The sequence below is a fragment of the Triplophysa dalaica genome, chromosome 15, assembly GCF_015846415.1.
Source record: "Triplophysa dalaica isolate WHDGS20190420 chromosome 15, ASM1584641v1, whole genome shotgun sequence".
Lineage (NCBI taxonomy): Eukaryota > Metazoa > Chordata > Actinopteri > Cypriniformes > Nemacheilidae > Triplophysa > Triplophysa dalaica.
The window spans coordinates 19,467,557-19,611,735 of record NC_079556.1 but is presented as its reverse complement, the minus strand read 5'-3'; the positions used below and the strand labels follow the sequence as shown (position 1 = coordinate 19,611,735).

At 36.7% G+C, this 144,179-nt stretch overlaps 4 protein-coding genes across 12 annotated transcripts; 2 read left to right on the top strand and 2 right to left on the bottom strand.

The window, feature by feature from the left end:
- Positions 1–7,435: 7,435 nt before the first annotated feature.
- On the bottom strand, positions 7,436–11,268 carry pax1a (paired box 1a). Its single transcript, XM_056768018.1, has 5 exons — positions 11,011–11,268; positions 10,050–10,679; positions 9,160–9,293; positions 8,647–8,857; positions 7,436–7,952 (listed from the first exon to the last, which is right to left on the bottom strand). The coding sequence occupies exons 1-5, from the start codon at positions 11,012–11,014 to the stop codon at positions 7,861–7,863; spliced, it is 1,071 nt and encodes a 356-aa protein (XP_056623996.1). The 5' UTR covers positions 11,015–11,268; the 3' UTR covers positions 7,436–7,860.
- Positions 11,269–41,512: 30,244 nt separating this feature from the next.
- nkx2.2a (NK2 homeobox 2a) lies at positions 41,513–47,972 on the top strand. Its single transcript, XM_056768271.1, has 3 exons — positions 41,513–41,550; positions 46,043–46,353; positions 46,886–47,972. Exons 2-3 carry the CDS (start codon positions 46,098–46,100, stop codon positions 47,434–47,436), a joined length of 807 nt encoding a protein of 268 aa, XP_056624249.1. The 5' UTR covers positions 41,513–41,550; positions 46,043–46,097; the 3' UTR covers positions 47,437–47,972.
- Positions 47,973–66,972: 19,000 nt separating this feature from the next.
- kiz (kizuna centrosomal protein) lies at positions 66,973–138,292 on the bottom strand. Of its 8 annotated transcripts, XM_056767413.1 has the most exons (17): positions 138,146–138,248; positions 137,973–138,087; positions 137,505–137,567; positions 136,630–136,729; positions 136,163–136,325; positions 134,515–134,595; positions 130,579–131,140; positions 130,268–130,466; positions 126,560–126,679; positions 125,554–125,721; positions 123,960–124,110; positions 120,793–120,958; positions 120,246–120,308; positions 118,903–118,989; positions 117,232–117,289; positions 110,785–110,834; positions 104,980–109,963 (listed from the first exon to the last, which is right to left on the bottom strand). In XM_056767413.1, the coding sequence occupies exons 4-17, from the start codon at positions 136,659–136,661 to the stop codon at positions 109,866–109,868; spliced, it is 1,998 nt and encodes a 665-aa protein (XP_056623391.1). In that variant the 5' UTR covers positions 136,662–136,729; positions 137,505–137,567; positions 137,973–138,087; positions 138,146–138,248; the 3' UTR covers positions 104,980–109,865. The 8 variants fall into 8 exon arrangements, with proteins under 8 accessions (XP_056623387.1, XP_056623391.1, XP_056623385.1 ...); XM_056767407.1 differs by lacking the exon at positions 136,630–136,729 and having other exon boundaries at positions 137,973–138,071; positions 138,146–138,274; XM_056767408.1 differs by lacking the exon at positions 136,630–136,729 and having other exon boundaries at positions 130,579–131,095; positions 137,973–138,071; positions 138,146–138,274.
- nkx2.4a (NK2 homeobox 4a) lies at positions 80,024–81,966 on the top strand. 2 transcript variants are annotated; one of them, XM_056767416.1, is made up of 2 exons: positions 80,024–80,463; positions 80,823–81,966. In XM_056767416.1, the coding sequence occupies exons 1-2, from the start codon at positions 80,097–80,099 to the stop codon at positions 81,452–81,454; spliced, it is 999 nt and encodes a 332-aa protein (XP_056623394.1). In that variant the 5' UTR covers positions 80,024–80,096; the 3' UTR covers positions 81,455–81,966. The 2 variants fall into 2 exon arrangements, with proteins under 2 accessions (XP_056623394.1, XP_056623393.1); XM_056767415.1 differs by having other exon boundaries at positions 80,796–81,966.
- Positions 138,293–144,179: the final 5,887 nt, after the last annotated feature.

Sequence of the window (144,179 nt, the reverse complement as noted above, 5' to 3'; positions counted from 1 at the left end):
AGCTTTTTTTGGCTCCACAAAGAACCATTCAGTCAAAGGTTCTTTGAAGAACCATCACTTTCTTACCTTGAAGAATCTGAAGAACCTTTTTACGCTCAATGAACCTTATGTGCAACAGAAAGGTTCTTCTGTGAAAGGTTCTCTATGGAACCATTTAAAGTTCTTTTGAGGCATTTTGATGCACCTTTATTTTTAAGAGTGTAACAATCAGTGTCATGAAAGCAGATTCTACTAAAATGTCTAAATGAGATCATACAGATTCATATGAATCAACCACCTTATAAAATAATTGCTGTAAGGTGCATTAGATCATTCAGGCTTTGTCCACATGAACATGTCATGCTCATTTCAGATTCTTTAGTATTGGGAATTACACAATGTTAAAACATCTGGGCCATTTTTTTACAATTTTGATCTATAATTTTTAAAGCTTGTAGGTTTGGTAGCAGATAGTGGGAAACTACAATGGGATTGTTGTAGTTGAAGGTCAATGTTTTGCTTTGTCATCACCGTATCACTGAGAAAATCATTCTGAACGACAAATATCCAAATACCACGTGACGACTGGTTCATTCCCCATTTCCACTGCATTACTCATGTCTCCACATATTTGAATAAAACAGACACAAAACCAACAGACAGCACAGTGGCTAACCACAAGAACATATTTCTGAAGAAAGTCATTATCACCTCATAAGATCTGGTGCCAAAAAATTAACGTGACATTGCCACACAGCTCGATGGTAATTGCAAAAATGCGTGGGATGGCATGAAGCACGCATAACATTTTTCTGCTCTTAAAATAAATCACAGATGGGTATTTTGGCAGATGATTAATTCTGTAGTCCCTGAAAATGAAGGGGAATGAGGATCATCTCATTCCCAGATATGTTCACCACACATATAGAGTCACATGCATCAGCAGCCGCTGACTGAGACTTCAATGTATTTTTCCTTCTCAGCAAATTTATTTCTGTATTTATTTTAACCAAAAATCTGAATTTTGACCGAAAGCATGAAACATGTAGATGCTTTACGGTCACTTCTTGAAACGCAGAAATTGAATACCATGACCTTGATTTCTGCATTAATGATTGAATATGCTCTGATATTTTCCCAGATCAAGTCACAATTACAGACAAAATACCACTGAACACACAGTTACTCTTTATACATTTGAAGACTATAGCTTCTTTAACATCATCCTGGTAATTTACATTAAATTACCAGGATGGCAGATATAACAACATGCAAGGTATACATTTATATCCCAATGTATGCAGTTAATATTTCTTTGATGTTATATATTAAAATATTAATATTCATGCAATTGCCCTTGACCCAATGAAATTGTATGACTTTAAACTTCCGTATACAGCGTGGTGTAGACACATCATTGGCGTCAAAATGTTATGATTGGCAAAAAAGCAATTCTTACATCAGCATGTTCTGACCTCTAATGCTTATGTTCTCAAATGCTCTTCTCTGTTCACACAGGGCATCATATCAGTATTTACTGCTAATTTTCACACTTAACATTCCAGAAAATTGTCAGTAATAGTTTGTAGTTTTTTTAATGTTATGATGTCATCACACATGATTGCTTACTGTAGGAAACACTGTGAGTTTGAGGTTGGGTTGTAGCGTTGCCCTTTTTAATAAGGCAAATAAAGCCTGACAAAATCGTGCCGCAAGTAAGATAAGTTTGTGTGAACCATGCCTCATTCAAAACAACCTTCACAGCAGAAGCATAAAATAAAAATAAATCTAGGAAATTCAGGGCTTTTACCATTGTCCTAAAAATATCACAAAGAGCCATGACCAATCCACAAAGAGGTGATGAAATACATCAAAGATAACAGCAGAAGATATCTGGAAAACTCTACAAAACTGTAAATCTTTTGTGTGCCCACTATGAGGAAAAAACTGCACAAGAATATTGAATGACGTTAAAGGTATATTATGGCTATCAAAAACACTATGGTACATCTCAGGTGTGCCCAAGACCACCTGGATGTCTCCCAAAGCTTCCAAGAACAAGTTCTACGGACAGATGATAGAAACATTGATAGAGAACAATACATTTAAAAGTGAATTATGATATTTGACAGGAGAACGGCAGTACAGCAAACAGGGTAACAAACATAACAATGAACCAAAGCACATAGGTCAAATGTTTAGGAACGTCCAAGCTGATCTCAACTCAATTGAGATGCAATTGTATGATCTGAAGAAGACTCTATGATTAAGACAACCTAAAAATACTGCTGAATTAAAACACATCTGTGAGGAATTTATCCTCAACGTTGTGTAAACATTATTCATACATCCAAGAAACGTTTTGCAGAGAGTATGATGATCTGCAAGTTATTTCATATATAGTTCCGGTACAACAATTAAAGAAAAACCTTAATGGCATTTTTTTATTTTGCAGGCCTAATTTTATTGGATTTTACCAAATTAATTGGTAATAACAAGTTATTACAACATTATAAATAGTAATAAGTGTTAAGATCTTTATTTTGGTTTTGTTTCAGCTCCATATTATAAAAAGTTGTCTGTTGCAGGCTAACAGCAACGGATGCTTGACCTGAGACAGCACATCACCTGAATGTGCTGAGCCAGTAGATCAGACAAGAATATTAAAAGAGGTTATAATGTGAAGCGGCCGCATCACTTCCAGCGGCTTGTTAGAAGCACAAGATGGGCACTTTTCTCTACAGAGCCAGTCCTATCTTTCCTTTACACAATAGAGACAGTGACAAATCACAAACTCTCAGGATCGCAGCACTGATGTCCTGTTTGGACTCGGTACAGGCATACCTCTCACTATTGTTTGACTTAACAGATGAGTTTTGTTTTACCATTTTGAGTATCTGTTTAAGCTTGTAGCTCCAGGACTGCCTTTAAGGGAAAAAAACCTTCCTCACCTTAGAGATGTACAGTGCATTTAAAGCATTTTTAGTGTTTTTAGTCTAAGATCTCCAGGGGAATTTCTTTTTGTACAAAAGCCAATGAAATGAGGGATGTGTGGATTAAAGTCAATGATTTCTTCTGAGCTAAGAAGTTAAGCCTTTCAAGAAGTGAAGAGAACATTTAACATGCTTTTAAAATGTTACCTTTTGGCTATTGACAGGCATTATGTACTTATCTTTATAACATTTGATTTGCTCTTATCCTGTAGAAAAAAAGTTTAATATAATGTTAATATTTTGTCCAACTGCAGGAATAACAATGTTGATCCATTTTTGAACACTTTCAAATCTAGGAAAACAATAATTGTAATAAAAATGCCTTTAAGATAAACACTCATTTAATGAAGGAATTAAGAATGACTTTGATCTGAATTATCATCTTTTATCATTGTGAACTTCCTCCAAGGTCACTGCAATTTTGTAGGTTGTGAAAGGATGATGGGAAAGTATGTAATTCTTCAAAGTAAAAATAATAAATGATTAACCTCAACACCAGTTAAATCTTAAATACTCACAAACAAATATCAACTTAAACCATTAGCATCTCCCCACAATCCCTATAACAGTTCAAATGTGCTTTAGATATTAGTAGGCAGAAATGGTTCACTGTGGTGATGTGACTCTTTTAAAAGTCATGAAGTAAGTGAATTGTGAGGAAGTGAATCTTCCAGAAGTTTGCTCTTTTGTCAAGCACTCTTATTACACTGAGGATAAGCCATGTGCTGTTAAAAGGTTTTATCTAAACACAGGGCGCAGAACACCATTTTTTACTGCAAAATTACCTTTCTGGCATGGAAATGTAAGAAAATGTTTCTTATGTGCTGCTTGATATTATTGATATGATCTACATTTCAAATGAATGAATTAAAATATTTTGAAAATAAAACTGCTCACCTTTTAACATAAATTATCAAATAGCATTTACTGAATCTTGCTATTTGCCATTAGTTTAGCTTTTACTGTATTATTCAAGTGTTGAATAAATTCCCTTTAAGGTGTTTGACTGTAGTAGTGAGAATATTTAGCGTTTAGATTCTAAATCAATATTTAAAGTCCATTTATTTCCCTTTCCAATCACCTTCTCGTGTAATCTGCAAAAATAAATGGTTGACTATCATAGAGGAGGTTAAATCATCTTCTTCAATCTGAAAAGCGTGTTTTATTAAAAAACGCATTTAAAACAGTTTTGTTTCCCCTAAACTACAACGTATATATACCATAGGGGCCACTTTGACACTTTATATAACACGGATGGATCATTTATTAGTATTGTTGTGTACACAGACAATCAAATCACATATATAGCTCAATGGTTTAAGATCAAGACCAAGAATATATGGGCTACACCTTGGTCTATCAGCATGGTAGAAAACATAAAGAAGAACACATGAAGAATTCATTAGAAAAAACAGGACATTTCCGTTTTTAAAATTTTCAAAAATAATGTTTTTCTTGTGCATTCCAAGTATACAAGATTGAAGGTGCTTAATAGGTTCTTCACAGTGATGCCATGACAGGACCATTTTTGGTTCCACAAAAAACATTAGGACAAAGGTTCTTTAAAGATCCTCTAAACCACTTCTTTCTTGCTTTTTTATAATCTAAAGAACCTTATTTGTCACAAAGAACCTGTTTTTGAAAGAGAAAGGTTCTTCAGATGTTAAAGGTTTTTTATGGAACCAAAATGTTCTTCTATGGCAACAAAGAACCTATTAATGCACGTTTTTAGGAGTGCAATATCCATGCAGCTGGGTTGTTTTGATTAAGTTTTAATAAAAACAAATACAGCTCACAAAATAGTAATACGATAAACAATAAAAATATGATTTTTGAAAGTGTTTAACAACCGAGTTATCTGCTTTTGCAAATTAAATCTTCACGTGTTTTTTCCCATTTAAAACCTTATAATTAATCTGTCTTTTTCTAAAACAAAAAAGAATTTTTACGGACTCAAAAAGGTAAGAATCTTAAAGATTTGTTCGGGAACGAATTTTGTATATTGCTTAAAGTGTGAATAGTGCCAAATGCTTATGAATCCCTGCCGTCAATGCAGGTTAAAATGCCGAGTGTCTCCACAGGTTCACGGTGAATTTCTTTTTAACAAAATAATCTCTGTGAAATACATTTCACATGGATATTTTTAAAGGAACTTTTACATACTTTGCTGAACATTTTATGCTGCTTATTTAATACATTTAATTCAAGAATTCCACTTACGCAATAAAAACTGCATGAGTGAGCTGAATGTCAAACGACAGAATATGTTTGTATAAAATTGCCCTCAACTGCTAATCTGGAGTCAGCGCTTCATTTCTCTGTAATAAATGGTTTATGGATTAAGAGACAGTAACGTGGTCTTGTAGCAGTTACCCGCTGCGTTTTCCTGGAGCAGGCAAAACGCAGTTACATCCTATTTGCGGCAAAGAGAAGAATTATCTTGTGTTACCGTGTTACACCCTATATCTAACGAATAATATACCAATGGGCCTGGATTTATTCCTATTCAAAATAATCTCTCGTTTACTGCATTATTTCATTATGATTAGCTACAAACTAATGATCAACACAAAAAAAGAAGAGCAAATTATCAACACAAAAAAATGATCAACAATGTATCAACACAAACGCCCAAACTATATATAATAAATATATACATTCCTTTTTAACTTTAAAACATCAAAAAGACGATTTAACATTGAGTTAAATTTAAACATTAAAATTAAATGGGCTAAACATAATTAATAAGTGACCCAGATCACTACTTCCTTCATTTTGCCAACAATTGTGCCACAAATGGTTTTGGTTTTGCACTGTTGCTGTTGTTGTGAAAAACCAGAAAATCCACATTTTTACAAGGTTGGATGAGTTTGCCCTATGTTGGATGTCAAGTTATTGTCTATTTTCACGCCATAAATATTTACACATCTCACTTTTGACTCCATGTTTTAAAATGTTCGAAATACACGATTAAAATGCACCGGAGATCATTTGTGCACACTTTATAATTTAAAACATGGCCTTTACAAGATATTTTCTAGTTATTAATGCTGCACAGCAATATCATTTTTAACACTTATTCGGATGTCCCAAAACAATAATATTCTGAATAAGAACATTTTTATGAATTTTCAGAAAACTTTGGTTATAGATGGTCTTTATCATTAATACATTTGTCAGCTAAAATTAAACAAGCACGCAGTATAGCCTAGTTATACATATTTATAAATCTTTGCTGATGTTTAAGATCACATTCGTGTTTTCCTAGCTGTTTTTAATAGGCCCACTTTGTTGTTTCGACTGGCTATGCAATATGCTACCCTTTCTTTTTTACTCTTTAAATCGAAAACATGATTAATAAAGACATCATTTGACGTAAAAAATTAAACGACATTTTTTAAACAATAACTAAATAGCGCAGAAATATAGGCTCAAACAAATATACAGACCCGGCCAAATCCAAAATTAGGCTTTTCCATTGGTTTAAATATTGCAGATAAGGATATAGAATAGTGCATGCTACAATAATATTACGACCTATGTTTAAGTTACCTAGTGTAACATATTTATTTTGGCATTGTATGTCATAATATAAATTATAAGACAGATATACTTTTGCTGATTTCCAAAGACCACCACATTTATCAAAATTAAATTCAAACTAACGTAAGCGAAATAAAAAAGAATTAGCCTATACCTCGAAACAGCTTCGTGCGTAGAATTATCATCACTCATGATCATTTATTATTATTTGTATTATTATAAATGTAATAACAATAATTATAATTGTAAGAATACTATTTAAAACGTAGGCTAAATATGCTAGATATTATCAGAAAGAATGACTATTGAGCACATATTATTATCTCGATTATTAAACTTTTATCATTTTATACAAATTACAAATTCTAGACAAACGGTTTGTTTACGCGTTTTCAACCGAAAAGTCAGTGTAACCCGAAGATCTGTAACGTATAATCAGCATCTATGCATTTATGCTAAGCTCGGCATTTTCCATTTTTGCACAAGTTTGCAAACAGAGAACCCAATACACATGTCATTAAAAACGCTCCAAAATGACTGTAAAACTGTTTAAAGGAACTCGCCCAATCGCGATATCCCGATGCCCAGATAGAAAAATTGATAATCGCATGTGTTATATGTATATTTGATATTGGAGCTGGGTGGCACTGGTCCAGCATCAACACAGATAGCATCACTGGAGGCGCCAAATGCGGCCAAGCACCATTACGCCAGTAGCGCACATGAGAGAACACAACAATGGTCCTATCGCTCTGTGCACAGCAGTCCACTAAACCTTCACATTCAACAATAAAAAAAAACATTGGGCCTACATTTTTAAAGCGTTTTTTAGAGTGGTCTATTGTCACTATGAAAAACACAGAGAAAACAATACAATTTGCGAAAATATGCAAAAAACAACAATAATGACTTAAATGCTGTTTGTTTTCTGCAATTTCTTTATTTAGCTTATTTACACAAGAATTTATAAAAAATATATAACTAAAGCTTTCTACATATGTACATTACAAATAATGTCTTGGTTCACATGAGTTTGTGTAATGGTATCCATGTAATGCGTTGAATTTTCTTAAAATGTATTGGATGGAGACGTGCACTAATGAATAAAATGACAAATTTAATTTTTGCATCCATAAATAGCATAGAGAAAAATCTTTGGACATAATGTCTAAACAGCCAACCACCAAATAACGCTGTCTTGTCATTGGCAAGTCGTTGTTACAGTAAAGAACAAAGTACATTCGTTTTTGCTTTACAGAAACCGTACACCGCTCGATCAGAACAACCGTTTGAACTTACAGTTTATGTTGTTGAAATGCGCTTTATTCTATACTGTTGTGTGGTGTTATGACGATGAGGTAGAAAGGCTGAGTGCGTGTATGCTGCTCAGGGCCTCGTGCTGCTGCTTGCTTATGGGACTGGGGGGCTTTCTGTCTCCTGCGGTGGACAAACACGAAGTCAAATTTAGAGAGCAAACAAGCTGCAATGCATTCAGAGAATTTTAAGAGAATCGCACATTGTCCTATTGTTTCTTAACTGATGTTGCGTAATGGGATAGATTCTTCATAAAGGATCCGATGTTACGTTTCCAACTTAACGTGTGTCATGACTCATGAAAATTTTGAAGCAAAGGCATTACTTCGATTGATTCCCGCAACCACAGTTGGTAGAGCAACGCAAATGTTCTTGATTCGACACCCAGGTAACACACATAGCCTACTTATAAAATCTGCCAAATGCATAAATGCAAAGTGCTCAAAATGTGGCGTCGAACCTTTTCACAGAGTTTACTTATAGCTCTGTTTAAAAATTCAAAGGTATATTAGGTGGTATTATTTATCGACATTTAAAGTGCATTTATATAGGGATGTAAATGAGTCTAAGAACATGCATAATTTGTTGCAGTTTTAAATGAGTTCATACAAGTTTTTAAACGTCAAGAAACCCCTCATGACCAAATCTGACACAAAACTCTATTTGCGTGACTGAGACTATATGCCGGATTTCTCGCTGCAGCTAATGAAAAAAAACACTGCAAAATATCAGGCTAACAGTCAGCCAAGATGCATTAGAAAACAAAGCATTACTAGCGAAAATAATTAACGAGCATTCAAATCACAACTGTGCATACCATCTCGCACTGCATGTTTGAAGGCCATAGAAGAGTGGATGTCACTTGGGTGCATCGTCACTCCAGCGCCCGGGTGGGAGAGGCTCGAGCCCTGGGACTGCCAGTGATGCCCTGAGCTCACATAACTGCCCGCTGGGCCGCTGTACACGCCATACTGATTGGAGGGAGAGTACGCGCACGCCGGGACATAACTGGATAAAGAGGACGAAGGCTAAAAGAAAAGAAAACATGCACATTACCAGAGCAGCAGACACACACACCAAAGGAAAAAGGGCCAGAGAGAAATGTAATATCGAAAAGAAAAACAAACATCACACCTAAATCATTTTTTAGCCACACTGCATAAATGTAAATTTAAGTAGACAATATTACCAAAAACGTGCATCAAATATATGCTTCTTAAATAATTACAATTTGTTCACTAGGCAGTATTTATTTCTGTAATTACCCTGTAACATAATCAATAATGGCAAAAGAAAATATATAATAAAACGTTTATAATGACGAAGGTACCTGAGGGTATTTAATGTCTGTCTCAATAGCTGATTTGTCTATGCCATTGACTCCATGAGCAGAGGGAAACGCCGCTCTATTGACGCTAGTCCAGTCCTCCATCTTTGGTGCGTACCCTTCAGCGCAAGCAATAGCTGAAAAAAATAAGTTCAGCCGAATTTAACCTTTAGCATCGCACCCAACCAGAACATCCAATGCTGCAAAAATATTACGCATTGAATACGTAACATTTTCAACGTGTACATATTTCCTCTTTTTATTTAACGATTTTAAAGCCATTTATTTTATCCATTTTATTTTAATGGCATTTAAAAAAGTAAAAAACCCACAGCGCTAAATCGCGCAAGACATCATGCATCCATGACTCGTAATACGTTTATTTAAAACGTATTTTAGATACGTAAACTGTGTTCATGATTAATTAATCAAGTTTAAGGTGTGTATTTTATTTGTTTGAATCGAAAATACGTCAATTTACAATTGATGCAAAAAGGATGATTGTTCGATGTATAAAAAAACATTACATAAAACAGACAGCAATCTTTTTTAAGAAATATATAAAAAAAATAAAAGGACACGAATTATGAAATATCAAATTATCATCAGGCTTTTCAATAGAGTCAAAATACGCTTCTTCAGCTTGACATGAGGCCTACTCGATGTTATATGGAAAGATACGCATCATTCAACCTTCATGACTCAGTTTTCTTAATTCCAGATAAATCTCTTTAATCCTAACAACAGATTATGTATTTAAAACGAATTTTCCATGCATTATGTTATTACGGAGGCCTCAGCGGCCCCCTGTGTTTATGCGCCACAAATCAAGCCATTGAGGCCTATGTCATCATTTAGTGAGCTGTTCAAAACACAAAGCTAATAAATCTCACCTGTAGGATCCATGAAAGCCCGAATACCAAGTATATTGCTGACCGTGTGCGGTGAAGGCCAGCCACGGGAAATGCTTACATGGCCACCCGTGACAGGCACACCGGTCGTATTGCTCATTTTGGTCCCGGAAGGAGACATTGCATTGGGGTAAGAATATGGGTAAATGTGGTTATAAGAAAGGCTGGACTGCGGAGAGGCTTGCTTTCCATTCTCATACTGGTGAGGCTGGGAGAGATTTCCGATCTTGTTCCTTAATATCCGACTGATGGAGCTGACCGATGGCACGTTGTACTTGTCACATACTCCATCCCCGAGAAGACGGTCCCGGATCTCCCACGCGAAAATACCGGGGTCTGATTGTTTGTATTCCCGTATGTTTTTGACTACATTCGGCGTCGTGACTCGTGGTTTGCTGCCGCCGATCGCGCCGGGCAAAATGGACCCGGTTTCGTTGTATCTCGCCAGGATTTTACTCACACACCCGTGGGAGACCCGGAGCTGTCTGCTAATGTCACAGGGTCGTATCCCGAGCTGGGCCAATTCCACGATTCGTAATCTTATGGCGTTTGGCAAAGGACGTCCGTTGACAAAAACTCCCCCCAACTGGTTCACCTCCCCGTAGGTTTGCTCTAAAATAAAGACATGTAATTTCATTTTTGGAAAATCAACGTTGTGAGCATTAAAGCATTCGATGCCAAAACTTGAATGTAAATAAGACGGCGATTAAGCATTTTTCCTCTTAAGTATACTATATCCCAGACAAACAGTAACGATTATTGGGCTGGCAGTCGAACTTTTTTCTGCACAGCAGAACATGCATATGAAATGCAATTTTAATTTAGTTATTTGCATGCTAAAAGTTCAAAGGAATTGTGCATTACAAATCAAACCTTTTACAGTTATTTCTGGCTTTATTGACCTCTCTGCCAATGAACCATGCAAATGTGAAGGAGAACTCACCCATTTGCTTTTCTTTCAAACTGTTTCCCTTCAATGGCCGAACGTTGTAGCATGTAGAAAAGTAGATATCAATGTTCCGAAAAACTCCCCTGTATTCCCGACGCGAAACCCCTACGTACAAAACGTCAACACAGTCCAATGCAGAATGGGATACGAGAGATCCTCTCCAGTTAAAGAAGGATTTGTCTGATCCCGCAGGCTGAAATTTGCTGGAGTTAATTTGACGCGTCCTCCACGTCAATCTAACCGGTTACGCAGAGAGAAATGGGCTGATCTCATTGGTCAAGGAGTCTTCGAATGAGCGTGTGTGCGCATCTGTGCCATCCAGCATGAGCAATTTTACCCATTTCACTAAACTTTCACAAGGAAGCGCACATAGGCGTTAAACCTTTCCGCATGAAATATAGGCTTTGAGTAAAAAAAGCCAAAGCAAGAAATGGACTAATACATTTAAAACAAAATAAAAGCTGTTGATAGTGAGATGTAGAGTATGTACGTTTTAAACACATCCTCTGCAAGTCTTGCATACAAGATACATATTTATGTTGGTCAACAATAATTCAGGTTGTGCGCATTAGCTTATTGATCCGCGCCCGTCTAACAAACCATTTATTTTTGTTTTATTTTATTTCTATTTTTCTATTCTATTTCTATTCAAATTATATTTTCTACATGCAAAATGTGGGAGTGTATTTGACCATTTAAAAATAGTCTATTATTATTTGCCTTTTTGGATAAAATAATACAAATGTTCTATTAGCATGAGGTTACACTGACTGTCCACAAGTGAGAGAGTGAGCAAAAAATCTGAAAACACTTATGGCAACATACTACATTCGTTTATCTTTACAAATGCAACAAGGCCCAATGCAATCGATTTCTCTGCACTGGAATACTATATAGAATATGTAGGGTATTGACTGAATTCCAAAGGCGAGCATTATCACAGCATGCCTGATGTGTTTCCTGTGGACGTAAAGAAGGTATCATTTATTAGCTCACAAAATGTCACTTGTAAAAGTTTACAGACGACCCAATAGAACAAGAAGCAGTGTCACTATCCGTTCAGTCCACAAGTCTTGAACACATGGAAGACATAACTCCAGCTCGACTGACAGCACACTGCAGTAAGGGCAGAGTTGGTATATAGGTTGGAAAGGGATCTGAAATGTGAGTAATTTATCGTAATTGTTTAGCCTCATGTGTGCGTAAAACACACTTAGTGGCATTCGGGCATCATTGAATCCTAAAACAAATGTGAAAACCGATCATGCTCAGGCGAGTGGTGTATTTAAACAAGACCTCTCAAAAGATATAGTCAGACAAGTTTAACCTATGAGGGACAGATGAGGAGCAGAAAGCCAAAAGTCTCCCTCATCTGGATAATGCAGGGACTGCACTTTGTAGTCCAATGCCCTTCGTGCAGGGAACGGAAATGTGCGGAGATCGAAACAGCTTTATCGTCTGGGAAATATACAAAGGATGAATTACTTTCATCGGTGTTCTGCGTGGGATTCTCAGGTGAGACCTTTCGTGCACAGAGATGTATGGACTTTCTCGTGTAAATGGAAACACATCAGGTATAGGAGACAGTTGACATGTTGTAGAGGAGTCTGCTGCTTGCTGCTGTTGTCATTTACAGTATAACGGTGTTTGCAATTAATGCATTTGTGTGCTAAACTACTTGTTTTTTTTAACTGTGAATGTGTTGTAAACACAAAACATTCTTGAATTGTTAGAGTGATGTGTTTATTCAAATATGTAAAGCACTAGACATTGGGCGATAGACTTGAGGACTTGATGAATACAATAAAATGTGTTTTAGAATAGATAAATTAGAGAAATTGACTCTAGTTTTTTCTTTCTTTCTTTCTTTCTTTCTTTCTTTTTTTTGTAAATGTATCGTTTGCTCCACGAGGATAGGGCAGAAAAAGGAAAAAATATTAGAAACCAAAAATGCCGAAACGGCACGTTTATAATATATATTTTACATCCTTTGTCAAATACAAATATATATTTTGACGATTTGGCTACATCTTAATAAAATGTCTTAATTGTTTTACGTAAACAAAGTAAATCATTGGAAATTGTTGACGAATTTTACCATCAGCATCAATTTGGCCGGAAATCATATTTAATAAAAGGTACACATAAAGTCTATTATTATTCTGTTTTTACATATAGACTACCTATGCACCTCTTGTGTAATTAACAGTATAGAACGGTGACCGACCTGTCTAACTAAAGATAATAAAAGTGATGTAAATATCTGTTTCAACTTTTCTTCGACATGAAAAAATACAAAACAGACAACAAACACAATAACTCCACACTTCAGAACGACTTTAGAAGATGTGTGCCATCTAGGTCCTTATCTGCTCTTTAAACATATTTAGATACTATATGATTTGGCAAATCGGATGGATCAAACTAGCGCACGTAGAAGGCCTATTTTTTATAAAACCGGCAGCAATCGAATAGAAATCAGCCTATTTGTTTGTTTTACCTCTTTCTTTAGCTATTATATTTGTTGCTGTTGTTTGCATATGTGTGCAGGAATTAAGCACTTTAAAAAAAAATCGGACATTTTTTATTGTCAATGTTAAATTATTAACTTGCCTTATAGTTTGTACTCAATTATTATTCAGATTACGCAGATGCAATAGAAACAGGTATTACACAAAAAGGTGACTTATGTGTGTTGTCAAAGGAATTTTGGCTTGTTAGCCTCAGATTTTCATATAGTGTTTGTGAGTTTTATGATCTCTTTTTATATGGAAATTATTACACTAAAGGCCCGAGCTGTGTGCTTTCAACAATCCAAATGGGGTGAATAAAATAAAGCATAAGTGTTTCTATATTTATCTATATATCATCTGGATCATTTTAGTTTTAAAGGTGTAATCTTAAAATAGACATTCAATCATTTAATTTAGCAGGTTAGATGAGAACATATTTCATCATTGAACCATTAAACAGAACCTGTCATGAGACTCTTGGTTGCAATTTCTTTATTCAATTTATAAATCGCTCTTGAGTCAAATTAATATATAATACCATACAAATAATAATTTGGATAAAAATGGATTTTGTCCACGTTATTTAATACATTAGTTAAATTTCGAATATGGGATATATACTGCTATCTGTAGCTATACTGCTTATAACATCTTCGATAAAGACAAAAGGTTTTCATTAGAAGTTTATTGAAGTGGTGATCTGGAACTTTGTGAGCACATGCTGCAGGCTTTTATGGTTCCAAGTCTCCACCCCAAGTTCAGCAAAGGGAGCTCCAGTGTAAAAGTCTGGTTAATTGTTTATGACCTTTCGAAAAAAAATGTTTCCCATGTGGAAAAACCCTGAATAGTTGTTTCATGGTGAAATAGCATCATGTGGATGGACAAATGTTAAAACATGTAACCTCATATATTTAGGTTGAATGTCAGTTCCCTTTTAACCCCCCCCCCCCCTTGATGAATGAGGCCAGTTCTTGGTGTGCTGATTCTACTTTATCAGAATTTAAAAAAATGACAATAAGTAACGATGATTTAGTCTTGGTTTAATAACTAAATAACAATTTAAAGACAAAATTGGTTAATATTTCAACAAGAAGCATGATTCTTAGCTTGGCCCAACACATTTTTTACTATATACAATGACACTGTTGAATGACATTGTGTGACTGAGTTGAATGACATTGTGTGTTCTCTCATCACTCTACAATAGATTTTTAAACCCAAAATTTGATTGTAAGACGTAACAATTGTTTGGCTTTGATGCTTGCGAATTGATGTGAGCCTTTGAGGAAATTTTGAGTTTGCCATAAAGTGTGTGTCTGTGTGCATGCATGGGTGCGTGTGTGTGTGTATGCAGGTGCATGTTGCATAGAGACAAAGGTGTGTTCTAAGTGACAGATGAGGAAATGTAATCAGTCTCATTATTCACAGCAAGATGCTCCATTTAGGACCACTATCAGACTTTAAAGAACTGGCCGAACGCCAAACCAGGACTTAGAACATGAACTCTTGAAAAGGCCTTTCAAATAGTAGTTACAACATAAATGGTGACCAAAAAAAGAGCTTTACATTCGTAAACACACCTTTTTGTCTGGTAGGCTTCCTACTCATCTTTGTAAACTGAGAGACAAGATGAAATGAATGTCTGTTGTCATTTACAATGGACCACAATTGCGGTGGTTTGGTCTTGCAAACAAATCAATATTTAGAACAACACCAGGGACAATAGAGATCTGGCTTGAATCTTCATCACATGTGGTCAGTGCCCTTTTCATCCTTTTGTCTGCACTGATGTCTTTCACAACTTGAGAAAGTCAGCTGGCTTCCATACTTGTTCAGTTTATGTTGCCATCATATGTTTGGTTTGGAAAAGAACCTTCACTTCTGGTTTTAATTAATCCAGGAAGCTGTAATCATTTTAAAAACAACACTCCAGGAGCCTCGTAAGCCTGAGCTCACCCTTCGTCAACATAACATGTGAAGTATTTTTAATGTTAAAATCTTGGTACCACAACGCTCAGTGAGGACAGGGAGGCGGTGAGATATCTCTTTCTACAAAACCAAAATCGAGGCCACAGATATGGCTTTTTGTGAGAGGAATAGGGGCAGTGTGTGTCTTTGACAGTTTTTTCCTTTCAAGATAAATGAATCTGAAAGCTGATATCTGTCAGTGTGACCAGTATAATAACGCAGTTGTGACACTGGAATTTTAAAGACGCAGCGAGTATTGATGTCACAACAAAACAAGCTCGGTCACTTTTTCTTTATCTCTTTCTTAATGTGCGTGTGTGTGTGAGAGAGATGATAAGTAAACGTTAACATCGGAACTAGTCATCATGTTTTCCTCCAAACAATGCCCTAACACATTCTCAAGACAATTTGGGTAACACTTCACAATAAGATTGTATTTGTGAAATTCATTTATCAATCTACTTTAATGTTCATTTCTGCATTTACCTACGAAATATAATGAAACGTTTACGTTTACATTAGCTAATGCATATACTGAGGTGAACATATACAACCTTATTGTATTGTGTTACCGCAATTTGTAACTATTATGGAGGTGGATGTGATTTGAATTTGTACAACCTCGTTTGTACATTTAGATATAATGTCCTTGCACGCAGAGACATCTTTTTTTTACATTTTGGTGATTCACATCGTTTGAATTCATACAAATTAGCTAGCAGGATATCATGCTGAAATGTCAATTTCGCTCATTGAACATGTCAGCCATATTGGATTCCCATTAATGTTTTATTGAACGTATTGTAAAAACATTAAGGAAGTGACATGAGGAACTTCACTATTATGTGGTTCATATACAGTCCATTGCTATTATCTATTAGGAGCGTTGTAGATTTCTCGGTTATGAAGTGGTAAAAAATTGGCCTGATTTTGACACATTGTAGGTGCCGAAATGCCTGGGTCTCATTCTCAGCCTTGTGCCAGACACACATAAATACCATCCCTTATTCGAGCCCTCGTGCTGATGCCAGCCGGCTCAGGCCGCGGGTTTGTTTTGGGTGTTCAGCGTATGTCTTGCTTCCACGTTTCACATAAAAGAGCTACTGACTTCCTGAAATACCCTCGAACCTGTGCTGCTGCTCGTCTGTCATTTGGACGATTTGTTGAAAGCCGCATGCGTTAAGCTCCGTGTTCGCATAATGCCAGCTTGTTTGCGCAGTCACACATGGATTGATCAAACGTCGCTCTTGTGGAGGAAAATGCTGAATAACTGTAATATCAGTTTTTGGAAAAAAGATAGGTCTAATTGGCCAACAGAAACATACGAGCGGGCTGTGTTTTCAAGGCAAACACAGCTTAAGTTCATATTTCTTTTAAAATAAATCATGTTTGAATAAGTGATGTTTAACTACATTTCAATGGAGGAGTCTGGAAGTTGTTTAGCTATCTTTTGGCTCTCTAGTATTAATTTTCCAATTGTATAAACCTTTGTCCGTCTATGAATGGACCGTGACAGATTTAGAATCTCACTCCATCTCACTTTGTGTGATTTGAAGGTTTCAATTATTACAATGATAATTTCTGGTCAAAAATAATTTACTTAATTTGTGCAGGAGATTTCGGTAATGTTTGCAAGAGCATAAAAACAGGACACATGGCGATACCTGCTGCTGTTTGACATGTTTGCATTTGAAATGCTCTGGTGAAAGGCTAATTCAAAGACTTTGTTGAGCAAATAATAATGATAAACATTCATCCACGAGGGGATTTCCAGCATTTGTGAAGCAGATGACACGGAGCTGCTGTTCAGCTGAACGTGTAAAAATAACATCTCTGCTGAAAGTTGTAGAATTTAACATCGTTCTCTCGAGCAAGGTCAGAAAGAAGTGTGAGCCAGCCTGAGCTTGTCAGACAGAACCTGATCTGCCAAAACACCCCTCCATTCCTCCCCCAAAATGCATACTTTTCCACACACACACACAAACACCCACGTTTTGTTTTGGTAGCTAAACATTAAAAATATTAATACAAGAAAATATAGATTTAACAGAAAATGTATGAGGAAACGACTCATTAGCCATACCTCCCACCTTCCTTTCAGAAATAGCAAACTGTTTAATACAGTAGTCTCAAGCCTACAATGACACACACATCACCCGGTCAAAGTTGACAGCACTCTGCTGGTGATCTGGGTAGCTACAGGTAAATATCTTCTCACCTGAAAGTGATATAACAACAGCCTCAGGTAACTGTGTACGTAGCCATGCTGTGTAAAGAGACTCACATCAATCACTATTGAAATGACTACAACTAGACTATGCAAACCTGAATGACTTTCTTCTGCAGAACACAAAGTTACGTGAAAGTAATGTTGTCTATGTGAATTAATGTTCATCTGAACCATCATGTTTGCGAAAGCATTAAAGTAAGCCATTTTAAGTGCCTCTGACTTTCTGTTGTGCCATTTAAAGCGGATGTACATGCTATTTCATGCATTATGAGTTCTTTAAACTGTTAAACGTGATGGCTTCTCAAGCTTAACGTGGTCAGCTTGTCAAAAACGAGTTGAACGCATGACGTACGATTTCAGAGCTTGATTCACTCCGCCATGGTTCGTACTGGTTTCGGAAACTTTTTTTTGAAGGTGGATTCTCGTGTCGTAACAAACATTCTCAGTCCCTTATTAGACAATTTGCTTACATGTCATCACCGAGCGACAGAGCACACCCACACGTAGAAAACAAGGTAACATTTAGGGTTTTTTTTCATCGAAAATCATGTACCAAGCCAATTTTACACTAGTTAAAGTTTCCTTCTTAATATTTTTACTTTTGTGGTATGATGTTGATGAAAGAAAATCATAGACATTTTTACAGAGCAACCAACAAATGTGTTCTAAAAAGAGTCTAACAGGTCTCAAGACCTCAAGCATTCAAACTGCAATCTGCTTTAAACAGTATGCTTTTGTACCTATAATTTACACATCGATAAATATATCAACAATGTTTTGCAGTGAGTGAATGATCACATCAGAAAGACCATACTGTTTTGTATTTTACCTGTGAGCATCATGCACATGAAGTGGTCAACCAGAGGAAATTAATCATAATTTATCAGGCATTAATGTATCGTTCTGATATATATATTGTGCATCTCTAAATCAGAAAAAAACATTAAATGGATTAGAGCCTTAGTAAAAAGTCTGCCACTGGCACATTTAAAGGATAGAATAGGGCTCACATAAGGTCAACTTTTCACCTCACATGACAGGAGGTGATTAATTTTTTTATGGAGAGTCTCAAATGTGCTGTGTGGGATAAAGCCTGTCTGTGGATGTCAAATTTTTGGTTTCAATTTATGCTTTGGATGGCTGAGAGTTCAACCGACATAGGCAAACAGGATATGGGAGAAGTAGCAGATCTGAGACCTGTCAATAATTGCGTAAACTCTACAAGGTAAAAACTTTAAAATGGAAGTGGAACAGGGAGAGACATTAGCCAAGATACACTTTTTTTTGGTAAAAACAAAACACTCACAAATGATCATGGAACACCATGCACAGTCACAGGCGTGATAAGTGTCTGACATCAATACCTCGCTGGTAAAAAGAATCATTAAAAAAAAATGATTGAATGTATGAATTAAAAAAAAATACACTGCCAAACGACTTGATATAAAATTATAATTAAACTTTATTTGGAGCTCTTAAACACATTGAACATTTCTTAAGTCAGTGTTTTATACATTTATACAAATACAAATTCAAAGTCAAATACATTTAAATATATCTTTATTTAGACTTCAGCACTATTTCTGCACAATTAAAGTATATTAAGTACAAAATTAGATGTTCCAATTTTGCAGACTTTAAGGAAACATATTTAGTACACCACAAATACAATCACAGTGTATTTTTACTACGTACATAAGAAGTAAATGGATTTACAGTATGCTCAGTATGAAATAGATGTATTTCAAATAAATTATAGTATATTTATTTTTCACTAGGGCTGTTATTTATCCAGTTTGTTTTTTGTTTATTCTGGCTGATTCTGGTTTAAAAATCGTTTTAAATTTTTGTCAAGTCTTAACGTTTTTATTTCACAGAGAACAATGAAAAGGGAACATGTTCAGAAAATGCAGAAGTACAGTTAACCTGAAATGTTTGTCATTTCTGTGTGATTTGCACAATATACCCATACTTCAGTATATATCTAAAATGTAAGAAAAGAGAGAATACATTTTTACCTTAGTGTACCATTACAAAATAATAAATACACTTAAATTTAATTAAGTATACCTACGTAGACGTTTAAGTATATTTATACTTTGTTGTATCAGTAATTCACACATAAAGCATACCTATATACAAGTTTAAAGTATACAAGTTTGACTGCACAGCTAGTATACTTATTTGTGCATCCTCATTACCTTTCTTCATACTTTAGCTCCACCACCTAAGGTGCGACACACATTTTGCATCGATAACCGCGTGAAAAAACCAAGCCGAGCAGCTTTCTCTTTCAAATTTCCCCCGGTGCACGTGCGGCACTCTGAAAAGTTGAACTATTTCAATTGCTCCATATTTACAAGAGATGTGAAATGTTAGTCCCCCCTTAGAATGCAAGAGAATGAGGCATACCTCACTCGCTAAATAAATTTAATTCTTGTTCATCAAATATCAAAGCATTAAACATGAAAACAATCTTAAAACAACAAAAATAAAGTTAAACACACTTAAGACTTCATATCTCCACTTCAGTAAGGCGAAAATAAAACTACAAAATAAGAAGCCAAAAATGTATTGAATCAGTATTGAAAACATATTTTTAATAATCTAATAAATAAACTGAATTATCACATTTGTTTGAGCTTGTTTGTCACCTCCTTGCAGTTAGACAGCTGAGATGTACAAAATTGGTGAGCTTGATCGATTCTGGGTCGCAGGCTGGAGGACTGAGGAATCAAGGAGTCATCAATTTGAGCATTGAGAAGCACCCCATAGTAAAACTACTTTGTTTTCTGTCCTTTAACTACATGTTAACTTATAGATATTGGTTAGTTCAAAACCTCTAGTACATTTAGTAAAGGATGAAAATAAACTATGTAGTACACGCACAGTTAACTACTATTTTTGTAGTTTTAACACTGTATAATTATACGTTTTCTTTAAGTGAACTCAACATAATATTTAAAGTTTATTTATATAGCTATTTATATAGCCTACATGTTCTCTATTTTTAAGGATTATGTTGAAATATACCTTTGAGTGTACATGAAGTAGATTTGACACATTAGAACAACGGGTCTTCCAAGGTCTGATATATCTGTAAGTAACAACTCACAGCACCACAATACCTGAATATGGAAAATATACATGACATCCGTTTTTGTATATAAGAATAAATATAAATGTTTCCATAATATTACATATAAACAAATGCACCTTAGGACGAACAGGACGCAACAGAGCTTGGTATAGCCAGGCCTCTCGGTGCTCAAATTTGGGGCTCAAGAAACGCAACACAATGGACTAGCCAGACGGACGCTTACAAGCACAATACAGGTAAATGTCAACAACAAATAAGTGTGAGAAAGAATAATCAAAATGGGAAATAGATATAAGACACTTCAAGTGTGTATGTGTGATTACACACAGCATGAAGAGGTTGTTGGGCGATGGAAAGTGGGATGGACTTGTCTGTGTGAATGCTGAATGTCTGATTGCGAGACAGTATGCGTATGCACTCTCAACAGAGTAGGCCTACGAGGTAAGACTTTGGCTGCGTCCGAAATCGCATACTGTGACTGTATGAACTGAATTTGAACAAGTACCTATCGGCCTTAAAACAGTATGTTCTATATAGTATGAGTGGGAGTAGTATGAATACATTTCGGACATACTGCGTCTGACATGTTTTATGGTCATGTGACCTGTACGTTCTTTGACCCATGACGTATTAACAACAACTACACTTGAGTGTTGATAAAAACATAATTCAGTCATGAGAAATTCATTCATTGGAACTTACATTAAAAACAGACGTCTGCCTTAATGTTTTCTGCTATATTTGTTTGATTTACTTTTGAAATACTTGGGATAGATAAGTGTCCATCTGTTCCACACTCACAAATCTCAGAGGAAGTACTAGACCATCCGGTTATTTCTCACCTACTGATTTTTTTGCATAGTGAGGTTTCGGACATAGCCTACTACTCATGACTCATACTCATTTTGGCCTACTATATAGTATGGAAGTAAGCAATTTCGGACGCACCCTATGTGTCTGAGAGACTGTAGAAAACATGGTGTGTCATCATTCACTTACACTTACACTTACAAAACTTACACTTACTAAAAAGTCAAGCCAAAGTATCCTATACCGCTGAGATATAGTATTGTGCTGATGACGTCATATGAAGCTAATATGCGCAAGAATGATAGTGAGGTGAAGCCTTCATATCAAAGTCCCACATATATTCCCCAAAGACTCACGGTGCATTCCAAATGGGATATATTGCCCCCCGGAGATCACTTCGGGAAGGGGACACGGACACCAAACAAAACTTCGCTCCAGATAAAGAAAGAATGATGTTGTTTTTATTGTATTGAAAAGGCTCATTAGGTAACACAATGGCACTATAATTCACTCCACACATTCTACTCTACTCAACTCAACTCAAACTTTATTTAAAAAGCACTTTCAAGACCACAAAGTGGAAACCAAAGTGCTGTACAGAAAGACTAAAAGGCAGAAAAACAACAATTAAACACATACCACACAACAACAATGAACACATTTAAAAGACATTTTCAAATGCTTATGAAAACAAATTAGTTTTCAACGCACAGAAGAAGATTTGATAGAGAAAGTTAATTCCAAAGCCTTGGAACAGCAACAAAAAAAGGCTCGATCACCTTTGTATTTTAAGCGAGATTGAGGAACCATCAGATGTAATTGATCATTTGAACACAAAGACTTATTGGATTTCTGCAAACTGATTAGATCAGGAGTATACCCTGGTGTTTAACCATGCAAAGCTTTAAAAACATTCAACATCACTTTGTAATGAATCCTTTAACGTATAAAAAGCCAGTGTAGTTTGATCAGCACAGGAGTAATGTGCTCTCTCTTCTTGATAAACATTAGATGCCCAGCAGCTGAATTCTAAACCAGCTGCAGGCAAGAGAGAGAGGCCCGACTAACACCCAGATAAAATGGATTATAATAATCCAAACGAGATGACAAAAAAGCATGTACAACTTTCTCCAAGTCCTCAAAAGAAAGGATGGACTTCAGCTTATATATAGATCTGAGATGTAAAAAGCTATTTATACAATGGAATTAATTTGACGATCAAATTTGAGCTCAGAGTAAAAAAATGACACCAATGTTTTTCACACTAGAAAGATTTTCCCCTGGAAGTAACCTCAGGCAGTCAATGACATCCTCCACACATCCCTTTTGACCAAATAAAATAAACTCAGACTTATTCACATTTAGTTTCCTCAGCATACAAATGATAATGAATGTCATGTTTTTCAAAGATCAATTCTAGAGGGAGCATATAAAGGGAGATCAAAACCGGACCCAAAATTGAGCCCCGAGGAACCCCACACATGAGAGGGGCAACAGATGAAGAGTCCTATCTCTTAAACATGAGAAAAAAACATTCCAAGGCTAAACCCTGAATGCCAACCTGATCTCTCAGGCGGTCTATGAGAATCTTATGGTCAACTGTGTCTGAACAGTTAACAGAACAAAAGTAACAGAACAACACAACTTCCAGTATCAGCCCCACGTAGAACGTCATTAGTAACCCTCAAAAGAACTCACTCTGTACTATGGCCGGTTCTAAACCCTGAATGGAATCTATACGAAATGTTGTTTTTCACCAAAAATCATTAGGCTGTGCATACACAATCTTCTCCAATATCTTAGATCATTTTGAGATAGGATGAAAACTATTAATATCAGAGGAATCTAAGCCAGCATTTTAAAGAAGAGGCTGGATGACTGCATTTTTAAAGCTTGCTGGCATGTCAGGCTGCTATTCATAATGGTTAAGATGCTGTTACCAATAGTATTACCAGCCTCTTTAAATAAACGAGAAGGAAACCTGTAATTTATCTTTGAGCCATTTGCGTTCACCCCTCCTAGCACGGCTATTACTATTCATCCAGGGCTGTGTCTTGACCTTTTTCTTCCTGGTATTCAAATCTAAAATATATGTACATACAGGGTTTAACTGACTAACCAAATCTTCAGGTTCAATACAGGAGAAGGGAGACTCAATCAATGTAGTTAAAGGAGAATCCTCAAAAGCCGCTGAAAATTCACTAGCAGTACAAGGAGTGAGAACGCGAGAGACAACAGAGGCAAAAACATTCATACTCTGCAGAACACATGGGAAAATAGGGTTACAAAGAACAGTTTTGTGATCAGGGAAGACAGTTTCAGCAATTTGCAAACTACCAACTGAAATCCCCAAAGATAAGACAAAGTCAAGCGTTGACCACGCTCATGTGTTGGACCAGAAACACACTGTTTGATGGACAGCAAACATGTATATTGAAATCCCTCAAAATTAACATATTGTCAAAAGGAAAGAACAATAAAAGATAAAAATTCATGATGTCTAATTCATGAAAAAGATTGTTCAAGATTAAAGATATTTGCAAAAGATCTTTAATTAATCAACGCCATTGACACTGGAATGGAGTCAGGAAAAGATTATGTTATGTGCAACGTCGTGAATGCAGTGCCAGTCTACTCTAGGGCAGCGACTCTAACAACCGGACACCCCCGAACGAATATTCAGTAAAGTCAGGCTATCGTACACCAGTGAAGAGCAAGCAGTGCGAGTGATAAAACAAACAACGAAACAATAAACTAGAGTAGGCCTAACATAGACAAACTGCGACGGCAAGCCGGCAAACAATGAGTCGCAGGGTGAATCGGTTATGTGAGTTGAAAACTGTGATACAAATCCAGGTTATCACATAAAAAATAATTGTTGAACTTTTCCTAAATACATGTCGAGCTGTGACTGTTGTATTGCTTAAAAGTGAACTTGTGTTCTTTGCAATGTTTGAGGTCTGGAAAAATACAGAGCCTCATTTCTGGTATATTCACCTTTTAACATAGAAACAAAGTTTTATTTGAAATTTGGAAAAAATATTTTTTGTAGTTCACAGAATGAAATGAGACAAAATGATAGTTTCACCTAAACACATACCTATAAATAGTAAATTAAAAAAACTAAAAACTAAAATAATTGTGCGGCTGTATATTCTGTGCCCATGAGGGGGCGACCTACTCCATGTAAAGCTGTGTTTCTTAACCAGCAGAGCAGGGCCCAGATTATTTAAGACAAAACAAGCATTTGTCTGGTTATATTTTGTAATGAATATTCATCCTTAAAGTTATTTCAAGTTCTATGTAAAAACTATGACAATAACTACCAAACTCCAATTTCGTTAAGCCTATATGTCTGTGTGTCTCATGTATTCATCTCTTAAATCATGTTGCTCACCATGCATCTTACCTACTTTTTTTATGACCGATTTTCCTTATTTTGTACTGTTCTTTTATGTCTCTATTGCTCATATTTGTTTTTGTAAAGCTGCTTTGGTACAACGTTGTTATATGCACTAGGCTATAAACTGAATTGAATGTGTAAAGTATTCCTTTAACTATAAATATTATTTGACAAAAACAATGCATCTTAAATGTATCTTTGATTCGTTATACCCTTGATGGTATGATGATGATGAGGAGGATAATGTCTTATTTCATGAACTACACATAATAATTTGAGCAGTATCTTTTTTATAACATTGCTACAGCTTCTTGTAAATATCACAGTTGTGTTACACAATAGTGTGCTAGTGAAAAGTGGTTAATCCTGTTTAAAATAGTGTGTGTTTTGAGGGGGGGGGGGGGGTGACAGACAGAGGTTAACATGTATGAGGACAAAAATGTGCTCTCTATTACATTGGTTGGAACACAGCTCTCACATCCTTCAGTACTGTGGTCATATCAGGTTTTCAGGTGAGAAAGAAAATAGATAAATATGAGTGATGACAAGATAGCACAATCGGTTTTAAAGGAACACAGCAGTAAAGTAGAAACATTTCACAAGAGGTCATAACTTTTCAAAACAGCTTGTTGAGCTTGAGATAAATATAAAAAAATTGAAACATTTCTCTTTCCTCATTGTTTAGTTTTTATGATTTTAATGTAATTTTAATGCAGACCTTATTTTATATTGCACAAAATCTTGTACTATGTGCATATATACTATAAAGTATACATACTATATATGTATGTGTATTACTTATAAGTTATAGCATTGTCCTAACAGTTAATAAAGAGAATAGTCACTATTTAAAAAAGTGATTTATTATATCTAGTCTTTACTGAGACATTCCAGGAAGGCACTATAGACGGAAGAAAAGTGCACATTCAGGTCATAAACACTGGCCTATGTTGAAGAGTTCTCGATCTCGGTCATGCTTAGCCATAAACATCTTAAACATGCTGGTGGAAACATAACCTCAATAGGGGTGAATAAATAATGAAGCCGAATACAATGGAATGTTTGTGACACATTAGAACAATCAATAATGTGTCTCTCAACACAACAATGATACTTTGAAACAGCATCTTTGCATTCATAATGCCTTTGCTGATGAACTCTCTTAAATAATAAATTCAACACATTCTTTTGTGAAGTTGGGTGAATGAGATTTCTGACAAAAAAATCTAACCTTAACCCAAATGTGAGGTTTATTGTGAAGAGGCATCGGGTTCCTATATTTAGAGCTCAGAAAGGACTCATAAACTTAACCCCAAATATAATAGACCTTTAATTTTAAATGCAAACTTGATTTGGACTTGTCATATTACTCTTTGTAGAGTAGTTATTATTAGGGTATTTTTGTTTTGTACATTTTTTTTATTTATTTTTCAGTATTTTATTTCAATTATTTTATTAAATGTCTTAGATTTCTTTTTTCTACAATTTGCTGTCTTTTTCAAATGACATTAAGTCATTTTTTTTCATATAACTTGGTCATTTTTTTCATTAGTATTTTAATCGGTGACTTCAAACACATATTTGTATGTCTTTTGACTGACAGTCTACCTAAAGCTCTGATACTTTCCCTCATCATTTATGATAAAAAATATACTCAATATAGTTCTTACTTAGATACAGTATATGCAAGACATAACAAGCATTAAATTAGTTCTGCACATTATTTAAATATTTGCTTTGTTTCTTGGATGCACAAAACATTTTTCTTATAGTTTGGAGGATTGTTTATAAAAATCTGTCAAATGAAATGTGTACGTTAATGGAAATTGATTGGAGATTATTGAGCCATTATGTATTTGTCTATTACAGGATGTCATTTAATTGTGTAATGGCAGACCTGAAATTTTTTTATGTTTTACAGCTCTAGGAATGACCAAGTTAACGTATTTTACATGTGAAATAATAAAAAAGAAATATGCAGCTTTTGCATGTCTAGCTAATCTGAGCCTTTAAAATGTTTTGTTTGTGTAAGATGTGACCTTTCTGTACTTGTTGAAAATAAACAAATGTTTATCAATAGAATTTGGCATTTGGATAAGCTTATTTGAATGCTTTGTTACTATTTTTTCCACAGGAATAAAAGTGAAAGTTCATCCAAAATAATAAATGCTGTCATCATTTACTCACCTTCTTGTCGTTTTAAACTTTTATGACTCACTTTCTTCCGCAGAACACAAAGAAGATATTTTGAAGAAAGTTGGTAGCCGAACAACACATTCACTTCTATTGTTTGGAGACATAACCAGAGCAAGAGAATGAAGTCCATTTAACAACATTCTCCAAAATATGTTGTTTTGTGAAGACGGAAAGACAAACAGGTTTGTAATGACAGGAGGCTGCGTTAATGATGGCTTAAGTTTTCTTTCTTCATCATTTGGTTTTTATATCATAACCTCAATCCACCATTTATGTATTATTAAATAACATATATCAATATACATTGTGTAGACAAATGTATGTAGAACAAGCCAACTAGTTCTGAGTTGTTTACATGTGACAGGTTTATGTTTTCATCTGAAGCGCCAGCAGGTGGCAGTAAAGGATAAAGAGTGACTCTGTTTTGTTAGAGTAAAACAGAAATAAGCTGAGGTGAAATGGAAGTGTGTGACACTCTACACCTGTAATTGAGTTCTTCACTTTCTAGTTGTTGGTGTTTTGACCAAACAAGACAGTTTTCTTTCACCAGAAGGCTAACATCTTTATAAGAATCCTGACCAAAAATGTCTCTTTCCTCATTACCTACCTGACATGAACGAAATATACCTGTGCTAGACGACATTACAGACTTTACTAAAGACTTTATTACCTGTATAGATCTCTTTTATTATTAGAACTAAACCATCACTGTGCTTTGAAATAACACCTAGGGTAGCAGTCTTGGTTTTTTTTAGTTTGAAGATTTATTTCGCACTCACACTTAAATTTTGGTTAGACTTTAAATCTCTTTAAAGACTATGACGTTTTTGATGAGTACCTTTATCGTTTTAGCTCGTTTTTCATTATTGTCTTAAAATACAATTGAACAATCTTAAAGTCACCAATTTTCTCTCAAGACACTATTGTTGATTTATGTTAATTAGATTACATAGACCATTATGTCGTTCTTTTCTAATTTATAATATAAAATCTGCATCCTAAAATCACTTATATGTTCATATGTTTTCTAATCCTTATTGATTTAGACATTAATTTATTTTTCAGTTGTTAGAGTTCCAAGTCTTCCAACTAACTATATTCTTATTAATCGCATGATGCGTCTCAGTTTTACTCAAACCAGTTTAAAGCTGCTTTCCACAAATTGATTCAATGTCAGCCTGAGATTGGCGCCTCCTAAAGTTAGAAATTGCTTTTCAAATTTGTAATATTTTGTAAATTACAAAAATTACATTAATATACTTTATATAATATAATTTTCTAAAGCCATACGTCTTGAGAAGAGAACTGCCTTTCTTTGATGTCATTTCGGTTCCAGCTTCGTCCACTAGAGGGCTGTTGGGAAATTCGGAAAGCAGATTCAGATTTTAGGAGATGGTAAATTTGAACCAGATCATGCTAACCAGCAGAGTTGTAGTCGAGACCAGCTCATAGACCAGCTCATTCGAGACTGAGTCCAGAGTAGGTCGAGTTCGAGACCGAGACCTGAGAGGGATGAGTCCGTGTCAAGTCCCAGTCCACATAAACTTGGGTCTATAAGACATGACCAAAAGAAATCTTCTAGAATTTTAAATGTTTGGTAGAAACAATACAACTGTCAACAAAATCAGTGTGCCTTAAATGTCAATGCGTGTGTTTTATTTACTTAGACTGATATTAGTTTAAAAATATTAATTAGTTGAGGGTAAAAAAGGCCACATAGTAAGTGCTGTAAAGGTATTTTTATAACAATTATGACATGCCCCTGAGCATAGATATGTCCATAAGACGTCTTTTCTACATCTTTCGATGTTGAAAAGACATCACTTCATTGGCCAAAAGTGAAAGGTTTTTCTACATCTTTTATAACGTTTCTGAACGTCTGATATTGATGTACAGGGGACCTTTGTAAAATGCTAAAGCTGGTTCATATCTGGAGTTTATCAGACTTCTTTCAGTTTTCACAGGGAAATAAATGACACATATAGTGACAAATAAATTGAATGATTTGAATGCAGTAAGATAGCAAAACAATCATTAACATAATGTTATTTGCATTAAATCAATATCAGTTTTGTACCCACAATAATCCCCTTAATTGTGATCAGTGTTTGCTTTAGTTTTGCTGTTGATCCTTGACTTCAGTTGAATTAATTATTTTATGTCATGTAGTAGTGTTATAAAAATACTTTCACACTGAGAAAGACAGATGCTTTTACTAAAGTTAGGGGTTGTTCTCATTGAAATTGTCAGGCTGTAATAAAATTTAGTAATTTAAACATTGTTGATCAATTGATGCCTGGTCTGAGGGCTGTGGCTAGTCAATGCACAGGTATTGAGAGAAAATAAACAAAAACATTTCACTGACACACAACAGTGTCGTCAACACTCATCAAACCATCGTTAAAATAATTGAGATAAACAATTAACTGCAATTTATGCTTTGAGTCATGAATGAGTTTTGTACTATGTTGATACCCAACATGCATTGCAACATAAAGCTCTCTTTTGTTGATTGTCACTACTGTTGAGTTTCATAGGCAGATTCTCAAAGCCTTGTGTGTTAAAGGGGTTAAGCAGTTTGTGAATATGATAATTCCTAAAAAAATCATAGTATATCAGCTTAAACCTCAAACTACAAATCCACAGAGCTGACACATTAATAACACAAACCCAATTATTAACAGGGATCCAAATAGCTTCAAAATGTATAAATCACTATTCACAAGTCATCTTTTTCCCGCAACAAATGTATTTTAACACACTGTTATGGCTGAAGGAAACTTTATTTAACGTTAAAATAGGAAAGCCAAGAGCACAACTAAAGGTAAAAAAGATCACAATAATGGTGGTTTTGAAGGACCAAAAGTGATAATGATTCAATGCAATTAACATTTTTAAACTTGATTCAATGCTTGCTATCTTACCGCATTCAAATCATTCAGCTCAGTTTATTTCAAAGAGTCTCACTTAATTTATTTCCATGTGTGAATTGAAACTAGTCTGATAAACTCGAAATTTCAACCAGTATTTACTTTGTGAGTTCCACTTGACGTCAATATTTCACAACCAGGAAACACCTTTCACTTTTGGCCTATACAGCGACGTCTTTTCAATGACTTTAATATTTTGGATGGGACTCGAGTGAACTCTGGGAATAAGTCCAATTCCGATCATTTTCGAGAACCAGTCGAGACCGAATTTAAATGCACACAAGTCCATGAAAAGACCTAGACCATTAAAATAGGTTTCCTTGGGCTCAGTGGTTGGAGCATGGCACTAGGAATCTTTCGATCCCGGTGGATTGCACATAGCCAGAAACAAAATGTATAGTACAATGCAATGTAAGTCGCTTTGGATAAAAGCAGATGCCAAAATGCATTAATGTAAAATAGGGTCTCAAGACCGAGTTCAACACTGCTAACCAGTCGCTTCTTAAGACATCTTTACACTTTAAATGTGAACGTTTATGTTGCCACTCAGTTTCTACAGCAAACAGTGTATTTCTCTCTCACACATCCCTGCATTCTTCCTTTTACGTCCTCAGATGCTTTCATTTATTTGAAAGCACTGCTGCTGTCCTTTAACCTTTACAGGAAGATCTTCTCAATTTAGCTTCAAAGGATGAAGCTCAAAATGAACCAGAAATGTTTCCTCGCCTTGACATTTTGTCTCCAGTCCAGTTTGTTTTTAATGCTGTGCATTTCAGTATTGTTCAAAGCGTCTGCCAAAATGAATAGATGTTCATATTAGCAGTAATGGCTTATATTTTGAATTCAGTTTAGATTTAGATTAATCCAGTCTTTGGGGGCATTAATAACCCCGGTATTAACAGTTTCAACACATTAATTGAGAATGGGGAGGTTTAACAGACCTTTATATTCTCTTGGTGCTCAACACATTCTGCAGCGATGCAGGTTAAAGTTGATGCCACAAGTGGAACGAACTACAATCAACTCTTTACCTTTCTCTCTACAAAGACATACAACCAGACCACATTCTTTACATTTACTTGAAATCCAACGGGTATTAGGTCCAGTGCACTCGGGTCAGCTGGTCTCTGTGTTCAAGCAAACACGTCTATTTTGTGCATTTGATTGAGTTCAGACATGTCAGGCAGTATGTGCTTTGTATTTGCCGTGTTGCATTGCCTCTGTATCTCAAACCGAAGTAACTGTAGATGAAAAAACAAACATTTCAATTTTTGTATTTCTCACAGAGTTCATCTTGTGTGTCACGACGTTTCTTCCAATTTCATGTTTCGAATTCAGTTTAGTTCCTTTCACAAACCCCACAGCATCGATCCTACCTTCAGTCTAATTTCATTTCAACCGCACCCGCTCGGAGAGAGAGAGAAAGGAACACGCTATCTCAGCTCATCTTGACAGACAATTGTATTTACTGTTTTCCTTTCACAAGCCAATAAAAGAGAGGCAGTTATTGCATCAGATTAAATGAAAAACTGCTTAATGATTCCAATTTATAACTCTACAGCGAATAAAGCTGCGTTTAAGAGCTGACAGGCCATGATAAATGGGAGCTCATATAAAACATATTCAGAGTGAAGAATGGCTTTAGATGAATTGCACACTGATACAAACCCCTGATAAACCGCCCTGAGAGCCACTAGAAGACTTAATAATGTGCTGCTCGTTTTCAAGTGATAATTCCTGCCTAGTAAAAGGGCACAAATTAAACATATATGAATATATTTCAGAAAGAATGTTTTGGTTTTCCTTCACGTATACAGAGGGGTTTTATACTTACATACACTGTTTGTGAAAGTGAAGCTGTGTGTGATGGTCTTAGATGATGTGATTTAATGAGACGGTGATTTCCAGAAGACCATCCATCAACTTTCTTATCTTCTCGGGACTGAACGTCAGAAACCGAGGGATGCAGCCCACCGTGATACACACCCTACTTCCACAGAGATGACAGAGGAACAAACAGAATTCGGCTGTTTTTTTGAGAAACGTGATTTGTTTTATCCTAATTCTATCTTCCACTTAAATGCGTGTACCATTTATTGTACTCTTTAACAGGTTATGTTAGATACAGATGAAAGATGCAATGTATTTACAATTTTGATTTAGTAAGTGTAAAAGCTCATCTCTGAGACTGAACCAAAGACACCTCTGTTTTGAATGTGGGTTAAAGTATCATGTTGTAAGAGCATTTCTATTGTCCAAACAAAGCCATTCAGTGTCTAAAACGAGACTCTCACACATGTTTAGATTACATATGTTCCTCTCATGTTAAGATATGCACTCTCATATACTAACTATGACATTAGCATGAAGCTGATCTTTGCATTTCAACAGATCTCTCAGGTCATTTTTGTATATCTGCTGTTTTGAAAAAAAAATGTCCTAAAAAGTATCCTTTGCAGCAATAACACAGAGGAGTTTTCTGGTTCCCCAAAGAACTACTTCTTTTTTACCTTTATGCAGTTTAAGGAACCTGTAAAGAATATTTAATGCAATAGAAACGATCTGTGGAAGATAAAGGTCTATTTGCATACAGTCTGAGAAAGAACCTCTCTGAAACATTTATTTAAGAGTGAATTTAAACGTTCATTTGTCATGTGGACCTGGTTATTTCATGACATCATTGGGTCAAAAAATTCACCAGCCCAAACGTTGGGTTATAAATTAAGTTGAGTTGTTTCGAACCCAATGTTGGGTTGTTTTGGATCAGATATAAACATTTATTGGGGTTTATTTACCCCAACCGTTGGATTTGACCCAACTATGGGTGATAATAACCCCTCAACAATATAGTGTAGCATGTAAGTCAACGTTGCTTGTTAATCGAGGTTCTTCATAATATCTGTTTGTTTTCTGAGGTAAGTCATAAAGGTTTGGAATGACACGAGGGTGAGTAAATGATTACTTTTTCATTCAAGTTTTTGATGCCATGGTGACATTAGTCAGGATTTATTTGCTATATCTCGGATAATACAGTTTAAAGCTTACATGTTTGTGTTGCCCATAGGTCTTCAGAACTGTAAAAAAGCACTATGATATCTCTCCACCATCTCCTCCTCTTTGTAGTCATGGGCAACCTGTGTTGCTATAAGCCAAGTGATAATCTAGAAATTTGAATGATAAGAGTGTCATGTTAATGAAAAATGCTAATGTTGAACTGTTTGGTGAAGAATAAAAGTGTGGGATTCTGTGTGTCGGGGGTGACTGGGTAGCAGATGAGGCTGACGGCATAGTGAGTTTAGATCAGAGGTCGTGGGTATTGGTAAGATATGACCTAAAGGGCAGATGACCCCACCTGACGATAACTCTTATTGCTTTAAAATAAAAATCATGTTAGAATCTGCCAAAGGTTTTACAGAGGTGCTGGCATTTCCGATGCAGGATTTGCTTAAATTGGATATTTTAAAGATCTTTATTTCCACTGTTGTTGGAAATGCAAACAAAAATGTGATTTGTAATTTGTGCACAAAAGCTTCAGTTATTTTGTTTTGCACTAAATTATTCATTGAATTTAGTCTTGGAGCAAGCAGCCCACACTCTTCAGCCGATAGCGTTTAGCAAAGCATAGATGAAGAAGTGTCTCGTAAATCCTCGTACATTGTAGAAAAGCATGAGAAGAGCGGACCAAGTCGCTGCCTACCCCCATGCTTTAGTCATCCTTTGAGATGTCATTCTGCATAATTGCCTGACACATCGATTTGCGCGAACAACAAGAGTTGAGCCCTTCAGAGCCACTTTGCAACATCCTAGCAACACCTTCTGTCCATCTCCCCTGGTCACACACTTCCATCCCAACATAAACCATCCTCTTTGCACCCAAGGAGCCCTCTTGAAAGCCCTTCTCGGTGCTTGGGGAAGACCCCAGACCAGTGCTTGAGAAACCCGGGTGTGAATAGGGCTCGCCCTGCCCATTGTCGTGAGTCCCTCTCTATGTACACAGCTTTCACTCTGTGTGTTTTCATCCCTTTAATTGCATCGCCTCACGTCATCAATGCACCCCTCCGATGACATCACAGGTCTCCATTCACAGGGGTCTTGTCCAGGTGAAGGAACGCTTATCATGGGAGATCGTTTGTTGTCACACTGATTTTTTAACCCCATATATTTAGTATTTAGTATTTTTTTACTCAACTTCATTACCAAAGTGTGCTTGTGGGTTATTTCACCTGTTATATAATTAAATAAAGAACTGATTCATCTACTTCACCTATGATGGGTATAATAAGTACACTCTAAAAATGCTGGGTTGGATATGGATAGTTTCTAGGTCAATTTAAGCCAGTGGTTGGGTTGATTCATCTTTTTGCCCAACCAGGGGTTAAAATCCATCATATTTTAGAGTGCATATTTGGAAGAGCAAAATGAGATTTTATGTGTGATTTTTGTGTGATGCTTTTAAACTAAAACCTTTTACATTCTTGACAGAAATACGCACAAATTGGCATCTTTTGATGGAGATATGCTTAGAGAGATAGTTCAACAATTGTTTTTTAATTCTGTCATTATTTACGCGCCCTCAGATTGTTTCAAACCCGTATAAATTTCACAAGGAAGGTATTTATTAGAATGTCAGTTACCAAGCAGATTTCATCCCCATTAAATCCCACATGTCCCTACTATGGCAGTAAATAGGGGAAGATATCTGTTGGGTTACTGAGATTCTTACAAATATCTCCCTTTGTTTTTTAGCAGAACAAAGAAATTTATGCAGGTTTGAAACAATCTGAGGGTGAGTAAATGATGATAGAATTAGAATTTTTAGCAGAACTATCCCTTTCAAAGTTAAATTAGGTATACACTTTGCTCTTTTGATTGTGTAGCTTAATAAAAAATTATAGAGTAACAAGTCAGCTTTAAGACTGAAATAGTTTTGAGTAAATAAAACGTGTGAAATTTAGGTTGATCTTTGTACACAGTGATCATAGGAATTTCCTGCAAGAAGCAATACTTCAAAAACTCTTTTAAATAGTATAGACATTAATACCTCAATACAGACAGTACTAAAGTGCAAAAACAGCATGTAGTCAATAGGAAGCTATAAACATGATATTTAGTTCACTAACAAGTATGCTAGACCAGTAGTAGAAGTGTGTCCATCTGCAACTAAAGGAAATGTGCTAAAAAAATTATTTACTATCATTAACCCAATAAATTCACTTGTAGTGTAGTTGAATTAAAAATCACAAAACATTGTTGTAAACCAGTTCTCAATGTTTACCATTGTCACACATCTTGTCACTTTCACAAATGTGCACGAAGCTTCTGTCACCAAGACAAATACCTTGTGTGTGTAGAGCACACTTGCAAATGAAGCTCTTTCTGATTCTGATTCTCTTAAAGTATACATAAAGGTACACTTTTATAAACTAAACAGCATGACAGTTTAGAAGTATACTACCATTAAATCGATATAAGTGTACTAACTTCAAAGTACACTTAAAATATATTTGAACTTTAAGTATACACAGTTAAATAAATCTAAAGTAAATGATATCATTTTTTCTGCTCTTTTGGTTTGCACCGTAGAAATAAGCGTAAAAATAGTTTTTACAAGCATTTATTTTTTGTCGGCGTAGGTTGATCAAGCTCTCTCAGGCCCAAACAAAGTCACTCGCTTAGAATCATTTATCGCTGTGGCCCGGTTTTGGCAGATGTGCTTGGATACGTGCAAGTGCCATGAAAACATTTCCCTCACCTTTGACCTTTACATCAGAAACAACGAGAAACAGACTCTGCGTCCCCTCAGAGGGCCATTTCCTCTCCGGTTATCATTCCCACAATGATTTTATAAGCACCCAGCACATTGGCGTTTACAGAAGAGAACGCATAATTATCTTTTTGTTTACTTTAATAAGGAGGCATCCGAGTGCTCCAGCCTCGAGCACACGTGCACGCTCTCAAACACTAGAAATATTGCCAAAAACAGGAGTAATGATATTGTCCCATTCACTCGATGCAATTAAAACATTAGTAAGTATTTGCTTTTAACTAACCTAACTGCTATGCAAATGTGAGTTATTGTGAGGGTTACGAACACAGATGAACGTTCACCTCTGCAAATGCCATTTCGAACGTGATGTGATGGTACTGTTTAATTTCAAGAGGTACTTATCTCAAAGTCAACATCTTACCTCTGTTTTCCGTGATGCCACGCTTCGCCACCTTTATTAGTCGGTAGCCAGGCAACCAGAAGAGCATGGCTTCGGCAAATGGATGGATTCGGGATGCTGCGATCCCGGGCTCGACCCCAGAGGCCTGACCTCGACAGTCACATTGGCTCCCTTTTCTCTTCCTGCTATGGAAGGTGTCACCGATAAACGTTACCTTGTCTCGGCAGGTGTGCCGATATGGAGAGGCTCGTGGCACTGACGGGGGTCACCACCAATAAACGTTACCCCCATTTACTCAAATAATGGTCCATTAGCTGATGGCCAATGAGAACGTAGCAGTCCGCGACCTGTAGATAAAAGAAATAATTACCTCGGAGACATGGTGCTGCATACAGCACCTCTACTAGACTTTTACAGAAGAGCACAGAATTGCTCCGGCCACTAGATGGCAGCGGTATACGTGCCCCTGTTGTGAAGAAGAAATGTCCCGACAATGTATCTTAACATCGGCATCACATACTGTGCATGAAACATCATGATAACCGTCTTACAACAAATTTCACATTGCGATTCTTCTATTGTCGTTTTGCAGTGATCAATAAATCACACAATGCCAGGTTTGTTTTAACACATGATTTGGTCAAGTATAGACAATCCCAACAAATGATTAAAGATGTCCGTATTCGACCAAACTATAGATTGAAACAACCCTTACGGTTGGGTTTGTCCATATTTTACCCATCCATGGGTTGAAACGACCCGGCAAATTCTTTAAAGGTGATGTTTTATTCAAGAGCATGCTTTACTATTCTCATGTGAAACCAATCATATTCAACTGTTAAGAACTTTTTTTGATAATAAATGGTCGTAGTTTATGTGACTTTTGGCAGTTCCTCTTTTGATATTTCATTCTCGTTTCATATTTGATCAAGTAGTTACATGTAGTTAAACGTATCTACTTATGGAGACAAGCGTAGTTTATGGAGGTTTTAATTGAACATCAATATGACAGGAACTGAATTCTGAATTTCTGAAATCCAACAAGCGATCGCTCGACGTTCCATTTATGTTCAAAACTGAAGCTTTTACTAGCCAGCATAGATAGGTTGGATTGCCCGATACAGAGATAGTTAAGATAGTTAGATCGTACAAATGGCCAGATGTCCGTATTTTTCACAGAAATCCAACCTTAAGTGTGTTTTGCCTACACCAAATGTTGATTCGAGTACTTGTGTTTATACGCAACAAGAAAAAATATGGCCAATTAAGACTGCTTGAGTTCTTATTGTGCCCTTGACATTTTATTTTTCAATAGATATCGGCTTATAAAGGCACCTTTTCAGTATTAAAGAACGAGGACGCCCATCTTATTCCCTTTTTAAATGGATTTCCATCTTCATTTGAAATTGTCATCTTGACCGCTTTTCAGGAAAGTTTCACCTCCTCACAAAACATGCTAATTGCCCTTAGACCGAGCATAAAGAGTATATTTACAGAATAATTATAATGAATTTTGGCTGCCCATCTGTGGACGGGACATTGAATTTTTCGTCTTTTCTCCTGTGAGATGTGTTAATTGAAAGGCTTCAGAAGACACAGATGGGTAGCGTGTCTCTCGAGGGTAACGCATGATTCAAGGTGACCGTTACGAGCTCCTTGAAACCATGCTCTTCTGTGTTTTGTATTTACCTGGAGAAAAGCGGAAGAACACTGTTTTAGAAAGAGAGAGAGTTTACAGTAAAATGCAAGATTTGCCTCCTGACACAAGGTTTTCTAGAGCTTACAAGAATTATAAGTTAGTTAGTGCATAAATTAATGCAAGACTGTTGTGAGACCATAAAACTTATTTTAAAGTTGCACAAAGTTGTAAATCTTTATTGTAAAATTAAATAAAGGTGTTACGACAAGATAACCCATTAAGTAATATTTCATCAGAGTAAAGCTGAAAGTGAAGTAAAAGGTTTCCTATTGTTATCTTCTAACTGTTAAAAATAAAATAAAATTGTATTGTCAATTGTCTACCCATGACTTTATTTATTTAACTTAAATCCAATGCACTTACTCCTCATTTAAGGTATACACTTTATCAACATGTGTGTGCATTCCTTGGGAATCGAACCCCTGACCTACATGTGGCTGACATAAGGAAAATTTAAAGTTTCATTTTGGTATAGTCTTTAACAATTGCTCTGGAGTAAGAGATGTCGTCTGACACCTTTTGCTGGCAAATGAGCATCATTATGCACAATAAGATATTAAAATATACATTTTGTGTTCTGAATAGAAGCTTTTCAACTGCCTTAAAGAACTAAACCAGATCTTGATGCCAAGCTCTCTTTATTTTGCCTGAGATCTACTAACATTCTCTTCTCCATCAGGGAATACAGTCTTCTTCAATGAATACAATTGTTTTGTTGTTGTTGTTGTTGTGTTCATGCATCTTTTCATTCTGTTCTCGGTTCTCTAAGCTTAACATTGTTGATCTAGATAGAGTTTCCGCTCAGGCACTTCTCTTTGAAACTACCCAGGACATATTTCACAGCATTCTAATTGATTATTTGTTCTATAGGAGACACTCTGAATATGAAAAGATATCTCAGGTAAAAGTGTCTCAGCGTGTCCTTAACTGACAGTGTCCCCAAAAAGAAAAAGACACATGAAAAAAGCAAAGATGCTTCAGAGAATTTCATCGGAAAACAATATGGCTCATTTTCGGTTTTGCAAATGTACATAATGTTTGATGATTCCAGTCAGCATATTTTATCATGAAATGTTTTACACGTCCCTCATTTATAAAGATGAACTATTTCAAAAACTTTGATTTTGCTCAATTGATCTATTATTGCTTTGATCCCCCGGGAACAAGTAATGATGAGTATTAATGCATAGATGTGCAATAATGATATAATCTTAGTAGCAAAAACTATGGAAATGGAAAGCAAAGCAGGTATGTTGCTTTGGGGCTTATTTGCGCATTTTGTATAATCTTCAATTAGAATTACAGGTGCAGCTTCTTTTCTAACAGGTCTCTGGTTCAACGCTTCTTTCTTACACTTTTATCTCTGGGCTTAATGTGGATCTTGTTGCATTCGAGTTACTTTAACCCTTGCAGGAGTGTTTGGGCATTCACTTAAATCAGACACTGTTGTCTGGCCCCTTTCTCTCCCATGACTCTCTGCACCACAGAATCGCTATTCATGTGACCCCAGCGTCTTCAGCAACTATTAACGGGTCGATTTCGAATGCGTTTTAGAGAAGGGAATAAAAAAGGTAATTTTTGACTGAAGAGCACCGGCCATTACAACCAGTTAAAAGTAAAGAGCGGACAACTCGCAAGGAGGGAATCTCGGTTTATTGTGAAAAATGCACAAGGCACAAGGCCGACCCGGTGTTAATTAAACATTTTTTCCCAAAAGTGCACCCTTGGCTGAGAGAGAACGAAGCTCTCAGATGCATTTGTGTTTGGTGAAGCATTCTCTCTGTATGAGCGACCCTCCTCGAGTGGTTGATATATCAAAACTTGAACCGATAGATACAAGAATGGCATGCCATTGGTGTCTTTATGTGCTCGTCCAACTCATTTGAAGTGTTCCAGTCATCGGGCTTTGGCAAGGGATGTATCTTAATAGCTTGACCACAAGGGTCTATCATCTCCATTCTTGCTCTGAAGGTCTTTAAGGGAGCCCTGCGAGTGGTCATAATAGATCTGCCATCGCACAAAGATTCACAACAGGATGAGTGGGACGGATTTTTGTACCAGTAAGGAGCTTCATGAATACATCACGAGTCTGACCAGCTACTTAAGATTAATATGGAATCTGAATGCTGCCGATTTATTTTCTTGTATTTGTCACGTCGTGGCATTGCTCTCGAGAGCAAGGACAACGCAGGGTAATCTCAGTCTTTTTCACGTAAAGTGGAGGCCGACAAAACCTGCAATAATGTATTCCTTCATCTCTATTTAACAGCATAATTAGGGCGCGAGGACTCGAAGGTGGCCGCAATAAACGATTTCAGACTCGATTTTAGTTCAGTAAGGAAATAGAGAGGAAAGATTTATCTGAAAATCATCATTCTCTTCAGTAAAACGTAACAGAAATAAAACACTATTTATTTTTAATCAAATAAAATAGTTTTTTTATTTTAATATGTAAGAAATATGTATTTATTACAACAAAACAACACCATTTTCAATTTAGCACAGTCGTTTCTCTAAGCGTAAACATTTGCCAAGTTAAGCTATTTGATTAGTTATTAAGCTATGAAGAAAAAACTAATAAAAAGGCCTATGTTATATATATATATATATATATATATATATATAATATATATAATTTTACACCCCATTGGAGCTTTGATGAATACATTTATTTCAAAACTGAACTGGTAAACTGATTTCTTAAACTAAAAAACAGGGAAACAATTTACATTAATAACTTGAGTTAGTGTAACGCTTTCGACTAATTATTGTAAAGTTCGGAATTAATTTGTGGAACACAAAATGCACATTTCCGAAAAGATTTGAAATTTGAATTGAGACAAAGATTACATTAATGATTTGGCCTTACACCTGGGCAAAAGTCTATGGCTGTTTAGTAGACCTCGTCTGACCTTGGATATCAACAATCACATCAGGGTATCATAAGTAAACTGGGCTTTCACCCGCAGAACATGCCACATCTGGTCTTCTGGCTGCGCAAAATCATAGCAACCAAACGATTTATTGTCGCTCTCCTGGAAGAGGCATTCTTGGCGGCAGATAAACAAAAGTCATTCGAATAATTGTTTATTCGTATGCTATTCTATATAATAAACAGCTTTGAGCAAAAAACCTAAGGTGCCAATATAGCACTTTGGTCGATAGAAGCATGAATAGGTACAGACGCACGAGCTAAAAGCGCTCTTATGAGGCAACCGTGTTTGCTCTCATGACCAATTTATTGCCGATGAACATATGGCCAATATTTTGTCACACGTCACTGCTGGGGGAAAACAAACATCGTGCGATGTTAGCAGCACAGCCAGGGCAGAAGCACTTGGCCAGCTATGCAAACGCACTTGGACAGTATCAGAAGAGGAGTGCTTGCTCTCCGGGTATATAAAGCGCATCAGGCTTATCGGTGCGTGCGCTCCTGACTTTCATTTGGAGATATTTCATTAACTGCAGCGGTGTCTTAACGCGAGCCGCACCACTTACCCTCTTCCGTCAGCCGCCAGGTGAGCATTTATTACTATCACTCGACCTCTCCGCAACGGTGCGCTGGCTAGGTGCGCAAAGACTGTGCGTGGGCGCGTGCGGATGTGTGTGTGTTCGCTCGTGCGGGCGCACGCGAGTGTACTCACAAAAGCTATTAAAGAGGATTTTTGTAATGTTTGGTGCAATGCAATCAACCCAAAGACCTCCTCTAAAGGAAATAATGTCTTGGAAGGCTATGTTGTTACATTAAAATTGTACGATCACTGGCTGTTAAATCTCGTTAAATATTTCCTTTTATTTTTAAATCGCCATCTTTTAGAGTGAAAAGTATTAATGACCGATTTAACTCGCAATCTCCTAACGTTTCGTAAGCAAATATTATAATAGCTATAATGACAATGTAAAGCTAGCATTATAATATTGATTATAGGCTAATATTCTTCTTATTTTTTGTACTCCCTTTATGCTGTTTCTATGATCATTTACATTCGTTTGGGATAATCCCTTACAAAGTAAAGGTATAATAATTTTAATTTTCGATTGTGTTTATTGGCATCACACGAAGTCGAAAAAAAGTGTTTCAGTGTCGCATTAGCCCAGAAAAACGCCGTTTATATGCGATACGCGTTCGCACCGGTAGAGTTCGCCCGAGTATCAAAAATATCTCATCGGTGCCCCTATCCACAATCATCACCCTCTGTGTAAAACATCTGACTGCATGCCACTATCATTTATAGGTGTGAATGAACGAAATTCCGCTATGAAATACGCAACATTTCTAAATATGCATGCGAAGTGGAGACAGTTTATTTCAATTAATCCATAATTAATTTACAAACATACAGGAAAAATTCCCAGTGGGTATTAAGATATGGAGAATAGACGTGATTAAAATGATAATCCTCAAACCAATTTGTTTTGGGTACGCAGATAAAGGTGCCATGGTGAATTCGGGACTATGCGCCATGAAATTCACCGTTACAAATAAACCGGTGGTTAAACAAATAAAGGCATGTCCCTGGGCCATAGGCACCGTGTTAATCTCGTTGTGACATGTTTAATCATTAGAGGCTATGAAACGAATAAAGGCGCATAGTTCGCCCGGGAGCGCAGGCAACCGGAGCAACTCCAAACGAGCCGTGCCTCAGGCCATTTTCCCGGGGCAGTAGCTTATGTCACACAGACCACCAGACTTATTTTTTATTCTAACATTTCGCTCTTATGGCCTTTTAATCACAGGGGAGAGGAGGGAAATCTCTTGTCTGTTTATACATTTGTCATGAACAGCTACAGGGAAACAGGGTTGCATTTATCAAAGCTTAACTGCTCGCCCAAGGCACTGGAACACGCTGAAATTCGTCGATTAAAGCCAGAAATGATCAACGTTATTATATATTTTCCCCTTGGCCTTCAGGCAAGCATTAGCTGAAGGATTTTCCTTTAATAAAGCATACAAAGATATTGTATTTTGCGCGGTATTAACAAACGATGCCACAGTTTTTTAGAGATTTAATTAATTGACATTTAATTACATCTTCCTTTTTCCTATTAAACATTTCATTGTGAGAAAATCTGTAAAGTATACATATGGTTTCTTGACAATTAAAAAATATGGCTATTTTTATTGTTTTAAAAGCATGTCAGATTTTACGAAAATCATCTTTCTATCTATTTCTTGTGTTTTAATGACACGGAAACGCATGCGTTTGTCTTCCTAAAAAATTCTTGGAGTTAATATTAACATTTTGTCTATAGTTCACGGACGGAAACATTCGACTCTATTGTTTCAAAATTGCACAGGGTGTTTGATATAATGTATAACTTGCTTTTTGTTGTCCCTTTTTTGTATAAATATGATTAATATTGCAGTTATTGTTACTCTTGATTTAATTGATGCAATTTATTATTATTATTATTGTTCTTCCGTTACCTTGTTATATTTATTAGCGTATATGCTGTCCTGTGTTGCTTCCATTTTTTAGTGCTCACTAATCCTACAGCCTTTTCTCATCCACTCGTACCATCCTGACACTAGTGCTCATGAGGGAAACTCAAGTGCTCATGTGGATTTACACTTGCTAAATTCACCAGAATACGCGCAGTCAGAGAGTGTGGCTCCAGTTTTCAGTGTAAATGTAAGATCTGTTTGAGCTTCCTGCAAAAGTAAACAGGTAAACAGAAGGAAATGGCTCTTGAAGTGAAGTATAGCCACTCAGCCTGTGCGCGTTTACTTCTTGTCGAACTCCTCGCTTGAATTGTTCAAACACATCCACAAGCCACTGGCCACTGACTAACCACGAGCTCTGCCATCGATTGTTGCGTGGGAACGCATCAGACTGGCTTATGAATTCGTAGTTTATTTCCCTTACCAATGTTATCGGCAGTGCGCAATTTTATTGTGAAAAAGTTGATAATCGACTGAATTAATACCGAATTTAAAGGCATTATGCAACTGTTAATTTTGAATTGATTGAATTGGCGTGAAGTGTTAATATGTAAGGTTGTCGTGATTTATCCTTTCATTACAATGATTTGTTTAGTGTCTGGTGCACGGGAAAGCTGCGGGAATGGCCTTGCGAAAAGCGGTCACTGTTCGACCCAGTCCAGTTCAATGCTCTCATTGTCTGATCCCTCTGTCGTTGCATGATTAATTGGAAGAGTGGAGTATTTACCTATCAGGTAACTTATTACAGAACATACCATATGGATGAGAAATATGCTGGTGAGCAAATATTCGGTGCATTCATGATACAATTACCCGTTTTAAAATATAACTTTCATTTCAAGACCTTCTTAGAAATTTCACTTAAAATTGCAAATTGTCGATATCAACTGCATATTAGCATCACAATATAAAATAAACAATTTAATGTTTTGTGTTTGGCAATTGGTACCCAACTTTTGACCAGTCTTCATTCAAGTGTGAGACAGAGGAAAATATGGTGTATGCAGGTTTTGTGTGAGTGTGTGTGTGTGTGTGTGAGAGAGAGAGAGAGAGAGAGAGAGAGAGAGATGAAGGACTTTCCTTGATATTGTGAAGGGGTACAGAAATGAATGAAGAGATAGTCCATTGAATGCAGTGAATGCCATGACAACTAGGAACAACCTCAGATTTATTCCAAACAGTTAGAACGTATTGTACAGGGGCGTCAATCATCTATTATTTTGGCCCTTAAATAAATGCAAAAACTACGGCTGGACAAAGGCTTCCAACAGGAGCCGGACATTTGTCTACATTTCCCCCATTGTCTGCAGCTTAGCAATCGGTTTGTATTTGTGTTTGCCCGGGTTCGACCACCCAGGATGAGCTGAGGACTGGCTAGAAACGTGCAACATTGTCACCCACATCACATACTAGATAGGCACAGAGGCAAAAAGAGAAAAGATAGGACAGAGGGTTGAAAACCAAAAGGGAAAAAATACACCAAAAATGCGTTTTTTTCCTGCAATGCAGCGCAAGGAAAAAGCATTGGAAAAGAAAACAAGTTTGTCGTTTTAAAATAATTTCAACAGTATGATGTTTATCCACTCAATATTTACAATTTTTATACACTATGACAAAAATACAATTTATTGTTAGTAATAAAATAAATAAATAAAAATATGTTATAGAAATAATAAAACCCGTAACAATTATTTAAAAATCTACGTAACAATGATCAAACAATAATAATAAAAACAAAATAATTATCATTATTAAAATGATCGGTTTTTTTTGATGACTCAATCGCGTCCAGTGAACAACCCTTGTCCTTAATCCCGAAGCAAAATATTGACCTACATAAATTAGTCTGTTGCCACAAGAGGCGATTTGGTTGCTTCTCGAAGAAACATTTGTTTATTCCTCGAGACAATGAGAGATCCTTCCGAAATCAAAGTCCAAACAGCACCATCAGTCCTTAATTCGTCCACGTCCTTGCGTATAGGCTACTTTACGAAGACGAGAGGAATATTTTATTCATAGGTTTTGTCCAGAAAAGGCCTATGATCTGTGTATAAAGCTACTTGGAGGTTCTTTGTATGTAAATAGGGTGTAAAAAGGCCCTCCCCGTCTTTGTAATTAATTGACACGTTATACCACTCATCATGTTCTGAAGCACCAATGGTATAGGCTAGGATCTCCCCAAAACCCACAATTTCACATCGGCAAACACTGTCTTCATCCACTTGACTCCCAAGACCCGCCCACACGTGGCCAACCTTTTTCGTTTTTAATGCTTTTTCACTGCAGGTTCATGTGTTGAGACCAACCTTATATGGACTGATCAGTCTGGTAATGGCTTATTCCCCCCTAACACTCAGCGGTAGCGCAATATCCATGAGCTAGATAGAGCACTTCAGTCACTTTGGCATTCTTCCTGGACTTAGAGAAGCGATTTCTCCGCCACTTTTTTTCCATGCGCCGGTGATCGACCGAGCGAACTCATGCGTCGACTTCACGTTACTTCGCGCTGAAACGGCATCGATCTTGCATTCACCCAGTCTCATCTGTGTTTTTGTGTCTCCGAGCAGAGGATTGGCAAACTGGTGCAGCAACTTCACTGCCTCGCATCCCTGTCGTTAAAACATGTCGTTGACCAACACAAAGACGGGCTTTTCGGTGAAGGACATTTTGGACCTCCCTGACACCAACGACGAGGAAGGATCTATCACCGGGACCGAGGAAGATACGGAGGGTTCGGAGGCGACCAAAACGCCTGGAGTGTTAGTGCAAAGTCCTTTGGAGAACGTTCAAAATCTGCCTTTAAAGAATCCCTTCTACGCCAACAGCGACAATCCTTACACCAGATGGCTCGCAACTACGGACAGCATTCAATACTCCTGTAAGTCATCCATCAACACTTAACAAGTTGAACAACTTTTTTTGTTTTTTGTTTTGTGCACAGTTGAAATTGCATAATAACATATTTTTATCGTGGTCTGGACTCTTTTGCATATTTAGCCTAAACTGTTGCTCTTGTTTTAAGGCGTAACCTATTATGTGTTTGCTTAACTATTTAAATTAGTTCACCACGCTTTATTATTCGCAAAAAAATGACAAGCTAGTTTCTAGGTTCTTTGTTCTAAATGTTGAATGGAACACGAAAATGTATTTTGTATGCATTTTTGCGAATTTCCTTAGTTTGAATTACAGCTTGGATGATAATATTAAAATGGTAATTCTAATAAATTACTAACGTATTTTCTTTGTTTTAATTATATTTTAATTTATATAATCTGAGCCAACTCTTTTTGTTTTATAAGTAAACGTAACACATTTGCAAATTACAATTACTTTTAATAACTTGGCGCGTAAATGGAATTCAATCGATGTCGTTGTATTTAAATGTTAATATTTTTGTTTGTTTTCGCCAGTGCACGGTTTATCAGCAAGCTCTCAAGACTCGTCCGCAAAATCTCCGGAACCTTCAGCGGACGAATCGCCGGACAACGACAAGGAAACTTCAAGCAACGGCAGTGACTCTGGTAAGAAGCGCAAAAGGAGGGTGCTCTTCTCCAAGGCGCAAACTTACGAACTCGAGCGCCGGTTTAGGCAACAGAGATATCTGTCCGCGCCGGAGAGGGAGCATCTCGCCAGTTTGATCCGCCTGACACCGACCCAAGTGAAAATCTGGTTCCAGAACCACCGGTACAAAATGAAGCGAGCCCGGGCCGAGAAAGGTATGGAAGTGACCCATCTCCCTTCACCTAGGCGGGTGGCCGTGCCTGTGTTAGTCAGAGATGGCAAACCCTGCCACACGCTAAAAGCTCAGGACTTTGCAGCCACTTTTCAGGCTGGAATTCCGTTCTCGGCATACAGCGCTCAGTCTCTCCAGCACATGCAATATAACGCGCATTACAGCGCCGCCACCACACCGCAGTTTCCCACAGCACACTTGGTTCAAACGCAACAGTGGACTTGGTGAACAAATACCGACTGACTGTATCAGAGACCGCGCTAGGGATCTTTCCAAACAAAAAAGCGCAAGACTTTTTTTATTTTTGCAGCTTGACCCGTTCTCACCGGTTTCTTTTTGGGGGATTGACGTGTGCGCCATGTTTACATGTTTTCGTTAAGAAAACCGGGTCAAGCATCACCCCGAATTCACGAATGTTAAAGCTCTTGTGAAATTTTGTAAAGTATGTTTGTGTGTTGTAGAAATGTTTTCCTTTTGTCTTTCGTGTTTAAAGCACGTGCAAGAACCACTTTATGATTATAGAAAGTTTTATTTCTTTCTTTTTGCGATGGACCGAATATATTTATGGCCATGAATAAACATTGGCAACCTTTAGCTTATTTCATTGCTTTGTTTTCTATGTATATATTTTGTGATACCTGTTTGCAATATTATGTTTGGCGATTCAGTATAAGCTACAGCCTAAATATTCACGATATTTAGGGATCAAATGGAACATCGATGGTCGATAAATATCCCTCGTTGAAATTTCAGTAAGAGCGCTCGGCGACGAGGGAATTACCCAATTCTTTTTATTAAAACTTTTAATAAAATGATGTGTTTCAGAAATTCCGTTTTGCTTTGCGTTTGGTTTCAGTGCTTTCGGAATTAGTTGCAAAATATAAATCGTTTCTTCGCTCCATCTCACAACGACAATTTTTTTTTATATATATCTGACCGAAAAATAAATAAATCAAATAACAATTTTTATTAGCTGATTTTTTAATTTGCACAAACGTACTCACCTTCCATCTTTACATTTGACACATTATTACTTCAATTTTCCAAGTTTATCCGTATGAACACTTCAGCAATAAGAAGGCTAAAGTCATTTGTGAAATGGGGGTAAAAATCCACTCACTTAATATAAGAGGGCTTCTTCAGCTAAGCAGCTTTTCATTCAAACCCACTCTCCCTTTCAAACACCATGGCTGACATTTCGGGTGTTAAAATGGCACATTTAAGAGCGAAAACACACGTGAGAAACGTATGTTATCGTAATCTCCTGTAATTCTCAATGTAAAACAATATCTAAAACCGCGCGCGTCTGTAAAGTCAATGGCAAATTGGATTAATAAACACTCCGGCCGTAGGACTACATATAAACTATATTTTTACACTTCAATTTTGATTGATAAAAATAAAAAATAATATATTTTTTTGGTAAAAATACAATGTAGGCCAATACTTTTTTAGACAATTCAACAGGCAAACACGGGTCTTCTTTGGTTTCATTCCCATTGAGGAGTATCGTATTTATAAATCGGTTTCTGGGCTTCGTTGCTTAATCCGAAATAGTTGGTCTTTAAAATCGCTTTTAAATGCAGAGGTTAGGGCAACCCCCGTTTTAAATAAACAAATCCTGTGCCAGTTATTAACAGATATAATTGAAGGTATTTTTTCGCCATGCACTTCTTGCTTTTTTTATCAATGTGTGATTTTCGTAAGTGTTTGATTTTTGTTAAAGATTGTGAATTATAACCTTTTTGTTTTCCGATGCATAGGCCTAGCTGTTTTTTTCGCAAACAGAAGAACGATTGAAAACTACTTATTTGTCTTTGCACCTGTTGTCGGCTACTCGTTTGTAGCGTAAAAAGCAAATGCGCTTTGCTTTTCCATAATGTCAGAAATGCTACTGGAAAATCCTAAACTTTTTTTAAACTATATTTCGATTGAATTGTTTTCTGTGATTCTCTGAGCTGCATCAAAGCACGTTAATGGAAATCGCCAGCGCACAGTTGTGCAGAGGGGCGATGGTCAACAATGCGGCGAGGCACTTTTAAACAGTCTATAGTCTTACAATATACAGTACATGACACAAAAAGCCAACAAAAGCTAAGGGTCGGTTGATGAGAATGTTAGAGGCGTGCATATTAACAGGGGGAGTGGAGAGAGAGAGTCCGAGTTTCTTGGCGCTATTAAGTTCCTTTATCTGGACCAGTGCATCCCTGAGTCAGGGAGATATATCCTTGGTTTTTTTGTGGCGCCTGTCAGTTGGTGCCATTGTGGTGCTTGTCGTACACGTTGTATTCCATATGGACAGCTGGGCCCAGAAGAGGAGAAAGGAATCCCTCACAAAACCCAAATTGTGTCCCGCTTTCAAACGCAGCATTGTTGTCTCTCAAAGAAAAACGAATTAAAAATTCGTGCTATATCTATTCTGGAAGAGAAGGCAAAGCCATTCACAGATAACAGGGAGTCCTTCTTCATTGATATAGCAGTGCTAACAACAGTTCTCTCATTCCTTTAACCCTCTCACACACTCCCCTCTTCTCTGGACGTTGAAAGGCGGCGATTATTGTCTGTTCTGTAAAGTCTCTCTCTTGCGTTACAACGGCAAAACTCTGCAAAGTGGTACGTCTTTCAGCAGTGAAATATCTTTCTCTGCCTTTCGACGAACATCTATCTATCTTGCAGTTAATGCAGTTAATGCTAAATTACGCAGTGCGTCATGTATTTTTTGTGGTGCAGTATTAAATACTACATTTTTATTCATTATAATTCTTATATTATTCCCTCAAGCATTCTTTAAAACTGAGGAAAAAAATAATTGAAACAGGTGTGGCAAAATGTCAAAGCCATCATGCTGAGCGCGCGTAATATGTTCCCTATCTGTGAAATAACATTTCTGTGCAAAAATGATGCGCTGAAAGATGGTTATCTGGAATTAGTCTCGGTTACAGAGGATTTCGTCAAAAATATGAAGAGTCACAGAGGAGTCATATAAACAATTTCAGCTGTGCGGAAGTTAACGCTTGTATAATAACCCTTTCACGCCTTCAAATGGAATATTTCAGGAAGTGTGTTCATGGATGTCAATGGATCTGTTACCATTTGAACCTCAACTTGAATCATTTTCCATCACCCACATTTCCAGGTGAGGGGTTTCTATAAGCATGACTAACATTTAATTTGGTATTTTATTTCCAGTGGAAGATACAGATTAGACTCACCCACCATCTCGATCTTCTTGTAAAGAGTGTGCGTTTTTGACTGAATTAATTAAATCTATCCTAAAAAATCAAATATTTACCACAAGATGGCGACATAGACCGTTGAAAGATACATTGACTCTTGTTGAATCCAGTTGCGGTGTATTTCACTCAGTAAACGACAATGACAGGTAGCCAATTGCCATATTAATACCATTGTCAAAAAACACATAAATACTACTTTCGATTAATCTTGTGATTTTAAGTGGTTTTACATGCAATTTAATAATGATTTTAATTATTTTTATTGAGGTTTTTAGATAAAATGAGGAGTGTTGTGGGATTCACGAGATGAGATTATCCGCAGGGAGGCGCAATTGGTCCACACATAAAAAAGCACAAACTAAACAATTCCGCTGTTGTTAAAGTCACCGAATATCCTACTTCTGTCAATGCATTACCACCTAGGCTTACAGCTATTTATCCCCCTTTATCCGTAACAAAAACGTTTTTTACAGATGATTACAGATATTAAGATTATATTTCAAGATGTGTCAAATTTTCTTTAAATTTACAAGTAGTCCGTTACATGTCTGTAATTTCAGTTTCTTAAATACACATATTACTTATTTTTATGTTTTCTTTTATTGAGTCATTTACTTTTACAAATATGTAACATACAATCACTTGCATGCTTAACCACAATGGGTTGTATAGTGCCTTACAACAGGGTAAAACCAATACACTACAATAAAAGCAAACTAAAATGGCAACTGCTGGTGAAAGTAAAAGTAATTAAAAGAGGCCAAAAAGCAATTCATCCATTATTAAAACTGTTTTAAAGTGTTTAAAGAAAAATGTGCATACGAATCACACATCTAATGTCTCTTGTTCCCTTTTTCGTATTAAGGTCTCTATAGTGTTTCATTATTTCTAAAGAGGATAAATAATAAAATAGAAAATGCAATTAATGGAAAGTAAACCATCATTTTTCAAATATGGAAAGAGCATACAAAATGTTTTTGTATGATAATGCAAAGTTTTCAAGCAAGGCATCCCACAAAAAAAGATATAAAAAATGACATTCATTGACTTTGATTTTAATGTCTTAACATAACTTTGTCTTATACTATATAATATATAAACAACTTATGAAATAAGGTATAATATTTTCCACCCGAGTAATTTCATTTGCCAGCATTCCACAGGTAGGCCTACATTTAGTCGATGAATGATGCATTGAAAAGGCTGATTTAATCAAACAATGTCATTACTAGTCGACTTGACTCATCTTAGTACTTGACCTGTCTCTAGTACGGCATCTTTACCAAAGGACGATCCAGACTTGGTCCATCACACAATGGCAGAATGCTCCTAACAGCTTAAGTGAACATGAACGCTTCACAGGTCGATAGTATGAGCAGTTAAGTTCACTACAAATCACTGAGTCTTAGTTACACATCCAGCATTTTGAGTGTTGTTTATGTTGTTTATGCATATGCAAGACTGTATTAAGCTTGATTAAACGGGTGGGATCATCCATTGGGAGATGTGTTTACAGTACTTGGAACTGACCCTACATCCTGTGATCAGAGAAGAGATATGTCTTCACATTTCTAATGTAATTCTCTAAATTTATCAGGAAATATTATACAGATTTTAAATGAACACTACATATTTATATGTATTATATTACAATGTATAACATTACATCATGTGGTTGCATTTTCAATGGTAAGTTTGCCTTATTTTATAGCCATACATGACTTAGATTCATTCTTTCAGGTCACAATACAAGATTTTTGAAATTTGGACACTGCATGGCAAAAACATTCTAATCTAGACTATTCTTATAACACATGATCAGTGGTATTTAGTTTTGTTGATATTCTTTCGGATGTTTCCCCTTAATTGCCCGATTGATATAAAATGTATAAAATGTGGCTCATTCATATGAATTTTGAATGATGTGAATCGTAATCCTGCTCCTGAAACGCAAAAGCAGATCGTAGCCAGCATAATCGGAATTGTGGAGTACAAATTGGACACATTGAAAAATAGTTATGAATTTCCATAGATTTACTTATAAAAGGGATAAAGAGATCAAAATAAATTAGATGAAAGAGTTGGGTTCATGTTGCATGAACTCTTAATTAGAGTTAAAATCCAATTAGAAAAATATCTCAAATTAGGAAGATAAATTTATACTTTGTTCACCCAAAAATGATAATTCTGTCTCACCATCTAGTTGTTCCAAACTTGGATAAATTGTTGTTCTGATTAAACACACACACAAAATAATTTGAAGGAACTTTGAAACCAAACAGTTTTGCGTCACTACTGACTAGAGTAGGACATTTTTTTACTATGGTAGTAACTGTTAAGAATTGCACGTTCTTTAAAATATATACTTTTTGTTACACATAACAAAGACATTTACGCAGGTTTGGAACAATTTGAGTGTGATTAAATGATGACAGAATACTCAGGATCTTCAGCAACTTTACAAACAGACCAATGTTATCATTAATGATAACCCTATAAAGGCATTTAACGTTACAGAACAGATAAATGAGGATTTATTACCCCATGCAGCTGATGTCACGGCATTGTTCTAAAGTAACTTTAAAGACAAAAGTCTCTCAAAGTCTGGAAAGGTTTTCTTTGCTGTTTGTCAAACACTGTTTGTATGCTTTGTCAGAAAATCTCACATGTATATTAGCAGGGATAAAACATGTGTATTTCAATATTCTTTCACAGCACCATGTTCCCTTGGGAGGCAGTTAACAGAATCCTTGGTGTGAATGATCAAATTTGATATACTGGATCTTGAAAACATATTTTTTGAAAACAACTTTATTCGGTGTTAAAACCTCACCTGCTCATCATAACCATCATAAGTCTTTAAAAGATTCTTTTCATGTTTCATGTGAACATTACATATATAAACAATTGCTGCTTGAAATGTGTTTTATCTACTGCAACTAAGAAAGCACATTGTCACATATAGGTGCAACACCAAGGCCATAGGTTCGGTCCCAGGGATTGCACATACTCAGAAACAAATATATGGTATACTGCAATGTAAGTGAATAAAAACGCCGGCCAAAAGTTTAAGAATGTTTTGATGATGTCAGTGAGCCTTCTGACTTCCCCATATCATTAAAATAGTCCATGTGACAGTGGCTCAACCATACATTTATGAATCTACGAGTATACTTTTGGTGCACAATAGAACATTATAACAAGTTCATTCAACAATTTCCTGTCTTCCATGTCACGCTGCCAATGAGTGTCCATGAGGGCATGCGACACGTGTGTGTTGCTGATGTAAAACGCCGGCTCATGCGTTAGAATGTTTATAACTGTATGACCAACTTACACTGAGGGCGAGACCACTTGTAGAGAGTCCTCTAAAAGGTAGGGGCATTACTGTGTCAGAAGTGTCCGTTTGTAACACTCTCTCTGAAGCAAGATAGGAAACACATATTACATTCCATCTCCACAGAACTGCATCAGCTGTTTTAGCTATAAGATGAACAGTTTTTTTCAACAATAATTTAATATAACAGCATTTAGTTTAGCTTTAGGTATTTTTTCAAATTTCAAAATCATTGGCCTTGGCTAATGTTCTGTGTAGAACATATATCAGGACACATTTTCAATGACTGCATAATGTACACCCCCCTACCCTTTTTTATTATATAGTACAGGATGTTAGAATCCAATGGATACAATAAAATTATGTGGAAACTGTAGGTTCTGTGTACCTTCATTGTGTCCTCTTTATGTCTGGCCCTCCTTTCAGTATGTTAGTGTGTTTTCTGTGTGCAAGAGAGTATTTGAGAGGGTTTGTTAGTGTGAGTTCTCTGTTTCTGCCCCTGCCGTTCCCGCAAAAAAACGCGGAGGACTTCAATTCATAAATGTGATCTAACAAAGGTACAGGGCAAATATTAATCATGTATGCTGTTTAGATTTCTTGTAATTAGGATAAATAAAACAAATATCTTAACATTAGGATAAATAAAATAAATATCTTATAATTATTTCAACATAAGGTGAATGATTGTGTTGAAATAAAAGCCCAAAACTGCAGCGGGTCCACTAGACCCACCAAGACTGGCTGCGTAACAAAAATATGAACACCACACAATGGTTAATGTTGTTATAACAACTCGTTGTCAAATAGTGTTCCTGCAGCTCAACTGGTAGAGCATTGTTAAAAGGTCAAGGGTTCATTTCGAGGGGTCACACATTCTGATTAAAGCTATGAATGTTGAATTCACTGTAAGTCACTTTGGATAAAAAGCGTCTACAAAAACCATAAATGTAAGTAACACCTATGGTGTTGTGCTTATGCAATGCTTGCTTGGTAAAAACAAACAAATATGACTAAATAAGTGAGAGATTTAGTTTTGACAGCTCAAACTGACCTCTATTTGAAAGTGAACCATCAACCAGGATCACATGATACAAACCTGACCTCATCTGTTCAGGTAAAGTCCTCTCTTTGACTGTTCCTCTCTCCTTTTCTAATAATAATAATAAGTTAATAAATAAGAAATAATAATAAAATGCAGATGAGACTGATGTGAGACTATGTAATGTCACTGATATCTTGAAAAATGATAGGATAATTAATAATTTAAAACTGTGTTCTCACTCAATGGTCATATAGGCATCTAGCGGTTGGGAATTGGGATCACAGTGTAATTTCAAAAATTGGAGAAACAAGTTTAGCCAAGTAAAAGTAGTTCTCGATTTCTGTTGCTTGTTGTCAGAAATAAACTACAGGCACTCCATTGTTTGAAAATGTGTACCGGAAGTTAAGGGAAGTTCATGAACGCGCGCAAGCAAAAGTGCGTTTATTTGGTCACCTTGAAACTGTCTATACTCAGAATAGATGTGGATTAAGAATTGTAATGATGTCAGACTATAGACGATTTCATTGGATTCACGCACCTGGCCTGAAGATAACTTCTGTTCTGTGTTTGTTTATTGGTCTGGCTAGTCGCTAATAACTATTTATCATTTACAGTTGAAAGAAAAAGTATGTGAACCCTTTGGGCTTACTTGGATTTCTTCATAAATTGGTCATAAAATGTGTTCTGATCTTCATCTAAGTCACAACAATAGAGAAACACAGTCTGCTTAAACTAATACCGCACAAACATTATACGTTTTCATGTTTTTATTGAACACAACATGTAAACATTCATAGTGCAGGGTGGAAAAAGTATGTGAACCTTTGGGTTTAATAACTGGTTGACCTTCCTTTGGCAGCAATAACCTCAACCAAACGTTTCCTATAGTTGCAGATCAGACCTGCACAACGGTCAGGAGAAATTTTGGACCATTCCTCTTTACAAAAGTGTATCAGTTCAGCAAAATTCTTGGGATGTCTGGTGTGAATCGCTCTCTTGAGGTCATGCCACAGCATCTCAATCCGGTTGAGGTCAGGACTCTGACTGGGCCACTCCAGAAGGCGTATTTTCTTCTGTTGAAGCCATTCTGTTGTTGATTTACTTCTGTGCTTTGGTTCGTTGTCCTGTTGCATCGTCCATCCTCTGTTAAGCTTCAGTTGGCGGACAGATGGTCTTAGGTTTTCCTGCAAAATTTCTTGATAAACTTTGGAATTCATTTTTCCATCGATGACAGTAATCCATCCAGGGCCTGAGGCAGCAAAGCAGCCCCAAACCATGATGCCCCCTCCAACATATTTCACAGTTGGGATGAGGTTTTGATGTTGGTGTGCTGTGCCTTTTGTTCTCCACACATAGCGTTGTGTGTTCTTTCCAAACAACTCAATTTTGGTTTCATCTGTCCACAGAATGTTTTGCCAGTAGTGCTGTGGAACATCCAGGTGCTCTTTTGCAAACTTCAAACGTGCTGCAATGTTTTTTTTGGACAGCAGTGGCTTCCTCCGTGGTGTCCTCCCATGAAGTCCATTCTTGTTTAATGTTTTCCTTATTGAAGATTTGTCAACAAAAATGTTAGCATGTGCCAGAGATTTCTGTAAGTGTTTAGCTGACACTCTAGAATTCTTCTTCACCTCATTGAGCATTCTGCGCTGTGCTCTTGCAGTCATCTTTACAGGACGACCACGCCTAGGGAGTGTAGCAACAGTGCTGAACTTTCTCCATTTGTAGACAATCTGTCTTACCGTGGACACATGGACATCAAGGCTTTTAGATATACTTTTGTAGCCCTTTCCAGCTTTATGTAAGTCAACAATTCTTGATCGTAGGTCTTTTGAGAGCTCTTTTGTGCGAGGCATGGTTCACATCAGACAACGCTTCTTCAGAACAGCAAACTCAAAACTGGTGTGTGTTTTTTATTGGACAGGCCAGCTTTAATCAACACATCCAATCTCATCACATTTATTGGACCCCAGGTTGGCTGACTCTTGGCTCCAATTAGCTCTTGGAGAAGTCATTAGCCTAGGGTTTCACATTCTTTTTCCACCCTGCACTATGAATGTTTACATGTTGTGTTCAATAAAAACATGAAAACGTATAATGTTTGTGCGATATTAGTTTAAGCAGACTGTGTTTCTCTATTGTTGTGACTTAGATGAAGATCAGAACACATTTTATGACCAATTTATGAAGAAATCCAAGTAAGCCCAAAGGGTTCACATACTTTTTCTTTCAACTGTATTTTATTTGTATTAATTTTATATTGGTTTATAACTGTATTAAATAACAGAGATGTGAAGTAACTAAGTACAAATATTTCTGTACTTAAATAGATTTTTCGGGTTTCAGTAGGCTACTCCACTATTTCTTTTTCTGAGAAACATTTTACTTTCACTTTTTACATTTTACACAAATATCTGTACTTTCTACTTCTTGCATTTTTTAAACCAGACTCGTTACTTTAGTTTCAATATGTATTTGATGCGCAATTAATATAATTTCTTGTCATTGCGTCACTTTTAAAACCTAATGATAAGGCTTCCTAGAAGCCGAAGTGCTGTGTGAGGTGACCACTGGCCAATCAAATGTCAGAAGGCGGGAGTTACCGTTTACCGAACAAAGCGGTGATCAATCAAATTAAAGGAGTTCAAGCTGAAACCGGTGAGCAACGTTTTGGTTGAATCAGCAGCAACATGTATATAACCCACGCAGTTTTAAAGAAACAGCTCACACAATGTTTCCGAGTAAAGTTGTTTAAATGTGTCTGCTACAGCTTGGTATACGCAACAGTTGAAGATATTAGAAGAGATGTATTTTACAGTATTCAACATGCATTTATACCGATTCCGAAAATTCTTCGAAAAGAACACAAATAATGGCCTTCTCAGCTGCCGTAATTCAACTCTTGCGTCATCACAACAGTGTTCAAAGTTTTGCAAGGTTTTGTCGGGGCTGAACGCAGCCTTTTTCTGATATTCAGCATCATGTGACTCGTGAATGATAGGGTTTACAACAGGAAAAGCAGAGAAAGGACCCAATTTTAAATATGTAATCTAGCCATTGAAGCAACCAAAATGCCAAAGTGGCCTAATTATATATTGCATGGTATTAAGTGGGAGGATGACTCAAATCTCACAATGTGAATTATGTGGTAAGAGACGACACGGAGATTCTTTGTAAATATAACTGTAGCCTATCTGAAATCAGAGCTCAGTTAAACGATTTAATACAATCAAACTGAATATGGGATTATACTACATCTGTCCAGCATCAGCAAAAAAACTTTTAAAGTACAGACTGTCTGGCATACTCGCCCTTGACAGCAACTGGATTTAAAACAGTTTTGACAATTTAGCTAAATTTAGCATGCAAACATATACTTCACGAAGGACGTACTGTTGGTCTTTCAGAAGTTGAGGACATATCACACACAATTTCTGCCAATCTCATTATAATTTTAAATGCCTATACAGTAGTATTTACTACATCATATCTTCGAAGAGTATTTAGTTTGATCAGATATATAAAAGAGAGACACAGCTGTACGATTATTTCCGGAAAAGTATGAGCTGCTAGGTGGGACTAGTGGGGAGTGAAGGATTTTACATTAACTTTTTTATTTTTAAGCAAAGCACAGATTTATGATTCAAGACCTATTCGCACAGGATTAGTATTACCTGGGGACCTCTGGTCATTTGTAACAATTCCAGAGATTGTCTGTGATCTGAATCACGTGCGAATCAACCAAATGTAATTTGTAAAGAAAAAATTCCCCTACAGATTACCTACCATATTTTAACAAACACCGAGGTCCTGTGTAATAATAATATTAGTCCCGTGCCAATCGGCATCTCTGTGATTTGACGGGCTCAAAAATAATTTTTCAAGGTTTATTCCTGCGAATAATGGAGGCTGTTTAGAAGTGTTTTGATATTAATTCGGTTGCTTGGTCATTTCCAAACATTGCCTAAACGGTTTGAGCAGGAGTCTCACGTGTATTTATGTTTCATGGAAACGCTTTAAACATTGTCAGCATTTGAGACCCGTTATCGCGAACCGGACAGAAGATCGCGAGTCTCAAATGCTGACAGGTACGGTCATATATCATTAAACACAACAATAGACTATACAAACTATACTCCAAAATGTGCAATCACATCCAGGAAATAATTCAGTAAATTTGAGAAAAATCACAGGCGTCTCTTATCCCGTGCGAATGTGCCATTAGTTTGATTTACCGCATACATGACCCGCTCCTTTTGGCACTGGGACCGCAGAATCTAACCGTTTCAAATACGGGTGTAACGATACTTCGTATTACGATATTTCGCGATGCAAACATAACGATGCGCATCGTAGAGAGATGGGAATGTTTTTTACGATATGTTTAATTCTACTCGTTCGGCAGCACAAACGTTTTTAAGTGGCATGTTAATTTATCCGCTAACGCGAGCTGCTGCATAACCTGATATGCAACAAAGTAAGCCAAAAAACAGCGCTGTTCGGATCAGAGAAGCGATGAAGTGAGTCATATATGCCTACTGTATATTACAAGATCGAATGACATGCTTAAAAACAAGTATGTTATTTGCATGATTAAAGAAATGTAATACATTTTATGTAACATGTCTTTTTGAAAGATCTTTCTCATTCAGTACCGTCTCAAGCAAAGACAGACACGAGCCAATAGCGCTTGAGCGTGAGCTCTGTTAGAGCGTTTCATTGGTTGAATGGAAAAAATGAACACGCCCTTCACTGAACAACGAGTCAATTGAGTCAAAATGAGACTGAATGAATTGGTACATGTCGTTCATGGTCTAATATTACAATGCATATCCAGTAGTTACTCAACTTTTCTGAAAAAAGGGTAATGACCTGGTTTAATTTAATTCCAAGGTAAAGTAAATTATGTCGAAACCGTTCAATGCTTCTTTGGAACATTTAATTACACCAATTAAATGAGTAAATCCATGACGATTTCAGTAGACTAATATAATGTAGATTTTGTAGACTACAAATAGACTAAAACTATGATAAATTGGGATGACTTAAACTAAGTTGCATTTAAGTCAAAAGACTATGACTAAATCAAAATTTGATGTCAAAATGGACACAGATCTTAATTCTAATTTCAGTAACACCTTAAAATGTTAAAATTCTGTTAAAAAGCTGTATGTGCAACAAAATAAGTTATAGAGATTTCTAACATTTTGGAAATAAATTTTATCTGAATTTGTTTCATTTTTGAAATTTTGTTAAAATATCGAGATGTGTTCCGTATCGTTAGCTCAGTGTATCATTACACCCCTAGTTTCAAACGATCTCCAAAGCCAGCATTTTATCCACGGTTTATATAACATCCATAACTGAATGCCGTGAACAAACAGACACACCTAAACCTCACCATGGCAAGAGTAACGCGCTTCCCTATAGATCATTTTGATGGTAAGTGGGTCTCGCTCGTGGGCGGGGCTCTTTCGCCTTGCCATGCTTTTGAATGGCCAACAAATGAATAGGATCCCTTTGACGACACAGGGATCCAGAATAAGAAAAAACGTTCCAAAACCGGTTGAATTGCTCGGGGAGGGTCTCAAGTACAGAAATACTACTTCATACGTCCAACTCGTTTTTTATCAAGTTCCCCATGTATGAGAAACCGGCACGATAAACTGTGTAAAGAGGTCAGAATGCATGACATAGCATTACAGCTCCGCTTTAAGGTGAGTGCATTATTGTTGGCATTGTTCATAATCGTGCAAGATGTATCAATGAATTACATTTTTTTTGCTATCATGGTGTGTGCATGAATTACATGAAAGCATGCAAAATGCCTGCTTATTGCTTTTCTTTCCGATAAGGCATGGGCCGGTATGATATTTTGACGGTATTATCACCTTTGGCAAAAGTGGCACGGTTGCACACAACACTAAAATGTGTTATTTTCAAATGATATGACATGGAAAAATAAAGACCAATTTAACATATATTTTGTACTTTTCTGGACTTCGACAACAACTATAACGATTATGTATGAGACCTGGAAATCTCTCAGATGTCAAGACCCTGAGGTCTCAAAACATGTTTAACGTCATGTGGGTGAGTAAAATATCACAAAGTAGATTTTTAGGATGCAATTACCCTTTGACAAATGATAGTGGGCACTTTTGCACAAAAATCGCTAATTTTGTGATTGCCGTTGTAAAGTGTTTTTCTATTGATGCTTATGCCTTATCGATATTTTTGATCTATTTTCCTGGCTCTATTATATTTAGTCATCTTGACATACTTTATTATAAGGAGATAAAATGATCCTTATCAACGTTGATTGACATTACAATAAAATTCTATCACATTATTTTGGCAATAAACATTTTGGGGAGAGTTTTGTTGGAGTGAGTGGGTTTCGTCCACATAATCTGGCAACACTGTCAGCAAGATGTTTCAGTTTAAATGTTGAACGAGTGCAACGTACAATGTAAGGGGCTTAACATTTAATATTTTAACACTGGTTTACGAGAGAAAATGCTGTGTTAAATGGAAAAAGTATCATAAACGTTCAGTGTGACTAGAGAATAATTTTTAAATTTCAGCGTTTTATTAGGGATAGAGTTAGGAATAAATTAATTTAAGGTTACCAAGTAAATTGTCTTGCCTAATTAATTTTCTTCATTTGTCTTTGTCTTTATTTCTTAGTTTTCTCTTTTTGACAAGATCTCCCAAGTGTCTACAACCTTTGTATAATGATATCTCCATGTATGGTCTGTACTTAAAATTTAAAGGGACAGTTCATGTAAAATTGAAAGCAGTGAAATTCTGTTATGAAGTGCTTTGACAATTACAGTACCAAACAGTCATTTCCTGGCTATTACGCAACACAGACATATAGTAGTCTATGAAGCTGCCACGTACCAAGGTGAAAGGCAACACAAAGAATAACTCAAATTATGGTTGAGAACTTGAAACAGAGGGAATTCTGTCACAATTATTGTCAATACGCTTGTTCTTTACGCTCTTATCTTACATCATAATATAAGTTGGAGTTGTTTCCAAGGACAAGGTGTCTAGGATGTGACCAAGGTGATGGCTAAGATTTTTTCCATCAGTCTTTTTTATGCTTGGGTTCTATCTTATGGTAGTTCAGTTGTGATGTCCAGTTACGAGCGTGACTCTAAAACAGGTAGTACTGGCCACATTTTACATTAGTAAAAGTAAAGAAGAATGTTCTCTAAAATAGAAACAAGTAAATAAGTTTAGTCAGTACTTCAACTTTTATCTGAGTATTTTTAAGAGGAGTATCTTTACTTCTACTTAAGTAAAGAATGTGTGTACTTTTGCTGTCTTTGTTAAATAAAAAATTGCTAAATTTTATCGTAGGCTATATTGATTTTATTAAATAAACAATATGTTGAATGGGACGTGTAACTTTGTCACATTTAATTTTAGCCACGTAATGGTTCTTCGATTGGTAGCGCAAAGTCCTTTTGTAGCTTAAATCTCACTTCGGAAAGTGTGTTTACAGTTCACTAGGTCTTAAAGTAAAAAAAAAAACATTTATCCATTCCAGTTAAACAAGGCTGTGTGTCCTCATAATGTACACAAAAATACAAATAAACAGTAAACAGTTACAGCAAAGCCGGTTTTATTGTACTCATACGCATTGCAAAAAGTTAACTTCTGTGTTTGTTTATCAGGCTGGCTAGCAGGTAGTAATATTGTGCCGACTACAGGAGTTTAAATTGATGAGAAGACTGAAGTTGGCCTTGTCTGGCAGTGTAATTGGTCGCATTTAACTTTTGCCAAGTAGTGGTAATTTTTTTCTAGACCCAAAGTTATATTGGCTATATATACTATTTAACCCTCTCACGCAGAGGCCGTTTCAGTCGACAGCTATCAAAAAAACATGTATTGGGTTAAATGAGTTTTGATGACATAGTACATTAACAACTACATTATACACCAGTGCGTCATCCTATACTATCACATCTTCAGATGTACACTCGAGTGGAAGATAAAAATGAAAAGGTTAAATGTGAGAAAATAAAATCCTCAAACTTGTTTACTGGTTGTCTTCGCTCTAGGCCTTAATTTTTTGTAACAGATTAAACATTTTATACTTACAAAGTCTAAAGGTATAATCAAAGTCTCACTATATGAGGGTGCTTTTCATAGTGCATTTTAATAATAATATACACAAGAGATTATAGAGTAGGTAATAGTGGTTTTAGAGTTGAAGTCAGGGGTTTACTTACACTTTGTTGTTTTGGAAGACCTCTTTGTCAATAAATCTTCAACCATCTCTGAAGGGAATTCTCCCTACCTGTGATATCATCTATTTTGAGACATGCATCTAAACAGCAAAGCAAACAAAACACATGATGCTGCCCTCTCTATGCCTCGCTGTTGGGATCGTGTCATTTGGCTGGCGATCATATTCCTTATAGGTGGTCATTATAATGCAATATCGCTGGAGTATGAGTGAGATAAAATGTAAATGTAAATGTAAAGATAGAGCTCTATTTCAGCATGTCTGTTGTGGTGAGGAAGGCGGGACTGGAGCCGTGATGCGGGGCCGGTGTGGCATGAGTGAAAGTTGGAATCAGCTGTGCGCACACTGGTCCCGCATATCTCACAGAGAAAATCGGGAGCATAAGGACGAGCGACGTGACTGCTGATGAGAGAGGACCGGGTCGGACATATCTTTTACTTTTGTATTTATGTTCTTGTGGCCGGCAGTTGACCGTGTGGTGGCTGCCGGCATTTTACTTCCCTGTAATTGTTTGTTTATTTTTATTAAAGTTTGTTAAATGTTCGCCGGTTCCCGCCTCCTTCCTTCTTTTTATTGAACCTTGTTACATCTGTGATTAGGCTAGAGGCACGATTCCGCAGGCCCCGGAGTGTCTCTAAAACTCTCCGTTTTTTTAAGGAAATGGGGAACTACTTTCTTCCGCCACAAAATCCCGCCCAGCATAAAAATTAACAAACCTCTGTTACAAATTCAAACCACCACTTCCTTTAAATTTGCACAGTGCTGCAAATTAGTTAACAGTGAGAAAGAAGGAGGAAGGGCGTGCTTGTGAATGAAAGAGACAGAGACTGCAAAAGGACACTCGCAGAGAATGTGTTATTTCGCAGCACTTTCCATTGTTTTTTTTATGTAAAAATGCACTTGTTTACAGTAGCAAGTTGACATGGCAATTTCTGTTGTGTAAAGCACGTCTTGAGACCCGTGAGTCCCCTTCTGAAAATGTACACTATTCCTGGTGCTGTGAATTGCTCTGCGAGATGCTGCCTAAATTCCCAAATATTGAATTTCCAACGTCAGGACAACTTAATGTCATTCTTTTATGCTTTTACTGTTACTTTTTACTGAACGTCAATATTGATGTGTGAGCATGAACCTCTCCGCACGCAAGCGGATCTCTTTTGCTCAGGCACAGAACTGGCCAGATGCTCTGCGCTCGCAGGTGGTAGAAGCTTTCCTCGCACCTGGATTTCTTTTGCTCTTGCACAAAAGTGGACGCGTGCCCTTTGATTTCCTGGGCATAAGCAGCACTCGTCCAGTTTTGAGCGACGTACGTTTGCGCTTCAATAACACACTATTGACATTTGTATGTACAAATTGCCACAGCTGGCTGGCAGCAGGCCAAATCAGTCGACAGGCCACGGGAATCATCCCGGTACTCCCGATGTACAGTCCGGGCCTGGTAGCAACAAACTTGTTCAGGTGCATACCACCACCTCCTGTAACGAAATGTGCAACCTCGTGTGTTTACTTTCCGTTTTAACTTTCATTCCAACTTTGTATAGTGGCAAAGTGATAGAAACGGTGAAACTGTTCCTGTGGTGATACTTGTGGAATATCACATGGCTGTCAGCCAATCAGATTCGAGAACCAAAAGGAACTGTTGTATAATACAATAGGCCAACTTTCCAAAATGTCCAAATTTAATGTGCTATTTTTACTGTTGTTCTGGCATTGATATTGTCTTTTTGCACCAACAAATATTACATTCATCAGAGTTTGTCTCTTCTGAGCTGACTGATCCTTGTGTATTATTCATCAAGCATTGGAAATTGCTCTGAAGAAAACCAGACCTTTGGAGGACCACAATTTTCATCTAAGGTTTTGGCAGGATGTTTTCTTACTGAGCCCCGTGAGGCTTATTACCTAAAAACGTGACGTTTTCTTAATATTCTGAGTGTGTGTAAACCTCTGATCCATCTGAACTGCACTTTTTTCAATGTAGGACATTTCTGTTTGTACCATATATAACTCGGCATCAAATTCTAAATTATGTTTACCGTAAAAAAATTGTCTGTATTATGGGAATTTTGTGTAATATCAAGCACCTTGCACAAAGTCAAACACTTGATTTAGTTGATTTAGTTTTTCTTATGTTTGACATTTTGATGTACATGCTTTGCCTTGTGGTTTAGAATTTTGATCTGTGCCACAAGTTTTTCAGGTCATAGGGGTTTTCATTCTTTGTCATGATGCTTACATAAAAACATATCAAAATAAGTTAGTACTCTTGGTATGTAAAGTCATACTGTTAACGAGATAACAATGTGATTTTATTCATTCGATTTTAACAAACTTTTTCAGTGTTAATATTTATGATTAACTTATTTAGTTTTTTGCCTATTAAATTAAACTAGTAAATTAAATCATTGGTATAACAAAATCATTTTAGGACCCTGTTAGGGATGCACGCTAAATTATCGGTCATATCGCTATCGGCAAATAAATGGTCATTTTTAATGTTTTCGGTATCGGCCGATAGCAAAATTTAGGCTGATATATATATATATATAAATCATAAATCTTTTCCTCTGCTTAAACTTCCTAGCTGCACGCTGCTCACAGTTAAAATACAGTACAGTACTATCTTTCTATCTTTCTGTCGTGAACATTAAAGCATCTGCTAAATGACTAAATGTAAATGTAAATGCTATTAGCAAGGCCTAGTTGGTAGGTACAGTATGTAGATACATTATATGAATGTGTAAATTCTACGAACTAAATCATATATTTCTGGGTTGCTCTGGAAGAACATCTTTAATTTTCTTATTAAGAAAGGTTTGAAAGTTAAAGGATCATTAACTTGTGTAAAGAAGTCTTGGTACATGATTTTCAGTGTAAAAAGAGAACAAATGCGTACCTTGTTGTTTTCTTAAGTGTATGTTTACCAGTTGTCCACTCTATGCTTTTTGTTTCAGTCTTAGGGAATTTTTTTATTGATAGATACTGCATATCGGCCAAAATATCAGTTATGAATGTTAAAGAATTATCGCTTTACCATTTTCACCCAAAATGTACATTTTGGTGCATATCTATACTAAACATGGTAGAAAAATCAAACCAAATTCAAAAAAGCAAAAGAAGAGGCCTAAGTCATTGAACTTCATGAAGAACAAGAAATAGAATGAGATCTAGCTGAAACGTAACACAATATGGGAGGTAAAAGACAAATGGAGATCATTTGGATCACATCATTGACTACATAACACATTTGATTTAATTCTCGATTGATGCACTTTATTTACCAGCACACACATTCATTCTTAAAATTCTGTCAGCATTTATTCCCCCGAATGTGGTTGTAAACCTGTTTGATTCCTTCTTCACTAAACACAACAACTGATTTCATGAGAAAGTATTTTTTTGTCCATACAAAAAATTCAATGTGGTTCAATGTGGTTGGGTTTGAGTCAAATAGCATTGGAATGACATGATAATGAGTAAATGATGAAAGGATTTTCAGTTTTGGGTGAACTATTCCTTTTAAATCTTACTTTGAATAATCTGCCATACACAATAGCAGATTGAAGATGCCACAGAATTTTCCTGTGACTGCAAAAAAGGGACAAGAAGACAGCAGGTCAGCATGGTCAGTTTTTATTAGAATTTCTGTATCAGTACCAGAATTTGTGTATTGAACCATTCAACCTAAGTTGTCAGAGTGTTTTGCAAGAGTCTGTTGAGGATTCAACATAAAATCATCCTGCAAACCTTGATCGCTTTAATATTGACACAGCAAGGCCATGTGAAACATTGACGTGTTTAGGAAACTTCTATATTTTTTTATGTAAAAAAGGTTTTCATCTGTAAAACACAGGTTCCATTTCCAGGTGCACAGGTGGCTCAAGGTAGATTAAAGAAATAAAATAATTTTATTGTAAACTTTTTTTACAGAGTTCAGATTCACAATTCTAAGAGTAAAACAGTTCTAGCTTCCATCTCTTCTTATGATGCTTAATCAGGACCCCTTGATGTCACTGTACTGATAACACAGTCACACAGGGTACCAATGCAGATGTGGAGGAATGTGGAGGAATGAACGATGGACAAAGGAATAAAAGGAGGCCATTGTTTGCTGAGTCCACCTCACTCAGATTTTTGACACAGGGGACTTTATTGTATGCAGGTATGATAAACTGATAGACTGGGAATAAACAGAAAGTAGGGATGGTATAATTAGTAGAAAGTAGGAACAGGTGCTATTGATGGATGGAAACATACTGTGCCCCATTGGGAAAATCCAGCAATCTCAACCAGCATGTGGCTTCTGAAAAACAAAAACAGTCACATGAGGGAACACAAACGCATCACAGGACAAAGTCTTCATTATGCAAGATATTTTTGTTAGAAATGACTTAAATGTCATTGTTGAGCAATTACAAGAACGTGTTCAGAACTGTGTTCATGCTCTACCCTGATTCACTTTAGTAGGCCTATCTAATGCCATTACATACTCCGAGGCAGTGCAAGCCATGTTTTTATGTTTAAAGAGTTATTATTTCAATGTCCTTAAAATTACATTTCATGCAGTGTGTAATGCTGCTGTGTAAGAATGTAAGAACATGTCAAGTCGTAAAGCCGAAAGTGAACGAATAACAAAGTTATTGGCTTGGAAAAAAGGAGTCGACTCTGAAATACACGAACGAGTCGTCTGTCATTCTAATTTCAGTTCCAGGTCAGATTTGCATGACTCCATGTTATGCCCGCCTACGTTCCTTTTGCGACACTGCATGGCGTAGACCAATCATAGCAGACTAGACCATCTGACAAATCAGATCAGAGTTGGTTGACAGAAAGGAGGGGATTAGGCAGATGAATCGCCGAACGAATTAATTGAGTCACTCAAAAAGTAAGGTAATAATAACTTCATATTATTAGAAAATTAAAGTGTTTTTACACCGTGTATGTACGTAAACTTGTTGTTGGACAGTCCAAATAAGAACCTTAAAAATTACAAAATATTTAGTTAAAATAATAAGTATATACAGTACTTTTTTAGCTTTCTTGGAAAATGACTAATCGATTCGCTAGACTTGTTGATTGGGTGGTGTCATGTAGCACCTTTAGAAGGAACCCTGGAAAGCTGCTATGCAGGTCCTAGTCCAGGCTCTTGTTCTGTCCAGACTGGACTATTGCAATGTGCTACTAACTGGACTTCCTGCTTGCATGACCAAACCTCTACAGATGATCCAGAATGAAGCAGCAAGAGTGGTCTTCAATGAACTGAAGAGAGCACACGTCACTCCTCTCTTCATTAAGTTGCATTGGCTCCCTATAGTCGCTCGCATCAAATTTAAGACTCAGCTCCTGGCCTACAAGACCACCAATGGTTCGGCACCCCCTTATCTTCATTCACTTATGCAGACTTATGTACCCGCCAGATCCTTACGCTCTGCAAACGAAAAATCTGAACCTTCTCTGGATCGGTTCCACATTTGGGCAATGATCTGCCTGCTGCTACAAGATCCGCAGATTCTGTCGCCATCTTTAAGAATCGTCTGAAAACACATCTCTTCCGTCTGCACCTGAATGATCATTTCTGATTTCTATATCTTTTCTACAATATCTAACAAAAAAAAAAAACATGCTTAGATAAACAAAACTTGGCTCTGTACAATGTAGTAGTCTTTGTGAGACATGTTTTATTGCTCTTGCGCTTTTTGTTGTCCTAATGTTTGACCCAATTGCATTGCATTGTTTACCCGACTTGTAAGTCGCTTTAGATAAAAGCGTCTGCTAAATGACTAAATGTAAATGTAAGCCTCGATTTGATTTTGTCTAAATAAATAAACACACGGAGGATTGTATGACATTTCACAAGTGAACTACTCCAAGAGCCTACGACCTCCTCAGAATGAAACTTTTATCCCAGAACCTCATCAGAATTACGGTCAAATCTCAGAAACCCCATAGAACAACAGTCATATCATTTTCCATCGGGATGGAACATACAACACTCACATATCTATCAAAAAGGGAGATAAACCGACTACCAACAAATTTACATTTGACATTTATGCATTTGGCAAATGCTTTTATCCAAAGCGACTTACATTGCATTATCCTATACATTTTACAGAGGTATTTGCCATCCCCTGGGATCGAACCTCAATTTGTTACAACGTGATGGAGATGGAGACATGAGTGAGTAATTTGGGAATTTCTTTTTTTTATTAAAACATAATAAATAGCTTAAATAATAAAAGTCTTATAAATATTGATAATACATTTGTCTCCAGTATATATTCTGTACTGTAATTTGCTTTTGTAAATCATATTACCACAATGTAAAGCAATACAAAAAAAATCATTTGGTGACATGCTACTGTTTTTCAACACATTTTCACTTCACATTTTTTACATTGAATGCTTTTTAATTTATTGTTTATTTGCGGTTTCTTTGAAAGGTTTTAAAAATGCCGCCTTCTAAACGGTGTGTAGTGGTAGCTCAGCCTTCTGACATCACCAGTTTCCTCCATCAAGACCAGCAAGATTTTGGGGTTGATTTTGAACTCACCAGTTGTGGTGTTTTAAACAAGCTTTAGGAGAAACCATGAGCAAATTGTCATCATTGGGCAATTTTCTCCTAAAAATCATAATCTCAAAACGAGGTTTGGAACAACCACTGATCTCTACGTCAGAAACACGTTGTAACCAATCACATCACACTGTTGATTGAGTTGATCAGATAGACTGGACCAATTTGCATATTCATGATTGTGCCTATATTAAAAGGGTGGATTTAATTTGAAGAGCATGAAGAAATTATTTTCACTATTAAAGATATCGTTTTGATGAGCAAATATGCAAAATGATTGATAATAAGTGTTTAAATTGCTTATGGCAACACTACTTTCAGTGTAAACACAATGCAATGCAAACTAAAGGTGCCACTCTGTGAGCAATATTTGCATTTCTTAGTCCTGTTTTTACCTGAAGTGTTGGGCTATAAAGACGGTATTCAGTTTTTCAGTGGAGTTGGGCCATCACACACATTGTAACCGCAGTTTTGATCCCACTCTGCCACATCGAGGCTAGAGAACCTGTAGATAGCGTGATCCTTTTGTATGATTATCCAATGTATACTCTTTCAAGGACGTGTTCAGCCCTTTCGGTCAGGATGACTTCAATACTTAATAAAGCGATATTAAATAACTGAAGAAAGTCTTTATTAGCCAATTCTAGGAAAAAGATGACATGAGTAATAAAATGCAAACAGTGAGATGCCTATGGACCAGCCGGGCGAGTTTGATGTTTGGTTATATGGTTGCAACAAACATACCGAAATGTTAACCTTTCTTATACATTCTCAAAATCAAATATGGTGTTACTTTGATGAATAATCTCTTTTTTTCTGTCTTCTCTTGTGACTAGACCTCACGACAAAATAAAGCAAAAAAACGATGTGATGCCATTTGAGTTGAGGAAAATGAAGTTATATGATGCATTCGCTTCTTTTTCAAACATTTGAAAAAACGGGAACCACTGCCATTGGAAGAAAAGAGTAGTCAGAACATTAAACGTTGTTTCCCATGAAGGTCATAAAGCTTTCGGACAATAATGAAGAAACTAATCAATGTCTGAATAGTCGTTTTTATAAGAAGAAGCTGCTGCGTAAACCTCCTCCAGGATCTCTATATGATAAGAGAGATTTATCCATCATACATTCACTGGCGCGTGTGTGGTTTCATGTGTCCTTGAACATTAAAGCAGGGTCAAGAGACAAGACACGATCAAAGAGTGAAAGGGAGAGCATTGATAGATATAAGAAGATTTGAAGTATTTGACAGTGTCTGTGTTACACATACTTGTTTAATAGCGTTATGGACATTACAATAAGATTTATAATCAGACAGTTAATTTCACAGTTTGTATTCCTATTTTGTGGAAGATCTGCTATAGAAGGTTTCAGAGCAACAACATAAATGTTATGTGGCCCAAAACTTTCTTCAGGAAGACCTCCTCAAAAAAATCTCTAACTGTTGATCAGTTAAATACAATGAATATACAATAAAATATGAATATAGATTAACAATAAAATAAATATTTACATTAAAACCAAACACAGACCAGAAGTTAACGTCTGGCCAAGCATGTGTGTCTGATGAAACCGTCTATTATACCATGTATTAGGCCATTTGTTTTTATAAATAATTTTTGCAAATAAAAGTTAATGTTGTCATTTACTCACCCTCATGTTCACCTATAACAAGTTTTTCTGGATTGTAAAAATATCCTTTAACCCTCTAAACTGTTTTTTTGTTGTTGTTTAGCAGTTATATATTAGCCATCATGTGATGTATTCAGTATTTTAAGTATGCAGGTCAGCAAGGACTTTATGCTGCTGAGTGCAAAACAAATAGCTATCAGTACCAACAGTATTAACAAACTTATTTTTACCAAACATTTGTATGTGTTACTTTTAGGTAAACCTTGTGTTGGTCCTTTTCTTTCTATATTATTTATTTAACTTAAACACAAAAATCATTTAGAATGCGTTAAAAACGCTCCCATGTCATTCAAAACCTGTATATGACTCTTTCTTCTGTGAAACACAGAAGATATTTTGATTTGTTATCAACATTCTTCAGAGGAAAGAAAGTCATGAAGGTATGAAATGAAATGTGGGTGGTTTTGCTGAACTATCCCTTTAAGTACCATTGTTAAAAGTACCATGGTAACACTGACACATCTGATATATTTTAACAGGTAATTGTCATTGAAAAATGTCACAACTTCTCATCATGTTGTCATGTGTTCAGCTGCTAAAGTTTCTTCTTCTAGCCACTCATTTTCTCCACTCATTGTTCTTAACCACTGGAGTTAATCCCAACAGCGTAAGCAAACACCTTACTGTAAATGTTTGAAGTAGCTTAGAGGTGGCAAACTTTTGTCATGTAATGAGCTCTTTGTCAAATATTTTTCACTTAAATAGATTGCAAGCAACATTTTTGAATAGCTTGTCCAAAACTGGTCTCCTGTTTGCAAGACATTCTACATCACTTCCACATCTAATGTAAATATAAGTACACATATAATTTCTTTTTTATCTTATCTAAAACTTTAATTTTTCATAACTATAGAGTATATTATACTACGTTGAGGTGTCACAATACACGTTATCGTCAATGTTTGTGATAACTGACAAATAAATTAATAATAATAAGTTTGATTATTAATATCATGTTATCATTTTACTACACATATGATGTAATCGTCAAACATCAAGGGCCAGTATTTGGTTGATACTCCAACTTTTGCATCCATTTAACTCTTCCTCTGCCTACTTACACTTATATTTCTAGTATAACTCACAGTCCAAAAAAAGAAAAACAAAACAAACAAATTAAATATCAATTTGACTGATATCATTATTTACAATTATTATTTAAATACGGATCATAATTTAGAATGGGGAATAAAGCCTGAATAAAGTTAACAAACCATTTGCTTACAGTAGAAGTTACATATCAGGATTTAATTCTCAATGAGAAACAAAAGCATATGTTCATTCATAATTACCACATGAGTTGTTGCAAGATAAAATACTCAATCAAACTGGTTTTGGACATAAATATTATGGATTTCTAAACAAGTGTGACTCATAATAAGAAAATGTTTTGGGTAATAAAAGGATTTTTTTTTCTTGGCAAGACTTTCTCATCAGTTCACGGATCACACAACTTCATAAGCATTAAACAAATAGATATGTAATAAAGTTGAATCTGTATAGCTACTAACAACAAAGGTTACATGCAATAAAGAGATACAAATATTATTTAAGTCATCCACTGTCGGTGATGTGGTCGAGCACAGATCATTTTACATACTGTACATTTGCAATACAAAAGATAAATGCTCTGGTTTATTTTTCGCAATGTCACAAGAGGAATCCCTACCTTCAAATGTTTTTACAATGTTGGAAAAACAGTAGGATTATTTCTCACTGACTGTCATCATCATATATAAAATAAAGATATAAAAAATATGAAATGCATTTAATGACTGTGTGCTGTATCGATATGCTTAACATGGGAGTACAAGTTGACATCTTGAAATGTAAAGACATTGTTATAGAAAGAACATTTCTAACACTGGATCTAAAATATATTTTACATCACATTGATGTTTTCATCACACAACTATAAAAAATCACACCTGCTATACAAAAGCTCAGACTGGACACTTGTAACCTGTATGCGTCATCTTAGCAGTAAGCTATATGTAATGAGATCGCATTAATGCAAATGCCTTTGCTTTCAGTGCGTGTAGTGATCTTTCTAAGCCATCTGTACACGGTCAGAATGCAGTGGCACACAAAATTCCCTCAAGCTATCACATTATGTTATGCAAAGGTATTATCGCAGAGAGCCTAATTTAATGCAAAATTAGAGACATATGACACAGGTTGTGTGTTTCTATGTGTGTGTGTGTGTGTGTGTGTGTGTGCGTGTGTGTGTGTGTGTGTGTGTGTGTGTGTGTGTGTGTGTGTGTGTGTGTGTAAGAGAGAGAGAGAGGGCTGCTGAGAAGAGAAAAGCACATTCTGATCTGTACAAAAACCTTCCTTGAATTGTAAAGAAGATGCTCTGAAGCTCAGATGCGATCATATAGTCCTCAAAAGAGAGAAACTCCAGATACTAGATGTTAACTGTCGTTCAAAACACTGCACAAGTGTGCTAGCATAAACCTGCTCAAGAAAACAAAACAAAACGGCAGCTTTACAACCTTGCTGCTATTCTCTACTGCCTGCACTAATATGTATTGTGAAGGGTAGAAACATAAATAAATGTGAATTGAATACGTTATGCATATAATAATAGATACTGAAAGAGAACATGAGGATATGTAGAAATAAAACAGCTTTCACTGGGTTTAATACTGCTATTCGAGATATGCATCTCCATGCACAACATCAAATATGGTTATATATGATTATTTATATGTTGTACAAAAACCTTTTAATTCCTTTTAAATACATAAATAGAACCACAGGGCGGAAATGTGACACCGGTATTATACATCACACATTCAAATAAATGTTTAAATATTGACAAAATTATACAAAATTATAATGCATTTTATGTGTTTTATATCATCACATATAGGAAAGTTTGATCTTCAAATATCACAATTGCTTTTTTATTTTAGAGAAAACAAATCCTGAAGTCAATCTATGCCCAGTGATCTTATTTCATGTTATGGTTCAGCATTTTTTTCTTGATCCTCGCAAAGGATAAAAATAAATAATAATTGTTGAATAAGGCTGGGTCAACCCGCAAATATACCAATAAGGCAGAAGCATCTGGTTAGATTTGAATATATAACATAGGTTATACTTTATTTTACAGGTTACAGTGTAATTATACACTTAGGTAATACAAATTAACTAGATGTACATACTAAAGGGTTAGGGTTGGGATTATGGTTTGGTTTAGGTTAAAGTTAAATTACATTATTTATAGTAAACACTGTAGTAAATACATGTAACATGCGTTACAAGAGCACCATAAAATTATTTTCTAAGATAAGTACTTTCATGGTTTTGTCTACTGTGTAAATACTGTGTGAATATCTATGAATATTTTGAATAGGTAAAAATGTCAAGAATTGCACACATTAGGCACCATGTAGGAAATGATTTTCTACATAAGCAACATAATGTATGTACAGATCCACATAATTTATTGTTATTAAATTCTATTTAATCCCTTTTAGAGTTTTTTATATTTAGGGTTTGTTTGCATTCAGTACACAATTTTGCATTTACTTACACCTTGGCTTAAAAAGTACTGTATAGATATAGGGAAATACTGAAGTTTTAATGGACCTCAACTTTTTTCATCAGCTTGTAGAATCTGAGACTAAAGTAAGTTAATGTCAGATGGGTTAGTGATGTGGAGGTAGTGTACACTTGACCGTTTGTGCCTAGACTGTTAGCTATCACTGCACCTCTGACAGCAGTTCCTGCACTAATCTGTTTATAGCTGGTAAAATGTTCACATTTGTGTTGATAATATGAGCAAATGGCAGCAGATGTGAGGTCAGTGAAATAGCTTTATATTCAAGTCTCTTGAGACCCATTTCAGATTAAAGCTAGAGGTCTCTTCCATTAAACATTAAACATGCAAACGGTGCCACTCGGTGTTTGGCTGCCACTTTTAAAACAAAGCTACTCACAGAAAAACCATGCGCACGCCAAAAAAACTGTTGTCAAAGTTTTGCGAAACATTAATAAGTGTGTGAAACAATTGTAAATTCCAACAACATTACACATAATCATACTATATAATTTATCAATCACTAAACAAATATACATTTTAGAATGACTTGAAATTTAGTAGGCTACTCTCCATTTCTGCTCTTATCTGTTATCCACGTTCTCATTGTCCAACGTTTTGTTTAAATGTTTCGGTTTAAATCTTCTCTGTCCTCATATTTTCGTAGTATCCCCATTTCAAATATAGCTAAAAAAAACTTAAAACACTTTTAATGTGAAGAAAACTAGTGAAGTAAATAAACGCATTTAAATCTTTTATTATCGTACACCATTTACTACACATATAAACACTAAAAAGCGGACCGAACGTATAAATATTCAGCTCACGAATGAACATACGGATATTTCAGAAACATAATTTTATAATAACTACAAATAGGACATCCAATCTGAAATATAACCATTACACATATCAAAAATTACCTTTTTGCAGTAGTATTGTTCGAATCCCAAAGCTTGTACGAGTAGTCTGTTTCTCTGTCTTTATAGCTTTTCATTTATCATAATAACAACAAATAAGAAATGTAACCTGCCTAAATAACGGGCGACATCGACCGCATGTCCTGCACGACGAATTGCAAACTCGATTTTACAAAACTTACTGTTATTTGTAAACGTAAGAAATGTGTGAATTGTAAAGTGGTAAAAGCGATTAATAATTGTGGAGATGATATTGTCTGCGAAGCGCCCTGTGATCTACAACCTATTAGCATCATTTCGTCCATCGAGCTCCATTAATTGCGCGTGAATGAAAACTTGCGCGGAAGAATAAGATTTTGGAGAGGCCTGCCAGATACTTGCTCCTCTTGGGAGGACCTTTCACCTTCTTAACGGTAGGTACGCAGTACTTAAAGGCTGCTTTTACTGCGGTGGGAAGCTGGGACCTGCACCTGCTTTCAGCACAAAATGGTCGACATCAGCAACATGCTTTTTAATGCTTCATCTGTGCAAGGTTTCCTTAAACTGCAGAATTTGGTCATATTTTAATACAAGTAAACTATCCAACAGGCTAGATTAATTGATAATCTAGAATGATAAACAATCAGGAAAAATAAACTGAATACGCCATTTAATTTCTTTCTTACAAGTTGCTTTATTTGTAATTTAGTAGACTAAGTATTATGTATAGACAAAACATTACTGTAGGTATTTAAAATTGTATTGTGAGGCATGGAACGATTTAAGGTTATAAAGTGTACTGTATTTTAATAGAGCAACAAAGCAATACGCTTTTAATGGTCTTTTGTTACGCATTATTTGATTTGTGTCGCTTTATTCATCACAATAATTAAAATAACATGTAATTCCGGTGTAAAACTGTTTACTTTGTATTTAATACAGGTTTAAACGTCACAGAGTTACGTGTGTGTGGTAAACTCTGTCTGGTCATGCATAGGGTCTTTTCCCATAAAGAGAGATTATTATGTGCAACTTTATCATCAACGGATTATGAATTTTAAATCTTCTTAAAATCTTAAAATATGCCTCGCATTGATACATTATTTACACAATCGTCCTCTAAATTAATAAAACAGAAAGCCATCGCGCCGGTTTTGAATCGATGTGTCCTGCTGCTTGGTTTGGGTGCATTTCTTAAGAAACACGTATTTAAATCATGCCTTAATATCTGAGTGTTTTACGCAAGCATTGTTGCGTGCGTTCGCCTTGACCTGAAATCCATTCAGCGTAACGCAGCAGCAAATTGCGCACTTAGTAAAACTGTTTTCATATAATTGTCACACATTTTATCTTTTTTATTTTACAAATTAAATTCTGGATCATTAGCTTGTGTCTGTTGGGATACGCTAAAATGCACGCCGAGCTCTTTCTCCTTTAACTTATTCCGGACACATTGTTGGGCAGTTGGGTCTGTGAGACGATGGGTCAGGACCTCAGCTCTTACTCCAGCCCCTCTATCCCCTCCCTGACCCTTGATCCATCAAGCACTCGTGTGGACACATGGGCTTCTCATTCAGTATGAGGCTTACATTTGGGTCCTGATTTAAACGAGCTTGTTTGAAAAAATGAAAATTATTGCAGTACAAATTAAGTATAAAACAAACCGCGGATAAAGCGTCTACATTTGACGGAAATACAATTTGTTTTGATGGCTAGATAATGACCAACATCACTTATAACGTGTAAGTGTTGACAGCTCACACAAAGCAAAACGCAAACAAAATGGCACGAACCTCATATACACTTGCACTGTAAGTAGTTGTTTATGTACCTGCTGTGCTCATAGATTTGCTGGCGCACTGACGCGTAATCTGTTTAACTAAAAGTTTGGTTTTAATAAAATAATATTCAGCACGCCAATATATGTTATTTTTCACGTTTGACAGTATAAACAAATATTCTGCACATTTAAAGACATGGGACAATGATAGCCAGTTCCATTTATAGACACATGCGTTAAACAAAAATGCATGATTTGAATGAATTGAAATTACATCTCAAAAGCCAAAGGCATTACACAGACCGTCATTCATTTTATTAAACTGATCAGCCACTGTATGTAAAGTTTGTTAAAAGTTTTATTTTTATCTGGTACACTCATTACGCGCGGGTACACAGCCTGAGACATTTTGGGAAGTTTATAGATTCGCCAAATCATCAACATATAAATGCAAATTATTTAGCCTAAACACCACAAACACGCCATCTTCATTGCAAAGCCATTTAAGTTTTTTAACAAGACAACCTGTTTCAGTACCTGAGAAAATGCAGTCCAGTATCGTAGTCCCGTTTTTGACCAAAGATAGCATTTGTTTCTTCCCCATTACAGGATAAGATACAAAATAAATGTGTTGTGCATTCTGTTGAGTGAATTTCAATACTTGAAATGGTGATCGGTCAGCCGCTCATCCAGCAGTTTCTCCTGCAGCAACAGAATGAGGCGGCTGCTTGGCCCTTGGTCATGCTCTCTGCCTTAATATTGCGCAAGGTTGAGTGGCCCTCATTTACCTAATGGATCAGGCGCCTAAAGCCTTAGATGAGTTTCTCTCTCTGTGAGTCACAAACCAAACTACTGCATGTGACCCATCTGCTCTCGGAATCAACCCAAATATACCCAGAATTAAATATTGCGTTTTGCTAAATGTTTATTAGTGTTATAGTGGGGAGGCTGAAAGTTGCTGTTTGATGGCGATGTAAGTTTACAACAAATGTGATATCGTGGAGACCAAAGCCGAGACCGTGAAATTTCACCTCGAATGGAATAAACAGAGCTCGTATTTTGCATCTATAAAGTCTGAGATCAGCATCAAGCCACGTGGTCATATTGACAAGAGGTGTGTACAACGTGACTGATGGATGCGAGCATGTAGATATTCGTTGCGAGAAACTTAAAAGCGTCACAAACTTTGGATTGTCTTTGTTTCCTAGCGTACTTAAAACCAGAGTCGCATGTATGTCAAAATGAGAGCTAGCAAAATAAAGATGTGAATGTTTTGGAAAATTACAGATGTGACTTTCTAAAATCCTGTTATTGATAAAGTCACACATTAGGTTACAGTTTTTATCCTATCCACATGAACCAAGCTTTTTTATTCATTCTTATAGATAGGCATATGGACAATAATTGTTTACATTTACATTTACATTTAGTCATTTGGCAGACGCTTTTATCCAAAGCGACTCACAGTGCACTTATTTGTTTAGAAATTGTTAACATCCATAATCTGAGTGATTGGGTTTAAATATTACTTTGTATAATGGCTAAAAGCAGAATAAAGGTAACATTTACCTTGTAGACCTATTCAAATTGAACAAAATGTTTGTATTCAAAATTTGAGAGAATTACGTACGTGGATCTTCTTGATATTTATCACGTATTATTATTTTAATTTAAATACTTATTAAAGTAACCAAGTTGCAACATAATAGAATATAATTATAACACATAATATAACTACATAATTAATAGTAATGACATAATAAAATAAAACATTCACACGTTTTCATTAACATACTAGATGTATGTGGGTGATTCACCCTTGAGAAACAGGTCAAACAGAAAGAAGTTGTGCCTCTGATGTGATTTTTATGCGGATATTTTCAAACTATGATCTAATTTGGAAGAGCCCCTCACCGGCGGCGCAAAATGATGCTTAAGACGCATAAATTAGGTCATAGACTAGAGGGGGTCTCCATTGTCCCTCTCTGACAGTGCGCACTGGCGCGTATGACTCTCAGAGTGCTCTCAAAGTTGGAAAAAGTATGGAATTCCCCATTGACGCATATTAACAGTGCCTTAAAAAAGAAGAGGGAGAGAGAGAGGCAGAAACAAGCTCTAAACAAGCTGACAGCATAGTTTAGAGGCAGCACAAACACTACGCGTTTGGAGAAGTCATCTGATGGCATAAAAAAAGAGAAAACATGTGACAATAGCAAATGGCACGATGCTTAACGTAATATGAGACTAACAACATTTTTTCTCAATTATCTTGCCGAGATGTCAATGACTATTGTTTGCTAGTCCAGGGAGTCGCTCCGCCCCTCATGTTTGTCGTAAATCTGGCGCCTGGCTACAATAAACCTGAGATAAGAGTGGCCAGGGCTCGCCTCCTTCTCCAAGGCGATCAATCGGATCTCAGGCATACTACAAGCACTCTCTTACGTCGACGTCCACGAGAACAGAGCTGATACAACAACACGGCTGCAGCTCGAGCGCCAAATATCCATCTGCTTTCTGAACCATGTCGCTGAGCCCAAAGCACACGACACCTTTCTCAGTGACAGATATTTTGAGCCCAATCGAAGAGACTTACAAGAAGTTCAGTGGCATGGAGAGCTCTGGAAACCTCACATCTCCGCTGGGAGCCTACCGCCAACCTCAGGTGTCCCAGACTGGCATGCAGCAGCACTCTATGGGCCACAACGCCGCCGTGGCGACCACCTACCACATGCCACACTCCGTTTCTCAGTTTTCGCACAGTGCAATGGGGGGCTACTGCAATGGCAGTATTGGCAACATGGGGGACCTACCCTCTTACCAAGAAACTATGAGAAACAGCGCAGCAACTGGGTGGTACGGCGCCAATCCTGACCCTAGGTACTCGACAAGTAAGTTCTGATTTTATATATTTGTTTTTAGCTTTTTTTAATTAAATTTGGGTTTAGCATCACGTTTACGCATCAATAATTATTACTCATACTAGGCTTTAAAGCACACCATTTTATTTTAATCGCCTCCTGGCTGCTGATTTTATCTATAAAGTCCATCTTTGCTCATTTTAGTTATTTTTATTTGAAAGATTTTGCACTGTTTTCCTTATGTGCGCGCGCGTAAATGCAGCTGCACTTCTAGAAAACAAGTACATGAGAAAGCAAGCATTATACACTAATTGATTCCGCTACTTATTGAATGGTCGTACATCTGTATGCGTATTTTGAAGTTTCTAGATTCATGGGACCTTCCACAGGTATGAACATGAACATGGGCACGCTGACTGGCATGGCTGACACCACCAAATCCATCCCACCCTTGCACGCGGCTCCAAGGAGGAAGCGACGGGTGCTCTTCTCTCAGGCGCAAGTGTACGAGCTGGAAAGGAGATTTAAGCAGCAGAAATACCTTTCAGCGCCAGAGAGGGAACACCTGGCTAGCATGATCCATCTGACCCCGACGCAGGTCAAGATCTGGTTTCAGAATCATCGTTATAAGATGAAACGCCAGGCCAAGGACAAAGTAACCCAGCAGCTTCAACAGGAGGGCAACCTGTGTCAACAGCAGCAGTCGCCGAGGAGAGTGGCTGTGCCTGTGTTAGTGAAGGACGGCAAGCCCTGTCAAAACGGCTCCAACACACCGACGCCGAACCAGCAGCAGATGCAACAGCAGCAGCAGAACGGATCGGGGGTCGTGCTTCCTACCTCGAGCAACTCTATGAATCAGCAGGTCAACGTAGCGCTGGTTCAGGCCCAAGACCTGGAGGAAATGTCCCCAAGTCCCCCGTCACTCCACTCGCAGATGAACACCATGGGCCAGATGGACGGTACCGTAGATTACACGAATAACATGGTCACTTCAAATCTGCTTTATGGCAGAACGTGGTAAAACCGACCATTACCTTTCCTTGTTTGTTTTTTACGCAACTTTACAGTCGTCTGAATTATTACGCATGGGGACTTGCGCTACGCATCATGCGATCGAAGGACTTTTGGGGGAAAATGTGCCATCTTTTTTCTAAAAACACTTTTCGTGGGCACGATTTTCTACAGAGACCCTGCTCTTACAATGGACGAGACGATCAAATACTGTTTATGTTCTTGCTGTATGTTTTGGACTTCCCTTTGTTGCGCTAGTAAAAGGTTAAACAAACTTGCTGCTCCAGAACTATGATAATGGCACAACACGGGAAGCAATGTTTCATAATTCAGGTATGAACTTCTAGCAAGAAAAGATAAATGCCTGGACACGACATGAAACCACTATTGTAAACTAATGTATTGATTCAGATAAATGAAAGTAGGGGTTGTATATTTGGCTAATTCTTAAGTTTCTGTTGTAATATAAATGTTTCAGTCTTTTTGTTGGTCATTATTCTATTTTTTTCTTTTTTTATAAGTTAAAACAGACACAAATACCATGGCTGCTGTATATGTTTCGAATCGATTGAACGATACAATAAATCCATTAAACTGCACGCCATTGTTGGGGAATTAATTTGTGTACAGTAATTCTTGTATTGTTTGAAGTAGTTACTGAAAAAACTGAATAATATTAATTAGGGGCAGTGGGGGAGAACTTTGTATTGTCCATGTGGTTACTTTTGAATAGAAAGACAAATGAAGAGTTTGGTTCGAAAATGAGATAACTCCCTTTTAAAAACTGCTTAAAAACTTGTTTTTTATTATGTTATCAAGTTTTTAATGTGTTTTATTGTGTTAGTTAGCTGTATTGAGTTATTCGAGTTATTATGAGTTAAATAAATAAAAAACTGCAATTTGAGTCATATTAATTTAAATGCACAAAACAAAAACATGATTTTCTGAGTTATCTCATTTTGGAACCAAACTCTTTGGTTCATTAATCCAATAGACTTTAATCCTTAAATGTACAGATTACCTGAAATAATTAAACGTCTGCAGTGCAAATGTATACTTTGCAATACTGTTTAAACACGTAATATTACTATATCGTTAAGATTTAATACCAAGCCAGTAACAGATATATTTACTAATTTAAACTAATCTGATTTTTTAAAATGAAACAACAGCAATAACAGTAAAGAATAACAACAATAATATTAATACAATAACAATAATAATTATAACACAAACAGAAAAATAATAACAATATAAGGAACAGACAAAGGATACATTGTGGTCATAGAAAACAATAACTTCCAATTCTATACTTTTCCGCAAAATGTATTTTTTATTACTGTAAATTTTTGGTGGCGATCCATTTGCTAAACTTCATAGAAAACTTTATAGTTCACATCTCGTTTATGCTAATTCAAACTAACAATAAATATGTTCAGAATCCCACATTATGTTGTCGTATAATATTTGTATCTACGACTGATGCAAGAGAAATAACGTTTTTTTTTTCTTTTTTGCATTAAGCGAAATACGATTTTAAGAAGTTAAGTTTCAGTAAGCCTATGTTTGTTTTGTTCCTTGAGTCTTTTAAATGATGTGCTTTTGACTCTAATAATACTGTGTATGAGCAGTAAAATGTAATACGGGTAAATTTGTTATTTGTTGTATATTATGTTTTTAAAATAAATAATATTGCAAAGTTATAAGGAGTATTAAAACAGCATTTAATAGGCCTAATATGAAGCACAAAAAACAACAAATATATAGTAAAATTATATCTAGCTTTAAATTAGGGGAACAGGTAAGAAAAATAAGAATGACAAAACAAAATAAGAAGGCCTTTGAAGTTTTTAATGGTAAAGTCATTAGTGACAAACCTTGAATCCTTTCCAAATTTTATTTTTATTTATTATAATAGAGTTACAATGCTCTAGCTTCCTTTGAATCAACTATTTAGCAAAGTTTCGATTAAGAAATCCAATTTAACATACTCAAAATAGACAGTTAGATTTCATACAAAGTGGGAATCAAGAAACATTCAACATAAAAAGATATGAAAAGCCAGCATCAACCAATCTGCAGGAGCTGTTTTACATTAGAAGCAGTGGAAAATAGGCTAGATGGACCTTTTTCAAACTTAGTACTTAGTACAGCGAAAGGAAAAGATTAATTTTGGTATCCAAGCCTCATTCTTTGAGAATTTTCATGTTTCATGAATGTTTCTGCTCCTCATAAATAAATACACCTAAATGGCCGGTGAAACATCTTTGGTTGTGATTATAAAGTATCTGTGGCCTGATAATGGATGCATTGATCAAAGCCTGTATTTTTAACCTGTGGCTGATCATGATACTGTTTTACTGAGGCTTGTGGAAGATTGCATCTGATGTCAGAATGTGAATGATCTATTATATTATTATACATTTACTATACTGTTTCTATTTAGTATGTGTTATATATGTATTACATATTATACAGTAGGCTATAACTATATAATTATTTTACATAACAAATAATTTAACTCCTGTTCATTATATCAATCTATGAAATGTAGCTAAATTCTCTTTTTTTATTTGATCAATTGAATAAATACACACATACACACACATTTCAGTGCAAAATAAAAAAAATAGTTGAATATTTTAGGATAACAATTGATGGCATAATTTACTGACGTCTGTGTCCAGAACAATGAAAAAAAGTGCACATATCAATGTATTATTATATAGATTATTGCAGACTAAATTTTGTGTAACTTTGTTGCGTTTTTATTCGTGTGTGTGTGTGCAGAGATGCAAAGCCTGTGTATCCTGTTTATTATAACACAGATTACAAAAGCGTATTGAACGTCCAGAAATATGCTTTTCAATATCTATTCAAGACGAGGAAAACACAGCACGGGGAGTCAAAGATATTGGAGTTTGGTTTGCTACAATCCTGCTAAAGGTTTTATGGAGTTCCATTCTTTCTCACTAATTGCAAGATCTTAACAAATTCTTAACGCTGGGTAATTTGAATCCAGCCCGGGGGCCTTGTCTGTATTTTCCCCGGCCATTATTCTACTTAATATGTCAGAACGTCTGATCGCAGAGAAACCTTTTCAAGTTCTATTGATGTGTCTTTCAATTGACCGCGGTGACCTAGCAACCTGGACTGCACTAATTGGCATAGGCAGCTTGACGTCAGAATTACAGTTTATGTGGGAACGAATTTGACACTCCTAAAATAGTATACAAAAATCACAACGTTGTTCATAATCATGCATATCTGCAGTGGATGGATTGAAAGAATCTTAGCTATGCCAGAATGTTAATGATAAGTGTTATTCAATATACTCTATAGCTAAGTGTTTAAAGTGTTTAGGTGTTAAAAACATGCGTATATGTTTACATATCACTTAATCCATATATATCTTGCGCACACTTTCCATGGGTTTTTATCAAACTAATGGAGCATCGTCCAAAATCGTGTTTGACTGTGTCGACCCCCCCGTAACCGTCCCCAATTCAACATACACTTCTGTTTCCTAACAAAAGTAGACACTTTTGCACCTAAAAGCTATAGGGGTGCTTTGTGAATAGTTTCTCATCGCATTGACCTCTATGCATTTTAATTGAGATAGAATTTTAATGTAATACTATTGCTCGATTGTAAATTTAAAATTCAGTACACATTTCTCCAAGCAGAGCATCACACGTCTCACACTGAAACTTATTAAACTGATATATATAATAGCGCAGGTTGCCAAGGCCTGGCAGGGTGAGTTTTCATATAGGTAAAAAGCTTTGTGGTATCAAAGCAGACGGCGTCCTAGAAATGCAAACGCTCCCAATTTGGACCATTTCAGACGGGGGGAGATATAGCGGGCAAATGCTTCAACGCAATGACAAATATTTCCAGCGGGTCAAAGGACTCTGAAAGCAATTCTCTCTAATGGCTTTCCATAAAATTAAACAAATGACAGCGCATTTTGCTGTTGCCTTTGTCCAGGAGTATGGAACGGATACGTACGCGCGCTCGCACGCCAACAAAATCATTGCATTTTCGATCTCGAACTATTTAATTCTGTTGCGCGCTATGAATAACATTCCACCAACATTGTGTAGGAAATACAACCATCTAAAGTCTGTTTCATTTCTGTACACCAGAGAGAGAGAGAGAGAGAGAGAGAGAGAGAGAGGGAGGGCTGGATCCCTTATTATTAAACCATGTCACATTCCTTTCGATGCCTGTCTGTGCTGCCCGGGCCGGTCAGTAATCCCTCTTCCAAGTTCCCTATGCATCTTATTCAGTCTGCTTATAAGTTGTTAAAGAAACTGTTTTCAATCGACACTAATAACTACTGACCTCGAGTGACACGCAGCCACAATAGCCCTGTGCAGGCCAATCAAAGAAGCTGATTAGAACTTCAAGAGGTCTAAAGCAAGAATCAATGGCCGGTCTGTCTCTAGCTGCCGGTCCCAGCGTCACTGTCATTACGCCTGTTTGCCATTAGTTATGCCTCATTACTTTCAGCAAACAGCACTCGAGAGAGACGTGTTTACCTTTAGACATTTCATATATTTGATATTATTGGACCTTATTGGAATGGAATGGTTTCAAGGTTTTTGGAGAAGATCTAAAGCGAGGCGCATTTGAATCACATTCATTATTTTTTTATTTTGTTCAGGGATGAACATTTAAATATTCATTTATACTAGCAGTTGTTTTCGCAAATATGACTCAGTTTTTTTTCAGGTATCAACTTGGTGTCAGATGTTTTCTTTTTAATTGCTCAAGTAAAAACAAAAACAAATGAGAATATAATTGTTGAAATCCTTTAAGAGTATGGAGATGTTATTTGAATGTAGATTGTGGAGGACACATACTCTGGATTTGGGTACATTTGATGCTAAATGTTTGAGTTCATATTGAGTTCATATTGGGATTTCGTATTCTTTTTTTTAGGAGAAATATCTTAAATTTAAGATATCGTTTCCATTTTCTCTCCATTTAGTCTTTTTGATATCTACGAGACTAGGGCTGTCAAACGATTAATCGCAATTAATCGCATCCAGAATAAAAATTTGTGATTACAAGATTTATGTCTGTGTACTGTGCATATTATTTTGTATTTATAAACACATAACATATGCATATGTAGGAAACATTTAGTTGGATTTATTTATATGTAACAATAATTTAAATGTTACATACATTTTTATTTTTATTAAATATATCCATTTGTTTATGTTTGTGAAAAAACACAATTATTTTGATAAGTACACAGGGAAATATTAAGTAAACGTGAAATGTTATATTGGATACGATTCATCACGATTTATTATTTGACAACCTTAGAAATAACTGACAAATTTTTCATATGCTTCATCAACATTCTCTTCTTTACAAGATCTCTGATCCACTCAATACGAATAAATTCTTGCATCACACATCATCGCGACGCATCATCTATTCATTACTACTCTTCATTTGCAATCTCTGTTTTCAATTTAGTCAGTATGTGCGAAATCACTAATGAAATGTTTCACCCGTTAGGCTACATGTGATCTTTCTTTAGCATAAGCTTTGACTGAGACAATTGTGAAAATTTGTATGCCTTGATGAAAATGCTTCAGATGACAATGGGATTCTCAAGAGCTGCGAGTATCTGATTTGTATTCGGCTCCTAAAATTCAAATCAGGGTTGAATGGGCCACATTGTGAAGTGTTGAAGTATTCTAGGTCCCTGCAAGACTCGTACAATGCTACACTTTCAAACTAGCGCACAGCTTCTTCCCAATCCGCAGTTGCCAAGGCGATGGGCAGCTGCGAGACTGGGCCTTGTTTGTTTATAAGGGCAGGGGTGGATGGTGGTTCAAATGGAGGCAGGCAATAGCATGAATTGTTTGTGTGCAACCACTTCACAAGTGTGAGAGGGAGGATTGATATTGCATATGTTTATGTCCTGATTTATTGTAGTGTATAACACCGCTGGATAGACATGAGCCTTTGACATGATCCTTGACACATGGCACTTATTCTTCGTTGATTTTCATGTTTTCTTTTTTTCATTGCTACTGAAAGCGGCTGAAAAAAATGTGTTAATACATTTTTCTGTGAAGAATAATATTGTAACTTTTTTATATCCTTTAAAAAACACCACAAATGCAAGACGAAAATAAATTAACTACTAAAAACAGGAAAAAATATTAAAATGTATGTTTATACATATATATATATATGTGTGTGTGTGCTTAATAAATTAATACATTTATTTTTGGTGGTGCAGAATATTATACGTTTATTTTTCTAAAACAAAAACAGCAAAAATTCAACAATATATATAAATGGTTTTTGTAGGACATATGATTGTGATTTTTGTTGTTGTTTTTATAATTTTTTCTAAAAACACCCTGAACACAACAGAAAACTAACTACTGAAACGGATAAAAATATATATTTTCTAATCTTTTTTTTGGTGGGGCGTAAAATTACTTTTTGTCATTTTCGATATTTAATATTCTCAAAAAAATCACCACAAATGCAAAAGAAACTTAACTACTAAAATCAGCTCAAATATATATTTATTTTACAAATGTATGTATTTATTTATTACACAGTACATAAAATGACATATTGAATGACACAGCTTTTTAGTTTCTATTTTTTATTTCTATTTTTAATGTTTATTTATTGTAGGGCATAATATTGTAAGTTTTAAATATATATCTTTTTTATTTACCACTAAAATGCAACATTTTTATTTCAAATATTATTATTCCGTGGCAAACATCTATCAGTCTGGTACAACCAATATGCAAGGAGCCATTTTGTTTTCATGTGACAAGAAAACCATAAAACAGGAAAATATAATAGAAAACACAAACATTCTCAAGATATGTCGATATTGCATATTTGGGCGGCAAATTCCATCATCCAGTCCAACCATTTACATCATTGATCCTTTAAAAGAATAAAAACAAAATTCAAAATGTAAATAAGATATGTTTTTCTGTTTGTAAAAGGACGCTGGAAAGGTACAACCAGGGTTGCCAGATCTGCGTAACAAAACCAGCCCAACTGCAAATCAAAACCAACCCCATAGGCTGAAAACCCAAACTCAACATGCTACTCCCTACAATTTTATGGCTCTCCTGTGTTAGCCAAGTGGTTGATATCCTTAGGACAACATCATGTTGACCCTGGAACAACATTTACATCAACCAATCAGGTTTCAGAAATAAATTTACAGTTTATTTTAAGTTTAATCTTCCAACCAGGATTAGGTACTTCTAGACCATTATTTTTCACTTATCATTTCCCTCTGATTTTATGGGTGAGTTATGGTTGGGGTTTCGTGTGGGTTTAAGTTTTATTTATTAAAAATGTGTCCTTAGGTCAACAAATTATGTTGTCCTGAGGACATCAACCACTTGGTAAAATCAGGTCGAGCTCAATTTTACAGTTGCTTTATTGCACACAATTTCCTCCAGCAAAATCACTGTACAGAAGTGATCATAATCATAAACAAAATTAGCTTACATTCAGATGAACAAAATCCCTACACCTTTAAGCAGCAAGAAAACTGCTGACTTGGCAATATGTTTTTAACAATGATGCACCATTTTTACTCCATCCGCTACTTCAAAACTTTAAATTATATAAAATAATAAAACAGTACAGTAACTAATAGCAAATTAACAGGAAATGTGTAATTACATTGCTAAGAAGGTTCAGACCTTTATGGCCAAGTACTGCGGGTTTATTTGTATAAGGCATATACAAAGTTAAAAGCTATAGAGCACATTTTAGGATACCGGCAGAAACATTTTTGCATTGTACGTGAAAGCCAAGAGAAGGTGAACGTAGCAGATAACGCAGCACTGGTCTGGGAATATGGCTAATTCATTTGACAGAACTGTTTATCTGTTTGCACAAGGGTTGTGTCCACTAATACGTTTGATCAAGTCTAATTATGTCCAACAAATTAAGAGAGCACCGCTTGCTTCATTAAGTGGAGATGAACCTAAGAACACTGGCACATTTGTTGTTGTGCAAAATCCCCTCGTACAAACAGAGCAAGACAGCCCTAATATGTAGCGTACACAAGAGCAAAGAGCAGGACGGGACCACCCACTCTCTTTCCAATTATCATCTTGCCACAACCTGTCTACTCTTCACCATTCATCAATAGACGCAGCACTGCAAAGAGGGCATTACAATTAGATGCCTGTTGTTCCCCTTAATAAATTTCTAGACTGTTGCTTGGAATCAATAGCCGGCAGTCCATGTGCCCTGGATGACAAACAGGATTACACCCCAAATCCCGCGTTCTGTCCCCTGCTCCTCCTCCTAAATTACTCATGAGGACAAACACTGTCAACCAGGCCCTGAGAGATCCCCCTAAAGACTGAACCAAGTTAAGCTTGTACCTTTCGGGTCATTGCGAGCACCCTCAAAATGGAGTTCATGCTAGACTTTGTGTATTTTTCGAGACGTCTGGGAATATCACCGGTCCATTCCATGTTCCCCTGCTGAGTTTACCTATAATATGATGCACGCTGCCCAGGTACATGATGCAAATTAAGCCAATTAAGCCAGGAAGCATATGGGACAAAGGTGCATTACAGCTGGCCATCCTCTCGGTCACAGCAGACGGTGGAGTGTTTGCTTGCCCTGATTTAAGCAGCTGGTCACAGAAGTTAGCTCCGGACACATTCAGCCGCTCGGCGGGGGGGACCCACTCACTGAAAGACAAAGTTAACCAAGAAATCCTGCCTGGAAGCTTTCTCCGGGGGTGGTGATGATCAGGGAAAACAAAGATGACACGGTCACTTGTAACATGCACGCTTTCTCCCAAATCCTACGTCCTGCCACACTTGACAGTTAATTAGGCGAGCGCGGGCAGTTCCCTGATCATTAAACCTGTCCTCATCAGCTCTAATCCTGAATGTGTGCTCGCCGTCTTCCTCTGCTACTCTCCCAGCAGATATATGCTTTCTAGTGGTATTGATCAAGCGTTAAGTGCCTGGTAAGATGTGCACATCCTAATAATTACATTCTATATTAAGCATATGAGGCTTTGGCTGATCAATCGCTGATTTAGTCAGCACTGTGATTTCGATTTTCCACAAAAATTTTGTGCAACTTTGAAAAAACATCATCCTTTAGAGCAGTCTAACCCAGCATCTTCAGCCACAGTTAGGTTACTTGCAGGTTATAATATTTTTCTTTCATACGGACAAAAATATTGGGACGCCCCCTTCTAAGGAACATTTTTGACTACTTTAAGCATTTCTGTGAGCACAAATCGTATTCCTACTGTATTTAATGATATTCTAGAAAATAGTGTTCTTTGGATTTTATAGCAACGGTTTGGGAAGGGTCCTTTTCTATTCCAAAATGACAATGTCCCTGTGAACAAAGCAAGAATGAAAGAGAAATTGATTCAGTCTAGTTTGGAAGAACTTGCCTGAGACCTGAAACCAGCTGAACACCTTTGAGTCAAACACTCATCACCCAAACTCATCAATGACTTGTACACAGAGTTATTTCAGAACAGAATAAGGCCCTTCTGAAACTGTTGGAACAAAGACCAAAACAAAATGGTATTATATGGTATAGCATTAAAGGAGAAGCGTGGAGATTTTAGAGGTCTTTAGTGAAGAAGTTGCAAATTGCAACCATCGGCTGACTCCCCCCTTTCGAAGCACTACAGTGGCTAACACAGGACTAAAATATTGTCACGTCTTCGCATATTTGCAGATGGAGATTATGTATTCATGAAACTCGTTCTGTATAGCAGTTTGTTTGTTTAGGTCTACGTTAGAAACAGCATGACGAATTCTATGCAAGGGGACCTGAGGTGTATAAAAATAGCTCATTCTAAGATATAAAAACATAACGCTTCATTATGTAAGGTCTTTATACACTCTGAATGTAAATTATATAGCATTTATGTCAAAAGATCCTCCAAAAATCTACACACTGGACCTTTAAGATTTGTTTTGATTGGAATTTCTGGAATAGATAAGCATGCAGAGGTGCGTCCCAATGCACTTGTCGTTTGGCCTAAATCTCATGTTATCCAACATAGTATAAGTGGTTTAGACCAGTATTGACAAAATGACAAATGCTAAGACACTCATCTCTTCTCCTCATATACAGTTTATTAAACATTTACCTTTATGAAGTATATTCATTGACGAATTAACTGCTGAAAAAACACATATCACATCTTTGTGGCAGAGACGCTCAAAAATGTGTGCAACTTTATCCGTTATGAAGAAGGGGTGTAGTAAAGAAATTGTACAGATGTTTTAATATTTGCGAAGTGTAAAGGGTGACCAATGGTAATGATTAACGAAAAAATAAAAAAATAAATGTTGATTTATGAACCCTTGGCTACCCAGGCCCTGCTCCAATTGCTTTGCTCCTCCATAAAGGGCAAAATGAGCCGGTCAGAATTTCAAAGCGAGCGCATTTTCTTCCGAGTGCTGCGCTGCAGAAAACAGATCAGGTAATTACTGTACTTTCCAAGACTATAAGGCCATACATTAAAATCTCCAACAACTTCTCAAGTGACATCTCATCTAATCACAAGGACAATCACAGAGAGCAGCTGTTTACTGATTGCACTAATCAAAAATAGCTTCTTCAAATGCCACTAATTGGTAAGTTTATCCATCCAATCGCACGGCAGACATGTAGAGGACGCGGTCCTGATTTGCCGAACCCAAATATCCCATTTGCATTAAGTGGCACCAGAATGCTCTTGACTCCCACAAGTTATCAGCAAAGCAGCCAATTATTCATCAGCAGCAAATTGGCACATCAAAGTCAAATCAGAGAATTACGGAGAGGAACACCCAACGCCGGGGCTGAGAGACGTAAGGTGGCCTTTGATTGACCGCATTGCCCTTCCGGAGTCTTCAGCGACATTACGATGCTTAAACCCCTACCGAGGCCCATTTGACTGCTGGACAAGTGTTATATTCAGATAATGGCCATTTAGACACCAATTGGAATTCGGCCCTTTTTCCCCTTGCAAAAATTAGGGCATACCTGTCCATCACAGGCTTTGTTTCACGAATCTGATAACAGGTATAATGACTTATTATGTGCTGCACTGCGATTAATAACAACATTCCAAGTCGATTTTGGTGGAGAAATTGGTTTCAATTTTGATCCAAAATAAATTCAGTATTCATGTACCAAAGAGCATATAAATGAAGATAAGTGTGCTATTAGTATGCAGTACTTATAAAATACAATGAGAAAGTACACTTTTAGTGTTACAGAGATACACTCTATAGATGTATAATTTATAAATTCTAAGTGTACTTGGCTTGTTGTTGTGTTTACTCTTTTGATTAAGTAGTCTATTTAATACCTTTGTTTCACTAGTTTGACATACTGTCTTATAAATGTACAAAATCAAGTTTATATTGTAGACCAGCTTTGGAGTGGTTTAACGTTACAAATATGTACATTGGCTGCACATATTAAATTTATGTTCACTCTGCATAATTTATCTTTGTTCAAGTTTCCCAATTCATGCTCGGAAAAAAAAACATGATGTTATATGAGAAGTTTTATATCTGGATGTAAAGTTGTAAACTCAAATATTTTTAATTGACCAGACATTTTACAGAAGATATTCAGACAGAGATTCAAGTTTAAAAACATACATCCACAGCATAAGTAAAGTCTTTCTGAACAATGGAAACCACAAAACTAAAAAAATATGAAAAACTTGTCTAAATCTCAAAGTTAAATAAACATTAAACACTAAAATGTATTTATCTTTACTGAAAAACATAAAATATTTCATTAAGAAATTAAGGTGCGTCCCAAATCGCACACTATTCTATTCTATTTTGTAGTGTAAAAAGAAGTGCACTTTACCCTGATGCACTTAAATAAATTGTGTTGAATTAACTTATTCGAATAAGTAAATTACATCGGTTATTGACACCAGGCCCAGCGAACCACAGGTTCTGGAATGCATATCAATGACATTGATAGGTTAAAAACTGCCTCCACAGAAAAATATCAACGACTACTTCTCTAGCCCCGCCCACTGATTTGCGCATGACAATTCTAAGTAACACAGGTGGTGCGGAACCAGATAGAGCGAGCAAGCAATAAACAAACATGCCGTTAAAGATAGCAAAATATTGTGCCACCCCTGGTTGTGGAAGAATACAGTCGCTGCATATCCTTCCTTCGGATTTTGACATTAGTAATGCGTGTTGAACGTTTATTTTTAAAGATGTTCCAGCTCTTGTGGGAAAAACATGGAGTGTTTGTTTGTTTAATTTCTCCAAGGATTCCTTCGTGAACAAAGCAGAGATCGACACTGGATTAGTGGAATGACCAAATTTTTAAAGCAGTGCTGTGTTGTGAATATTGGATCCGATAGGAATGTTGCAGCAATCTTATGTGAGAAAAACATTTTGTATTATGCGTCACTATGCTTTGTTAGAGATCGCTTGATGTGCCCTGAGCACTATTCGCACGAGATTAGTATTACATGGGGACCTCTAGTTATTTGTATTAATTGCAGAAGTTCTCTGTGATCATAAGCCCGTGCGAATCGGCATCTCTGTGATTTGGTGGGCTCATACATAATTTTCAAAGATTTTATGCACCAATTGTGAATAATGAAGGCTTATTTGAAGTGTTTTGGTAAACATTTGAGACCCCCGATCGCGTTGATCTTTTGTCCGGTTCAGGATCACTAGTCTCAAATGCTGACAGGTACGGTCATATATCATTAAATTTGAATGATCCTAATGTGTAACCTAACGTTACGTCTAGAACCAAATTAGCAGAAGGCTCTAACCACGCAAACTTCTATCCAATTAAAGTGGTGGGCGTTTACTTATAAAGTCGTCAATGTGGCACACCCATTAAAACCAAGCGTTTGTAGAGCTGGCCTCCAAACCAGTGTAGAAAATAGAAAATTTTACTTCTTGATTTTGATGTTTATGAATGTAAAAATCACGCGAACGTCATAACTAGACCTCATACAACAATATAAAACAACAAGCAAGGCCAGTTCATGAGACCTTTATTATACTAACTACATAAAGTATGCTAAAATTATACTTGTTCTTTACGTAAGTATGCTGAATAAAATAACTTGAAGTATAAACCAGCTTCAATTTTGGACCAAAATAATGTTTCTTATTCATAACACAAAAAAATCAGTAATTCTACATAGTTATCAATCTGAAAACAGGTTGTTTTTGTCGAATAACACAGTTGTTTGGATCTCTGATCTTCTGGTTACTCAAGCACCATGAACAACATCTCAAAGCCAGATTTAGATCAGTTTTACCCACGCCTTACCCCTCGGAAACCCCAAAGTCACACTTCATAAGTAATGTAGGTAAAGAACAATCAACTACAAGTGATTTCTAAAGATGGGGGGTTGCATTAAATGCTTTATCATAGAAATAAAATGAATGAGCTGAGAATAGCTGTAGATGAAAGGCTTTGATCCTACATACAGTCAGAGCTGCACGCACATGAATACGGTTTGGCCTTCTTTTTGCTATGGCACGCTTGACATTCTTCATAGTCAGCTGAATGGTATGTTTTTACCATTTGTGTCCAACATTAATAAGAGACTGAGATGTGTGTATGAGCAAAAAGACACTCTCGTTTGAGAATTATAGCCATTCCCACTCTAATCGCTTTAAGGTACGCGATACAAGCAGCTATCCAGGCCGATTGTAAAAGAACCGCTTGACAAAAGTGTGCTTTAGGGCAGTCCGTCGCTTTTTTAATCCTACGCTGTGAATCGAAAACGTGTGGCCTTGCTTCTGTCTGATGAGCTGAAATATATTTTTTGATGAATCGGAGTATCTCAGTTTTGCTGGTTTCGGGTTCCTCCAGGTTCACAATGGAAACCAACCCGATCGGTCACGTCAAAGGACAACGTGATAAGTGAAGTATTGACAAGTAATTTGAGAGAGCGTTTGCCGCACCTAGATAAGAAAGATCCTATGAGTATGTAAACAATATTCCCAGGCCTTGCGGCCGCCATTCCTAGTTTGGTAAGTGATGGGAAAAGACTCACCCCTGATTAGAAAATCAGCAACTGGTTTTCCTCTTCTCTCCTAAATCCACCAATCCATCATTGATGATTCAGATCCTTCAAAAAACTGATGTGCATTTCAGGTGGGTTGCACCAACAAGGATTGAAGTAAACAGAGTTTAGAGCTAATCTAGGGTTTGTTGATCCTAGTTTTATTTTAATTCAAATTGCGATGCACCACTTAATTTGAAACGGAGATTAGCAAATCGTGGATTAAACTGCTGTGTTGGGGACTGGACCACAATTTAGACAGGCCGCTAATATAACTACTCTTTTTAGGATGTCGGCATTTTCCGTTCAATCACAGACGTTTTGCCTGTATGTATTGGATAAGAAAGCAGGGCATCTTGAATTTGCCGCTTCACAGCCGACCACCCATCAAACCGCCATGCCCTCACTCGTGCTAAGGTGTTTTATTTACATTTTATTTACAATAAACATATCACATCTTTAATGTGAAGCATGACATGACACTTATGTATCTGTATCTGATCATTTTATAATAGATCTTTTTGTATTATTATTTTAACCTCGTAAGTAGCAAGTTTCAAGTTAATCCCTAACTGAGAGATAAATCAGAGTTTAAAATAATGGAGCAACAGAATTAAAATTAATCTCAAAACTATGGATTAAATGGATATAAACCTGATTTTTTTTTAACAAGGTCTACAGTTTGGTGCAACAGAATTATTTATTAAAACTTTATTTGATCTAGATTAAAAACTAATCCTTGTTGGTGCAACCCACCCAAAGTGTGAAGAAAAAAATTCAACATCAGTGGGCCCACAGCACCAGAAAGGGAAAAAAAAACATCTGCCCTCCATTTCAGGCAGAGAGTAAAACTTTGTGACTTCTGCAATGGATCTTTACATGAGCTTATTGATTGATGGAGATTTGATGTTCCAGTTTGGGGCATTTCAATATCGAAGTTGGATTTCCAGGAGAATTCAAATCATCCTTTTAATGAAAGAATAGTTCCACTCTTGGATGCTGATTGGCTCTTAAAGGAATAGTTCATCCAAAAACGGACATTCTGTCATTATTTACTCATCTTCTAGTTGTTCCAAACTTGTATAAATGTATTTGTTATGATGAACTTAGAAAGATATTTGGAAGAATGCTTGACACCAAACAGTTCTTGGACCCCATTGACTACTAAATTCTTTAATAATTTTGATTAATTTCTGTATGTTATTGGGTTAACAAATCATAGTCTTAATACCAGTGTATGGAGGCAGAGAGAGAGAAAGAGAGAGAGAGAGAGAGAGAGAGAGAGAGAAAGAGAAAGAGAAAGAGAAAGAGAAAGAGAAAGAGAAAGAGAAAGAGAAAGAGAAAGAGAAAGAGAAAGAGAAAGAGAAAGAGAAGGAGAAAGAGAAGGAGAAAGAGAAAGAAAAAGAGGAGAAAGAGAAAAAGTTTATAACCACAGTAACTCTTATAGCAACATTGTTGAATTGATCATAACAGCATTACGCTTATCAACAATATTGATTAAGTTTATTGACAATATTGGTATATTGTGACACCCCTACTCCCAAGCCTTATGGTTTCTGTTTCTTTGTGTTCATTGACTGAAATGTGCACATGGTTACAATATCAGTACGAAAACAGTACAGTTCAGTAACATTTTGCAGGTCTTAAGTATATGTTTCAACAAATGATGAAATGTAAACCAACCTAAATGAATAATATCAAAATAGCCACAAGCAAATTACACTAAGATTGACTCTGTACACCAAACAAGTTTTAAGGGTCAATCTTTCGAAATTGGGATTTATATACCATTTGAAAGCTGAAAAGGCTGAGATACAGCTATTTAAAAATTCTGTAATCTGATGCTGCAAAAAATAAAATTGTCCATCAGAGGTGCTGTAGCAGGCCGTTGCTAAGAAGGTTTGTTCTAACGCTTACCGTTGTAATGATGTTGTGGAGAATAAATTAACCCGAAAGCTGAAATTCTAAACTTTACATAGATAGACCAAAATCAATCATAGACCAAACTTGAGTGGGAAATTCCCAAAGAGTGGGACGCAGCTCTGAAGTTTGTAGGCAAGTTTCTGGCCATTTTTGTTCGCGATTTTGCTGCATCCACTCAAAAAAAATAAGTTTCTTTTTTATTTACGGTAGGATTTTTTTTATATAACATGATCTGTACTTAATATTCAAATGACTTTTGGTACAACATTAAAATCGATGTTTTGTTGCCTTTCACCACAAATATTCCTGTGCCACTAAAGACTGTTTTTGTGGTCAAGGGTCAATTTTTTTTATAATTTACTTAAACTGAACAAGAAACAGCATACTGCACATAACTTTAAATATGAAAAGAAACATCTTTACATAAATACACAATGTGCTTGTGCTGTCTTTAGCACATTTTATGTACATTACATGTGAACACAGCATATATTAATCACTAAAAAAAATTTTACCACCCAATTTACGCTGTCAGGATCTTGTCCTTCCTGTCGAGCCTTGTAGACAGTTTCGTGATAGTTCCATGTCTTGTGTGTGTTTTGTCTAGTGTGTCTAGTAATACTGTGTGTATTTTTAACTCAAATATCTGTGCTTATTTGTGTACAACCATATTCAAGTTTTAGTAACTCAATGTAATTGCCTAGATATAATATTTCTCCACACCACTAGAGTTTCTTAGGTTTCTCCCTAAACACTTTAACAAGTAACAAGTTTAAACTCTGTTTGTTAGATGTTTCAAAAGATAATATAATAATAATAATATAGTTAAAGATGTTCAATCATCTAACTTGATCGATTCGAGTTGGGGTTCTACCTGAATGATGCTTGTTGTATCAAAATAGCATTGCTGTGGATCTCAAGTTCAAAGCTTGCTTTGCCTGAGAGTAAATGTAGAATTAATGTGTTACTTATTTATTACTTATGACATTTTTACATCCAAAACCACCAAAATCAATAAGTAATAGGCTATTTTCTACCCAGGTTTTGAGGCCAGCTCTGCAAACGCTCGGTTTTAATGGGAGTGCCGCATTGAAGACACTTTGAAGTGTGAAGTGAAGTGAAGACACCGCTTTGATTGGATAGCAGTTTGCGTAGTTGGAGCCTTCTGTGAATTTTGTTAGAGAAGTAACGTAATGTTACACAATAGCAGGGCATTAGTATTATCTGGAGACCTCCTGTGATTTATAAATGACATCCCCACATCAATATTTCATGTGATGCATTCACACAGGATGATTTTACTCAAATTTACTGATTTATTACCCAGATGTGATGGCAAGGCTTTGCATATAGTTTGTAAAGCCTATGTAGTATTTCGTTTAATGATATATGACCGTACCTGTCAGCATTTGAGATCAGTGATCCCGAACCGGACAAAAGATCATCGCGATCGTGGGTCTCAAAGGCTGATAGGTACAGTCATATTAAACGCAATAAAACTAATGGCTTTACAAACCCTTCAAAACAGCCTCCATTATTCACAAAATGCAGATAAAACCTTGAAAAATTACATATGAGCCCACCAAATCACAGAGATGGCGATCACAGACAACCTCTGCAATTAATACAAATGACTAGAGGTCCCCATACTAATCTCGTGCGAATAGTGCTCAGGGCTCATCACATGATCTCAAAAAAAGGATAGTGCATAGATGCACGAATAGTACAAAAATGTTTTACTTACATGAGATTGCTGCACCATTCCTATCAAATCCAATATTGAAGGCACAGGACTGCTTTATAATTTTAAACTCTCCACAAATCCAGTGTCGACCTGTGTCTTGTTCACGAAGGAAACCTCGGGGAAATCAAACGAACAAACGCTCCATGTTTTTCCCACATGAGCTGGAACGTCTTTTAGAATAAACTTTAAACACGCATTACTAATATCGGAATGCAAAGGAAGGTTATGCAGCGACTGTATTCTTCCCCAACCAGGGATGGCACAATATTCAGCTATCTTTAACGGCATGTTTGTTTATTGCTAGCTCGCTCTATCTGATGCCGCGCCACTGGTTCTTTCATGCGTGAACCAGTGGGCGGGTCTAGAGAAGCAGTCATTGATTTTTTTCTGTGTAGGCGGTGTTCAACCATCAATGTCGTCATAGATAGGAGCATTCCAGAACCTGGCGTTGGCAGGGCCTGGCAGTTCTGACACTTACATGATGTTCACGTGGATACGATTCGATCTTAACAAAAGCTCAGGTTAAAATTGTGATTTTAATTCATGCCTCCTTTAATGTTTAATATTCTGTTCTTATGGAAGGTTTTGGCTGTTAGTGGTTTTAAGAGGTTACGATTGTACAAAAGAGTAGAAAATAAGTAAAACAATTCATGTAAAAGCTTTTTTAATCCAAAGGCAATTCATTCAAAATGATAGAGGTAAGACTAGCTTTGCTTCTAAACTAGAATCATTGAGAATTGTGTAGTAAGAAAGTGCAATGGTATGCCTTCCTGTATCTCAGTGGTTAGAGCTTGGTGCTAGTAATGTCAAGGTCATAGGTTTGATCCCACCGAATGCACATACTCAGAAACAAATGAATAGTATAATGCAATGTATGCAAGTTTGGATAAAGTGTCTGCCAAATGCAAAAACGTACATGGTTTTGTTCAACGAGTGGCTTTGATTAAATCAGCATTAAAATAATGTGAAAAGAAGGTTATTTTTGTGCCATTCAACTTAATATTTTCAATTATTGACACAATTCAGTTGGTATTACTTAAAAATACATTTTATTTATAAGGCAAACCTAATCTAACTCAATATAGTTTGTTAGTTAAACTTCATTTTAATAGAAGTTGTCATAACTGTTGCGTTATTAATAAATTATTAACTTTTTTTCGAGTGTTCTATAGTACAAATAGACATTTTATTATATTATATTTATTCATATATGATACAGTAGCAGCAGTTACAATTTATCATCTTTACTAAGCGATGCAAACTCGTCAGATCTAGACAAATGAAAATAATGACCTATCTTGAATAAAAAACGCGGAATGTCGCTGAAAGGTGCAAGTTTGCATCCTCTTTAATGAAGAATATTTACATTATTTTCCCATTAAATGACAAATAATTATTTTGTATGTTTTCCACAAAAATGTCCAAAATTACACAACCTTACAAATAAGTTGAATGTGTTAAAAAAAAAATACTATATATTTTATTAATTGCGTTGTAATGTCCACTAATCAAATTCTTAACGGTAACGGTGGATGGGAGCCCTTTCGGACGTGTTTGCCCCTCTTTATGGGAAAATTGTGTGAAAATATGTACCCAAATTTACTTCAATTTTCAACAGCTTGATTTGTAGAGTTTGGTGTTAACATCACAAAAGTCTTAGGTTCAAAGACCGAGACACAAAATTTGTATAAATTAAAAGCCCTGGACAGAATCTGCCATATGCTTAGATGTACAACATGTGTAATGCTTTGATGTTAAAATCACAGTCAATTCCAATTGATTCCTATATGTATCCTATATGAAAGAGTTGCTCTAGACTCGCTTTTAGCACGCATGGCTACTGCGCAGGAGCGCTGGCGAGTAGCAGGTGTCTGAAGCTTTAAATTAGCATTTCCTATTCATGCTAATGGCTGAACCCTGTTCCCCCCGTGAGGAGAGTTGAGCGTGCTCTCTTCTCCAGAGCACAGTGCATGCTAATAAGAACACACTCCACAATCCCCGCTCTGTGTGTCTTGGCTAATCTTGTTTTATCACCTTTGTTAACATCTCCACGAACAACAGATCTAATCCAGGCAGAGATTACCGTAATGTGACTTGTGCTTTCCCAGACAGAGTTTGCACCCTTCATTCTACAAACATTTGTATTCCCCGCGGCAGTAAACACAAAGGGGGATGAAGTGAAACGCAACGGATGGAACCGCAGGTTATGAACTGTGCCTGAATGCTTCGAGTGCAGAGGTTAAAAACACGACGCGAACCCTCGTATCCTTGCACGGGAAAACGCGAGGGGTGAACCCTTTAGAGCCCTCAGGGTGTACCGAGCCGGGAAGTGGAGAGCCGACGGCTGCGAGAGACACAAAAAACTATTTCTGCTTTATCCACGATGATTAATTCTGTTCATCTCAGGAGATTGTCTTCAATCACGGAGCATAAGGTGCCGGTTCCTTGGCCCTGCGTTCAGGGAGCGGTGAATTACCTCCTGGCAGATTGCTCCACGGATGTAATATGACTCAGCTTTGGGTTAATTTTCCAATGGAAAGTCAAAGCTCACAATCCGGGTTTCTTAACAGGGTCAAGAGACCTCAGAGGGCAGGGTCACCCACGGACGAGAGCAGGCCACAGAGGTCACCCAACCGGATCCATGAGCCGAGAATTCATAAGACCCTCAAAATTTGTACATCTCTATATAGTATTCCAACCTGTTCCCTGGAATCCATTAGGGCAAGATACAGTAAATAACATGATGAATGAAAACCCAGAAGAGTTTTATCGCAACATTAAATGGTTATTTGTGAACAAAACAGACGTGAAATACCCAGGCAAGTTATTTTAAATAAATAACAGCTAGATTTGGTGTTGCGGCTAATTGAGGGAAAACAGATGTGACTAGCGCATTCATGCCTCTAGTTATAATAGCACAATCATGGCATATGTAAAATCTCACCCTAAATGGTCGGGAACTGATGGAGAAGACCCGACTATAGGTAATGGCCGGTAATCATCCTAACTCGGCACCTTTATATATTTATTTCCCTGCCCCGATGTGCGGGGTTAAGGTATCACGGTGTTGCCGTTCCATTTAGCGGATCACAGAAATTGATTCGCTGCCCAAGGAACAGCGCCGTTTCCCATTCGCTCAGGCGGCCGGGTGGCATTCCGCTCACATAATCAAGGATGAACGATGTCTGTCTACCCAATCTCGCCCTTGGTCCCAACGGGAGAGAGGACTAGTAGCGGGAAAATCTGCATGAATACTAATTCGGCCTCTCGGCTTTAACAGCTTTCGCAAAGCCATCTCGAAGGAATTCACTGAACATGATATCTTACCATATTAATTACTCCACGGGCACGAGGCAGGAAAAAACGAGATCGCGGGAAACCTATAAGGAGGGACTTGCTGCTCCAACTTAAATGTGGTTAATTATAATTTGATTTTGTGCATTAGATGCAAGGGCCCGATGGTCTTCAGAGATGTTGAGAGTTCCTCTGCTATGGATCTACATGCAATACTTGAGGTTCGCATCTATATGCAATAGATCAGCTTGTGTCAAAATGCAGCATTACAGCGTACTGTTGGAGGTACGATGACGTCATTGTTTACAAAACGAATGTACACTGGGTGTACATGAGCAGTATGCGATCAAATCTCACGCCACAGTTTTTCAGTTTGAGTAAAGGTCTGTGAACGTTTTACCAGGTTAATATCATAGTGATAAATAAAAATATGACTTGTTATTTGTTTTTACATTTAGATGCTATTATCCAAGAATTAGGAAACAAGTAGGCGATATATCATTGCAGGCAGTAGTACAGTGCAAGGTGATGCTGAACAATGTTGAGAGAGAGGACTAGATTTTGTATTACAACTATTTAGAAAAGCAGTCAACATGTTTCTGTCAAGTATTTAAGGAAAAGATACACTGTAAAACGTTGCTGTAGTTTTGCAGCAGGTTTGCCAGTAACTTACTGTATTTAATTTGCAATTTTGTTTTGAATATAACCTAACCTAGTTCTATTCTTTCATAAAACAAGACTAAATATCTTAAGTCACTTTTCTTGTTATGTAAATGTATCCTAATTTCAGAAGTTTTAAACATTTTTAGAAAACAAAACAAAAATGATTAGAAAGAATGTCATTTTTTGCAGTGTTGCTGTAGTAATGAGACCAGTCTCTTCTTGCTTATTTTGAATCACAAAAGTAAGCGATTTAAAAGGTAAGGTCATCCCAAAATCAAATTTGTGTGTTTTTTTACCAATTTGATTTTGGGATGAACTAACCCTTTAAAGTCATGTTTAACCCAAATGAAAACAGTACTAATAGGAAAGTATAAAGTAGTAAATAAATCTGCAGTAAATTACTGGGAAACCTGCTGCAAAACTACAGCAAAGTTCCACAGTGTATGTTTCAATTGTTTTTTGAATATCATGAGAGAGATTTGATTGAGACCTTGTTTTTGTATTGTTGTGTAGTTTAATCCAGATAAAAAATACTGTATACTTCAGTTATATAGCAGCAGTTTCATTTTTGCATTGTTGCAAAGCAGTTTTACATACATTTAGGCAGTAGTTACTGGAGTAAAAAGACATCATTATGAATAATAAAGTAGACATGCTATCATGATTCATGGCCTCCAATAGTATGATGTATTTTGATTAAACTACAATGAAGTTTCATAAGCTTGTAGTCAGACATTTTTATTTACAGTACTAGTAACCACTGTGTATATTATTTGTATGACAAACACATCAAATTTAACCTTAAAATGAAATGAACAGGCATCGGAAATACATGTCATTTCATTTGAATGCAATGATGATATTGGCAGAAAGAAAATATATAAAAAACAGTTTGTAATTAAAATATATTTAAAACGTAAAGCATTATATACAGTATTTAATTAAAATATATTAAAAACATTATATACATTATATTATAGAAATTGTAAAACAGTTTAAGTAGTACTTCTTCTACATTCTCTTTAAACAACATGTCTCTACAATTATTTCATTGGTGGAACAACCGGAATTAATCGGACAAATACCTGAGCAGCACTGTAAAAAAATTCAACTTGCAAAATGTTCTCCCTACAAAGATAAATAAGTAACTTGAACATAGCATTTTTAGTTAAAGGAGTCGAATGATTGTTTTGCATATACTGAACAAAATTAGCCTAATCATGTTTCTAACAAAGATTATTTTGTTGACTGGACTTAGTTTCTCAAGTTTTTGGCCAAAATTCATCAGAAAGTTTGCCCAACTTACAAAACAGTGTATTCTGAACAAACAATATTTCAAGAGTTTGAAAGTTCCCAAGATGCATTGCAGCAAGTTCAATTCTGTTTCATATTTGTTTTTCTTTTAAAGATTTGTGTTTTAGTTCTTGCTGGCTTAATTTATGCTTTAATATCGTTGTTACTGTTTGTTATCTTTTGAGTTCTTTTAATGAATGATGGTTTTTGATTTTTATCATGGTTTAGATTTGTGGTTTAAAATTGAGGTGTATAGTGCATGACACCAGAATATTAACACTCAACACAAACTGTTTAAACAGTTAATTGACCAAAGTTTGGGACTGTTTGATGCAGAAAATATATATTTATTATAATTAAAATAAAAGACAAATACACTTTTTTATTTTTATATTTTACAATACTTAAAGAGTACTTGGAATATTACATTTTACTAATTTAACATGTTTAATCTACACAACAGAAATATATTAATTGCCTGAACAACAATAATTAGTGTAACAATAATATCTTTATTAGAAAAATAAGACAATCAGCATTATGTAAACAAACAAATTTAAGTTGGCTAAACAAAGTATCATTACTTTGAAGAATTAAATACTATACGTTCAGTCAACACAAAAGACTTACTGCATCAGGTTGCCTAATTTATTTTACATTGGCAAACAATTCTGCGTTTAAATCTGTACACATAGACCCACCCATCCGTTGCCTGCGGAAGAATGCGACATGGTTTTCAAATTACGTTTCTGCATTCACGGGTTCCATCAGCTTGGTAAACAAATTCACGTGTATTGTGCTGCCCAGCGGCATTTTTATGACACTGGTAACAGACAATTGCAATCTTTAGTAGTATATTATTATATATTTAATTGTATTGTATAAGATGAAAACTTCTCATGTTGTAGACTCTTTGCAGAGTTCTACCGGAAGTTAAGCTTGGGCCAAATAATGTTTAAATTGTTCCTGAAACCGTCTATATTACCACGTTTAGATTATAAGCAACTTTGTAAATGCAAGTCGCCAGTAGGTTGCAAGTAGGCATTTTCACTCATAGACATAATAAATGCCTAGACGCCGCATTGGCCACTTTGCTCTGGTGTTGCGACATGTCAACGGCTGCGCCATATTAGTGAGGGCAACAGTGCACTAAAAGCCCACTGAACCCAATGGAAGAGGTGAGCTTTTTCGACCATAAAAGCACATTCACATTTAAATGTCTTAAAATATTTCAATGGTTTACAATATAGGTAGAGGACAACTTTATCATGTCTCTAGTTCTCATCTAGTGATGGTTCTCATAAGGAAATGTGAAATCCATTATTCGTGTTTTAGAATCCACTAGATGTAACCATGTTCAGTGATATGTTACTTATAGACAAGACAAGCAAGCAATGGCTGCTCACTGCTCTGGGTGTGTGTTCACGGTGTGTGTTTTACTCACTGCTGTGTGTGTGCACTTGGGTGGGTTAAATGCAGAGCACAAATTCAGAGTATGAAACACCATACTTAGCCTAACATCACATCAGAATAAATAACCACGTTGCTGTAGTCGACAATAAAACACAGACATGGAGACCATGTCTGAGTTTATTTGAATCATCGAACAAAACACCCAAGTTAATATAGTTTTATTTACTTATTATATAACAACAAAAGGCTTTTTCTGTAGTTATTTTAGACATTTTCAAAGATAAAAGATGTTCTTTTATTAATCCGGTAAAACTGTTATAGCAGTAAAACATGATGTATGTGATGTTGTAAAACAAATAACACTGCTGTGCATTAGAAGTACGAATTAGCAGTATATAGTCATATAGTAGCCTAAATGTTCCATTCTTTTAAAGTGAACGAGCTGTGATCTGATCATGTGCATTTCATCTGCCTTAAATTATTTCACATTAGCAATGTGTACACAATTATTAAGCCTAAATGATTGCTTGACAAGCCTGAACTTCAACAGTTCCGTATGACTATAAATACATTTTGAAGTCTATAACCACAATCTGTTTTAATCCAGAAATCTGCAGCTCCACCATTCATTCATATGTCTTTGTAGTCGGCTTTTGCGCTCACCAATATGGCGGCGGTGTTGACCTTAGCGCCCATCTTCACTCCTATGGACTGTCCGTCCGAAAAGTCGCTCCTCATTTGCATAAAGTTAAAAACCGCATCGCCCTATTTAGGTTGCAAACGGTTGCCACTGCCCGCGTGTCCGGAAGTCGCCAGCTCTCCATTAAAATGAATGGGATCGTGTTGCTTTTTCGCTTATGATCTGAACGGGGCATTACAGTTTACTGTCAATTTTGTGAATCGATAAGCTGTTGCAAATACTGTAGTAACCATTATTTTTCACTGTGGTAAGAATTAAAAACACCGTATATTTTATATAGTGTAATGCATTTTTATTCACGTGGGCATTACAAAGTATTGTCTTATATTAAATATGTATGTAATTGATTCAAATTACGAGGTTAATGGATAATCTTCTCTAAACATAATTTTTTTCAACTTCCTTCGATCAAAGCTTTAAAAGCTTTCAATAGTTTCCCTTCTTGGCTGGGTTACGTATCTTCATGTCCTAAACTCTATGAGCAAGGCTAAATGTATAGGGGTGTGATGTTTAAATGTCCATTGTTTTGATCTGCCACGTTATGCCGTTCATGTAATTTCAAACGTGTATGACTTTCTCTCTTCCGCAGACCACAAAAGAAGATATTTTGAATAGTGCTGATAATTAAGCGACTTCAATTGTATGAACACTTTGAGACAGGACGTTTAGGTGAACTATCCCTTTAATAAAAGCAGATTTTGTACAAACAGGTCGACTGAGCCATATGAACTGCTGTCTGAATACAAACAAATGTACTGAGATGGTGATGTCGCACTACAGATTGTTCATGCAGACTACTAGAAAAGACAAAGAACACTACATATAGTCTTTATAATCCTTCGAAAAGCTTTGATATTACACATAGCACACATTCTCTACATTCAATTAGCATATAAAAGAATAGCTTCTGGTTAGATACCAATAAAATCCCATATTAGGTAACTATAGGTTTTTTTAGGTAAAAAAAGGGCTTAATTATTGATATTCGTGGGCTTGAATGATGAAAAGCTCGGCCTTTGTGTCTTGCTGAACATCCTCAGAAACGCTGTGAGAGAAACCACGGGCGAGTAAATGAATATTTCATTAAGGTCTATTGAAACAGAAGATCAAATGACCTTGTTTTAAATCATTATTCCCTGATAAAAATAAAAGTGGATAGGGGAGAGTGGAAGGGACACACTTCAAACTTCAACTTGTCGAATAAACGTGAATAAATTACACAAACATGCAATATGCAAATAGCAGAATGCTGGCAGATCATTGTTAATGAGAGTGTTTAACTTCCATACTTGCTTTCATCTGGGTCTTCCCGTGTTTCATTGTCATTGTTCCAAAAACAAAGACACGTCTGGCCTTCGCAGCTTATTATTCACTAGCAGAATAAAAGTTTCGCTTCCACGCCCCGAAATCACTTTACAAAATCACGACCAATAAAGGCAATGTACTGTAGACTAAAGATGATTGTAAAAACGGTTAGTATGACGCACCAAAAGCAAGTTCGGCAAACATTTTGGTTCCATTAAAGAATCCTGGAAAATGGATGCTTTGTAAAGCAAGTACTCATTGGTAAAAACATAAATATTGTCATCATTTATACTCCCTCATGTCATTCAAAACCCACATGCGAGTCTTTCTTCTGTTGATCCATTAAATGAAAAGATTTCAAGAAAATGTTCCCTGCCGGGAAAGACAAGGTTGGTATAGTATTTGAAAAACACATCCGGTATATTTAGAATTATGTTAGTGGTTATTGATAATGTGCTCGGTTTCAGTTTTCTCACCCTGAAAACTGTTTACAGAAGCGACGGGCACAGTATCTCTCTCGGTCACACAAGTATCTGTTGACATGATCCTTAACACAGATATTATATGAGGGGAGCTTTTTAGCAATCCCCAAATTATGCAGGCACGTGCGGGTCAGGGCTGTCCGCGGCCATTACGGCTAATGAGTGTGGAGTCCTACTTTAGCGGTATCGGCTCCATGAAGTTACCTAAAAGCGAACTAATGGAACCCTACTGATGGCTAGAATGCTGCGGATTGGGTATCATTACAGGATAACATCCCTGTGTGCATGTTAAATACAACGCAGCGACGATAAAAACCAAATGAACTCTGAGTCACAGGAAAAATGAGAAACCTCGAGTCACAGGTGATTATTGACGGCTGGGAAAACAGTTTTGGATATCGGTGTACAGCAATTTTACTTTGTAATGTTATTTTCAGCTCCATTAGAAAAGGGCTGTAGCAGTCGCGGCCGTTTTGGAAAAATAACCGTTATTACTGTAATGATTTTGATGTGTTTGATCGGTGCTTTTTTCCTAATTATATCTAATTTTAACCACAATACTTTGAATATAACAGTATTGATAACAGTAAGGGAGCGCCTATTAAAAGAAAACTTTGAAAATAAAGCGAAAGTCAAACGTTTGTGGTTGTTTACAATAACAGAAATGTTTATCACAATAAAACAAGACTATGTAAAATGCAACTGGAAATCTTGCAAAAAGTGGTCAGAACAACACAACTTCATGGCAATTCATAATCATCGTTTTTTTCATTTTAGTACGATCTGCTTGCGTGAAAGTTATGGTTGTTTATGGGAGGGGAGTTTTGATAATAATCACGATCCTTCGAATGAGCAATCTCGTAAAATTGTTATAAATTCCTGTTAAATCTCCCTCATCAGAAAACATGAAGACCTGAAAATGAACTATTGTGCATTGCACCGAAGTGGACTGCGGTCCAATATCGTTGGCGTGAAAAAGACACTGTCGCATTCAGCTGACGAAAACAGTTTTCAAGCCACCGCGAGTACAGAGAGCATTTGTTTCCCTACCAAGATGAGCACAACACATTTTGTCCTCCTAAATGGGCCACGGGTACTTGAGCGAGTTCAAAGGTGTTCCAGAACCATGCGGAGTGGCCATTGTGCACTGGCTTTTCATTGGAGTTGACTCAGAGCATTCCACTCCAACTCGCCGCCAGATACCTGCAGCATCGAAAATGCGTAATATTCAGCACAGTGCAAAGGAATCACTTTAAAAACCAAGTTTAATCTATTTCAACCAGGTCCAAGTGTTGTTCAGCTAAAGAGATTCAAGCAGGGTTAACACCGACATGTTTTGAAAACCCTTCACAGTCTTTGGCCACAATAAAGAGGCTCGCTCTTATTTGTTTTCATGGAATGCCGCACTCGTTCCTCGCTGAAGATTTTTGTTTGTTTTTCAATCATACGAATGTGTCTGTTTCAAACATATTAACTTCTCGTTGAAAAAAAAAACCTTCACTGCTGATGGTCGACTGCATAACATCAATCATAAAAATCATCAGAGTCATTGGCGTCTTCATTACGGGATTTAGGACGTAGGGCCATTTCGATCTCAGAGTCGTCTGATTCTCCCCAAAATGCTGAAAACAAAAACGTAAACGAATGTTATTATCGTTCTGCATTTGTGCAATAATGCAAAGTTCAGAGATAAAAAAAAAAGAATGTTAAAGCAACAAAATAAAAAAGTAATAAAAATAACAAGGGCTGTCAAACGATTAATCGCGATCCAGAATAAAAGTTTGTGTTTACATAATATTGACATTGACATTTAGGCATTTGGCAGACGCTTTTAACCAAAGCGACTTACATTGCTTTATCCTATACATTTCACATAGGTTTAGCAATCCCCTGGGATCGAACCCACAACCTTCTTACCACTGAGCTACAGGAAAGCTAATATATATTTGTGTACTGTGAATATTCATTTTGTGTTTATAAACACATATATATTTAAGATAATATAAATACAAAATTTACTAAACATTCATATATAATAACAATTTACATTTACATTTTACGCTTGCGACTTACATTGTTTTTATCCTATACATTTTACATAAGTATTTGCAATCCCCTGGTTAACAATCCCATTGTTAACGCAATGCTCTTACCACTGAGCTACAGGAAAGCTTGGTAAATTATTGGTAACTATAAATAAATGTAAATATTTCATAAATATATATACATTTACAACATTAATATGCACAGTACACAGAAATATATTATATAAACACAAACCTTTATTCTCGATGCGATTTATAGCGATTAATCGTTTGGCAGCCCATAAAGTAACACAACCCAAATGTTCTAGTAGAGTAAAAAATATAAAAACATGTTTGCTAATGGTCTTGATATATATTTATTAAATTGCTTTAGTGAATTACATGTATATTGCTCATACCCTTTGACTGGATGGCAGAGAAAGCGTTGACTTTATTTTTAACATTTCTCCTATGAAAGAGAGAGAAAAGAATCAATTGTTATACAAAATTATAAGCATACAAACATTTTTTGACACTGTTAAGCATCAGAAAACCATTTTCCTAGTTCAATGACAGTTGAATCTGTCGTTTCTTACCAAAATACCGCCGAGTGGTCTCTTTTCTGAGTATACGGATCATCAATTCGCCGCTAAGCTGATTCTCGGGTAGGGTGAGTGACCAAATAAACTTCCTTTACTTTTTTTCTATCGGTGGTGAAGGACCCAGTCAGTAATAAGTGGAGCGAGCGCAGGGTTGCTGGGTTCCCATAGCATCACTGATATCTCTATGTAAATGCATGACCTCTTCCAAGCCTTTGATCTGCGGTGTTGCATATGCAAAAGCGAGCGCCACTTGTCGTACAGGCTTTCTTCTTCATTTACATCGGCACAGGGGCTATTCAGACCTCAATAATGACATCATCATTTTCTATGTCTTCCTATATCCATATTTTAGATTTTGTTTCTGTACCTTAAAGGATTCCATCCAAAAGACTAGAGATGTTTGGTTTCCCTTTGACAGATTTGGATGAATAAATAAAACGGCAGTTCTATGTGTACTCACGCGTGCCCGGACGACCCGACTGCAAATTCTGCCATGTGCTCTCAACCTTGAAACTGACTAAAAGAGCTGTAAAGGAGTATCTGAACTCTCGTGTAATTCAGCTTAGCTTTTGTTTCCGGGACATCTCTGTTAAAGGTACAGCATTTACAAAATTCTTTTGATGCACGTATGCAGATGCTATGATCAGGGTCAGATCTAACAAGTTACATAAATCATCTTTGGCCCAATGAGAATACCTCTCTAACCCATGAAACACAGGGCATGAAAGTACAGCCGACGGATACGAGATGTACCGTGGAGACGTATTCACAGATCTGTCTTTTTCAGGGTCAAAAAACACAACGTTCATGAAGCCCATGGAAAAGCGTTTTGTAACAGATACTGGCTGTTGAATTTAATTATTAATATTTATCATTGACACATGATTTGGTGCTGTGCGGTTTGAATTTGGGGTACTGTGAAAGGAACTTTGATTTTAGTCAATCACATTTATTAGTTTATTCAAACTATGCTATATGTCGCATTTAGTACATGTGCTTTTTCATTTTAATTTCTGGAAATTGCTAAGAAAGCTACAGGTGAATTTTTGACATGGCAGCAAAAACCAAGCACATGGATAAGATGACAAAATAACATTTACATATGTAACCTTGGACCACAAAACCAGAAAATTTGTAGTAATACATTGTATTGGTCAAAATTATTAATTTTTCTTTTATGCCCAAAATCATCAGGAAATTAAGTAAAGATCATGTTCCATGAAGATATTTAGTAAATTTCCTACAATAAATATATCAAAACTTTATTTTTGTAAGTGGACGAAGCAAAACTGCCAACAAATATGGCCAGAAACACGACTACAAACTCAATCAAGTTTAGTATCTATGTTCAGTTTTGAATTTCAGCTTTCGGGTTCATCTATTCTTCACAACATCATTACAGCGGTAAGCTAATAGAGAGCATACTACAAACCTGTTTCTTCTTGGCAACGGCCTGCTACAGCGCATGATCAACTTTAAAGACGTTTTTGTCAATATTTCTATTTGTTTGCACCCGAAGATTCCAGATTTTCAAACCGTTGTATCTCATCTAAATATTGTTTTATCCTAACAAACGTCAATGGAAAGCTTCTTTATTCAGCTTTCAGATGATGTATAAATCTCAATTTGGGAAAATTTACCCTTGTGACTGGTTTCGTGGTCCAGGGTCACATATATAGGCTACTGTATGTTAAAGCTGTAAACCGTATCTTTTGCCTTTCTATCACTATCTCTGTTTGAAACATAACATTTACTTAAGTTACATCGCGTATTTATGTTTACATGTCCTGAAAAACATTTCACGCAAAAAATGTCCAGACAGTTAAAAATTACTATTAGCTTACTGTTGTAAATGTGAAAATAAGACGTTTTTCCCAACACTGATTGTTGCTCAAAAACATATTTTTTATGTTTATTTTTCACCAAATAAAAGCTTTAAAATATACAGATGTTTGAAGTACTTATAAATAAAACTACTACAATTACTACAAATGTAATACACAGTATTACACTTATAACAGGCAACTTTTAAAGCTTAAAATACGAGACTCCTTTCTCTCTTCCCCCTTAAGTACCAGTCGCAATAATAAATCCATGTGTTTGGGTGGGTAAATAGGGCTATTCTTTTCTATAACTTGCTTGCCATGGGAATGCTCTATCAGCTGAGCCACTTCAGACAGTGATGAGTCTGATTTCAAGACACTATTATCATAGAGAGCTCTGAATGCCGCTGACCCTCCAATCTAATATTCCATTTCCATAAACATTTATGCCAGTTCATCTTGCACTGAGGTTCACTTAATTGAGCCGACGAATCTGAATATGTAAGACAGGGCCGGCCACTATTTGGCTGCGTCTCATACACAGAGGTGAATGTAATGCGTAAAATGATGCAAATTACCGCTTTGGCGGCAACCTCTCTCTTTTGCGGCGTTTACTACCCTCTCTCCCCCTGTTCCACATTGTTTTCTACGTTGGGATGTATTTGTGCTGTTTGATGAAAAGTGCCCCTGTGCGTTTACAGGCAACCATTTGATACATTAATATATGTGATGTGTGGGTTGTTGTCATGATATCCGAGCTATGAATAAAAGACGTCTCTCTGCATCCTATGCAGCTTCATGTAAATAGCCCGCCGTTAGTCTGCGGCTTTCGTCCGAAGTTGTTTTCATATTACCTGTGATTGCGTATGATGAGAGCCCTGCAATTATATCTGAGGAATGAGAATCGTTCTGTTATTGTTCCTTTGAAAACACTCTACCTTAAAGTTCCTATGTTCACAAAAAGACCCAAAATAAATGTAATAAATACTTAAAAAAACAAAAGAAAAAATCTCTTTTTGATTACTCATTCCTTGCTGATCTATAGATCATCATAATCGCTCACGGGAGGTACAGTAGCTTCCACAGAGCCTGTTATATAAATACACAAGATGATAAATAAATATGAGAATATGCAGTATGAATATAAACGTCTGTCTGCCTACACACATATGCTAATGGAGCGAGATCTGTGGATCAGTTTGTGTAAGGCAGCACCTCCCACACCCGTCCCAGCTCTGACCCACAGCATCATTCACTGAACCTCTGTGTGAGAGCAGAGTGCTGAGGACTCGGATGAGCGGGGACAGCGCCCTCTATGTGTCGCTGACTGAACATGTTCATCTCACACACAGCTGGCCTAAATATGAGTGCCCTCTGCTGGAATATAACCAGAACTGCATGAAAACAGCTGGGGGGATTTTCTTTGTAAAGCTGCTGTGGGGACAGACATCATATTAACTCATATAGGTGCACTGTTGTACAATCTGCTTTACAAGTTTTGTACAAGTTTTGCTGTAGTTATGTTACACTTTTAATGTAGTGACTTATCAGAAGTAAATTATGTCTATATAAAAATATCAAATATATTAATATTATACATTTCAATGGATTTTTTGTATAAATAATGTGGATAAATAAAATGAAGCACAAAGATAGAGAGTGACCCCACTGGCTACACACCCAAACACACACTTAATAAGTGAAGATATTTCTCTTTTTTTATGCCAGGATATTTCTATTTCTATTTTGTAAAGGGTTAGTTAACACAAACATCTAAATTCTGTCATTATTTATTTATCCTCTAAAAACTGTATTTGACTCACAAAAGAGACATGTGTCCAGTAGTTTTGTGTCAATACAATTGAAGTCAATGAGCTCTAATGTGTTTAGTGATTAACATTCTTCAAAATATATTCTTTTGTGTTCTGAAGAAAGAGAGTCATACAGGTTTCAAATTAATTTTCATTTTTTGGTAAACTATCCCTTTAACTCTACCATTGTCCTTAAACCTAAGTGGGATTTTTTTTTCTTTTATACAATGAAGGACAAACTAAAATGTGTGGACATTTTTTTGTCATTTTTTCAGTTTAAAAATGGCATAAACGAACCAGCACATGCACACAATTTGGGTTTCAATGTTCTTACTGTACAAACTGTATATTCCATCACTCACCTAACCACGGTTACTTGTCGATGAAATAATATGCGATTAATTGACCGTTTTAAGGATTTGAATTATAACAATTTGTTACAATGAATTTGTTCAGTGACGAAAATATATCCCTTATAAATGTGGAAATTCTGTGTATACCTGAAAACATCTACTAAAGAGTGACCTGTCTTGAGCACTCAAACTAAAACTGAGACGATTGTGTCGTGGTGTGTGTATACAGCAAAGTCTGGAATCACTTTAATTAAACTCATCGACACAACAAATACAAAGCTGATACAACTCAGAAGATGGAGAAATGTTATTTAAATGTACCAGCGAGTGCAGTTCAAGGATAGTGGATGTGGAATACTCCAGATACTGCAGATCATCCTTGTTTGCAGCAATTCTGAATCATTGCTGTAATCTGAATTAACTGCGATTATATCCAATGATTGCGATGTGACGAATATTTAAGAATTGTGACAGTCCTACATCACAAACAAACACATTTTCTTATCTATCTAAACGAGAAATATTTCATAGACCTCTGCTGTTCACTTCCACCAAGAGTGCACTGAAGATGTGCTAACCGTATCAAATCCTAACCTCTTTTTTTCATGAAGCAAGACGCATCGAGATCTGTGCTTCATCCCTGCGGCTGAAGAGGAAGAAGCTGTGGCACGCAGCCCTAAACAAAGCACACGAACAAGAGGTCTTCACATGGAGTGCAGCTGTCGTATCACCCCGGCACACATGCGCGACAAACACAACTGCTCAGCATTATAATACACTAAAACGCAGCGTTCAAGAAAAGTATTTTGCTGTAAAAAACACAAAATGGCACGCAGAAGAGAGCTGGGAAGAGAATCAAGAAAAAGGGGTGGAAATGAAAGACCCCAATTCTCTTCAGCGCCATAATAGTGAAATGAACACACATAAATGTGTTAAGAGTATCTCTTTGCATCTTGTATGGACTGCATGTATTTAATCTGGAAAGCTTATTATGGGCCAGTCATTGCTATGCAAAGCAGCGCCTGACGCTTTTCTCTGGTCTTTTCAGCCCGCCGCCGTGTTTGGCCAATAGGCCTGGCCCCCCGCCTCTCATTGGCCATTCATAACATGCAACATTTGCACAATGTATCTCTCAAAGACTACTGAATAGGGGGCCTTAATACTCATGTAAACAACTGCAAACCAATTACTTAATGAATCGGCTTCGCACATAATGAGGAGGTGCACAAAGGCCCATAAAAGCATTTTTTGCACCAAAGCGTCTGCTTTAAACTTTAATTCTTCCCAGTCCGCCACGGCTCTACTGCAAAATCATAATTATGATTAAGAAGGAGAGGCACTTGATTTATTTGATTTGCGAGATTCGTTCAAAACCGGGATATTTTAATGTGCCCATCGGCTCGGTGACAGAACGACAGCCGTGCGTGATGGAGAGAGAGAGGATGGGAAAACATGTAGTGTTCTGCTGGTGCTCGAGTGCAGGGTACTTGTGGAAGCAATAAAGCGCGAGAGAAATTCTTTAACACCATCGCGGCCAAAAAATGAAGAGAAAACCACAAAAATTTTCACCTGAAAGCTGAGCTACACACATTTTCCACCCTTTGTAAAACACGGAGAAGTCTCCGGCGGCGTCCTCTGAGGAGCTCTGTGTGAATATGAGGTTCTGCCATGATCCAAAGCATCTCATGTAGGACACGGCTTATGTTTATTAATGAGGGCATTCATTGGGCAAGCATCAGAGACAGAGTCTGATCATTACACCCTCTCCTCTGCAAACATTGCAAACTAGCTGAGAGAGAGGAGGCGGTACAGAGTGGGCAAAAAGACTGGGCAAAACATACTAAAGGAGAAAAAAGACGGAGAGACAAAGAGGGAGACTTTCGACCCCCAGTGTCAGTGTGATGCTCGGAAAAGCGCGTGAAATCAGAGACGATTCCTCTTCACCAGGTTTACCCGTCCATTACCTGCCCTAATGGATTGGCGAAGGACAGCGTCTGTTGGCGGGCCTGATTGTGTGAACTTGTGTCGATGTGAAAATCTAAACACTGTACTCTCAAGATCCTTTCTCATCATTTCAAGTCCTGATTTGCCGAAGCAATCAAATAACGGCGATGATGAGAGAGAGGAAGCTCTGAATGAGACTACACCTTGACTGATGCCTCCTACGTGAACCCGTGTTAATGATGCTAAGAGTGTTTCAAGGACAAACACGCATCGCTTTTTTATTAAAAGAAGACAAAACAGGGGGGAAAAGAAGATTTGAGGAGACGTACTTACCGGCTATTTTGTGTTGTAGAATCTCGGAGTGCCTCAGCCCTTTCTGATTTGGTGATGTCTTTGGAAAACAAATTCAAATAAAAAAAGAGCTTGTTTACACTAAATGCACAGTTAACTTCAAATGTTTTATTTGTCTCCCTAATTTGTATGATAAAGCAAATTAGAAAAAACAAAAAATAAATATTTTAAGGTTTATACTTTTAGCTTATACTTTTTTTTCACTTTTTTTAAGATGTAAGTTAGCAAATAAAATATATTATTATGTGTTCTTCCTCAAAATAACAGTCAAAACTTCAACCTCGACAAAAAGAACAGTTATACATTTTTGTCTTGACTGTGGATAGTTTAGCATAGTTTTCTTTCTAACACTGTAAATCTTCTGAATGTTGTTGCACAAGACACTGTAAGAATGGAAAAGCTAATTAATTATAGATCTAAAAAAAAATTGTGTGATTTATTACAAGCAGTGTTGAGCAGTTAATCTGAAAAATGTATTAATTACTAGATACTAATTACATATTCAAAAGTGTAGTTAGATTACTGTACAAATGACTCTCTCCGAAAAGTATTTAGTTTCTTATTACGAATTACTTTCTGTATCCTACATCAACCATGATTAGTTAAGTTATTCAAGGATAGACATGAAACGTCTCTTTAAATTCATTCAAAGAAATAATATAAAACTACATAAAGTAGTATTATTAACTGACCAAAGTATTAAACATGTGAGAATAATACATTAAAGCATGGATTTTAAAGTTAGACTTTGAATTTTGATGTCAATTGCACACACATATATTGCAAAGAATTTAGTTTAATTCAGAAGTAATTGTAATTAAATTACAGAAAAATTTGGAGTAATCCCTTACTATACTGTACTTACATGGGAAAAGTAATTAAATTCTAGGTACTAATTACTTCATAACTAGTTACACACAACACTGGCGATAATACGGTTACCGCAAAGTTGGTCGACTATGATAAGCATGCAGTGAAAACCTGATATCGTGACAGCCCTACATGATGGTTTAAACAGGGCCGACTGGTAACACAGTGGTCGACTGGTAACAGTGTCTTTTGCTTGACAATATCAGGCAAAAATGGCACAGTTTCCCGAGAATGGGCCATATAGAGTAAATTTAATTGTTTACAAAAACACTCCTAATATAAACTCTATCCAGGGGTTCTCAACCTTGTGACTCTAAGGCCCCCACTGTATTCAACAGTATTCAAAGACCCCCCTCCCGCTTCCAAAAACCCAAATTTCTACCCAATAACAAGAAAGTGTTGGACAAATGCACAAATAAAAATATATTTTTTTTTTTAGTTGTGTAAAATTAATATTAATATAAACATTTTGTGTAAAATAATAATATCATTAAGTCTAATTATAAATGATCAGTCATCCTGAGGCCCCTTGGAAGTCAGCTGGGGCCCCCTTGTGGGCCACGAGCCCTCTGCTAAGTGTCACTGATTTTAACTCGATCACACACTTTTAGACTTAAGAGAGTGATTACAATGTACAACAAATGTCACATCTCAGGTTCACTGATATAAGAAACACTATAAAAAGAAAATGAAGTCTTTAGATATACAAGAGTTATATATTTACATGTAAGCAATTGTTTGCCTGTTTGTTCTTGTGATTTCTTTGACTTTACAACATGTTACCTGACGACTCAGAATCCTCATTCTCTGCATCACTGCAGCGTCTCTCTTGTGCCACAGTTTGTTTAAGCAGCTGATATGCGTTGGTCTCTAAAGAGAAAGGAGACACAAAAAGAACTAAATGTAGCAAGTCAAATATTTGCAGACCCATGAAAGACCCAGACGTGCAGACCCGTGGTGTTTGATGAACCAACACCAGCAGCTCTTTAAGGCCACTGATGAGCAAAGAGACGAGGTGAAAACAGAATGAGCTGGCGCTAAACTATTGATCTAATCCAGACGCACACAGACGGGCCACCGGCTCTGAAAAAAAGATGCCGCCTGCTTTTGTGTTTAACAACCAATCACAGCATTCCATTTAAAACATGGTCTTTCATGTTCTGAAAACTTTCAAATTCAGACTCAAACTGTTTTATGAAAAGGAGGCAAGGCAAAGAAAAGCACACAAGTTTTAAACGCCAAAATGTTTGAAATCCGAGAGAAAAACAAAATCGCACAAATCTCGTTATTCTGACGTTTATAGGACGGTTGCGACAAACATGTTTTTGTCGCCCCATTTCTCTCGGTATAATGACTGCAAAATGTAAGCATCTAAAGAACTCTTTTTTGTTGTTGGCCATATACATAAAACACCATTGTGCACACTATCGTACCGACACAGACATGGATGTTAAGAAGACCGACGTTCGGCAGAACGACGATTGCAAACTGTGTAACACAAGAGCAACAGAACTTGTCGCGGTCTTCATTAGCCGCCTGTAAACAGCTCATAAGCAGCCTGAGACAGCAGAGGCGGTTTTATACTACCATAACCCCTTTGATTAGTTGCCGGACTCGTCTCTCGGCGGTGATCTCTGGCTACCGCGCGCATGAAAGGCACAGTTTGAAATCAGATAGCCAAGTGGAATAATGGATAGTTTTACATTTCTGAGCCGGTGCTAGGACTTGCTACCCGAGGCTTTTCAAAGGATGCCTGGACATCCAGTCTTTTCAAGTCCGCCACTGGCTGGCATTGTTTAGCAGATAATGAGAACCAATGACAGATCTCGTGCGGCACCCCCAACTCGGCCGGCGGACAATTAAACCTCGGCATTATGCGCTCTGAGAATCTCGGTTTCACTCGCACCTAGAGGAGAAGAAAGGACAGGGGTTTGTTTTCTCTGGCGATAATTAGAGAAGCTGCTCCACTCTTCAGGTGGGACTTTGACCTCTGATTCACCTTGATCATCCTTTCACAGCTATCCAGTCGGGGAAAAAGGGACCCCCATTATCTACTGCGCGAGAGGAAAGACAAAACGGGCACAGAAGAACTCCAGAGCGGGCAGTTCTTCGATCTGCCTTTTTACCTCTAATAGGAATACTTTCCACTGGGCTTTGGTCGGCACTGTCCTCTTCAGCACTTTGAATTTCTGTAACAAAGAAAAAAGAAGGAAAGCACAGCTCAGAGAGATGGTGGGAGAGCGACGAGAAAGAAACAGAGAGAGAGAGAGATGTAGGAGGGGGTGGGGAGTTTTCTGAATGTGAACAGCAGGACAGATTGAGACAGGTTTAAATAGAGAATGAAGGTTGACTGGCTTTGTCAGAAATGAGATTTGGGCAAAAGTTTATTCTCGGGAGCTTCGCCGAGCGGCATCCTGCGAGTACTCAAGGTCCCCTTTCCCTCTATCAGAATGGAGCTACCGAGCTGATGCTTCTCGCCGCTTCGGCACTAAAAACAAGTCATTAATGTGCTCTGGCTGGTTATTGGGTGTTGCTCGCTCTCATCTTAGTGGCCGAATCTTTATAAACCACTCTATACGACATGGATTAGATACAAAGCTAGACCCAGACGAGAAGGAAAATAATTGCAAATGCAAGAAAGGCTAAACAGAGATGACCAACAAACACACAGACCTCGTGTTCCAGCGAGTGGAGAATGTCTTTTGGAAGGCCTGGCGGGTTTGATTTCCATGCTGTCGTCCAGAAGCGAAGACAAGCTGCAAGAAGACGGCCGTTCGCTTTCTGACGGCTGATGGGTATCACATTCGTAGGTCAGAAGCCTCTTCAGCAGCTCTCCTGCCTGTGTGACACAGAGATGATCCGACTTCATTCAGACTCACAGTGATGTGTTTACCAAACCCAAAGTCAACATGACCCGATTCAAAGTGTAGGGAGAGAAACCAAAGAAAAAAAATCTGTTGAGATATTGGGAAACCAATAAAAACACATTGAACCAACATGTTTGCCTGTGTGGTAGTCAACCATTATAAAATGCTAGCATAGATGTCTTAAACTTCAGATATGTTACTGTTATTTGCAGCTTTTTTATTTATTTTTTATTTCTCTACAATACTCTGTTTTGAAATTATAGTTTTTTTATGTATTTTTATTTATTGACTTCCAGCTATTTCCAGCATTACATTTTGGTGTGTTTGAGATATCTTAATATAAACATTTTGTGTAAAATAATAATATCATTTAGTCATGATATTTAGTCAAGAAAGAGTCATACGCAGGTTTTCAACCACAGGGCGATCAATAATAAAAAAATTAATATTCTTGTTGAACTTTAACCATGAAAATGTTATTAAACTAAATAAATATCAGACAAAATAAAATACAACAAAAACAAAAGTAATATAACAGTATTATTTAAAATACGGTCTTCTGCCAATGATATTCACAAAAGTAAAAGTGCTCTTCTTCAGATTCTTCAAATCTTTAGCTTATGCAAAGTTTGTCTATAAAATGGTGTTGCTTGTTAGAACATTACATTAGCAGTGCAAAGGTTATGGGTTTGATAACCAGGGAACACATATACTGATAAGTACACTCATAAAAAATGGTGCTTGAAAGCACTAAAATTGGTTCTTGGCTCGTAATCATAGGGGAACCACATTAAGTGCTATACAGAACCATATCTTGGTTTCTCAGTGGTTCCTCTATGAACACGAGTCAAGAACCACTTTTAGTGCTAAATAGCATCCTTTTTCATACAGTATATGATTTTTTGATGTATATATGAGTATACTCTCAGCAGCCATGTTTGTTTCAAAACATTTGAAAGATCTGAAATGCACACACGGTTAACACACATAACAGACACAAGCCTGACACTGACAGATGTCAGAAACACCGTTAAATGAACATATCTATATCAATTCATAGTATATTCATACACTTCAAATAGTTCATAAGATTCAACAATCAGATCTGCAGGTCAGATCAGAATTCAGTTCAGGCACAATATGAAGTGGACAGAAACCATGAAAATTAAACACAACCATAAAGCTAGTTACTGTACTAGCTATTGCACGTTCTAACACTGCATTACAATTTTTAAGGAATCTGAAGAAACTGTAATGACAAGAACACCCTACATTGACAACGTAAAAAGTTTAAAAAGATGGACACACCACAATAAACAGCTTCTCCAAAACCTTTACGAGCTCATTAAAACAGAGTAGTGAGCATTATACGGCTGGAATATATGGCACGGCTGCTATGTGGAAAAAGTTTCTTTTCACGGACCATGTACATTTACAAGACGATGTCATTTTACTGCACCAGGTGCTTCATACAGTGCAAACATTCTTTCATCATAATTATTCCATATTCCAGTATAATAATGCCCTAATATACACTGTGTCATGCATAAAAGAGTGCTTTCATGAACACTAGCATGAATCATTGCACTTTTAAAGGCAGTTTTCAGGATCTGTGATGTAAATTTCAGGTTCATACCCTTACGGAACTTGGAACCATTACAGAAAAATCATGTAATATGCCACATAAACAGTTTAGGACTGGAATAAAGTAATGTAAGTTTTCTCACAAGGGCAAAGTTTACAAGCAAAGTTTAACACGCTCGGGAGATTTGTCGTGCAAAGTTTTACCAAAGAGTATGAATACCAAGAGGCGAAACTCAATAGAAAGTTCCATTGCAACACTTGCAGCCCTGCGCTTCCGTCTTTTTGGCCTCAAAGTGACTCAACAGTGCAAAAGGTTTTGCTGTCGCTATGGCAATATCAGCTGCTTTGTTAAAAATCCGACCTGAATAATGACAGCACATAATAAAGCACTAGACTAGTAATCATCAAATCCTTTTAACAGTTATTTTACAGAGTTTGTGTACTTTCTATTTTACACAAAACCTTTGCTAGCCAGAAACCATGTCAGTTTTCGGTGGAAAATCTATTAAGTTTATGTATTAGCATTATAAACCCTGAATTAATACCAACAGATGAAATTAAATTGCATTGACATATGCATCAGAAAAATTGGGAATGTTGGACAATGAATAATTATATAACAGGGACACAAAAGCTTGACAGTAAACTGTTTTTGCAGTATTATATTAATTTCCCTTAAAGCAACTGTTAATAAAACAACTTTTTTAATGTAGAAAAACTGCCACTGTGGACAAAATTATTTGATTGTTCAATTATAGTAGACAGCAATACCTTGTTCTAAGATCATTATCATCATCATGACCGTTTCTCAATTCCAAGAACACAAAGAACAGACATGTATTCTCACGGAGACTGGTCTTGCGAACGCGCTGCATTGACTTATGGGAGTTCAAGCAGGTTCGGTGTCAGCAGGTGCATAAGATAGCGCTAGCAAAGGTCCTATTTCAAAACGCATTATTTTTACACTTATGTAAATAATTTCGTGCCAGGGTCTTTGGGAAAATGATATGAGGAAAGATTTGTACTGTCACTTTGATAGTTTTTGCTGTGGATTGCCTAAGATTGCTTTCTTTTATTCCACTTTGACATCTCTTTTGTTACCATTCCGTCTCTTTCTTTGTTGTCCAGTTAGCATTTTCACGCCCTAAACGGCAGCCGTGCCACATAGTGGCTGTTACCCAAAAAGCACCAGAGTTTCGCCTCTTGGTATACTATACTCTCTGATTTTTACTACAAAATATAGGTTTTCATTTGATGAATACACAGCTCTGATAGCACAGTTAATGGATTGTTCTGTAGTGTAAGATTTGAAGAATTAATGTCAAATACTCTTTAGCGAGTTGCTGTACAAGAAGGATGTTGCGAGCAGGAAGCAGGTGAGAGTGATACCTTGACTGTGTAGGTGGCATTGTTGAGCACCAGCAATGGAGTGAAGATCTGAACAACGAGGTCTGTGCTCAGAACATTGTGATTCTGCAGATAAAGCATGTGTCTGAAACATTGTTCCCACAGCCAAGCTCCTTCAGCTGACAGACACGATCTACACAAACAAACATCAGTACAAACACACACACAAGTATCTTCAGAAGCCATGATCAGAGAAACAAAAACACTGCAACATGAGCGGATGGATGGTTTGCAAGTTACTGTCAACTGTCAAGATATAAAGAAATCTGCATGCAAATAATCACAACTAAACAAGCAATATTAGTCATTCTTATAGTTTCTTGCGGAGTGTATGCCAAGATATGTGTACTGATGATATTAGCACATCAACACAAAAATTAAAGTAATTTATAAAGCAAATTATAAATTGGTGAACTAATATTTAATTAATAACTGTTTAATATGTAATATGGAGTAAGGTTTATGTACACAAATCCATCATTTAAGTTATTTTAAGTAATTTAGACTCCAGTTGGTTAATAAATTTTTGCCTTCGAATTTTAAGGTTTTATCTGCATTCCGAGCAGTTTTGAGACAAAGAGCTTCACAATTTTCGCATTCCATATGACTTTGTAGATAAAACATTTTTTGTTTTCTAGTCCCAAAATTAACACAATGTAAAAAAACATTACATAATGTAAATAAATTGTCACAAAATAAGATTATGTGAATAACTCAATTTTGAGTAAAATGTCAGATCGAACCGTATAATTCCAATGCAACAAATGTCTTAGAATTAACAATAAAAGTATTTAGAACTTATTTAACATGATTTAAAAGGTATAAAAGCAGACTCAAGCGCTAAATTCACACAATAACTCTCATTGGTTCTTGGTTGCCTCATTAGAAGTTGTGATATACAATTTTCGTCTTAAAAGATCAATGAGATTTGAATGTGTTAACATCTAAATTTCAGTTGTTTATAGATTACTTTCATGATGAATCTACATCCGTGGAAAAGATGAAGAGATCTTTCCAAATTTTAATTTAATCAGCATGTATTGTGGTCATTCCAGTCCAGTGTTTGTTGAATTTTAACAAAATCAAACCTCAGGAGTGACAAAGTCATCCAACAGCAATGTGAAAGACTGAGAACAGGACTAGACAAATGAAAACTGTGAGGAAAAATAGGAAAAAATATTTCCTGTTATTTTCACCTGTTTCTCCAGTAAGGTTTTTTTTTATAAATTTGGTTAAAACCATGATAGCAGTTCTCAGTAGGAAACAAAAATGATCATTCTACCTAATCACATACCTATCAATAGTACATTTAAAAATCAGAAAAACTGATTTTAAAATGATCTCTTAATTTTGTCGGCGGCTATATGTGCTTTTGAGTTCTTTACTAGAAGATAATTAGATTTGATTTGTATATGTCCAACTGAACAAAGGATGGCATGAGGGTGAGTAAATGACAAAATAAATTTGAATTCTGGGTGAACTATTCCTTTAATAAAACAAACGCTGCATTTTCAGCTTTAGAGTATATGACTGCAATATGTTCAGTTTAAAAAGCTCATGGCTATAGGTGTTATACCTGATCTGTTCTTGGTTTGTAGTTGATGACCAGTGAGTGTCGATGAGATCAGCGGGTAACAGACATCTCTGAGGCAGATTACAGCACAGCAGAGGCAACTGATGAACAATCACAGCACCACACATCTGCAGGTCCACATCATCCAGACTGCACCGCTGCCTGCATATACTGCATACAACACAAATATAACAAATATAGTTCAGAAACACACACAAATACTTCAAACCACCTTAACACTACATAAGTACTAGTAAACTGCATTTTTGATTTAAAGGGACACTTAACCCCCAATAAAAAAATATTTGTATCTGTATGAATGAATTTTTTCTGATGAACACAGAGAAATATATTTGGAAGAATGCTTATAACCAGACATATCTTGCCCGCCCCCATTGACTCCCATAGTAGGAACAATGACTTTATAATTTTTTGTTTTGTTGAACACAAAAGAGGACATTATGAAGAATGTAGAACACCACACAGTTCTGGGGCCCTTTGGACTACCATTGTATTTTTTCTTTTATGGTAGTCAATGGGGGCAAAACCTGTCTGGTTATAAGCATTCTTCCAAATATCTTTCTCTGTGTTCACCAGAACAAATAAATGTATACAGATTTGGAACAAATCTAAGTAAAATTGAGAAAGTGATGACAGAATTTTCATATTTGGGTAAATTATCCCTGTAACCAAAATCAACGTTCTAATTCACACTGACTTTAACCATAAAGAACAAAACATTGCATAATCTGTAATAAACCATTTCAACCATCATTCTTACAACGCAACAACAAAAACAAGGTGTTAGTTTAACAATTCCCTGCCATTCAAATCCCCTTCGAAAGCAAGATTTATTGCTAGTGTTGTTGGTGCCAAAGTGATGGCACTTAATTTCTAGTGAGGGCACTTAAAGGCAGGATAATGTAATTTCCTGTGAATCTGTGAACACTACTGCACCATGAGAGCATGCAGAATGAAGCAGGGGAAGAAAACATTGTATCTCTCTGACCTGATGATATCTCTGAGTTTCTGCTCACTGACTGTGCCGCGCTGATATATGTTCACATCTTTAGCACGGAGACCTCGTTCGACGCGGTCTAGAAGATGACAAAATCCTCCCGTGCAGATCCTGGAGAAATTAACAAAACAAATATATACATCATATATATAGGGTAAGCTATGTTTATACAGAACAATGTGCTGATTCTTTACCTAACACATTTTTAAGTACAAAAACCTCACCAGAAAACTATTTATAAAAGACCTCACTAATCATTTGTGACCCGGCTGTCATTCTTAAAGGGGTGCTGCAACGATGTGTCATGCATTCTGAATTCTTTACGATGTTTGGGTGATGCTATATAATGTTATATAAACTGTGGATATAACGCTTGATTTGGAGATCGTTTGAAACTGATATATGGAGCCGTACCAGCTCTAAAAGATACCGGACATGAACCGCATGCGGTGAGTGAAATTGATGTCTGTGTTTTGTTGGCAATGTGCATTAGTTCAGCCTACCCCTCCCCCCCCCTGTTTGATTTCGGATATAATCGTACAGCTGTATCTATCTTTTATAAATGTGATGAAACTAAATTCTTCAAAGATACAAAGTTTGCAATACTACTCCATAGGTCCTCAAGATTAATATGAGATTGGCAGAAACTGCATGTGTTGGGGCCACTTTAAATGTAAAATGAATATTTTTTTTATTGGACAGCTGGAGAATGTGAAATATTGTTTGCGTCTCATTTTGTTCTAGTGAATTTATATGTTTCCTCACTCTGACATATTGAGCACTGGGTGGCCCTTATAGAAAAGCAGACCCAAGCCCCCACCACATAAAAGGGGCGAAAAGAATTTATGACAATCTATAATGGGCCCCGGGGTCAGAGGCCAGCAAACATTCGCTGGCTCCCTTTGGCAGGTTGTTTCCTGGAAACACCCTGATTAAGCTGCCTGTGTGAATTATATCCGTGACATTCTGTCGAGCACAATCCATCTGGGCAAAGTCCTCTTTACAGCGGCTGAAACATCCCCCCCTGCACTGTTCCGTCATCATCATCCCCTCCAGTTTATTCGCCAGGGCTCTTCCGAACACCAAATGCCCCTGAACAGCAGCTGATTATGGAGTATTTTTGGCAACATCTACAGGTGTTTGCTCTCCACAACATTTATGAGGTGCATCTTCTCCATATTTCACCCATTTGTTGTCTCCACATCAGTTCCTGGCTCTAGCGTATTCTGGTCTGCCACAGAAATAAACGCATCACTTTCCATTTTAAATGATCTCTCTAAAAACAGCAACATGGCACACTCTGAGGCACAAATATGTTATAGAAGGAATAAATAGGTGATGACACAGACTCGTTACAAATTCGGCGTCATACTTCAAAGGGCTTCACACTGGATCCATTACAGGCTCTTTAAGTGCTGGTCTCCTCTTTTACAAAAGACGCAACCACAATGGGTTAGATGAGAGATCAACTACGGCGCATCAAGATCTTTGAAAGAACAACCTCGTGACATCAGGCAAGAGCCTGAGAGGACGGCTTCTCAGGAATCCGCTCAAAAGAATACAATGACACGCTCTCCTCTACAGACCCGCGCACATGATAGCCTTGACTCCGCATTCGTATCACAACATGCACATCACATGTATTTACTAACTGCTAGGATTGACACTAAAAGATTCTTCTTCCCTCGCCTCCACACACAATAAAGGTGTGAAAGCTTTGTTCTTGCACTTGCATCCTCACAAGGCCACAAAGTCAGGTACACATCTATAAAGAAGAATACCATCACAGAGGGATCACTACAAACCCATTTATTTATCATTCAATATGAACACAGGTCCTACGTTACAAGAAAATGATAAGTGGTTGGTCAGCCTAAAATATATTGGATCATCCAATGTATGCATTGACCACTTTGCAAGATGTAAACTCTGGTCTTAACTGTGTTATGATGTTTTGCTCAAGCACACATCATCGGGGAAACCGTCACTGGACATGTGCACACTCTGAAAGCAGCCGTTAGTATGACGGGGTGGTAGGGTTGATGCTACAGGACTCTTAGCATCCATGTGCCCTCAGACCTGGTATTGCCCCCGTTCATTCTTCGGAGCACTCTATGGAGTCAAGAAACTGTCGAGTCCACTGGGATTGGTCAAATCTCCTGAGGAGAAAATTGCTCTGTTACAGCATTATCTGAGATTAGGCCAATAATGTTGGATTCGGGGTCTGAGCCTTCAGTACAAGACGTCCTAAAGCCACATCTGAGCCCCACTGAGTAAGCAGGACGCTAGTTCATTAAATACATACACCCCCTCCCAACAGAACCATACACAGAAATGACCTCCCAGTCATTGTGGGTCTCAGTCAAAACCTGGCTACTTACAGTAACTAAAAACAGTACAGAACTGAGTGTAAAATATATGATGTGTTCAAATATTCATTCATTTTATTTATTGATAAATAATAAATGAGAGTGTAATTTATATAATTATTTGTTAGGAATAAAAGTCATATCGATCTGGGATGGCAATAGGGTGAGTAAATTATGAGAGAATTAAAAAAAAATACAAATTCTGTCATTTACTCACCCTTCGGCTATTTTAAACCTTAATGACTTTCTTTCTTCTGACGAAAACAAAAGAGGATATTTTTGTAAAATGTTCTTAACTGGCCCCCATTCATTTGCATTGGTTTTGTGTCCATATAATAGTAGAGAATGGGACCCAGTGCTATTTGGTCACCAACATTCTTCAAAATATCTTCTTTTAAGAAGTGGGAATCATCGGTTCCCTCAAGATTAGATTCTTGATTAAATAATTAGCATATTTCAGATCTAAGATGTCATCGCGTCTCGTTGCGCTCAGCGTCAGACTAGTGTTGGTACTTTGGCTTCTACTCTTAGAACTGTCTCATATTGTGTTTTAATACAATTAACGTATTCTGCTGTACATAATAGTAATTAAACGCAACTCATTAGTTAAACTACCATTGACCATAAGTCCACGCATTGCCACATCGTATGACAAAATCATCATATACATTAAAGGTGCGGTTATTTTACCAATATTAGTCCCGTATAGAACACTCAGCGCGTCCATCTGGCTATCTGCATATTTACAGAAGTATGTTCATGTTCTTTAGTCGAAACAGTGACAGGTTTTGGGAAATGGTATTTTGCACTTACTGAAAAGTCAGCTGCAGTATAGTAGATTAAATGGGCTGTTTCTACATGCCGCTCACTCACTACACAGAGCAGATGCAGAGAAAGACCATCCTAAAAATGTATTTCGTTCATCTTGCAGTTTAGTCCTACAGGGCTGAATGTATTGGTTTTCCCTCTTTCTCTACTCCTCCTGTAAGCTCTCGTGTGTTTGCGCATGAAGTGTGCACACTGTAAAAGGTCCGTGTGCTGCACAGCTCTTGCACCTGACTTCCGCTTTATTTGTTCCAAAGACATCACGTTTTTATATTTAGTAACGCTTAAAAAAATCTATTTTTGAAATTTGTGAATCGATTTAAATCGCTATTAGATTATCATATGTGATTTGATTGTTTTCTCCCACCCCTACTTCTTTCGTGCTCTGGAAAAGACAGAAAGTCATACAGGTTTGAAATGACAAGAGGGTGAGTAAATGATGACAGAATTTTCATTTTGGGGAGAACTTTCACTTTAAGTTCAAGTAAAAAAATGAATTTTGTACCTGTTTGGGGGTTCAAGAGCATCAGGGCGTCCAGACTGATGTGTGACAGGCTCCTCCTGAATGTGTTTTCTGCTTTTATCATCTCTTCTTGGGGTGTGATTTGTTAAAACTAAAATGTCACTGTGTTTATGTGCTGATGGTTCTGTTCTACTTTCAACAGCTGGACTGGGAATGCTGGGACGTCTGCTTTGAGAGTGATCTAAAATGTGTAGACGACTGTATAAGTAAACTGTAAGTAAATACAATTCCTAAAGTAGGTTGAATTTTTCTAAAAAAGAAAATTAAAAAAGGAATTAACAGGAAATTCAAACCTGGAAGATCTTGATTTCCTAGCATTGATCCACTATGCTCCTCTGCAGACAGTGCCTCATCTTCACCTCTAGAACTTCTATATTGAGGGGAATCTCTTGGATCAGTAGTATCCGGTGAAGGACTGTGGGTCGGACATCGCTCTAATGACACAACGGCTGCAGGCCTCTTCAAGGTCACAGATCGAGAGGACACTTCAGCTTCTTTCCAGGCCGAGTCGAGATCCTCCTGTCTCCGCGGCTCGCCCTTCCTCTGAGAGAAGTCAGAATCAGACTCCATCTGCTGATCGTGCACGTCGCTGACACGTGCACCCTCAAGGCAAACACCTGATTTTAGAATGTCATCGGATAAGACGGCAGGGAGTCTGGCGTTTGAAACATGCCCGTACATCGAAAGGGCACTTTGGTGAGGAGAGAGTGTAGGGTGATTAGGTACGAGCTCTGTCCGAGCTAGTAAGTGTGTGGTGATGATGCCTTCTTTTCCAGATGAGCCACTGTGACCCGTAAAGATGACAGCACTCTGTGAGGATGCACATGTGCCGGGAAGAAGAAATCGGTTTGGTTGCTATGCAGGTGAAACATAGTAGATGTTGATGGTGAAAAAAAGCATTTGATGGTAACTTCATCACAGGCCTTAAATAAACTGTTATTCTGTGACTTTACTCAAGGACATATTGTTCCAAACCAATAATAGATAACTCTCTCACTATATTATTTTATAAATAGAAACATTTATAATATATAATTAACTAGTTTTAGGTGATATGAGGGAATATGCTGTTACTGCGGAATAAAATGTCAACCTTAAGAGATTTTTCTATAGAGACAGAGCGCATATAGGACACGCCCACACCGGGGAAAAACAATCCAACCCTCTCTTTTGATTTCTATTGTGGGAAGCTGCCTCCTTGAAAATGAAAAGGAGGCAGCTTCGCACAATAGAAAGTCAATGGAGAGGGTAGGATTGTTCCTGGGCATGGTGGGCATGGTTTTCAGATTATTATGCGTTGGGCTCCGTCTCTATTCAGCGTAAGTAAATAAGTAGGCGTGGTTGACTTTGCGCAATGCAATTTGGGCATTATGATGAAAAACATGTTAATTAATCCACCAATAACAAATTAACAAACTTTTGACCTTCTTTCAGTCTGTTGTTTGCGATTTGCTCCAATGCGGCGCTTTCTCTCTCAAAGCTTGTTCAGGGGTGCAGGGATCTGCGCCTGCATTTCAAAAAGCTAATTCTTAAGTATTTTAGAAGTCAGATCACTTTTTAAAGCTGTTAGTAGTAGTTTTAAAGTTGATCTTTAGGTGAGCCGAGCCGAGACGAAACGCGTGATGATGCTCGCCACCTAAGTGCTTTATCATTAGCATGACGTGCCCTACTGTATTCATGTGATATAGACAGAAGATAAATATAAATAAATATTATTATAGATTATCAGAACTTAATCTAATATCTTTAGTGGATTTTTATAATTTGCCTACATTTAAACTTTGGGGAGCATTTAAATGAATTGTAATAAACTAATGAGAAATTAGGTATAAAATATCTCATTATAATGGAAGATTGTTAACATAAAATTACTTGTTAAATGAAATAGATTTTTGATCATCCCACCCACCCCTATAATTCCTAATTTGTTTTCAAACTTTTTGCTGTCACATCATACTATAGGACACATGTTTGGGTTATTTGTCAACTTTGTGATAAAAAAAAGAAATTAAAATTCATTCACTTATTTTAATCTGATAAAAACTGGTTTGTAGAGTTTGGACATTTAAAGCAACCAATTAACCAATCAAACCTGGGGCCACCATATTTACCTGCCATGTGTAAATACACAAAATGCAAATGAGATTGTCAGCAAATAACGACTTAAAGGTGCTCTGTGTGATTATTTTGGAGGATCTATTTACAGAAATGCAATATAATACATAACTTTGCTTTCAGAGGTGTATAAAGATCTTAAATAATGAAGAATTGTTTTATTATCTTAGAATGAGCTATTTCTATCTACACACAAGCGAAGCGAAAACGTGACGACATCTAAGTCCTCTCTCGTCCACCGTAGTGCTTGGAAAAGAAGGGGTTGAGTAAGCCTTTGGTTGCAATTCGCTAAATTTCATAAACTGGACCTTTAAACGCACTTGGAGAAAGGCACAGTTTTTAATTGCAAAGTGCGGATATTTTCGATGGATGAGGCTTTCCCTTGAATACCCACGAGAGTTTGGAAATTTTTTAATAAACGGCAAAAATTGGAAGATTTTTTTTCTAAATGCCGAAAAGTGATACACTAGTTTTCTGTAATCATTAGAAATGAAAGAAAGAGTACCGAAAACAAAAAAGCATGTCAAGTACGCTGACTCAAGAGGATTAATAAGTGTGAAAATTAATTGGCTGGTCAAGGATGCCTCATTGCCAGTAAGTGGGAGCTAAATTCTGCTACATTATTCTCTCATTGCTTTACTTCCGCTAGTCCCTGGCCTCAAAACTCAACCCCGACAATTCAGGTTGTAGAGGCTCCTTTCCAACTAAACTTTAATCTGAAATATTTTAAGGAATCACTTTATGTGGCTTCATACAAACTGACTAGGATTTTTATGTCAAGGTTAGATGTTTCCCCCACTGTCTGTTTTGCTAAGTGCACCGAGATCCGTGTCTTAACTTTCAATCTTATTAACAATTCTTTGCTCCAAAACTCATGACAGAAATAATGCATTATAGGAGAAGAGTGGCGTATGGCTACAGAAAAAAAATCCAGCACACATAACAGAAAAAAACCCAAGACTTCTGTTTCTTTTCTGATAAGGGTCTTAAATACCAACCCGTTAGCTGCTTAATAACACCCACTGCAAACCACGCGCTCAGTCTGGCAGATCCAGCGTAGAAGTAAAAAAAAGAAAGGAAGGAAAAAAAAAAAGAAATGGAGTGAGAGGAAAAGTTAATTTCTTGGCTGAGTGATTCCATCGCTTGCCGCAGGGCAAAGTAGAAAGTGTTTCGCTAAAGTAGCAATTGATTCTTCTATCAATCTGCGGCACGCGCCTGCTCTTCCAAGGAATATATTAAATATGAAAATCATATCCCGTTATCATGGCTTCCCAGCTTTCAGGCTGGTAAGCTCCCCTTAATGAATGCTGCAGCCTCGGGGACATGCACGCAGCCAGTGGTGGCGCGTATGCATAATGGAGCGATTCCTCCCATCCCCGCTCATTACAATATCGGCAGGCTGGATGGGGGGGAGCGGCAGAGTCACAAGTGACTGCTCTAGACAGCGTGCTCTAAGTCATTATGAGCTGTCTTCGGCATTTCATCCGAGAGAACTCGAGCCGCTTGAAGAGAGGGAAAGCTGCAGCCACGGGCTTGAACTACATCGGCGACGCGGGCGTAGCGGCTAGGATTAGACACCTGCGGGAGCACAGATACCACGAGCCAAACGAACGGCCTCGTGGCCAACGCAGAGTAATCTGCATAACGGCGACTGGAAGAGAGTTTTGACGCATAATTCTAAGCCGTACGCCGGGTTAGTTGGTATGGACCACCGCAATACTTTTTCCCTATTCCTATTATTATTTTTAATAGCTTTCTGTGCGATATCGTTTGTTTTGCGACTGCGATACTCCTTTGTTAAACCAAAGCAGTCATTTGAGCAAAACAGTAATTACTTCAAGCACTTTTCAATTCGCTTTTGATTAGAAATTAATTGTGGCCTTTGAACACTGATACCCCATATACGCCGTCAAAAGTGTCTCCTGAAGAGGGAGGCTAAGCTGAATAATGGCTGTGCTATTTCTCTCCACAACTCTTAACTCTCTTTTGAAAACACGACACACTTCCGTCGGATCCCATCGCAGCTCTGCCGTTTTATCAAAGCCACACAGATAGCTTTGTAAATTCACCACTGAAGCATAATTTCCATAGATGACACGATAATTTTCTCCTACCTCATACGCCTCGGATTCTCCCCTGCTCTCCATTTTCTTCCCGTCTTTCTTCAGTTTGGTAATATGATTCTTGTACTCCAGCTGAAAGAAATTCAGTCAAATGATTACAATTGAAAAAGATTTCCAAGCAAAATTATAATAATTTACCTATCACACCTTTCTGGTAAACCTCTGCTTACAAAAAACGGCTTTCAATCCCTCACGAGACATTTAAATAACATTGAGCAGTAACGTTGGCAAAGAAATCAGATTCACTAAAATGTATAACCTCCAACATTGCAAATGGTGCAATGGGAAAAAGAGTAATGTTTATACGCAAAAATTGAAGTGGTCATCAGCGTGTGTATTCCCTTGTGAGTGCCCTTAACGGTGCCTGCCAAGACTCTTCATCAGTTTGGTGAGTTAACCAGTAGACTGGCAGAGAAGAGGGTGCTGGGATTAACTCCAACCTCCCACTTCATTCTCCTAAAACAATATCAATAGCACCCAAAGTGGACCATACATTTACAAGTAGACAAACATAAGCATTATTAGAGAGTGAGGAACATGAAAAGGAAGTCTGATGATATGCGGTGATGTGCAAATATGAGTAATTAAGCAATTCAATTCAACTGAATCCAATAGTCACATTTTTAACTGGCGGGGAGATAAGCGTGTATCCCTGACAACTGCAATTTAAAGCAACTACGTCGCAGAAAACAAATAAATACGATGAACACACACATGAACGGGGAAGAAAACGCATCCTTGCACAAAAAGAGAAATTCTGAGGCACTTCAGTATCTGAACATACAGCGATTAATTTGTGGTGGTGTAATTAAACAATTTGTCTAATTTGATATTAAGCTACGGAGCACTGTTCAGTTTTAAGTGACTATCTGACGGAGCTGTTGTTGTCTTTTTTTCTCATTTGCACGCGTTGATAAATGAGTGTTGGAGTGCTCGTGATTGTCGGCAAACAACAATAAGTGTGAATGCTTAAACACTGGAAGACAATTAGACAGACAATTAAAGGATTATGTCAATGGTCTAATATGAAACGACAACAAAAAAATCTTTGCCTCAAAGGAATTTCCTACATTTGGGAAATGCAAATGAAACACTGAGCTATACTAATATTTTATCGCTGCGCAGCTTACATTTGGGTAATTGCATCCTATGGGAGGTTTAACCTGCCAGACTTCGGAAAAAGAGTTGCTGGGGATTTACATTTTAGGACTTCAGGGAAAATAACCTGTGCAACCTCATTATCTAAAAAAAACAGTCTGAAAACAAAAGTCCTTATCTTAAGTAAGCCTTCATTATTATTCATATGTTTAGCATGCTGTAAAAAGAAGATGTATAAAAACACTTTCTATATTCAATGATTATTATTGGCATTATTGTTATAAGTCGTCTGGGCATTTCACCTCAAACACGATCAAAAATGCACTTCAGGCTTAAAATCGAACTATATTAACAGCACGATTAAGGTACAAAATGTTTTATATATGACAAAGTGATCACTTGATCCAAGTTATACAAGGAGGTTCCAGAATATAAAAAAGATTTATAGAGACAAACTAAAAGACAGCAGGCACAGTCAATACCATTTTGGGGAGCACATACAATGAATATCGGGACAGATACCACCGCCCAAGGTTGTTACCCTCTTTTGAAGCAGCCGGCTACAATCAATGGAAAATTCTTTCAATTTTCCTGCCAAGCTCTCAACATTCCCGAGAAGCTCAAGGTTGCGCATCTTTGCTTGCCGCTCTCTCTCGTGCAGCTCCTTGTAATAGCAGAGCATCTTGGCACACTTCATCTTAGTTCTATGAGCAGGAAACACAGTAAAACGTACAGCTTTAGAAAAGGTTGCACTGAAAATAAAAATAGAAACTTGTTACAAATGGGTCAAACATTACTATAAATGTTAGCTGATTAGTATTAGTAATCGCTCCTCGCTATGCATATTAGAGGACAAAACTAAAAACATTCCATATCTGTCAAGAGCCTCTTTACAGTAGTACTAATGGATTCTCCCCAGTTAAGATGGCGCTGTGCCACTAGCTAAGGGCCAAAATGGATAATGATGGCTGAAATTTCAAAATGAATGATAAATGCTGATCTACTAACCTCTCACACACTCTTGACCACCATGACCTCATCTCACAGTTTTTTATTTTTCATAAATGCATTTAATAGAGCCGTCATGAAAACAAACCGGTCTCAAGCACTCAAACAGAAACAGATGACACAGTAAGTATCATAAAATCATCAATGATTCAATGCATTGGTCTACCTATTCATCCTTAGAATTTTATTATTAGAGATATAACCATGTAACCAACATATGGGAGCTTTAATAAAAGAGAGCAAAGTCTGAAAATGAATGTGAGTGTGACTGCATGTTTTAATTTCAAAACGATACAGCATGAAAACAAAAACAAAAAAAAGAGTATAAATATAATAATAAATACAACTTCTAAATTCAAGCACGCAACATTTTTTCAGGTTATAGTTTCGGGTAGCTCTAAAAAGCTTAGAGATAGTACAAAGGAACAGTCTTGTATTTGATGAATAATTAGTTAATGAATAAAAAAAAATATATATAGCATATGATATTTTGTCAATTACATATACTATGGCATATAATATATGGGACTTAATGTTCCAAAAACAAACAATAAAATTATCATAGTTTGTATTATTATTACATTATGGATGCTACATGTTGACATACAGCTTATGATGATAGACATATATAAAAGCATATGGTCCGATTTCAGAGAAACAGCTTAGTTTAGGCCATGACTATGCCTTAGTTGAATTAAGATATTTATGTTGCTTTACAAAAAAATGCCTTAGAAGAAGGTTTGCATCGTGATACAAAACAAAAGTGCTGAAATATTTTAAGATATTTCTGGGCAAGTTATATTCACTTGAGACAGGTCACACATTCATTTAGTCTGTGAAACCGGGCCTGTATGTTTCTTTGATATGATACTTACTGCCTTTCCTCTGATCTTAAGTAAGCAAACAGTTGTTCTTCCAGCTCATGTCTCCTCCTTTCCCTAAACACAGAAATACCGTTTTTTCCAGAATTATTTCCAGATATTATTGTTCAACCGACATAAATGAAATTGATGCACAAAGATATTTAATCTCATATAGTATATTGCGTTTTTAAAATGGTTAATTTACCAAAATACTACATGGAATTCCAGTGCGATATTAACCTTCAAGTGTACCTTTACATCTCTCACAAACACTAAGTCAGAACAGATAGTGGGCTATAATGCAATAAATCGTAAAGCACAAGAATCTGATAAACTAATGTTTTCACGCAAAAAGCATTTTGATAGCAGTCTGCCATGTAAAATGTAGTCAATGTCCACTCCGACACACTGCCATAACCCACGAGTTATTATTAAATGATTTACTATTGTATATGAAAGACATACTATTGGCGTTCTTACCCCAAATCGGTCTCTGTCCTCACCGAATTGGAGAGCTTTGGCCGGCGACATATCAACTCTACACCGCTGCCTCGCTCGAGGCCTGCATGCGTTCCCGTTCTACGGTAAATCGAAACTATTCCCCGTTTATTGTGACTTACGTAAAAATACAAAACATAAAAGTCTGTTATTACCTTTCGTGTATTTGCGTCTGCATATTCCCAATCTGCTCGAAATGGTCAGCGTTGCAGTAAGCCATCACTGTTAGCTTTCTCTTTACCTCAGGGCGCGTTGTTTACACGGGTTTCCATGTGCACCGTTACCCAGGAGACCGCGAGCCGTAAACGGCGCCAATTTTACTCCAATCGACAAGAAGAAGCCGGAGAGATGGACCACATTGGCCACAGAATAAAGTTGGGTTTTGGTAACAGTTTATCTTGCGATACTCGAAGGACATACAATTATAAATTGTTGTATGTTGAATTTATGTAAGAACGACATTTGTACAGAATAATTCATCAGTTAAGTGAAGATTTTGCTGTTATCTCAAACTGGAAGTATGCATTAAACTGCTTTAAAGGTAAAAAGATACAAAATGAAAGTAAAATTGACAAATTTACAATTTATCGAAGATAATGACTAAATAATTTATTTTAATGTATGATAGAATTTAACCCCATAGATTCGTGCTGAACCACATTTTAACACAACACTTTATCAATATAATCTGAAAATATCCCAAAATCTTTGTAGTACATTTTCTCGAAACTGCATTAATTTAAATAATCAATTATATTAATTATTCAGATGAAATTTTACTAAATTTGATTTCCTGGGGTGTGTTGGCATTTTGAGTGTTTCAGCATGTTTCCGTTTTGTAATCAGGTTTGTTACGTCGCCTTCGTACATTTGTGTTGATTATTATTGCGTGTTCTGCATTTTGATTGTTAATTGGGAATTGTTTTTAAAGACAGCCCGACTACAGACTCTCAACGCGCAGAAAGGTATAGGCCTACAGACATTGTTAAAGGTGTCATGAATTAGGACATCAATTTTAACGCGAGCTTTTGTAATATTAGATTTAGTCGTATTCCAGCGAACATCCTGTAAGTGTCAGAACTGAAAACGGCTTTGTTTCGAAATTACGACTTTGATTGGCAGGTCCTGGAATGCACCTATCTTTAGGTTGAACTTCGCCTCCACGACTACTTCTCTAGCCCCGCCCACAGGTTCGCGCATGACAGTACTGAAGTAACACAACTTGCGCGGAATCAGATTGAGCGAGCAAGCAATAAACATCCCGTTAAAGAACGCCAAAATATTGTACAGTGCCTGGTAGTGGAAGAACACAGTTTCTGCATAACATTCCTTCAGCTTCCGATATTAGTAATGCTGGTTGAAGTTTATTTTTAAAGATGTTCCTGCTCTAAAGCATTGAGCGTTTGTTTGCTTCATTTAACCGCAACCTTTGTGATTGTGAACAAGGCCTAGGTCGACGCTCAATCTGTGGAGAGAGAAAAATTAAAAAGCAATACATTTTGTAAAAACAATCATTCCGACATATCTTGAATTTACCTTTGTGAGTTCTACTCTATAAGGATGTGAATTCTTTCTAGGAGTCAGAATCCTATAAATACCGTAATTCCGATATGACCTGAATCAGTGTTGCCATCTATTTTCAAAGGAAAGTAGCCTGAAAAATAGCTAGATGATGCCACAAGCTAATTAGCATACTAGTTATGGCTTCACATTGTATATGACAAGCATAATGCCCCGTTCACACTATAAATTTCAAAGTGACATGATCCCATTCATTTCAGTGGAGAGCTGGCAACTTCCTCAGACCAGAGCAGGACCTCGCTCTCAGGGGGCAGTAGAAAAGATGCCAAATGCACACAGTTGTGAATCTACGGTTTATTTAAAAACTTGCTAGATTTGTAGCTTGGCGCCTTTTGGAAAATAAGTCGGTAAAGGGGTCTAAAAACTCATTAAATCTAGCGACAAAGTTACTAAGTTTGCTACACTGTGAATGCACCTATAGACCATAAACCTCCATCTTAATATACATGCCAGTTACAGCAGTTTTTAAATCTAAGGGTTTAATTGTTTGTTTGTTTTTTGTCTAACTGTTACATGGGAAATATTGTTCACACGTATCCTGTTATACAGTAGTTAGCTATGCTAACAAATTACAGTTTAAAGCTTTGTCTGCATGTGTGTCATTACAGCATAATAAAGTGTCTGAGCATTCACAGAATCTGAACAATCACTTTGAAAATGCAAAGCCTAGCCGATTTATTTCAGTTTTAAATTCATGTTTATAATTTAATTCAAATTTCAAGATTTAACCAGATTAATTATGAGAAACATATGAAATGTTGTTGCCAAACACATACAGCACTTTATTGGTTTGAGGTGAAGTGAAGTGTTATAAAAATAGAACGCAACAAAATGAACACTTTTACTGAACTTAAAATCACTGACAGAGTCCTGGGTTGGTTTTTAAAAGTTACCATAGTGAACTCTTAAGCGGTAAAAAACATGGTGATAAACAACATATTAAATTCAGTTGAACACAGCTGTTATTAAGATCAATTTTGTCTTTTTACTTTAAATATTCAAGGGGCAAAATGGGATGTTTATGTTTATTATATTTCAGTGATAATGTGAGTATCGGTCATATCGTCTAGCTCAAGACTGCCTGTATTCAGCCATTCTGCCTGAGTTCAGTTTCGTAATACTGTCATTTCAACACTAACGTTGGGTTTTTCTCTTTGAACCTCTCCACCTTTTCTCCAGCAGGTAAACCCAAAGGTGTCACAGCTTTCAGAAATAACAGTTCATTGACCCTCATAAAAGTGGTCCACTAAATTTAGTTTTCTGTCTTTATAGCGGGTTGACATCCACATTGAAAAGGAAGCAGTTGAATTTAAGTTGTGTGTGTCTATCGGGGGTTTTCAGCAGCACATCAGTTAGATAGACGCTCAGAACATGAAGGTAAGTGTCTCTCAAGTTGATAGAGGTGAGTAATGAAGCATTGTCAGGGATACACCGCTGCCTGTCAGTCGTGATTCGTTTAGGTGGCAATCTTACGGATTCTTACCATTTCTCAAAGATAAAACTGAAAGAAGTTAAACCCACTTACTTTAAATTGCTCTCTTTTCCGACATCTATTACACATGTTGGCAGTTTTCTCTTTTTCCTTTACTGCCAGAGAAGAAAACTCCCCTCAGAAACTACTGGCTTGCAGTTGCCATTTATTGGCGTTATGCTGACAAAAAGGTAAAACCAAGTTATATTTAAGTAATCCCTGTACGGCTATACACTACAGTCACTACATAAGATTCTGATATGATGTAGATAATGTCCATCCTGTGCCCTTAACATACTGTAATATAACACAATTGAAAATCCACAGTTTTAATATCAAGTTTTATGTTTTTTTGTTTTCCATTCACACGTTGTATTCTGTCAGCACTGATAGACTGTATTTTATTTTCGACGGCTGGGGCTCAAGGTCTAAACTGAGGTGTGCTGTTCGCGGTCCCTTCAAATTGTGCCTCTAATCAAGCAATTTCACCAATTCTAGTCCAATTAAATTGTTCTTTAGCAGTGGAACGAGGGAGTTTTGCTCTGCTTTTCACATGCTAATCTCCTCCATTCACGGTCACTCTGTGAGGTTATTTGTTGCCTAATAAATCCCCTTGTTTGCCTGCTGCATGTATAATTGATATTGTCACGGGCTCTTTGAGCCGGCAAGAGCAAAAAAAATAGTGTTTCGGAAGAGATGATAATGAAATTTTCAATGCCCATCTTCCGCTAAGATCCAACAAAGCTCAATGGAAGCAATCAATCCTTGACAAATGTGTCATTCAGCGAGCACTCATAATGTAGTGGTTTTTGATATTGTACTAAAGGATGCGCCACTTGAGTTGAATAAGACAGATGCTGTTGTGAAGAGAGAGTCTGTATAGTTGTGAAATGGAGTTTTGACCCATTTAGACATATTGTGACTTATCATTGAAATGATTTCAATAGGTTTTGGAACTAGTTACCGTAAGCTTTGGACTTGGCTACTTTGCTTAAACTCCAAAGCCGGCCTTATCATTTTTACATTTGGTTACGCTTTAAACTGTTTTGGAAATGTAGAAGGAAGGTTGAAGGCTGATTTTCATATTATAGTCAATTATGATCGTCACATCTGCAGAAAGACTTTTTGAAATATTTGCACCATGCAAACCCGGTGTGTAAGGTTACTTTTTAATCGAATCGCTTGCAATTAATGTCTTTCTCACAAATTATAAATGCATTGAATTTTGTATTAGGCATGTATGGAAATACTTTGTTGTATAACAGCTATTCATTTGTGTTGTTCTCGTCTGTTCCTCTGCTTGTTGTCCCTCAGATACAGTATGTAGGGTAATTGATACGCTTTGACGGAGGTCAAAATTTGCATGTGAATTAACAGCAGTAAATTAAATTGATATTCCGGGCACGTCACGAACGATTCCTTCAGACCTTTGTTTCGGTGCCTGGCAGATCCAGGGTGAAACCGTGAAGTAGTCACAAACATCTGTCTGCTCAATAATTTGATAAACAACTCATTGAAATGGTCTTAAATTTTTCCCTGCTGAAGGCTGTGTTTTGTCTCCAGCATGAAAGCTGGAACAGAGTGCACAGATAAATGCAACATGTTTTTTAGACATGTACTGTATAAAAATCTATTCTAGTGGCAGTATTTTAGCTTTGCTGTAATTTCATTTCGTTGGAATTTTTTTAACAACAGCACAACATCCACAGGGACCTACATTATAGCTAAAATGTGTTTATAACGTGGTAAGCATTACACGTTATTTCTTTTATTAACAGAAAAATATGATTAGAAACTGTATATAACCTATAATAACTGCAAACACTGGACCATGTTTTGGGTTTCACAATAGAGATCTTCATTTTAAAGAGAATAAATTGTCTCTATGTGGCTCAAGAGCGTCCCAGAGCAATTGCTAAAAAGGGTGAATTAATTTTTACTCTGAATGTATTCTACATCAGAGTATAAAAGCTTTCAAGTTCTCTGTGTTAATTCAATAGTCACTTGATATTTTTAATGGCCTCATACCATCAGGAAGGTGAATTTGACTGAGCTTTTATCCTCATTCCACTTTTTGCTAATTGATGACTTTTCTTGCTTTAGCTTGCAATAGACCAAACCAGCATGCCGATCCATGGTGAGGGACAAGTTACTTGGCAACGGGAACTGTGGATCATCTCTAATAAACAAGGTAAAAAGGTTTTATTCTGGCCGAGAAAAATGATGTATGTAAGATTTTACCAAGAATTTGTGTGTGTTTGTGTGCTGCGGTGTGGGTCTAAGAGTGTGTAGGAGAAACAATCAAACATGTTCAACCCCCAAAAAACGTTATTCAAGTAAAATAGAGTGTGGTTTGAGGACAAGTTTTTCTTTAAAGTCTAAGTTGTGAATGGACACAGGCTGTCTCCCAAACATATGTCAAGATGTCAAGTCACCCATGTGACCCATTGTCCATACGGCAATTTTTGTGCATTATGCACGGGATTGACTCGTTGAACAAAGAAGAACCTCTACATTGTCAACAGATGTAGTATAAAGGTTATTCAAAAACAAAGACTGGCGCTGTATGAGATCTCATCCTGACTAAGCACCAGAGATAATTTGAAATGCCTTTGGAAAATGTGGCCATAGTTAATGTAAAGCAGTTTAATTAGACTAAATTGATCAGAATCAAGAGGCCTGCTAAAAGCATACACCGTCACAATGAGGTAACCTGCACAGAATCCACAAAACTGACACCTAGGTGTGAAAGCGCTCCATTATTACAGAAATGAAGTAAATCACATTTTTAAGGGATAGCTTTTTGTTGACAGATATAGTTTGCTTTTCCTTTTATGTTATAAACCTCCAATCAACTCAATAGTTTTAAATACACAATTACTGGGCATCATACAGTACCCTGTATATGTTTTTATTTATTGTAGAGATGTAACAATATAATCGATTTTGTGTTATCGCAGTAGCAAAATTGTCTCAATATTATCGTGGGCACATGACTGCATGAAACGATACGTCTTCCGGGGCTAACATAGAGAATGTTAGAAAGAATTATAGATGTTACCTTTTGCGAGGTCCATCTGGTGCAATAATTTAATTTTATTAAATGGATTTTAAGGTCTTTTGTGACCCTGGATCAC

Excerpts from the sequence above, each read along its gene's own strand:
- nkx2.2a (XM_056768271.1), top strand. The coding sequence starts at position 46,098 with ATGTCGTTGACCAACACAAAGACGGGCTTTTCGGTGAAGGACATTTTG. Across the intron at positions 46,354-46,885 it reads GGACAGCATTCAATACTCCT|TGCACGGTTTATCAGCAAGC; the intron begins GTAAGTCATCCA and ends TGTTTTCGCCAG.
- pax1a (XM_056768018.1), bottom strand. Across the intron at positions 9,294-10,049 it reads GGCTTTCATGGATCCTACAG|CTATTGCTTGCGCTGAAGGG; the intron begins GTGAGATTTATT and ends TATTTTTTTCAG. Across the intron at positions 8,858-9,159 it reads CAGACATTAAATACCCTCAG|CCTTCGTCCTCTTTATCCAG; the intron begins GTACCTTCGTCA and ends CTTTTCTTTTAG.
- nkx2.4a (XM_056767415.1), top strand. The coding sequence starts at position 80,097 with ATGTCGCTGAGCCCAAAGCACACGACACCTTTCTCAGTGACAGATATT. Across the intron at positions 80,464-80,795 it reads TGACCCTAGGTACTCGACAA|TTTCTAGATTCATGGGACCT; the intron begins GTAAGTTCTGAT and ends CGTATTTTGAAG.
- kiz (XM_056767407.1), bottom strand. The coding sequence starts at position 138,210 with ATGGCTTACTGCAACGCTGACCATTTCGAGCAGATTGGGAATATGCAG. Across the intron at positions 126,680-130,267 it reads GCTCTTGAACCCCCAAACAG|GATCTGCACGGGAGGATTTT; the intron begins GTACAAAATTCA and ends TAATTTCTCCAG. Across the intron at positions 120,959-123,959 it reads ATGCCACCTACACAGTCAAG|GCAGGAGAGCTGCTGAAGAG; the intron begins GTATCACTCTCA and ends TGTGTCACACAG.